The 121,896-nt window shown below is 32.9% G+C and overlaps 7 protein-coding genes across 8 annotated transcripts; 4 read left to right on the top strand and 3 right to left on the bottom strand.

Annotated features, from left to right (window-relative positions):
- Positions 1–12,259: 12,259 nt before the first annotated feature.
- On the top strand, positions 12,260–59,469 carry LOC125064380 (vesicular glutamate transporter 1). Of its 2 annotated transcripts, none has more exons than XM_047671369.1 (11): positions 12,260–12,439; positions 46,904–47,093; positions 49,775–49,893; positions 51,383–51,497; positions 52,132–52,306; positions 52,994–53,094; positions 53,262–53,418; positions 54,685–54,857; positions 55,413–55,516; positions 56,439–56,559; positions 57,269–59,469. In XM_047671369.1, the coding sequence occupies exons 1-11, from the start codon at positions 12,384–12,386 to the stop codon at positions 57,473–57,475; spliced, it is 1,518 nt and encodes a 505-aa protein (XP_047527325.1). In that variant the 5' UTR covers positions 12,260–12,383; the 3' UTR covers positions 57,476–59,469. The 2 variants fall into 2 exon arrangements, with proteins under 2 accessions (XP_047527325.1, XP_047527324.1); XM_047671368.1 differs by lacking the exon at positions 12,260–12,439 and adding an exon at positions 20,110–20,338.
- Positions 59,470–61,471: 2,002 nt separating this feature from the next.
- Positions 61,472–63,831, top strand: LOC125064381 (probable RNA-binding protein 46). The gene is made up of 4 exons (XM_047671370.1): positions 61,472–62,183; positions 62,377–62,873; positions 62,970–63,177; positions 63,259–63,831. Exons 1-4 carry the CDS (start codon positions 61,524–61,526, stop codon positions 63,418–63,420), a joined length of 1,527 nt encoding a protein of 508 aa, XP_047527326.1. The 5' UTR covers positions 61,472–61,523; the 3' UTR covers positions 63,421–63,831.
- A 221-nt stretch (positions 63,832–64,052) lies between these two features.
- On the bottom strand, positions 64,053–69,389 carry LOC125064382 (inducible metalloproteinase inhibitor protein-like). Its single transcript, XM_047671372.1, has 4 exons — positions 69,254–69,389; positions 66,100–66,288; positions 65,197–65,382; positions 64,053–64,286 (listed from the first exon to the last, which is right to left on the bottom strand). Exons 1-4 carry the CDS (start codon positions 69,309–69,311, stop codon positions 64,054–64,056), a joined length of 666 nt encoding a protein of 221 aa, XP_047527328.1. The 5' UTR covers positions 69,312–69,389; the 3' UTR covers position 64,053.
- On the top strand, positions 66,397–68,489 carry LOC125064379 (aspartate--tRNA ligase, mitochondrial). The gene has a single exon (XM_047671367.1). The coding sequence runs from the start codon at positions 66,558–66,560 to the stop codon at positions 68,430–68,432; it is 1,875 nt and encodes a 624-aa protein (XP_047527323.1). The 5' UTR covers positions 66,397–66,557; the 3' UTR covers positions 68,433–68,489.
- Positions 69,390–76,388: 6,999 nt separating the features above from the next.
- On the bottom strand, positions 76,389–78,427 carry LOC125064296. Its single transcript, XM_047671259.1, has 4 exons — positions 78,334–78,427; positions 77,651–77,827; positions 76,949–77,149; positions 76,389–76,411 (listed from the first exon to the last, which is right to left on the bottom strand). The coding sequence occupies exons 1-4, from the start codon at positions 78,386–78,388 to the stop codon at positions 76,389–76,391; spliced, it is 456 nt and encodes a 151-aa protein (XP_047527215.1). The 5' UTR covers positions 78,389–78,427.
- Positions 78,428–79,783: 1,356 nt separating this feature from the next.
- On the bottom strand, positions 79,784–85,206 carry LOC125064383 (inducible metalloproteinase inhibitor protein-like). The gene is made up of 4 exons (XM_047671373.1): positions 85,113–85,206; positions 81,154–81,348; positions 80,522–80,719; positions 79,784–79,945 (listed from the first exon to the last, which is right to left on the bottom strand). The coding sequence occupies exons 1-4, from the start codon at positions 85,168–85,170 to the stop codon at positions 79,857–79,859; spliced, it is 540 nt and encodes a 179-aa protein (XP_047527329.1). The 5' UTR covers positions 85,171–85,206; the 3' UTR covers positions 79,784–79,856.
- Positions 85,207–92,452: 7,246 nt separating this feature from the next.
- Positions 92,453–94,707, top strand: LOC125064263 (serine/threonine-protein kinase dst1-like). Its single transcript, XM_047671215.1, has 4 exons — positions 92,453–92,900; positions 92,996–93,865; positions 94,223–94,453; positions 94,572–94,707. Exons 2-4 carry the CDS (start codon positions 93,157–93,159, stop codon positions 94,643–94,645), a joined length of 1,014 nt encoding a protein of 337 aa, XP_047527171.1. The 5' UTR covers positions 92,453–92,900; positions 92,996–93,156; the 3' UTR covers positions 94,646–94,707.
- Positions 94,708–121,896: the final 27,189 nt, after the last annotated feature.

The raw sequence follows: 121,896 nt of genomic DNA, 5'->3' as shown, positions 1-121,896 counted from the left end.
TAGCGCGATTCAGGAAACTGTATTTTTAATACCATTTTTTTTAAGTATAAAGTTCTTTTTAATTTTAAACTAATTAACATTTTTTTTAATTACTAAATGATATTTTCATTTAAAAAACAAAAGTGTTTTTAAGCTCCATAAATAATGATAATCGCCCAAAACAATCAATTTCAAACGAAAATTCCATACCCTCGGTACAAAGACATAAATATCGAAATCCTTTGCCTTACTTCATAAGAACGACTATATTTTTGGAAGATTCCGTGCAAGGAATATCAATGGCAAGGCACTGCGTGTCTTCCGGCTCAAAATTTTTGGTGAATTTCGCTCTATTTATAGAGCGTGAAATGCGTTTGGGTATCTTCGACCCATTCTCGCCTTTGTTATATACACAATGCTGTTTAATAGCTATTCTATATATACACATATATATAAATAGTACATAAAATATAGATTCTGTATGTTCGACTAATACCTATGTACCTATACAGAGTAATTAAATTACAAACATCTGAATTCTAAACACACAATGTTTTTTTTTTTTTCTTTAACAAGGAAAGTAGTGGAAAGCTGTGAGCCGAGATGGCCCAATGGTTTAAACGCGTGCATCTTAACCGATGATTTCGGGTTCAAGCCCAGGCAGGCACCACTGAATTTTCATGTGCTTAAATTGGGTTTATAATTCAGCTCGTGCTCGGCGGTGAAGGAAAACATCGTGAGGAAAACTCCATGTGTCTCCAACCCGCATTGGAACAGCGTGGTGGAATATGTTTCAAAACCTTCTCCTCAAAGGGAGAGGAGGCCTTAGCCCAGCAGTGGGAAATTTACAGGCTGTTAATGTAAAAATCAAATGTAAGGAAAGCAGTCACCATTAACAATATAACCTGAAATTGAAAATTGTATTAACAAGAATGAAATCATGTCACTTGTATTTTACACTGGCTCACTCAAACCGGAACACAACATTATTAAGTATTGATGTTTAGCAGTAAAATTAATGATGAGTGGGTAGTAACAATATAAAATTTCACCAATTTATCCACCACACCACAATAGACTATCGTGGTGGATTAAGCACCAAATCTGCCTCTGTAGAAAAATAATGTCAACAACCATATCGACATGAATTTATACGAAAAGTGTTTATATAATATTAATATGCTTCTAATCACTTATATATTATCATTAAAAACACCATTAAATGCGTAAAGCTATGACGTGAAGCGTGACGCTACATCCTGTATGAGTTGAGATTAATTCAAAGAGTTACCACTAGGCTAAACGCTTCATTTTCATAATGCAAAATAGTATCACTAAGTTATGTCAGAATTTTAAATTGACAGTTCAATAAAGCTTGTATACAAGCATACATAAATAAGTTATAATAAATGTTTTGACTAAATAACAGAGACCTTTTATCTTTATCACCTAAACCGATAATCTTTATTAATTGTATAGCGATTTGGCGATGATGGCGGGTTCAAAACTGCCTGGCAATTTTTTATCTCGTGTTCGGCGGTGACCGTGAGGAAACTGAAACTTAGTTTCATAAGATTGTGTGATATTGTGGTTAAAATGATAATTTCGTAGCTAATCTACGGACCGAATCTCGTCTCAGCCTCAAGACAATTTGGTGGTGATTTACGCAAGCCTGTCTGGGTAGGTACCATCTACTTATCAGATATTCTGATGCCAAATAGAAACACTTAGTATTGTTTCAGTGTAACAACAAACATATGGGGCATAACTTCTCCTCCAATGCGGGTTGGCGGATACACATGTGGCAGAATTTCGTTGAAATTAGACACATGCAGGTTTCCTCACGATGTTTTCCTTCGCCGCCGAGCACGAGATGTAAGTCATCTCGTGCTCGGCGGCGAAACACAAATTAAGCACATGAAAATTCAGCGTTGCTTGCCTGTTTTTGCTTGCCCGTAATCATCGGTTACACAAAGCCTGACCACGAAATGCAGTAAGTGTATATCTATATACCTACATAAAAATAAATTTTATGTTCCTTGTAGAAATAATTAAATGCAGGCAATATTTTATTATTAAAGTTTCGTTGGAATCACGTTATGGTAAATGGTTTAAATCAATCCAATGTTTGGAATCACTTAAAATCGCAGCGATATAAAACATCATTTCCATAAATCTCAGTTAAAGATATTACTCGCTTACGGAATCTCAAGTCGTTTGAATCACTGGAGTAAGGACTGTTCAGATGATGCTCAAACTATTAAGGGCTCGCTGAATTAATTCTGCGCGATACGACAACGACACGACAAGTCGCTTCTATTTCGATACAAATTGTATAGTTTTAGATAATTTCATAATTTTATTTTACAAAAAAAGAGGAACTATTCAGGTCCTTCCTCAATTAAAATACGATTGTTTCGCGTACGTATCGTAATGATGTTGAATCAAATATTGTGTCTTATGACGAAAATAGGTAGAAAAAAAGATAAATTGATTGATGATTTATATATAACCTTATTTTTCTTACGTATAATATTCCGTACTCCTTAACATTTTGGGGAATCGTAACGGTTTTATGTGATCGTACTGAAAGGGTGATATACATTTTTTTTTCTAAATTCAATAATTTGGAACAGTAAACTTACCTCAAGTCAGCGATTCTTTTGGCTACCGCGGGCCCTACGCTGTGTTTTCCGATCCGCGGTCTCCACTTTAGGACTCATATGCTCCAGCGGTCATGAGTCTTTCGATATTACCGTCCACTGCCACTTCAGTCTGTTAATCATGTAAGCTATATAACTACTGGTAACTCCGGTTCTTCTGCGGATAACCTCACTTCTGATTTCATTTTTCAAAGATCCTCCAATAGCTCATTTCATATCAAGTTGAGCACTTAATTTGTGGACTAGTTTTACGCAGTTAGTTTTGACGTTTCGGCATCGTATCAAGATTTATTTGTAATTATAATATTATGGTTTAATTTAGCTGAGTTCTTATACTAGCACTAGTGACCCGCCCCGGCATCGCACGGGTGCAATGCTGATACTAAATATACTACAGAATATTTACAACGTTTACAGTTTTTTTTTTTGGAAATAAGAGAATACAAACCGCTGTCTTTGCGTTATAAATATGTAATATCTTTGAAAATATTCATTTAAATTACATGCTGTGAAGGGCCATATTGATCTATATTAAATTCAAGGTACATAATTACAAAAGGATTAATGTTGTATTGCATTTAAAATAAGCCATTATTTCTCATAAAAAAGTAAAGGATAAAAAATGATTGTTGTGGTCTATCCTTAAGAGATAGGCATATACCATCGCTTTTTGCTAAGCTAAGCATACATAGGGACAAACAGCGCTAAGCGATTTTGTTTTATACTATGTAATGGCGATGATGATGATGAATAATGAATATGCTATGCAATTCATGCATTGATGTCGCAAAATTGAAATGTCTTTATTCAGTGAAAATACGCCGAATCGATTACCTTTATTGATATTGAATCAGAATAACCATTACGTTTATAAACTTAAGATCGAAGATCATAATTTTGCACTCTACCATTGGATTAAAGCTATCGGGGTGATTGAACTCTGACATATATAAAATCACTTTGTTCTCAGTCAGATAAAGTCACTCTGCACTTCCTATTATTAGAAGTCGGTTAATAAAATTGACCAATAAACAATTTTCGCATATTGCTGGATTAAGTAACAGCCGGTAATGGTATTTTTGGAAAATAAGAGTTAACGCAATAACTGCAAACCTCATTCCCAAAAAGTACTATTTTGGTACTAAAGATATTCTACCGCTAAGCAGTAGTACCTAGTATTCTTTTGTTCCGGTTTGAAGGTTGTGTAAGGCAGTGTAACTACAGGCACAGGGGACATAACATCTTGGTTCCCAAGGTTGAAGGCGCATTGGCGTTGCCAGAAATGGATAATATTTCTTATAGTTAAATTGTCTATGAGCGGTGGTGACTACTTAACAACAGGCCTATTTGCTCGTCCGCCTACCTATATAATAATTTAAAAAAACTTCTTCGAACTGGCGATATGTTGTTTTTTTATTAAATGTATAAAAAGCCAAGTAAATTAGCAGCATGTAAATCACATGACACGTGACAGTTTTTCATTCGACAGATGCAGTTTCCTCACTTTTTACTACACCGCTAAACACAAGATGAAAATCATTACGTTAAGTAGATAATTTTTTATTGGTACTATTCATTCGAACCCGCGATAATTCTTTAAGACTTACATGTTCAAACCACTGAACCATATGAACTCATAAAAATGTTTTATCGCGATCAAGTAAATCAATGTAATAATTAATATACACAAACAAACGTACATATATAGAACACTAACTTAAAAATCGTATTATAGTATCTCTAAATATAATTGACTCAATAAATAAAATTGAATGTTAGAAAGAATAAGAAATGCTATTACCATTTTTATTACCGTTGTTAGAAATATTAGGATAAGTAAATACGTGTAGAATGTAAATTCGAAGAGATTTACCGCCACTTGGTGTTTTGGAGTTCATATATTTCACCTTTATTTTCACGATAAACCTTCTTCGTATAACTTTAACGTGTAATATGATCACCAAAGTATGAAGAAAACTAACTTTTTTATAAGTATATTTTCATAATTTACCTTTACTGGACTGGACTCTTTCTCTTAAGCCGTTTGATATTTTCGCTTTATTTAATCTATGTTTCTAGTGATATATTTTACATTTGTGATTTATTATTATTCACATGTGTATCCAGCATTGAAACAGCGTGGTGGAACTCCAATCCTTCAAAAGTTTTTAATTGGTGGTAGGGCTTTGTGCAAGCCCGTCTGGGTAGGTACCACCCACTCATCAGATATTCTTCCGCCAAACATCAGTACTCAGTATTGTTGTGTTCCGGTTTGAAGGGTGACTAAGCCAGTGTAACTACAGGCACAAGGGACGTAGACATCTTGTCTATGGCCGGTGGTGACCACTTACCATAATTTTGGCCCATTTGCTCGTCCGCCTACCGACACCATAAAAATAAATAAACAGAGGAGGCCTTAGCCCAGTAGTGGAATATTTACAGCTATTAGTCTACTAAGTAAACAAAAAGAAAAAGTTACCTCAAATGTATGTTATGTGCAACATAATGTTCTTATTCTTTTAATCAAATAATTTTTAGATCTTTGGATATACGCAAATACAAAGCGTATTAACGGATACGATTCGTTTTATTTATATGGTCGTTACATAGCAATAGTTACGTCCAATTCCAAATCGACGTTGAGATATGATATGTACATTTTCGTTGCAAAAAGTTCAATCGTGTTCTGCGATAATTTTCGAGTTTGTTTTTACAGAAAAACTCCACAACCCGTAGTCAATAAAGTTCACGGACGAAAGAGCGAGTTGAAAAATTACAGTGATGCAATTATTTCATGTACAATATATTAAATAAACGATGTAAACGCCAAACAAAAGTAATTTAACTTACTTCTTCTTTTGTCTGCTTTTTTTTTGTAATAAAGGCTGTGAAAGTTTTAGATAGTGCTAGATGGAGGCGGAAGGCAACATCTGCTAGCAATTCTCTTGGAAAATTCTAGAACTTTCACCATCATATTTTATTTCATAATATAAATTTTATTTATAACTAGTTGAACCTGCGACTTTAACTGCGTGAAAATTGTGAAACCACATAGTTCTCAAACTTTCATACAAACAACAATCTTAACCCCTCGAGGATTGAACTTAAAAAGTACACTATGTCCTTTCTTAGGGTTGAAGTTTACTACGTACTAAATTTCATCAAAATCAGTTCAGTGGTTTAGATTTGAAGCGAAACAGACAGACAGCCAATGTTACATTCACATTTATAATACTACTAAGTATGGATATAAATCTTAGATTATTATCATTAAATTACAAATGCATTTGTATAATTAAAATAACTAGATACTATATATTCACGCGAAGAAATATTTTAATTGATAATTATTAATAAAATCTTAAATAATTGAGTCGAATTCCCATACCAATGACTTCCTGCCCAATTCATAACTAATATACAAAAAATTGGTAATCTTTCGTATCTACAAAGCTGTATTTCGCTTGCCTTTCTTTATGTCACACCGACTCCAAAAGATAACGAATTACATATTGCAAATATTCAATATAAAGATTGGAAGGATTTTAGAGACTGAGAGAATTAAAATTGGATGATTACATGCAAAATGGACAAAAAAAAAATATCCCGCTGAGTTTCTTTCGCCGGTTCTTCTCAGGTCCGAGGTGTTAAATTCCGAACCGGTGGTAGATTTCTTGACAAACAATAAGCAAGTGTAAACACTTCTATATTGAATAAAGAATTTTGACTTTGATTTTTAAATTGAAAACAAAAAACTATAACAGAAATAAAAAATAAATAACAAATAATAATAAATATATATATATACTTTAAATACTGCTCAAATGAGACAGCGACGCTCAAATAAACTATGCTTGGTGGTGGAAATCGTCTAATTAGGTGCTAATAACTTATATTCTTTAAAAATAACATACGATAAATTGTGAAAGGACTCTCGAGCTATAAATATGTAAAATTATTAATCAAATAAAATAAAATCAAATTCTATTTCAATATAGAAGCATTGCACTGTTTCCGATTCGGAAAAGAAAACACCCTGAGAAGAACCGACTATAGATACTCAGCGGGTAATTTTTATTTGTTAAATAAATATTTATTATTATTAAAGTTATGAAAAACAAAAAATACCAATTATAATACATATGAAAGTTTCAGAAGTAAGTAGGGGGGGGCGTGATTTATATCCTAGTTACCTTGGTTGTCCTATCGTGTAACAAATCCACCCTTTTAATAAAACAATGTGTTACATAACCTTATTCTACATAAACAATATCACTTTCTTTATAATATTATGTACAGAGATTAATAATATTCCGTTATTCGCTATGTCATGATTATATATTGGTATACGTTAGAAATCATCCACCATAATAATATTCTTAGAATATCTATTTATATACTTATTCCGCGATGTGATAAAATTATCATATTTCAATCTATATTTATAAATGGTTGTCTGTAGGTATATGTTTGTTCACCATAAATATCATTTTTACCGGTTTTTATCGATTTTGTTGTTACTCGCCACTAGATGGCGCTGTAATATAGCAAAGCATTTTTTAAAGGCAGGCATATATGTCCATATTTATTAATTGATTTTGTTTTTATTATAAATTCTGTCTTACAATAACCATAATTTTTCATCTATCCGACCAGTATAATTACTACATGCATTTTCTGTCAACGAAATTGTATTTATTATTACTTAATAATAATACATGTTTGAATAAGAAGCGAGTATATAAAAGGAAGTCTGAAAGTAGCACCAGTAACAGAGAAAGTGAAAGGGATCAGTTTGAGTTAATATGGACCTGTGAAGCGCAGAGAGGAGATGCACATTACTAAAAGAGTGATGATCATGAGCGTAGGGCGGTGTGGAGAAAGAGGATGACCTAAAAAGACATGGATGGAGTTTTTGAAGATGGATGTGAACGATTAGATGACGAGTAATGAACAAGAATGGAATTCAATGAATCCCAAATAGTTTGGGACAAGGGCAGAGAAAAGAATTATATATGTTTTATTTTCATTTCTTTTGATGGATTGAGTTAGCCATAATAATTTGTTGTGAGCAATTGTACCATAAGTAGAAATAAAATAAATAACGTATTTTTATGTATTATATACTTACATTCTTTTGTTTTAACATTTGAATCAAATTACCATTAATCTTAATTGAAATTTTACTAATTAAAATTTAATTAATTAATGGCCAATTAAATCGAATAGATAATTTCTATAGATTTCTACATAAAGACTTACGAAATAATCGTGAATTTTGAATTTCAGTATAATGAATAACATTTACACTAATTCCAACCTCAAATGATTCGCTAAGAAATTAATGCTTTCGTTGAATTATTAAATACTAATTATGAAAATAGTATGAATTTTAATAACCATGCGTAGGTACTAATAATATTGGCATGTAAAGATTATATTACGCCTACATCAAACATATCAGACTGTATAACGCCTTCGAAGTACGTGAAACTTTCTCTGAATCTAGAGGAATAGTCTTAATTTAACAAAAGTAATTTATTATTTGCCTATTAGGAACTTATTTTTATACGTTTACATGTAAGAATATTTTGAATTTTTCTACAATTGTAAGCCTTATAAAGCCAGCCATTTATATTGTTTGTGCAATAGAGTGTAAATAGCTCTTGTCTATGAAAATTTATCTGTTTTCAGTTACTCTAAGATCAGTCACATCACTGTAAATACTATAATCATGTACTCAGTAAATTTTTCAATAAGGTAAATAATATTATGGACCGTTTTATCAATAGCAAGTTAAATTTTATAGTCTTCCTTGTTTTCATTACAGATTTTATATCGAATATTTGTAAAATGTCAATTCTGTTTATACGAAATTTAACAAGCGATCGAAAAACAGGCCCTATAACAAGACTAAAACTAATTTCCGATTAGTATATCTATATATTGATTTAATAACAATAGTAAATATTCTAAACCAGATGTTACTATTTGTTGACGTCAGGCATTTTTAACTTTGCCGTTTCATAAGTTCAAATCATTTGTAAAAAATATACTGGTAAAGAAGACATATAAGATTATATAGATGATAGAAAAGCGTGGAGTTAATGCTTGTTGACTTCCACTCAGGATATTATCTAACATGACTGTATTTTCAGTTGTTGAGTAACTAGGTACTGAGTTTCTTGCCGGTTCTTCTCGGTAGAATCTATATTCCGAACCGGTGGTAGCTTCGCTTAATATAGTTTGTTAAATGACGATTCAAAAGTGCTTGTAAAAGCCTACTTGAATAAAGTATACTTTGATTTTGTTGAATTTGGTTGTAATGGTTTAATTTTGTAATGTGTTAATTTTTAAATCTATTATATTTTTTGTATATATATATTTCCTTGAATTAACTTGTGCAATTTAAATGTTTTAAGAAATAGAGCAATGTCGCTTCGTTGGCGGGCGTTAATAACTGCACTACAGTTTTACACTATAGCAGTTATTATCGTTCACATCTTGGTAATGATATAATATAATGTTTAAATAAATTAAAAATACGAGAAACCCTCATCTGCTGTTTTTTCAAACAAATTCCATGTTTCTCTTTTACTTTTTTTTACTTAGATTTTTTTTTATTTTATAAGCCAACGTTATCATCAACTCGGTCGACATATTCCGCCTAACGCACATCTTGTAGCAGCTACTTATAAAACTTTACGTTGTTCTTAACAATTTTTACATTGACCAGTAAGGTTATGATAAATATGTTATTTTATGATAATTGTGTAGTATTATAACAGCAATTATTATATTCCCTTTTTTTAATATACTTTTGAATGACAGTTATACTTTTGTGCCACACGGTAAGTTGTGACCTTTGCCCATAGGCACTATTAATATGACTGAAACAGAAGAATGAAAAAATAATGACAAAATAATTGTTCATATTAAAGTAAACCCATAAAACAAAAATAATAATAATAATGTAACCAAACAAGGTTTCAAATCAATCGGCTAAGCTAAATAAGATCTCGTTACATTTTTATTTTCAAGCAATTGAAAGAATTAACGCAGATAAATTTCGCGTTATAAATTATTCTGTCGTAACGGGAATAATTATATCCTTGTAGTGAAGGGTTTACGAAGATTTATGCGAATTTGTTACAACCAATAGCTGTTATCAACATTAAACTAACCCTTATAGTCGTAAATTAAGGTTCTTCTTGCGTTATAAGCAGCCAGTTACCATAGATTATAATTATCTTTCGATTTCCTTCTTGATTATTATGTAATCAAATCAAATTATAATAGAAAATATATCTTCAAAAACACATTTGAATCATGTAAAATTTCTATGTTAGTTTTGCTACATAAAAAATACCTACGTATAATATAGTATATTAATAATTAATTTAATATTAATGATTCATATAGTTTCATCTGCACGAAATTTCACGAATAAGCTAAACTTTGTTTTTCTTTTATGTTCTATTATATAATCTTATATTGTAAATATTTATGTTTATTAATTGAACAATGTCTAATTATCTTTTGAACCAGAAAGCATATTAACTAGGTTTTTTAAACTTGAAAAATTGAATGGAGTAGATATTTCGTGATTCGTATAAGTTTTTATTAATATATAATTCTTTACATTGAGATCATAATTATAAAAGTAGTTACTGTACAAATTACAAGCAATAATATATAACGTAATGATTTCTAACATTTTATACTGAGTGCGAAATTAAGTAGACATTTGTACAGTTTAATACATCAGTACAAACATACTTATTACAAATTTATCTACGCAGAGAGTATGGAATTTAACATCATAATATTGACTTCATAAATTAATCTATCGCATTGTACCCGCTATTTAAATATTAGGTACAATATATATATGTGCCAATATACCTATATTAAAATAAGTAGCGATATTTTAAATGACACGCCTAATTAAATAATCACCATTCAGGGTATTTCAAATAAATGTATTGAAATGATATTATGTTTCATTTAATCAAAGAACTGAAATTATCGATGATTTCATGTCTTGAGTTTCTTGCACATGTTATATTAAGTCCAACGTTTTTTTTTTTTTTTTTAGATTTTTACCATTAGATAATATTTTGTATGTAGCACTTAAGTATTTAATGTGTTTTTTTAATACCAAGTTACCAAGCTTATGCAATTTGCATTTCAGCTATTTCAAACAATTTACTTTACCTATTCAGCTTATATTGTCTATGGCACCAATCTAAAAAATACTGTTTATACAAATAATATGTCTTTAAAAATATGAAGTTTAAGTTTAGTAGAGCGATGTAAGAAAAAACAAGAAAATCACTACGAAAAATCGTGAAAGGGCTAAAAGTGATAACAGACATTTACTGCAAAAACTATAATGTTAAAGGATTTTTTCTTTAATATTTTACTTACACATAAATAGCGTGAGTTTTTACAAAATAACATCGCCAAAAATATAGTTTTGGTATACGGCTGTTTTATTCACTTTTATGATGTAAAAAATCGAAAAGTTTTTAATTTGTTCGTTCCAAATATTTTCTATTAATTACATCATTATTTATTGGAGTGCTTTGATTGCGTAAAAGGTACCTAATACCTATATTATATTGTTTACCCCTTAACCGTACACTACAAGCTACAACAATTATTTCAGAAATTACATAACCAATAATTAACTGTCCCTTCTCAACTTCAACTCCTCTATTACTCACGCGGCCACAAGTTATAATGAAGGAATTATTTGAACGTCAAGATACTAAGACGCAATTTGTTAATATTCGAGTTGAAACAGTTTCAAGCCATATCTATAAACTAACCAAATCATGAAGACTTACCATCCTCAGGGCGCACATTAGAACACATAATTAGTAAGCAAGACGAAGATATATTTATGTGAAATTTTGAATCATCATTAAGGACGTAAATGCGTTCTGCAAAAGAGCTGCAAAGAGCAATTAATGGGGCAAAGTGGATAAAAAAATTAGAATATCCATTGCAATAAATACACAGATCGAAGGCTTAAATTTAGACACACACCGCTGTGGTTTCATTAACGCTAAATGTGAGTTTTTAATTTTTCCTCTCTTAAATAAGTAGGCATTGAGCTATAATAAAATACTAATCTGCAATGGGTAAAGGGGGTCTCTCATTAGAGTAGTACAAATGTGTGACTGTACTAGTAGTACACTAGCGCTAATATTTTAAATCTATAATAATGTTTGCAACAGTGACATAAAATAATCCGATTCAAATACTATATTTGGAATAATTATTTATTATATAATTGAGATAATCTTCAAATAAAAAAATATTACGGCACAATTAATAGAAAGGAAAAAAAATCTCGAAAAGTAAAGTATAAAATGAAAGGTTAGAATACTAAAAGTCATATGTACCTTTAGAACAAACTAAGATTTATTTTTATATGTATGATCCATTAATTTATTAGATGCCAATAAAGCAACTCACAAAAATAATTTGGTGCAATACCTTTGCCAAAAAGAATTAATTAAATAAAAAAAAAAACTAACTGTCAAGTGTCAATGTCACTTGCTGATAGCAAACAGCAACTGTCAGATAATTAAAAAAATATTTCTCTGTTTTGAAAACAATAATATGTATTCCATTAAATAAACCAACAAAATGTGATTGTGAGTGGGTATTGGGTGTTTCATTTTGAAACATTTATTATATACAAATGTTGAATCCCATTTAAATTTCACAATGAAACACCAAAACCGATATAAATATAGATATTCGCTTTTGCCGTTTGAAAATGGGTAAGTTTTTCTTTAATATTTTACTTATACAATGTTATTAATTTAATATAATCTTATACTGGCTACTTAAATTCCCACAAATTATACATTTGTACTAATAAATATCAATCTAAGATAAAATTTATTAAGCTGAAAAGAAATATAAGAAATTTATTATTGGCTTGTGGCATATGTTAAACTACTAAATATTTATCTATATAGTAAAATCTAATCAGACCTAACTGCTACAAAAATGAATAAAATGTATAAATAAAATCAATTAAAATTATAACATCAATAAGATTAAAATAATTAAAAATATTTGATATAACATCAAATATTATAAAAACTACAATCAAAGTATTAATAACTCAAACAGAGTTTTACAAGATTACTTAAAAATTAAGAAACTAAAAGTAAAAATGCTAAAAAGAACATAAAAAAATTCAGAAGAATTAATTTTCCAACCAAAACAGGAAAAAAGCCAAATAAACAACATTTGACAGCAAATTGGCATGATATAATTGATCGAGAGCTTGAGTAATCTATGATATTCACATTGGTTTTGTGAAAAAATAGTATTTTGAATGTCAAAAAAACTGTTATTGGAATTTTGGAAGAAAAATTAAAGTGGAAATAAGTTGTATTACAAATAAAAATATATTAATCATAAATCATTGAGTTATTAGCAAATCGCATGAAATATGTAAATCTAAGGTTTGTTTATCTTTTTTATTAATTCCTTTGGAATAGGCTACTCATAAATATATATATTTACTGAGTAATAATTAGTCTTTTAAGCTCGCTGCAATCATTTTAATTAAATAAAATTCTTCCCAGCTTTATGTTTGACATGTGTTTACAGTTTAAACCTTGACAAAAACAGGTTATTGAAGAAAGTGTTATGCTGGCACAAGATAAAGCTATTAATCAGGCTTTAATCCAAAGTGCAGGATGTGCCAAAATACCCAGGCCAGTTACTGCTGATTGTCAAATCTTGTACCACATGTGAGACGGCCCAGAATTTTTCTTATAAATTGTTACAAAAACAATATTTTTATGACAAGAGATAAATAACTTGTTAATCCTGTTAAAATCTCATTACCGCACTCGCAATTTTATTTTAAATAACTTTCAAACATACAAAGTACTTGTACATAATGCATATGTATATGAGTTCCAGTTACCTATATTTCCATTCTTTTATATATTCTTATTGAGTCTTAAGCTTTAATAACATGTGTAAGTTATCTTAGTGGAAATTCAATTATGATTTTTGTGACCTATGTAGGTTTTGAGACAAGTTTCAGGATGTCAAAATAATAGTTTGTAGAAGCTTATAGCTGGGTATCTCGAATTCCGAGATGCTTACCTAATTCTGACTTAGATGACTGGACTGTTAAACTAAAGCACATATTCCATTTAAGAATACATTGGCTCAATTATCCCAACCCAGAGCTACATACACAAAAAAAAACTGACGCGTAAATGTTGCGTAATATCGCGTGAAAATTTAGCAACACTACAAATAATACTAATAATATTAATAATTATATTTATGTTGGTGACCGCTCAGTTATGATGGAAATTGTAATCTACCCGAAACATGTCGAGCATTTCTCGATAAATAACAATATGACTTCGGAATAATTACTTATATTATCAACTTTATTTAATAGTTTATATTATTATGGGCTACAATGTAACTGTAATACTAATAAAAACTTAAGTACAATAGTATTATGTTACAATAATTACTTTTTGAACTGAATAACAGTTGTACTTGTAATGCTAAATATCTAGTCTACAGTATGTATGTTTTGAATCTAATATAGTAGTGGATAATTATTAAATAGTAGAACCTCATTACTGCAACAATATCAATATTTCTTATCGAGCAAAATATACAAAGAAACTAGGCTGAATTGATAACCCGCACTGTATATTCGGCTAAAAATAACTCATACTCATATACGAAAAAAAAAAACCAATTTATATTTAAAGATAATTTGTAAGATAAAGATTCGTTACAGTAATAATAAGAAACGTTTGCGACTCGCGACGCCCGACAGGAGTGATTACTTAAACTAATCTAATTATAACTATTTAATATTGAAATTGAAATTTAAAGCTACACAGATTGGCGCCGTAACGCGTTACGTAACGAAGCGGTCTACCCTCCCATGAGAAGTTATCACTTCAATAAATTGTAAAAGAACCTTTTCGAATTATTTATATTTTATTTTTCTTGAATCGAAACTTGCATTACAAAAGAAACACAATCTTGTTCGGATTTGGAGGTCTGAAGGCCCTGGGACAACAGAGAGGGGAAGGAGGAACCTTAGTTATGTTTTTATAAATTTAAGAATTTCATTTCTGTCAGGTTTGCTTATAATTTATTTACTCTTTGTATCAGTAACTTTTAAAACAGCAATACTGTAATATTGCTATTTATTATTATAATTTGACTTTATCTAAATATCTAAACATATATTACATTGAAAATTCTTAACAGTTGCCCTCCCCTAAATCCGCAATAAAATAAAATTACAAATTGCCTTATTAACTTGAACATAGTAATTAGTTTATACAGTAAATATTTGTATAGATATAGGTTTGTATGTAGGACACGGTTTTGTACAAAGCCTGGTTGGGGTCTATTTATTTATTTTTTTGTCGCCAAACGTCAATACACAGAGTATTGAGCCAATGTAATTACACGCAAGGGGACATAATATCTTGAATCGTGATCGTAATTGGAGGCATTGATAATATATGTAGTTGTTTATACTTACACTGCTAGTGTCTATGTGTGACAACATATCGATCACGAAGAAAAAGAAGAAAATGATCGACCCTTGACTCGTTGGCTCCCATGAAAAGAAAAACTATAATTGTGTAACGCGATGGTTAATTAACTACTAACATATATTTCCTAGACAACCTCAGGTTGACTAAATCCAATTTGTCTTATTCAAGTAGGCTTTTACAACCTTTGATTCCTATTTACAGAATTGTATTAAAACGTGAATCTACCATATTTGTTCTGAGTGTAAATTCTAACAAGAAGAACCGACAATACTCTGACTAGTTACTCTATTCCAACTTTGAAAATACAAACTTATGTTAGTAAACTACATTTATTTATGGTAAATCCTGCCTGAAAGACAAAAGTATTCGTTCTATGTTTTTTATCGTCTGTATAAAATCTTATGTTATTATTTTGTGTATATACATGTGAGTGTAGTATCGTTTTTGACTGTGGAATTTGGCAATGAATTTATTATTTGTAAGATGTAGTTACATCCTTTATTTGCTAATATATTATATACCGTTTCATACTGCTTAAGATGGCATCCACACTTATCACCGAATTATAAAAGGTCTTCTATATTTCTGCGATTGTTATAATTATACGCTTACTAATAAATAATAAATAACATTGTATGATTCTCTTTTTAGTTTAGTTTAATTATTTGTGTAATTTTTTAGTCACGTCAAGAGACATATATTTTCTCTAAAGCTTCGGATTTACTCGCTCGAAATCTGTAAAACATTGTAGTCCAAAACCCTCATTTCCAATTTTGCCCCAAGGGGTGTTTTATAAAAAGTAGCCTATGTCCTTCCCGGGGACTCAAACTAACCCCATACCATATTTCTACCAATTCGGTTTAGCTGTTAAAGAATGAAGAGATAACAGATAGATCTTATTTATAATATTAATAGTAACAGCCTGTTAATTTCTAACTGCTGGGATAAGGCCCCCTCTACCTTTGAGGAGAAGGTTATAAACATAAACTAGGCTCATGAAAATTCAGTGGTGCTTGCCTGGGATTTAACCCGCAATCATAGGTAAAGATGTACGCGTTCTAACCATTGGGCCATCACGGCTCATTAATAATGTTTGTAGGAATTTAATGTTTTTTTTTGCTTGTGGAATATACCAGTAGCCTACCTAATACGGTCCAGTTTTATTTTACCCTACAAGTGTGTTCTTTCCTCCATACTGTTTCCTATCAGCGCCGTGATCAAGATCTGACTCATACACCGTGTAAGTTACGATGTTAATATTGGTTATGTCGTTAAGGGCAGATGTATCGGCATAAAAATAGTCTCAATTGTCTATTATGTTTTTACGTTTTCCGATGCGATATCGGATCATTGAAAATATCCTTAAAATTATTGAATAATGTATTTTTTATTATTAAAAGTATACAAACTGGTAACTGGGCCACCTAATAAACCAACACCCGATGCCCAAAAACATTGACATCGTAAGAAATCCAGCCTAACATCGTCAACGTGCCACCAACCTTGGAAACATGCGCCTTTATTTACACCGACTCACCCTTCAAACTAACACAATAACTAAGTATTGTAGTTTGGTTGCAGGATATGTGATGAGATACTGGTATCTACTCAGTCGACCTTGCGCAGTGCCCTAGCCATTTTATATAATTTATTCATACTTTGTAAAGAAAAAAATATTTTACAGATTTTGTTAATGTTCAAGAAGGAACTAGGAAAAGTACCACTCATGCAATTGACTCGAACATTTGATCATGCAAATATCAAGTAAATTCTTTGTTCATTGAATTTTGATTGTAGGTGATAACACGAACAAGAGATCGATGCGCTCGATAGTCCAGAATGAAATAACAAATATATTCGTTGGAATTTATTTGTTAATCCAATACCTGAACTGAAAGTTGAAATTAAAATAACACGTACATGCAACAAAGTGTTAAGTATGATTAAAGGTTATTGGTAAAACGATATGGCCCATTGGTTACTACACATGAATCTTAACCGATGATGACGTGTTCAAACCCAGGTGATCACTGAATTTGAATGTTTTATTTGTGTTTATAATTCTTCTTATGCTTGAAGGTGGAGGGAAACATCGGGGCATGTCAAACGAAATTCTTCCACACGTGTATCCACTAACCAGTAAAAGAGCAGGATATTGGAATAAGCTATAAACCTTGAAGAAGAGGCCTCAAACTCAAACTCAAACTCAAATTCCTTTATTCAATATAGAAGTATTACATTTTCTTATTGATTGTCAAGTTAAACACTACCACCGGTTCGGAAAAAGAAAACACCCTGACCTGAGAAGAACCGGCGAAAGAAACTCAGCGGGACTTTTTTTTTTTTTTACGTCAAATTAATTATATACATAATTATATATGAGTAGAAACAGCCAGGAGGCGATCGTTTCATTCCCAAGGTGTGCTATCAAACATAAACTCACTAATTGTATAGTAACCTTTCGCACACAAGCGTTCCTTAACAATTTTTTTAAATTTCGCAACAGAAGCATTTTGAACGCTTTCTGGGATCCTGTTGTAGAAGCGTATACATTGCCCCACAAAAGAGTTACTGACTCTATGTAGTCGAGTAACAGGAGTAACAAGATTGTGTTTGTTCCTTGTACCAACGTTATGAGAATCACATTTTCTCATAAAAACATTAATATTTTTCCGTACATACAAAACATTACAGAATATATATTGAGAAGCAACAGTCAATATCTTAATTTCTTTAAATTTATACCTCAAAGATTCCTTGGCTCCCAGGTTATAGATTGCGCGAATAGCCCTCTTCTGCAGCACAAATATAGTATGGATAGCGGCTGCGTTACCCCAAAGCATAATACCGTACGACATTATACTGTGAAAGTAACTGAAATAAACTAGGCGAGCCGTATCAACATCGGTAAATAATCTAATTTTTTTGACCGCAAATGCCGCAGAACTCAGTCTACCCGCCAATCCGTTTATATGGGGGAGCCACTGTAATTTGGCATCAAGAGTAAGGCCAAGAAATTCAGTTGTTTCAACTGGATCCATCGATTCCCCATTGATAAGTACATCGGGTTTTACATTTTGCACGTTTGGTGTACTAAATTTTACAATTTTAGTTTTTTTATTATTCAGCCTAAGATTATTTACGCTAAACCAGTGTACTATATCAGACATAGCATTGTTTACATCGTCATACTGTACCTGTTTCCTATTAATTTTAAAAACCAAAGAGGTATCATCAGCAAACAATACTATATCATGTTTGTTCCCAACAAGAAAGGGCAAGTCATTAATATATATGAGGAATAGAAAAGGTCCAAGAATTGATCCTTGTGGGACCCCCATACCAACTAAGACCCCAGGAGACCTTGTCCCTTTAACGTCAACCCTCTGAATTCTATTGTTAAGATAAGAAGTCAGAAGGTCGAGTGCACATTCTCTAATTCCATAGTGATATAGTTTCCTGACCAGAGTTTCATGTTGAACACAATCAAAGGCTTTGGATAAGTCGCAGAAAATCCCTAAGGCATCCTGCGACCTCTCCCAGGCTTCATAGATATTTCTTATTAGTTCGATACCTGCGTCGGTAGTCGAGCGACCCCTCGTAAATCCAAATTGTTTTCTATGAAGCAGATTGTATCTATTGAAATATGCTAATAATTGATTTAAAATAATTTTTTCAAATATTTTGCTGAGGGTTGGTAGTATCGAGATTGGCTTATAGTTGTTAGGATCTGAAGAGCTACCAGATTTAAATATTGGAATGACTTTACTATGTTTCATCAGGTCAGGAAATACACCACGTTGAACACAATCATTGAATATTATTGCAAGATAAGGTGCAATTAGATCAATAATTGAATTAATCACCTTTACAGAAATACCCCATAGATCAGCAGTTTTCTTAATGTCTAATGACCTAAATGTACAAATTATGTCATTGGTGTTTACAGGGGTAAAATTAAATTTTGACTTGCATTCACGTACATTTTCTTTCATTAATGATTCGGCAACTGCTGGAGAAGAAATAAGTAACTTAGTTGTAGAAACTGGTATGTCAGCAAAAAATTGTTCAAAAACTGAAGCAACTTCCCGTTCACTATTTATGACTTTATTAGGCCTTAGCTTCTAACAAGACTGCTTACAAACTGCTAATTTTATTTAAGTTATCGTACATTCAAAAATCTACAGATTAAGATAAAAAAAAATACTAAGTACCTACGTCCGTATAAACGCATTTGAATTGTCATTGTATAAATGAATATAATATGTACCGGTATATGTCGATTCTACGGAGAATAACCGACATGAAACTCGGTAAATAACCGTAATTTTTTTTTTTAATTATAAACAAAATAAGCATCAAATCAAATCAAAAATCATCTGACTTGACACAAACCTATAGTAACTCTTTCACTGTGAAAACAGTCAAACTCTGCAATGCACTACTACTGATATACGGCAGTCAGTAAGTATTATCTATTCATATCAAAATAATGTAGTTTATAATTAAGTATTTATATTATATTTTTATGTGTGTATTATTGGGATGTAGTTATGTGTAGTTTATTATTATACTTTACTATAAATATTATTTTATTATAGTTTTTATCTCTTCTCTCTATCTATTTCTGCACTTACCTGTTTTCGTTCTAAGCTTCTATTACCGAAGGTTGTCTGTGAGAGATCTTTGCTTATGTATTCATATGTTGTGAAATAAAGTATTTAAAAAAAAAGATCGTTGTCTACGTTACGATAAATGCCTTTGTCGTAATGCCTAATGTTACTGTTAGAAGTGTTAGAAAGCCGTAGTATATAATTCGCGTATCAACAATGCCTGAATAGTGGGGATAAATCGCATGAGTTGTGATTCTAGTTAGTATAGTGAGAGGCGCGGGCGTCGAAAGACTAGCCATCCATACTGAAAATTATACGCAAAGTCAAAAGTCAACGCAAAATAAACTCTGTGTCGCCGCATATAAAACCTCATTCGTATAAACTTTATAGTGGTTGAGAAATAGTGACCCCAGTGTAGTGTAACAATGAATGAAGATAACTCTGTTAGTGATGACTTAAAACGCCAGGCGGCTATGTTTTATAATTCAACGGAAAGGTTTGTTTTATAATGTTTTTCTTTTTTTAATTATTAACCTAAACGGAAACGGTTTGTGTATCATTCGATATTCATAACATTTTTCTGCTCTGTTTAACTTACGCAATGTTAGATTTATGTCGAAATTATAATTGTATAATGAAGTACTGGTTTATTTTGAACACGTTTTAAGATTGATTAAAAAATAAGCTACTTTCGCTTGAATTTTAAATTGTAGTATACGCTGTTCTTTTAAACATTTATTGATACGTGACATTGGCGAAATAATATAGGCACAGGCACGAATAAAAATTACAAAAAAAAAAACATTTATAAAAAATCATCTATGTTATATCTTGCTCTGGAATCGTACAAACAGAGCATTGTGTGAACTCACATAGATTAAAAAATAATTACCTTAATTGCAACTGACGTTTGAAAAATGCAGATAAAATAATATAGATTAATTAGAAGTTTCTGAATTATGTTGTTTATATACCTATACATTTATAAATAATAGGTAAGTAGGTTTTATACGGTTACCGAACGTTCGTATTAATGACGAAGTCGTGAGCCGCGTACGAAAACATTAACAACTACGTGAGGAATATGATATGAACATATAAATTACATTAAATAAATAATTATAAACAATGCCTTTTTTACATAAGGCGTTGTAGTGCATAAAAATTATTTAGCTTACGCCGTCAAAGCTTCGTTCGAAACAAGGAACTCGTTACAAGGCCGTCGTCTTTTCATTCTACATAATTTGAATATTTTAATTTTATCTGTGTTCGATTTTTAATTTTGTCATTAATTTAATAATTAATATAACCTTAACCATTCAAATCACGAATATAACGCAACTAAAGCACCGATATGAGTATATAAATACAAAATTGTTTGACATTACATTAGGGCGAACGGAAATTGTCATATTGTATAACACGATGTAGGAACACCGCTGGTTTAGGGTGTCCACGTAATATGTATTTGTTTATCTGTATTTTATCACTTTTTCGGCGATGATTCCAAATTATCAACTCGATATGACGTCACCGGATCCTCTCGACATTTTATGCTCCCCTAGTACAAGCAACCTTTACTTTAGACGAAAATATGAATAGGTATTGGCAATCATTGTGTATCCGCAATAATATTAGAAAATGTTTGCTTTTAAAAATTATATTAACGCATCGTGATACAATAACGTGGTTAATTGAAATACAAAATCTCCTTAGATATATTATCAATAGATGTTCGTTTTGTTTACATTAAAAAAAAAAAATACCTCAACTGATATTTCACCATGACTTTCACATGACTTTAATAAATGAAATTTTAATTTAAACAAAACAGAATTAACGGTGTATTATCTGTATTGTATTTGAGATAACGTCACGGCTTCGTCTGCCAGAATGTAACAATAAATAATTTTACTAATACGTCTTCCACAATAGTTGTTATCGGGTCCATATTGTATTATTCGTAATTCGTTTCTTTTTTTGTTACATAGTTACAAACGTTGGTAATACGTTGGTCCCTATATAAAAAGATAGACGGTATAATGCTTAATATGAACATAGATTTAAGTCATCAGTCTCGATCAAATAAAAAAGTCAAAACAAACCCAAACAATTTTAGTTAAGTTAGTTCCCAACTATATATGGCATAGTAACTTGCAGACGCGCTAAAGATAATACTAAAGTTTAATATAATAATAAAATGTAGGTATGTAGAACTGAAACTTGACTAAGGTTTTACTTAGTAAAATAAGTCGCTATTAAATCTGACAGATCGTTATAAACAAAAAAAAAAATAACAATTGTTTCTTTTTTCAAAGTTATAATCAAGTTTTTATACAACGACCGTGTATTTGATAATTTTCCTAAAACCATCTACCGTTTCATATTTCAAATACAGTTTACATATTATAAGAATAAAATACACGTTTTTGTGACTGGTTGATTAATTAAAAATGTCGTTATGACTCACAGTATTAATTACGCATTTGTTTTTAGTAAAATATAACTTACTTAAGAAATATTACACTTTGCATTCGGGATTAAAATAACTTACATTAATGTATGCAGTACAATTTTAATTACTGGTTTAAACTCAGAGGTAGGGCTTTGTTGAAACCCGTCTGGGTAAGTACCGCCAACTCATCGGAAATTATACCGCCAAACAGCATTACGTAGATTTTTTGTGTTCCGGTTTGAATGGTGAGTGTGCCAGTGTAACAGATACAAGGGACAAGACACAGTTCAGCTCAGCTTGGTGCATTGGCAATTTAAGGAATCGCAAATCACGTCTTCAATAAACATAGCATTCGATAACAATAACAACATACATCACAACTGGTTACTATAAATACTAGTATTGTTACTATGTATGCGAATAATCCTCATAGTGACTACTGTACCAATTTCTCTTATTTTATTTATAATAGCATATGTACATATGTCTTAAGTACATATTCACTGTTTGTGTGAATATTAACACAACCAGTCAAACGTCCTATCTGCCGTACTGTGCTAATCAGCCATAACATAGATAAACCTTTAACATCTTATAGAGTAATAACCCAACCGAAGAATTTTGATCACTTACTCGCTAATAAACTCGTTATACAGTTTGACGAGGTATATTTTGTTAATTAAATTACTTATTCCTATTAATATACTTTCTTGTGTGATATATAGATTAAAAAAAAATTAAATACCAGTTCTCAATCGACGCAGCTATATAAGGAACATACATAAGTATATTGAATCGATGCTTGTTTTTGGAGTTAGGTATAGTAATAAAAGAAATTCGAAGACATTTATGTACAAAACGACTATTACATAAAGTAGTATAATAATATATTTCAGATAATCAATTTACCAGCCTCCCACGGAAGCCCCTGTCGTCAATTATTGCGGACAATTACTTTTCAATCCAGCCGCTAATGACTTTAGCGATACAGGGACGGAGGCTACAGACACTCTTTATTTCAACAAATCTCTAGAATTATTGCCATTTTCTACGCCTTTACTCAAGTTTTAATTTATTTAGCAGACATTTTGAAAATTTAATCTAGATTTAAATTTTAATATTTACTTCTATGACAAAAACTAACGATGTATAAATGTATAAATATATGAGTTCGGGGTCGGATAGAACTTTATGCAAAATACACATAAATTTTGTAGTTTATCTACGAACTTTATATGTAGTTTCAACTGCATGTCGTAATAGGTAAGATTCATAATAATTTAAAATCAGTAACATTTTGAAATTATTTTAAATGACCTTATATCCTGCTTCACTCGTGTCGATGTTTGTGACAAAAAGTTTTTTCTGTGCTTTGATGCAAGGTCAATTCTACTGCCAAATTGACACTCTCGCAATCAGTTCGAAACGTCATCGTTGCTGTTTAAATGTTTTCCTTTTCTACTAACACAACAATCCAAGTCGAAGTCAAAAATCTTTATTGAATATATAAGTGTTACACTTGCTTATTTATAGTCAAAAATCTACCACCGGTTCGCAAATTAACACCTTGGACCTGAGAAGAATCGAAAGAAACTCAGCGGGATATTTTTTGTTTTTTAAATGTCAAGTGTTCAAATATTGTTTTCACGTACTAAAAATGCATATATTTTCGTTACTTGAAACTAAATAATTGTGGTTCGGTCGAATTGGAACTCAAATATAATCGGGATCGTATAATAACTGATATAAATAAGTAAAATTGTCCCTCATTACGATTTAGCTGAGTTTTATTTTTGTGAGAAATGTCTAAGTCGAAGTTGGATCGAAAATAAATAGGAACGTATCATAATCGTAATATGTTAGTAGAATTAACCCCAGGACGTTATTGCTTATAAACTGTAATAATAATTTAATAAGACTATTTAGTATTATTTATCTAAAAAAAATGTTGGAGATCACGTTTCATATATATTTTAACGTTACTGAAGTTATACTTCTTATTGCGCGTTATGAAAAAAAACACGCACATGTGATGCGATAACGTGAACAGTCAAACTCTCGCCAAACCGCCAATAAAGTCAATTCTCTCGAAATAGCAACTTCATACAAGATATTATTTTACAATGTTTATTCTATACAAATTTAAATTTGTAGGAGTGTCATTGTATTACTGAAAAAAAAGAAATTATATAATATAATTGTCATTAATAATTTGCATGCAATTAAAACCTATGTATTATACCTATGTATAATTACGCAGAAGAAGTAAAACTTCTCATGTACCTTATGTATTTATTTTTATTAATTTACTTCTCTTATTAATCAAAATAACTGCATTAACATGTATTGCATCCTAGTCCTAATTATTAATAAAATTAACTCAAGTTATGCTTATTTTATGTACGTTTTAAGGTGGAACCGCATGTGCTTGTTAATTTTCATACACAATTACAATAATTTTCAATGACAATTTCGTTCGTTAAAAAACCTCTGAGACACGCTGAGTATAATGGTACAAAGTTCATGTCAAAATATTCAGCGGTTTTTGCGCAACGTGCCTTCAAAAAAACAGCGATTTTATTATAGATATAATAGATAAACTAGCGCCCCGTCCCGATTATGAATCTATTCACTCACGAAGGCGCGCCCCCCCACGCTATATTTTATCGGTGTGCTTTAATGATGCTCGTGGTCACGAGTTACCTTAGTGTGGGTGAGATGACTCATGTAGGATACAGACAGCAAAACAAATTATATAAGTATAAAATAAGAATTTTAATACATTTCTAACAACTTGTATGTTAATTGATAGCACGTATGTTTTAAATACAGTAATGGCAAGAGGACAATTCAATAAATTATTCTGACATCACAATAACTTATCTTATTTTGTATAATAATACAAGGCACATATAATATTAAAATATTTATTGAATTACTGACGCAATGAGAATATATTTCTTCATATGTATGTACATCCAAATAATCTATGCTAATCAGTGTCGGTTCCTGAAAAAATAGCGCCTTGACTTTCGACGAAATTCTAACCAAAAATTCGCAAGTGAAATGAAACTTGATATAAATAAAGCGGCACACATAGCACACAAACCATCAACCACGTTCTACCCCCTGGAGGGGTAAATTTAAAAAAATAAACTTTCCCCGGGACTCAAACTATATCCGTAAAAATTTTTCATGTAAATCGGTTCAGCGGTTTAGGTGAGAAGAATTAACAGAGTTCCTATAGATTAAGAATCGTCTGTACGGTATACAGCAGAGCTATTAGGAAATCTCTTTAACCTTCCTTTGTTCTCTTGCTAGATTGCTATATTACTTATAATGTACCAGGAAATCGAATGGACGTCATAATCCTTTTAAGTTATTTACTGACCCAACGAGGCAGCAACGGAATGATCATTGACCAAGCGTATAGAATAGGACGAGTTATTACTTTCAAACAATCGTTGCATCGACCCATTCGTGCTACCGATGTTGAATGTCATTCGTTTATGTAACTCCTCGTAACTGCTTTATTCACTTTAAAGGTTTTACATTGTTTAAAATATTTGAGTGTTTTATTTTAAACCAAACGCTTCAACAAGGAATGTTATCAAATATATTCTATACGACATACACCCGCGGCATTGTTTGAGTGGATGGATTGATTCAGTTTTTGACGAAAATCTTTAATAAACTTAAATCAACCTTACATTTACAACATTACCCCATTGAAGGGTAAAAACCTATGGAGTTCAAGCTTGTTTCGTATTTTACTTCTTCAACATTGGTTCATTACTTTAGCCGTGAAAGCATAACAGACAGACAGACAAACAGACAAAGTTACTTTCACGCTTATAATATTGATCTAGATTTCTGTTCTAAGTATATGTACGACGACGTGATGTATTAATTGCTTAGGTAAAGCACAGAGACAACTTTCTAAAAACAAAAGCGTGTTTCTGTAATACTTAATTATCTTTTTATCTCATTCGTGAAATTTTGACATCCAACTTACGGTAATACGCCGTTTTGATACGTATATCCTGTAAAATTTTATAATCATTGTAGTCAGTATCGCATATCACATTCTGACAATTCACGCTCGTGTTCTGATGTGAGTTTCGAGTTTCTTTTTTCATAATACGTCTAAAGGTGGCCCATTTACAAATCTGTCTATCCATTTATCGTATCTTTACCGACTCGTACAGATCAAGTAAAGTTCTACATAAACTAAAGACAATTCACAAGTCGATTGACTTGAAGAATTGGTATTTGTCCTAAAAATTCGGAGACTCGTAATCTAAATCAAAGTACAGCAATGTAAACACGACAGTTTGTTTATCAATATTTATGCAACTATCTCAAAACGTGTACATTGTCCGTGAGCACCGTAATGTAATACTAAGCACATATTTAAATAATGATTAATAATTGTGCTACTAAATACCTTAATAGGTATCTAGTAGATATAATAACGAAAACATTCCACTTTCGCAAAATATAAATGTATAAAAGTATAAAAAAAATTATTTACGTCAGATGTGCGTCTACATGCTTTGGATGTGTTTAAATGATTTGTTTCTATCTGTGTAATCCACCAACCCGAAATGGAGCAATGTGGTGGAATATGCTCCAAACCTTCTCAAAAGGAGAGGAGGCCTTAGCCCAGCAGTGGGAAATTTACAGGCTGCTAATGTAATGTAATGTTTCTATTTGAGACCGTATTGGAATTACAGTAGTTAATGGCCAAAAGCCGTCTGCCTTTGTCACGATTTTTTTTAAGTTAGTGCTAAAATTTCATCAAAGAATATAAAATTAGTTGTGTTAATAATAGCTATGCTATAGACTCACTATATGCACTTTTATGATTTTCGTTATGGATCATAAAACAGGATGATGGTAATCAGCGGTTGAAAATTTACCACGTGTGACCCATATTAAAGAAAAATCTTCAGTGTAATGAAGCCTTTTAACCTTTGACTGAGAATAATTACGTAATTAAAAAAAAAAAAAACAAAACATATTCCTTATTCAAAATCTCCATATTGTCAACATGATTTTTGACCTAATTCCTCTCGTACAGCCTGTAGATAAGCAACGTCAACTAGAGTTATAGCAGGATTAAACGGGATAAAAAGGGACCGGACCGAAATGGTCGCCCATTCTGTGTGCCAATCGTAAGAGGATGACTAAAAATACTACTGCTTAAATAATATCTGTGTATGGATTAAGTTTACTCTATTATAAAGGAATTTAGTGTGATCCGCTACGAATGAGATTTTTACTTTTTATTTTAAGTGGTGGAACTCGCTCGCTTTTCTTTTTTTTTACAAGTTGTCTTCGTGTAAGTTTTGGAGAGTAAATATTTGACGGCCTCCCTGGTCGAGTAGTGTGTACACCGGTTTTCATGGGTACGCCACTTCGATGTCCCGGGTTCGATTGTATGTAGAAAATGAATATCTGAATGTAGAAAAAGTTCTTTAGTTTTCTATGTTGACTTGGGTCTGGGTGTTTGTCGTACCGTCGTTACTTCTGATATTCCATAACACAAGTGCTGTAACTACTTATATTGGGATCAGAGTAATGTATGTGATGTTGTCCAATATTTATTTATTTATTTAAATATTCGTTATATAACATTTTACGTATGCCTATATAACTTGATTTTTAATTAATTTTAAAATGATCATTACGCAAAATCGATATAAAAATTATATTTTTTTAATTGATAATTTAAACAGACACAGGACCAATATTTTTCCTTGAGAACAATACTGACTCTAAATAATAAATACGTACACTGTACATTACTATACTTCCGGTATTTGAGAATGATAATTTCCTATTAAAAAAAATATAAATATTTTGAAAATGATATTTTATGAGTAGTACTTGAATATCATGGACTTAGTGTGTACCCCAAAACAAACTGTTGCTGAAACATGTTTATCGTTTTATTTTTATTATTAAGGTAAAATAACTCTTAACGTCATAATTTTAAGCTACAATTATGTTTCTACCTGCACGAAATTTGAGACCCCGACTTTTTGATTTACCTATTTTGTGTCGTATGACGATTTTTTCTTTCTTCAGTTTTAGTTTGTTAAAATCTTGTTACTAATTATTTATTATATATACGTATATAATTGCAATACTATTTTGCAATCACTGTCGTAATAATAATTACTCGTGTTACTGTAAGAGTTGAAAATATTTTTTAGAGAGCCAAAATGGCCTAGTGGTTAGAACGCGTGCATCTTAACCGGTTATTGTGGGTTCAAATCCGGGTAAGCTGTTAATGTTAATGTTGTATGTTGTTGAAAATATTTGCAAAGTTTAAGCACGCTAAGTGTTTTTGGTACATGCATTATCAGTAAGAGTGGAACTTCAGAACTTTAGGTAAAAATACTGGGTCTTATAATCTCCTTGTATGTACATTGTATATTTAAAGTTAGACCTTTTAAAGAGGAACAATTCAGTCACACATGATTATTGCGAGTCTGTATGTAACTGTATACGCAGCGCACGCAATCTCTCAAAATGAATAATTTTCACCCGTTTTTGCAACATTTTTCATTAATCCACTCCGCGCCTATTGGTGATAGTAAGCCGAATGCTTTCTTCGATAAATGGACGAGTAGTTCCTACGATTCACATGCGCGTGTTCAACCAACCGTACAAACGAACTCTTTCAAGCTTTCTAATATAAGTATATATTTTAGGGCAATTGACATTGGCCGCCATAACCTAGATTGGTTAGTAGGATATCATAGTCATTAACGTATTGACGTAAACCTTAAGTTATAATCATTGAATGGAATTAGTGCGTAGTTGCAAGTATACGTTGAAACAGCTTCTGTTTTATATGTATTTCCGCATTTCTACACATACCTATAATGACGTATGACATTGTCGGGAAATGTTCTATTTTCAAAGCCTTGAATACACACTTATTACATTTATACAATGAAATATTATATAACTTTCAATTGTCAATTAATTTTAATTAAAATTATATCCTTTCGAAATGAAATTAAAAAGAAAAAATAAAAGAATGAATGAATATTATGATATTTCGTGATATATAGATAGATTTCTTAACGTTTGAATATAGTAAACATACTCAGAATACCCAAGTATTATATATTATTTTTGACTGACCATCTTCAATTGGTTCTTACTTTTGAGATTATTTGGTAGGACTACAACAAACCTGCGTCAACCTGGTCTAGACAAAGTTGCATATCGAATAATGATACCTTTCTGTTTTTCCTGACGTTTTGACAAACGCGTCTTTTGGTGTGTTTTCTTTTCATCGTCTACTTTATATCTGGTATGGGAGGTAACAATTACAATATTTATTTATTCTTTATAGAACTCCTATTAATAAAACGGAACATGAAGAAATTTGAAGTCTATAAGTAACGTCATTATTTAAGATTTGAAGCGAACCACAATGTCAGTAATTTTCTTCAAGTATTGTCCTTGACTACTGCAGATGCACTAAGAATAAGTTTTTATATTTCCTTTTCCGAGAAAATTCAAAGAAAGCTTTGGCGTCGTCGTCGTTTTATTATGGCCTTGGACAAATTATTTTCCAAGAGTATATTAAATAAATAAAATATATTTTTTAAATGTAATTTCGACAGATGGCTTGATGGGACACCTGATGATAACCGCCACTGCCCATGGACATTGGTACTGTGAAAAATATTAATCAGTCCTCAAATCACCAGTGTGCCAACAATCTTGAGACTATGATGGTATGTCCATTATGCCTTTACCTACACTGGTTCATTCAACTTTCAAACCGGAACACAAACATATGTATAATCAGTATAGAAGTAAATTAAAAAAAAAAACGTTTAATTTGGTAGGGCTCTGCAAGCCCGTCTGGGTAGGTACCACCCACTCATCAGATATTCTACCGTCAAACAACAATACTCAGTATTGTTGCGTTTTGGTTTGATGGGTTAGTGACCCAGTGTAACTACAGGCACAAGAGACCCCAATATTGGTGGCGCATTGGCGATGTAAGGAATGGTTAATATTTCTTACAGCGCCATTATCTATAGGCAGTGGTGACCACATACCATCATGTGGTCCATGTGCTCGTCCACCAACCTATGCCAAAAAAAATAAGTATAAGCCAATTATCGGCTTGAAACTCAAACAATTTGCTTATAATTTCATTGTTACAGTATTCTCACAATTCGGATCAATACGATTGTATGACGTTCAAATTAAAACGATCGATTGTGATTGTAATTCCTCGTGCGTTGGAATAATATTGATTAATTTCCCATAATACGTTTTGTGACTAATACAGTCAGTATACGAATAAGCTTAAAAAAACTGTTGCATGTGGGATATGTTTTGAGCCAAGATTACTACCCAATTTGTCCCGAATATTGATCAATGAATTCGCGTCAGTCACGACGAAAAAGCGGGATGAACTGCATTGCTTCTATAAGAACTGGCCTCGCATGGCAGAAAAGTAAAAAGTTTTGAAAAAAGAGTAGTGAGAATTTTGTCCAACTATGGAACGCACCAGATTATGATATTTTATTTCTATTTAGACATCGGTATTGTTAGAAATATTAATATATTGCCTAACATCGTCAGGGCACCACTAACCTTGGGATCAAAAATATTTTGTCCCTTTTATTTGTACTTAGAACGCGTGCATCTTAACCGATGATTTCGGGTTCAAACCCAGGCAGGCACCACTGAAATTTCATGTGCTTAATTTGTGTTTATAATTCATCTCGTGCTCGCCGGTAAAGGAAAACATCGTGAGGAAACCTGCATGTGTCTAATTTCAACGAAATTCTGCCACATGTGTATTCCGCCAACCCGCATTGGAGCAGCGTGGTGGAATATGCTCCAAACCTTCTCCTCAAAGGAGAAGAGGCCTTTATCCCAGCAGTGGGACATTTACGGGCTGCTAATGTTTATTTGTACTTACACTGGCTTACTCAGTCTTCAGACCAGAACACAACTATACTAAGTAATTCTGTTTGTATCTACCACAACAGTAAAATATTATTGATTGTTTTTATCATTAGATAAAAAATACTTTTAGTTCACAATGATACGAAAGCCACATCATAAAATTAACTAGGATTAGAGTCGGGTTATCATTCTGTACGTATTGAAGTGTTCCGGTTTGAATAGTTTAAATACCGCTTTTACATGCAAGTGACTAAATCTTTAGGACAACTTAATCATAGGTAAAAAAAAAAACTTTGAGCTGAGCTCGTCTTAATAGACCCCCATTCAACATATCCTACCACCAAACAGCAATGCTTAGCATTGTTATGTTCCGGTTTGAAGGGTGAGTGAGGATAAAAGGACATAACATCTTAGTTCCCAACGTTGTTGCCGCAGGAATTTTTTTCTATAAAAAACATGATTAATTATAATCGATCAACACTGTATGATAAAATGGTCTTGACAAGTTAGCAATAAATAAAGCCATTCTATCACCAAACACCAATCATTAGTATTGTTGTGTTTTATTTTGAAGGGTGCTTGGGCAGGTGTTGAATGCCTCGTTGGTTTAGTGGCTAGACATAAGGTCGCACAAACACCAGGTCGCGCCAATTAAAAGTTTTGGGATGGTTTTTAGCGAAAAATTCTCGGTAACAGCCCGGAGGCTGGAAGTTGGAACTGTGTACACTCCCGTGCCTCGGAAAATACGTGAAGCCGTTGGTCCTGAGCCTAAACCATTTCTGGTCGTGTTGGATTTGGCATACCATTGGATTATGATAGTTAGGCAATAGATACCTGTGTTTGTGCTCACAATTATGCACTGTTGTTTGTCCTGCGTAGTTGGCTGGTCTGGCTGGTAGTGGCTGCCGGCCGGAATCGGTCAGAACGAAATCATCATCACAATAAATTTTTGCAGCTGTATTTTTATTTCACTCTATTTGTGATCAAAGAGGCATATGTTTCTATTCCATTATATACTAATTAAAAACAAAAATGACCATTAAGAAAAATCGAGGCATGCCAAAGATATCACGAAATCATTGCTTCGTTTTATTACGTCGTTAACTAAACTCCCGATGGTATCATTACGTCGATGGCAACCGTGGGATGGACGTGGATGGTGTCAGCCGACCTAATTAGCCTTTGACCCAATTACGTTTTTAAGAGGTCTATAGGAAATTTCAATCTATCAATTTAGCTGATCTTTGAGACGATAAATACGTTCATCATTTATTTCTGAGCCGAGATGCTTACTGGATCTGAAATGGTTAGATGTGAATCTTAACCGAAGAACGAGTATTCAAACCTGCCTGCATTATTATTTTCATATATTTTATGTAGTTAGACGGATTAGCTATTGGGAGAACCAATGGTACTTGGTCACCCATAGACATTGGCGCTGGCAGAAATATTAACCATTCCTTACACTGCTAATGCCCCACCAGACTTGAGAATTAAGATGTTATGTCCCTTGTGCCTGCAGTTACACTGGGTCACTGTCACTTCAAACTTGAACACAATAATACAAAGTTTTGCTGTTTGGTGGAAGATATCTCAGACGGGCTTGCGCAAAGCCCTACCGCGAAGAAACTGATGAGAATAATAAAAAATATATATTTATATATACATTTTATAGGTACATAAAAATTTATGAAGACTACTTTTTTTTTTTGAAAATGTCCTCATCACAAAGACAGCTAACAATATTGAATGTCAAAATTTATGAACCTGTCCTTGCTTTAGGGCAAAACATATATAGTTACTGAACGTGCAATGTTTAATATATTTCGTATATTTAATAGATTGTCGTATTTATAAGAAATGGTCGGTTGCTGGTTTGTAATAACGATATCGTATAGTTAAATATATTTATACAGTAAAATGTAATAAACAAGATTGAGGCTTGAGCCTTTTTTAGAAACCTCGACCGAATGAAAAAGTTGACCACTAAATTGATGGTCAGTCGTTCAAAGCAAAAAAGTTGACATTACGTTGAAGAATAGTAAATAATAATACTTAGTGTAAAAACAACATGCAATTTTCAGGCGATTATTTTGTTCAAATTGACGAGAATTAGTGTAATCGATATAAAAAAAATGAGATTGAGAATAGAAAAATCAGTCGAAATATGCAAATTCATATAATACTAGTTTACGACCGCGACTTTGTATGCGAGTTAGGGATCGAATGTTTTAGGTATATAAAATATGATCATGCCCTTCCTCAGGTTTCAAGCTAGCTTCATGCCAATTTATATCAAATTCGGTTTCGGTTCGGTCAGTAACCGTAACAAACAGACAGAGTTACTTTATTACATTTATAATATTAGTCGATATGCAAGTTGGTCCAATTTCAATCACTGGGCCAAATAACAATAATAATAGTTTATTTTAATATTTAATGTAAATTATTATATAAATAAACAAAACAAAAGAAAACGAGTTACAAAGTAGTCACTGAAATTAAAAGTTTGAAATGTCATGAACAATCATGAAAATGACGGTAATGATTATGACTATACAATGGCAGTGTATGACGGGTAAACGCAATATCAAGATTTTTTATCAACTAACTTAACTTTGGATTTTAAACTTTATTAAAAGCAAGTAAATATCACTTTCAAATTTGTAATTAATCAAGTTTAATTAAACCACGCTGTTATTTTATCTCCGTGGCTAATCGCGTCGATTGTACTAATGTCGACGAAATGCTGCGACAATGGTTGCATTTGATATAATGTTAGTACTTATAAAACACTAACTAGTTGTTGCGTTTAAGGAATTTGTAGTCAGATTTTAGGCAAACAAAACGTTTATACCAAATCTCATCAAAATCGGCTAAGTAGTTTGGTAGTGAAAGATCAACAGACAGACAGAGTTAATTTCGCATATATAATATTAGTTTAGAAAAAGATAGCACTCAGCAGTATAATGTAGTTTTCTAACAGTGAAAAAAAATTAGGATAATTATTTTCGAAGATAATCTCTTAAATAGAAACAAACAAATGTTACCTTTTCATAATATTAGCATATATCTGTTCCTAATTTTTATATATCTTAATTAGTAAAGAGAAAACTAATGATATTAAATAACGAAGAATATAACTTTGTAATTATATGCGTAACATTATAGTTATACACATATATTCAGAATTTAACAGATTTACTGTAACTAAATGGTTTTCTGTTATAAATCTTAACAGCTTCTATTTGTGTATACAAAAAAAAAAAACAAATTTGACCAGTTTATATTATTAGTATATCTATTAAATATAATCTATATTATAACCAGAAGTTGGTTGAAGTAGTATAGACGGTATGTGGACAAGTTTCTATTGGTTGAAAGAATTGTTGACATCGATCCGATAGTTTCAGAGCTTATCAAATCAAAGTATTCTTTATTCAAGTAGGCTTTTACAAGCACTTTTGAATCGTCATTTAACAAACTATATTAAGTGAAGCTACCAACGGTTCGAAATGCAGATTCTACCGAAAAGAACCGGCAAGAAACTTAGTAACCCTTTTTGAACATTTAAAAATACATAGTCATGTTAGTTAAATACTCATAAAAACATGTTTTGAATTTCTTTTAAATCATCGTGATACAGTGTTGAATTAAATATAAAGCTACCGCCGGTTCGGAAAGAAGATTCTAACGAGAAGTGACGTCAAGAAATTCAGTAGTTACTCTTTTTCACCATTCCAATAACAGAGTATGGCAATAAAGTTTATTTAAATTTATATATGGATATATCTATATGCGCCAAAAAGGATGTGTATAACTTTACTCAATCAATTACAAACCAAAATTTTACCTTTTAATAATCTTAATATAGATAGAATAGATAGATAGATTACTTATCACTGACAAACAGTCGTAAATACCTAATTTAACAGAGCACATTAAAATTTCGAAAGGATCCCAAAGTGGAAGCGAATTTCACAATAGCGTCTGCTATTTTACTTGGCTCGTTAAACATTATCAAGATGGCAGGAAACATTTAAGTGTAAAGATGTTAAGTATTTCAGAGATTCGTGCCTGTATAAAGTATGTCTTATATTAAAATCTTAACTCATATAGTATGTATAAATATAATTAATTTTTCTGACTAGTGGGACTTTGTGCAAGATTGATTTTGTACAGGATTGGTACTACCCACTCATTGGATATTCTACCGCCAAACAGCAATTCTTAGTGTTGTTTGTGTTCCAGTTTGAAAGTTGAGTGCACCACTGGTGCACTCTTATAACATCTTCCCAAGGATAGTGGCGCGTTAGCTTTGTAAGGTATTGTTAATATTTCTTACAGCACCTATGTCCTCGATTTAAAATTAAAATGAATTGAGGCGGCTTACGGAAAGTTCACGAATTACCCGATTATTGCGGGTTATTATATATACAATGGATCATTTTTAAACGTTTCATAACCTACAGTAAAATACATTTCGAGGATCGAAGACTCCTGTGTCCGTAGACCGTAATGATACAGAAGGAGATGGAGGAGCGGGAACGAGAAAATGCCGATTCTGCTCGACAGAAAAGACTCGAGGGGTCGTCTCGACCCTTCCACAGCCCCGACGCCCATGTACCTTTCTGAAAATTTATATTGCGTGAACAAAAACTATATACTGTGTACATTCGCATAAATATAGCCAAGTAGTAAATCTAAGTTGTTTCGTTAAATTGATATGAAACTATGTATATGTCGCAGCCTACTGGTTTAATTAGCCATCCAATTAAACGTTTAGCCACTTTACTAAACGGTGCTGTTCAAACAGGGGTCAATGGCATATTCCGTTCACTCATGTGTTGTCTTATGTTCTCATGTAAATAAAAATATTTATATGATGAATTCGCTGACATCATTCAGGCCGGTGGTCGAACAGCACCTTTTAATAAAGTGGCTTTGCGTTTAATTGAATGGCTAATTAAGCCAGTTGCCTGCGACACATACCTATAACATAATCAAAATGATAATAATACTGGTTTAAGATACAAACTAACGGATTTTTACCTTTTCCATCATTAGATTGACGACGTGGTATCAGTATTTGAATTTATTTCTTCAACTAATTACACATTAACACACATTAACACTTCATTGTAATTTAATTCGTGGAAAAATGTACGGAGTTTCTTGCCGGTTCTTAGCAGAATCTAATTTGCGCACCGCTAGTAGCTTATTTGATATAACCTTGTTAAATTACGATGCAAAAATGCTCGTTAAAGTATATTTTGCTTGGTACCAAGAAATTTTCATAATCAAACATCTTGCCTACATATGTTTTCTTTAAAACGGTTTCAATTTTGATATTTATACGCACTTAAATAATATTGACTCGGTGCTGTTGCCCCTTATTGACATTATAAGGGAAAAAAGCAGTTTGTGTATTCCTGACAAATGTATATACATTTCAAAAAAATTTGCTTCTCAAAGAAAAATGTTAATATATTGAAATACATTGGAAAATCTATCTTTACGTCGAACTGTTTTGTCAATTTTTATGGAGATTATTTAAAAGCGTTTCTAAGAGCCAACATACAAAAAATTTGATGTATAATTATGCGATCGATAACAGTTTTCTCCCTAACTCTAAAAATCGTGACGATTTTACAAACTTCTTGTTTTTAACTTATATCGTAAACGCCGTTTCCTTGTGATTAATTACACTGGCTCACCATTCAAACCACAATAAAATTAATCAACGAACTTCACATCGACACCAGTAATGAGCCCCAATGAAATGGAAATCATCCGGTTCAATATCCTTATATTACTTTAGAAATTTACTTTGGGACGCGGTTCTTTTACGCAGCTCAGGTACTACAGAAGAGCGATCTGGCCGAAATCATCACGTAAGGAAACGCGTTATAAATTCACCTTTTCTTCTCTTTCTGTTATAAACGATTTTAAATAAAATTATTTAAATTTATATTTTGTTATTGTTTTAATTTTATAGCGAAAACAACTTCGGATCAACCAGATGTCAAACGACACCTCTCATTTGACAGGCCTGCATAAAGTCCTACCGCTTAGTTAATCCAATTAAAGTAATTAATATAAGTATAATATTAAAAAATACACGATTAATAAGTCATAAAAACTTCCGCACTGATGCCAAATTAATTACATGTTAAACATGTGCGTGACATGTTTATTACAAGCGTCCGTACTTAATAGCCCAGTTCATCGTCTACCGGAGACCTTTGTCGACTATTAGGTTCTTATTTACATAATAGAGTGGATGAACATCCGTCTGTATGAGCCTATTATCTAAGTAATGGACGTTTAATATATATTATTCGTACAAATGGACGCTACGTCCGTGTTATTTTCTCAGATTTCAATCTAATGAAATGCAGTCGTTGCAATATTTCTAGGTTATTGTTGGGAATTATTAACAACGCTTAGTTTTTGTCAGTAATATTTTCAAGGGAGATAATTATCTTTAACAAAAAGTTATTCTCGCTTCGATGATCAATAAATGCAATGCATTATTTACATAAAGGAAATTAAATTTGTATTCACAACGTATGCAAAAAATATTCAGCTATGCTAACGATACCTGTAACAGTGCGACCACATCTACGTGAAAATGTCGAGACTGTTCCCAACTTTCTTCAATTTTCTTCCTTAAAGGCCGGCAATGCACCTGCAAGCCCCCCGGTGTTGCAGTTGTCTATGGGCGGTGGTAGTCACTTTCTATTAGGTGAGCCTCCTGCTCGTTTGCCACCTATAACAGAAAAAAAAAAATTTTCACGGGACACAGCTATATGTTCAGCATTATCGCAAAAATTAAAATAAGCAATTAAAGTTGATACTGTTATTATCTGGCGAGTTTGTAATCAATGTCAGTGGATAAGTGCCATAATAGATCACATCGCTAAACATCCGTATGCGAATGATTTATTCAGGAGATTAATGTTTGACCATATTATATTACAAAATCATACGTTAGGCGTTTCCATGAGTCGAACTCATGCGGAACAAAATAATCGCACCTCATATAAGCGAAGAAGAATTATGAAAAAATCATCTATTGAATGTCACGCGTTTTAAACAATGAGCTTTCAATGGCAGTTTCCTTTGGTAGCTCGTTTCGTGGAATGGACTGTAGTATCAATTTTCTGGGTTAGAAAAGCCGTCACTTATTACCGTTTCTTTGCTTATAATAGTGTTAATGTTATGTTTTTATATTACATTGTTCGATAGGGGAGAACATAATTGACGATATCTTTATGCAGAGCAATCAGCGACCATTCACAATGGGAACTAGTCAACTGCACTGCATTGAAGTGTACAAGTTTGTGCGCAAACATAGGTTCATTGTTTATTTCCTAACTCTAATTTTCCCACGGGACAATAAACCGATATCGGAGATATAAGGCGCAAGACCCGGCTTTACGTGAAATGAAATACGGCTTCATATCTCCGGGCTGCTAATAAGAATTTATTGACAGAAAAATCCAATAACCATTGTTGGCTCGACCTGCTATTTGAACCAAAGACGTCGGGACTGCAGCCGTATAGCCTTGGGTAGACCATCATAATAGCCATTTCAGCAATAAAACGTGTATTGATCCTTCGAAGGGAATTCCATAGAAACAATAAATTAATGAGCCGAGACGACTCGTTAGAACGCGTGTATTTTAACTGATGATTGCGGGTTCAAGCCCAGACAAGCACCACTGAATTTTCATGTGCTTGATTTTTGTTTGTAATTCATCCCGTGCTTGGTGAAAGAGAACATCGTGAGGAAATCTGCATGTGTATAATTTCAATATAATTCTGCCACATGGGCATCCAGTAGGGTGTAACTTAGTCAACCAACACACGCTGGAGCATTGTGGTGGAATAGGCTTCAAAACCTCCTCAAAAAGTGAGAAGAGGCCTCAGCCCAGTAGGAGGACATTTACAGGCTGTTACTATATACATACAGTCCAACATAATATATTCAAAGTGACAGTTTGAATACCCCTTGTTAGAATTAAACTAGAGTCCGCCACGTAGCACAGGTAAGATAAGATTACTGAAACATTTGAGACTGTAGGCGTTGATTGGAACGGCTATTGATATTCAGACACGTCTTGAATATACGTTGAAATACTATTAAGATGAGGTATAGAGTTCTAACTAAACTGATATAACAGCTAGGCCATTTTGTTCGGCGATTTTAATAAACAGTACCTTCTTCGTACGCGTAGAATATCGACTCAGTGTTATTGCCCCTTATTTACATTGACAGGACAAAAGTGTGTTTCTAATAAAAGTATATCTTTTAGAAAAAAAATTGCTTCTCAAAGACAAATGTTAATGTATCGCTATAAATTTTAAAATCTATCTTCATATCGAGCAGTTTTTAGATTTTTTATGGAGGTTATTTAAAAGCGCTCGTAAAGCGCTTTAATGCATTCTGCATATTAGATAGCTAATTATGGTACAGCGTTTAAATAAATGTTATGATAGCTTTTTTCATTAACTCTAAAATTCGAGGTGTGTTTATAAAATACTAGGTGCTCGTCCCGACTTTCGCTATATTACAGATTCTTACGTAACGAAAGCTCTCATTAATACTTTGCTCCTACTGATCTCAGTGGCATAACTGATATATACCAATATATATCAATTCCTCGAAAAATAGGAATATTTTTCAAATGTAGTAGTTCCTAAAATTACCGCGTTCAAACAAACAATCAAACTCGTCAGTTTATAATACCTATTAGTATAGAAATTGAAAGAAAAAGGGCTTATTTTCAAGGCCTTCCCTAACGTAAACAGAACATCAAGGTATCATCAAAATCGGACGAACGGCTTAAGAACGCATAGAGTACATGCATACAAACTTTCATTGTTATTTATATAAAGAATTATCTCTTATCTTCTTCTAGAAGAAGATAAGAGTAATACACTAGTCGTCACAATACAGCCTAATGTTGACGAGGTCCTCGTGAAAGGTTTCTGCTAAAGAATATAATCAGAACGTGTCAAGTACAACGGCGTAAAGTATGCGACACACTCTCACAGACCGATGAGGCTGCGAAGTCATCCGACGCGACCGAGAAAAGATCAAGCGTACTAACTAACGGCTTTATATGATTCCAAGTTATGATAGTGTAACATGAAACTTCACGTCGATCCAGGTCCAGGCTGTTCCTGAGAAAAACTCAATAACTTTTGCTGATTTTGATTCCAATTCTCATTATGTACGGTTACACAGTCCAGACACTAGACCAACTAGTTGTAGCTCGCGAATTCGTTTGCATTTTATGGATAAAAAATACCCTATTGCCTTTGGAGTTCAAGCTTCACACCAAATTTCACCAAATTCGACTCAGTGGTTTGGACGTTTTTGGACAGATAAAATTGATTTTACATTTATCATATTAAGTATAAATTATACAAAGCTGAATCGTTTGTTTGCGTTAGACACGCCGTTTATTTAAAAAGGTTACCATCAATGTTACGACCGACGGTGCTTGAGTAGTAACATTTAACCTAGGTAAGGCCATGCAAAGGCGGCTTTAATCTTTTCTAGCCTATATATGTTCCAAAAATATAACTTTAAAAAATATAGGATAGTGTAAAAATAGATAGTAAATGAATATTTCTTATAGTAAATAATGTGAAGGAAAAAGTAAAGAGTGCCCAAATAATATCTCTGTATTGTCATAACTGTAGATTTTTCTCTATTATTACGTGAGCAGAATAAATTCATTTTCGACAACTACTGGCGTTCTCCTTGAACCCCACAACATAGACATATAGGCCAGTGTTCATATTTCCGCTGCTGCACGTGCTGCGTATTTCATAGTACACATACGAATGTATATTTATATCTTTCCGCTGGTCGAAATAAACGAACAAAAATGTTGCCAGAAAAAATTGGTACATTTGCCATTTAAATAAATCAGGAGTGGAGTTGGATGGGATAAAATATTTGGATCTCATCAGAAGACTACGGGTTCAAATATGGATTTTGTAATTCATTTATTTATTTTAGGGTTCCGTACCCACTATGACTCCGCTGCCTGTCAGTTCGTCTGTCTCATGACCCGTGATAGTTAAACACTTGAAATTTTCATAGATGATGTATTTATGTTACCGCTATATAAACAAATACTAAAAAACAGAATAAAATAAATATTTAAGAGGGCTCCCGTATATCTTACATGTTTTTTGCCGTTTTTATCGATAATGGTACGGAACCTTTTGTACGCTAGTTCTACTTACACTTGGCCGTTTTTTTTTATAGTATTGGTCAGAAGAACGGACACATAAGCCACCTGACGGTAAGTGGGCACAATAAACATAGACAATAGGTTCTTTTAAGCAATAAGTTGTTTCATATGGTTATAATATTTTATTTCGGTTTCATTAAAAAATTGCAATTTATATTTATATGCAACTTACATTTTTAGATATACACAGATATATTTTTGGTCGGTTTATAAACGTTAATATCTCATTGATTACTAATGAATATAAATATAATTTTACTCGTACAAAGACTCTCAGGTAGTTGTTGATAAAATCGTAGGAATTACTATTCTTTGATTTTCATACACTTTATAATATATAAATTCAAACAGTATTTAAAACGGGATATTTACCATGTTTTTCGACGAGCTGCTGTGAGAGTCTCGTGAACAAGACATTCGTAGATAATGTCGAAATTTCGAGCTCCAACAAATAAAAATAAAAAACATGGTAAATATCCCGTTTTAAATACTGTTAGTAATAAAAATAACCATGTTAATTTAAAGTCTTATATAAATTCAATTGTACAAGTATATTGATTGTTCCTGAACTTGTATGATTATTAAGAATAATATACAATAGTAACACAAAAACAACTTGAATTCGCTTTCAATTAAAATGACACCAAAACCTCAAACAAAAAAATAATCTTTCAAATCGGTTCATAAACGATGGGGTACTAAAAAGAAACCGACTGAATCGATATTATAAGTATAAAGTTAATTTAACCCGAGTGAAACCACAAGGCATTACAAGCATAGTTTATAATATGTTGCCACATAAAAATTATGAGAGCGTAGCGTATAAGATAGCCATGAGAACGATTGTAATTAGTGTTAAAGTTTTTATCAATTGAATATATACTCTCTGCCATACTCTTATGGACTTCTATTGATAGATTATTATAATCGAGTTTCAAATCCGTTGCACAAAATTCACATTTTCTACGCTTTTTCCCGGTTCCGTTATTTCGTACACATTGTATTGTAAATTTCTACAACGTTTTTAATTTCAACACTCCCCTGAATAGGCTATTTGACAATGCGAAAAATAAAGTGTCAATTATGGTAATCAGTGAGTTTAAAAATGATTATTTATTAACGAAAGTTAAAAATAATAATGAATTTATTCAAAAATCTATAAATAAAAATGCGTTTTTTTAAACGTTTGTCATGTGATACAAAACGCTCCTGGTTGGTCTGATTTATGATGACGACACTTGCTTGTTAACCTCAAAAATTTCTTGTACCGAAGAAAAATACGTACTAATATTAAGATAAAAGCCGGAAGATGGACTCCACTGGCTTAGTACGACGTCGTCGATACGAATTTCAACTACAAGCACAAGGGATATAACATCTTAGTTCCCAAGATTGGTGGCGCATTGGCAATGTAGGGAATTGTTAATATTTCTTACAGTCCCCTTGTCTATGGACGGTGGTGACCACCTACCATTCGGTGGCTCATTTGCTCGTCCACCTATTAATATCATTGAAAAAATGTTCTTAATTAGCATCCACGTCAATTTCAATCGTTTTGTAACCATTTCTAGTCCATAAAAGACCCAAGTCTATGTATAACGTAACGTTATACATAACGTATGTCTATAACGTAACTTATTCCTTTTTTTAAATAATAAACATTTCAAAACAATACCTATAGTAGAAGATGAATAAATAATATGTAATTGATTAATTAAAGCCAGAAAGACGCGCTTGACTAAGGTAATAATCGCCATTCGCTAGCCCTTACTTGGGATCAACACAGCGTAAACTGCATGACAGATAACCTCTTTGGAAATGCTTTTGCTCACGTAATTTCCCGCCATAATATTCGAGGCAAAGAGCAACAATGCTCAATCAAAGGATGTGTTTAACTAAAACTCTATAGCTAGCCACTGTCACAGTCTGTTTGGAATGCTATATAGGATGGAATATTTCCTAATGGAAGTTCCAAATTAAAAGCACACTGACTATACCTCCATTTGGACGTATGCGCCGCTCTTCTTCCCGTACGTGACAAATAATACAATGGATTTTATATACAATGGATATCGTATGACCCAGCACATGTACCGCCTCAACGCCAGAGCATAAGCTGAGACAAAACTCATCAAAAATGGACGCGGCTTTGTCCATTCATTACAAATGGCGTGGCCCACGTTTTTGACATTGACAGTCGGCCACGAATCCACTTCGATTGTATCGATAGATTTCAATCCGTTTGGAATTCCAAGCTGGACGATATATGTTAGACGACCACCGTGGTCGGGTAGTGTGTAGACCGGTTTTGATGGGTACGCCACTCTGAGGTCCCGGGTTCGATTCGCGGCCGAGTCGATGTAGAAAAAGTTCATTAGTTTTCTATGTTGTCTTGGGTCTGGGTGTTTGTGGTACCGTCGTTACTTCTGATTTCCATAACACAAGTGCTTTAGCTACTTACATTGGGATCAGAGTAATGTATGTGATGTTGTCCAATATTTATTTATTTATTTTATTATGTTGTTCTTTATTTTATTTATTATGTAATAGGTATGGGCCAACTGATGTTAAGTGGTCACCACTAATGGTAATATTCATTCGTATTTGATTTTGTATTCGCTTTAGTTGCTTAACTTTAATTTTCGATGCACTCCATCTGCGTTTTCATAATCTTAGCTATTATGATCAGAATAACATTATTAATACTAATAAAAAATATATAATAACACGAATAACAATATTAAAGGTATATTTTATCGGGTCAAAAGTAATTGTTAGCAGACACTACTATCGAAACCTTCAAGAAATAATTAAGCACGCAGTCAATTTTAACAGTCTCAAGTGATTTTTGAGGGTCGCAATAGTTACTTTATTTCACTCTGAGTTCATTGTTACAAATAATGTTTTTTTTTCTTTATATTTATTATATCAAAACGTATATGCACTCCAAATTTAAAAATAGTCGAATATGAAAGCTTTGAATAAATGATTATATTAATTCTCTATTGACTATAAGCTTATCTTAAACTGCTTTTTGCTCGCGACTCTGTTCGGTTTTAATAATACTTATTTCGTCAATCCACGGCTCTTAATATATCTTCATGAAAGTAATCACGTCACATTTCTGCATGAAAGGACAAACCAACGAACACACTTTCACAATTATAATTAAAGGTTCGAAAGTGGAAGAGAAGATCTAAGATAGTTCAGCGAATGAACAGACGAAGATAGAAAAACTTTCACTGAACACATGCACAGCATTACACACCCACCAGCTGTAAATATCTATAGACTGTTAGAGCTGAAAATGCATCTATAAGTACTCGCACACTAGTAAAGTTGTTGTATTTGGCTAGTGTCGTAGCTGTCACGCACACCAAGATAATAATGGCTCGTTTGTTTTAGTTTTTTGTAGTGCGACACTCTCACTTGATACTTATAAATAATTTAGGAAATAAGAATAAATTATATAGTGGTTATTCTATATCAATAAAAGTAATATTTATTTATATTATCATATTATAAGCCAATCGATCTATTGGGGATAAAGCTTATACATAAAATATCGAAAGATGACTAAGTACATATGTATGTACTTATAAAAACTTTTTCTTTTTTGGTTGGTGGACTAGCAATAGGCCACCTGATGGTAAGTGGTCACCACACTCCATAGACATTAGTGGTGTAAGAAATTTTAACCATTCCTTACGCCGCCAATGCCACTAAACTTGAGAACTATGGTATAATGTCCCGTGTGTCTATAGTTACACTGGCTTACTCACCCTTCAAACCGGAATACATTGATACTAAATATTGCAGTTTGGCGGTAGAATATGAAAATGATGAGTGGTGATTAACTAATCTAACTTATAGCCTATATATTATAATCGAAGTAGGAAAAAAGATACACAAACCTTATTATATTTGCTATAAACTCAGCTGTATTGTGCACTGCTAGAGCTTGTGATTAACATATCTTTATTTACTTCACTAATTATATCCACTTTAATATTACTTCCATATAACAGTTTTGTCGATGTTTAAAACATTCTTTCGAAAATCCATAGTGAATATCATAGATTAAACAGGCTCTCGACCAATGATATCGCGTCATATTGCTGTCAAATGTTGTTTATTGTGGTATAGATGGACGGACTAGCACAAGACCCTACCTACTATCCCTTAGATAAAAAGCATACACGTACAATCAAACATAAGCCGAAATAGAATGAAGGTTATTTGTTAATAATTATATTTTTGTTTACAATGACCAGTATTATAACTAAGTCCATATTAAAATTTATATTGTTAAAATGGTAATGAATCAATTATGACTTCAAGGCATTTTTAATAATAGCCTATTTCTATATCATACATTATTAAGATTGCATTTATGTGCTTTTTCTTGAGCTTATTAACATTGACATTTTTAAATATTCATTGTGTTATTTATGTAACGTGGTAATTTCGCGGAACGTTCGCTATTACCTTCGAGAGCGACCCACCTTGATCAAACTTCGGGAGGCGTTGATGTTAAAAAGAAAATAGTCCACCAGGTGAAATAAATTTACTGCAACAATATACTTCTCCGTTATAATAAATTACATTACTCCTAAGGGATAGCTGAAAATGTCAACGTTAGCGAAAATTCGCTCCCTACGTACAACGTATACGATATACGGAATAAGTTAATTTTAATGTGATTTCTTGCAAGGCAACTGGGTCACGTGACCCTTTTAACGGGTCAGAGAAAATCTCACAAGATACGAAGCATTCTCTTTTCGAATGAAAATTCTTTTACAGACCGTACCTTAGTTGCATATCAAAACTCACTCATTACCTTTTTTTTGGCTTATATATTATTTTTAACTATTTATCCGTATCGGCTTCACACGACGGGAACAATAAGGGTCTATATACAATTTTTAGATTGAAGAACGATCATGAAAAGAATAATAAATGTTTGTTTTTTTCCAGCTACGAACATTAAAACTATTGGCTTTTCTCTACTATGATATGCAAATCTTATATCGCTTATATTATATCTTGAAATGCTCTGTTTATTGATAAAAACCGCATTAAAATCTTAAAAGATCTAAAGGTACAGACAGCGAGAAGCGACTTTATTTTATACTATGTAGATATTCGTCAAACGAACGAAATCACGCGAATGGGCTACAATACTGGTGAAGGTCATTGCCCTGTAATATATGAACGATCCCATCTTTATAAAAAACCCTTATGTAGAAAGCATTATTTTAACTTTAAATAAGGCTTTAAATACACTATAACAACTATCTTACCATACGAACATCTTATATAACACAAAGCTTTCAATTTCTGCGTCCTCAAAATTATTCTTATGATGTTTCAGAGAACGAATACAAGAACCCAGAAAACACAAGACATCATGGCGGTTTTGGGAGCAACGGAGATTGGTGGTCGCTCTGCTGGCTTTCTTCGGCTTCTTCAACGTATACGCCCTGAGAGTAAACTTATCCGTCGCCGTGGTCGCGATGACAGAACCCATGGAAGTCGCACTGGAAAATGGAACCGTTGTTTATGTACGTAAAGTTGATCCTTCCCGGCGATAGTGGGTGTTGCGATGGTCCAGGGTGCTAAAATTTCGGGAGTCGCCAATGTCTAATGTCTCCGACTCCCGGATATGTATATGCATACCCTCAATACTGTGACCTACGCATATAGTTAAATTAAAACCCAAAGTTAGGACATTGAACACTTAAGGTCGTAGAACTAATCTGTCTTCAGCGGTGGTGGGTTTCCGTCTCGGCGAATTATAGAAGTTAGAAAAGGCTGCGTGATCCCACATACTCATAACTTTTGCCACATTAGAAATTAAACAATAATGACACTTAATATAAATAATTAATAAAAATCTAAGATTCCAATATACAGGCTTAAAACCAAAAATTGACAGAGTAACTTAGCTTGCCATTACTAGCTACTAGGACTGCATGGCCGATTCACACGAGTCGATTTTATTTGATTATCTCGCTTATTTTAAATCGATTAGAATTTTTCAAACAAATTGAAGCAATAAAAGTTTATATAACTTTGCCATCTTAATAGAAATCGATTAAATATGTCTCTTATTTTTTGAATAAAGTTCAAACAAAAGAAAAAATATTGCGAACTCTTGTAGCAATGAGATAATTCGTTTATATTTTATTATGAACTTGTTAGGAACCTTTTAAAATGAATTTTCCCTTATCGAATTTCAATTTCGATGATCAATAACGATGGATGGATAAAAAGTAAAATAGTTTTCTATCATGCAAATAATCGACTAAATTATTATTATTTTATATTCGAAATTTTTTTGTCACTCATAATGGGTTTCCTACTTCGACAAACGACGAATTGTCTGTCACAAACACACAAAATGTGTTATTTTATACAGTTAAGTCCTTTTTATTAACAAAATCGAAACTGTTAAAGAGCACATGCAAAAATTAATCGAATTGTAAAAAAAAAAACAATATCTGGCTACTTTGAATGCAGTGTTGCTATAATAGAAAATTAATATATTTTCCCAACCACAAGTTTTAAGTAACATTGTATGTCAAACTTCGCAAAATGTGGCGTTATAAATGTTTAATTCCTTATTCCTTTGAGATAGTAATTGTAGATGTGATCTTAGAATTCAATTAATCGAAATAAAACCGCAGTAAAGTATACCTTCGTTACATCAAAACGCAGAAAATTTAATTAAAGTACTTAAATATAAAATTCAACTTGTAATTCTTATAGGAAAAAATTCTGTTCCGCAAAATTCTTCATGATGTCATAAAGTTTTACGAACTTAGAAGATACCGTCCCGGACAGACATAAATACATATTAAATATATTAAAAAATCCCGCAATCGCCTTACGCGGTTTGAAATTAAACTCTATACTTCAGTGCTAAGGGTCACACCACACTCTAGAAACGGGTAATCAAATAACCGGTTCCGTCGGATTAAAAACGGAAAGCTCTAAATCGTTGGTATAAAGTCGAAAATGATATGATGTCTAATCGATTTTATATAAGTAACTTTTAGAGGGATTATTACTCGTAAAACGATCCGTCGTAACCTTACACATCTTTTTTATTAGGTTCGTTTCATAAATGCAGTGAGTATCATCGTTGCTATAAATGAAATAAATGTTTATTTATTACATGCGGGATAAAAATATAATTATCAAAGTTTTCTTATACGTCTCTTTCTAATTTTTGTTTAACGTTTGTCTCTATTTTGTACCGTTGAGTTCAGTTTTGCCAATACATCCATTGCCATCCATACAGGAGAGGTCCGTAATATTTCAGATCGAACAGTTTGCGGTTAATATTTAACCGTGCTAGTCTGTTGGTGGAGGTGATTTGATTTGGTGGTGACCGAATTTTTGTAATTTACAACTGAATTATCATAAACGACCTTTTTGAGTAGCAGTATCGTGAGAAAGATAAAGTTCCAAGCTGACCTTTAAACATCAACAATAATATTTTCGCCTAAAATGTTTTTAAGTTTTATTTGTTCCTATTAATTTTTTCTCTTTTTATTTTTGTTCTGTTTTATCGGAAGATTGTTTTTTTTTCTTTACTCTATGAATTTCTCATTTAATTTTTCAACGAAACAATTATTTTTTTTCAAAGTCAATATCTTTATAAAGGTATCAAACTTACTTATTCATTGTTAATAAATCTTCCACCATTAGTACATTAGCCAATGAAGTTTTTTAAAAATATATAATTCAATAAGACTTGACACCCAAGCCTATTTATTTATCCTATTTTCTATTTATTTATTCTATTAATAAGCCTTTTTATTTCTTGTTTTACAACCGATTGATAGTTATAATATTACAACGAAAATAAATAAAAACAAAAATTATTTTTATTAGTAAGATCATCTTAGACTATGTTAGTGATATATGTTTCAAAATATTTTTAAATTAACAGTAACCCCGGTTTGGGTAAAGGCCTCCTCCAAAGATGGCCAATGTTATACTATACAATATTCAAACTAAGTGAATGATAGAGTATCTTTGATGTTTACGTAGCTGACCCAATTTATAGACAAGCCGTAATTACCTTTTCTTGAAAGAGCATTGTATAAGTAAGTGCATGAAATTGTAATTGTTATTTTTGTTGGCAATAATATGGACGATGTTTTTTTCATCATTAAAATGGTTCGACTAATCCACGTGTCTCGTAAGGCATTAACTGATGAGGCTGATGTTACAGGTTCCTGAATTCGACTGGTCGTATCAAACAAAGGGGCTCGTGTTGAGTTCATTCTTCTACGGGTACATCATCACTCAGCTACCCGGCGGCTGGCTGGCTGCTAAAATAGGAGGTAACAGGTTCGTTCCTTTTTATAGAACAACAAATAAATTATAGACGCTCTGTTTTGACGTTGTACTTTACAAATATAAATATAATTCAACACACAGATACGCGCACGTGGGCGTACGTACGTAAACGCACGTACAAGAACACACACGCACGCACGCACATACGCGTACAGAGTAGTCTTAAAACGAGCGAAAATAAATTCAAATTAAAGTTGTCAAAATTACTGAATATAAAATGCAAATGACTTAGTGAAGGAGGCGACTTGAAAATACAAACTTTGGTGTAGTCATGTAGAACGAAATTATATCAATACTCCTGCGATTATGATTTTAGTCAAACCTAAGCAATATAGTAATCGCTCAGATCGTATTTAATTAGTAATACAGGCACATTGACAAAGCCCGTCACGGCTACAAAAGGTACCATTGAAAATCAGCGTTGGGTTATGGAACTTGGAAGCTGATATTTGGGATACGACTACAGTAATTGTTTTTAATTTTTTTTACTTTTTTTTGCTTAGATTGAGTAATGTATGATTTGTATATTTTTGTGTCAGGTGTGTAAAAGATTTTTTTTAATTTTTATTGTAAAATATTTATGTCTCAAATAAACTTCTTCTAATTCTTATTTTTTATATGCACGTCGTATTTGTTTATTTTCTTACTTAGAATAGTAATTAGTGTTAAGATTTATAATTTACCATAATTTAAAATCCATTTTAATGATACTTAGTGAATTATCATTATGACGGGTTGTAATTTATCATAAACAAAATTAAGTGCTGCTCGGTTTATTATTAAAGTATCTCGTAATAAATCGCCAATTAAATTATCTGGTGAGATATAGAATAATTTACAGTGTTCATTACGGATTCGTGAAAAAAAACGCTTTTTAAATATTGGTGATGCTATCTGTACTTTATAAGTAAAAAGTTGATATAAGTATTTAAGTGTAATAGTGTTGTATTGTTAATGAACTGTTTGTAGTGTATATTTTTTTTATGATATCGGTAGGCGGACGAGCAAATGGGCCACCTGATTGTAAGTGATCACCACCGCGCATAGACAATGGCGTTATAATAAATATTAACCATTCCTTACATCACCAATGCTCCACCAACCTTGGGAACTAAGATGTTACGTCCCTTGTGCCTGTAGTTACACTGGCTCACTCACCCTTCGAACAATACTAAGTACTGTTGTTTACTGTTGTTAGAATATCTGATGAGTGGGTGGTACCTATCCAGACGGGCTTGCACAAAACCCTGCCACCAAGACTCTCAAGTATTATTAAAGAACTATTATCAAATGATAGGGTCTTTGTAAATCTAAAGTTTATGTTTATCTCTTCTGCTTCTGTCATTGGTATAGACTTCGAGTACAAATAGCATATTAAGCCGGTCTTCGACGTTTGAGGGGTAGGTTTATCGGATAGAGCATCGAGTCCTTTTTTTTCTTAGATAATGAGTTCATAAGTGTTTGTATTTTATTTATACAGGATGTTCGCGATAGGAGTCGGCGCTACATCCCTTTTGACGCTCTTCACTCCACCACTGGCGCACACCAGCACCGCGTTACTGATCGCAGTGCGTGTTATGGAAGGCTTGTTTGAGGTATTCGAGTCAGTAAATTTAATCATAAAAATAGCGTTAGCACAAAAAACCAAGGCTTAGTAAATGAAAAAAAAAAAGATTTAGATAGTGTGTTTATAGGTATTTTTTTTGGGTCTTACCTTGAACTGTCAAAGTGATTACTGATAACTACAGCGGAATTCAGTAAGAGACGAAAATAAATCTAAAAACAGCATGGTACCACTTTGTATGTGTTGTTGTAGATACACTATTTGACATGCAAACGTCTATGTGTGAGTCCTGAGTGACGGCAATGATACTATGCTAGGGGATCCGCGAGCGTAATGCGTCATCACTAACTGATGTTACGCCTACACTTAAGCACAACTGGAGGCAAAATTCTACTAACGTATAAAGGTTCCGGTCCGACATCTTCTATTCCAACACAAAAAGAAATACTCAGATCAATTGTAATTGAGGGCCAATTCGACTTATTTATATAAATCATAGGGTTTATATTCGGATCAAACTACGAGCGAACCGCAACTGGATTGCAAAACCGCCTTTCCTGAACCTTTCGATTCGATTGCGATAAAGAGATCATTTGTGAGCAGAATTGGTGCCCTGGATGTGTTCTGCCAGCGACAGGATATTAAGTATAATAAAATGTTCGCAGGGCGTGACGTACCCGTGCATCCACGCAGTGTGGTCCCGCTGGGCTCCGAGCGAGGAGCGCGCTCGGCTCGCGACGTTCGCGTTCAGCGGCAGTTACGTCGGCACCGTAGTTGCAATGCCCATAAGTTCCATGTTAACGCATTACACCGGCTGGCCGGGTATTTTTTATGTATTCGGTGAGTACAATGCATTCATTTGTGTTTGGTGGTACCACCCGCTATTTTTTTTATCCGTCACACAGCAATACTTAGTGTTGGATTCCGGTTTAAAGGGTGAGTTAGTCAGTGTTACTGCAGTTCACACATGTCCTTGCAGGACATCAAGCATGTGGATGTAAATTATATTTATATAATTTTCAATAAATTGCACCCGTGCAAAGCCGGGGGCGAGTCACTAGTGATTAATAAATAAGATTATTTTTTTTATTTGTCTCTCAATTAATTATTTTTAGAGTAAAACTTTTGGCGATTCGATTGTCTATATGAGGACGAATTGAGAGTAAAATTTTAAGGCCTCGCCTAGCTCACATTTCGTTACATGAAAGAGAAGAAAAATATGACACGACATAGTAGGGAGAAGGAGAAATAAATATTCCAGCACCATTCAAGTGGAGGGACGTAAACAATGAAAGAAAAAGATCACTTAGGAGGGCTTTGTGCTAGCCCGTTTGGGTAGGCAACACCAGTGGCTGTTCTTGTGGGTGTGCCTCAGGTTGATGATTTGACTACCGATGTAATAAAAATATAGCTTAGGTAACACGCATCCGTTGTGTTATTAAAAAGATTCATTTCTGTCACGTGTATGGTGCAAGCGCCATTATTATTTTGCCCTCATTGTAAATGTTAAAACTGAAATGATTCCAGGTATATTGGGTTTGGTGTGGACGACGATCTGGTGGCTCGTTGTCAAGGAATCTCCGGAAAAAGATCCTCACATAACAGCCTCTGAATTGAAATATATACAGGTAACTTACTTTTAGTATATAAACATCCCAAGTAAATTGGATTCAACTGTTCTTAAGCCTTTCAGAAAGGCACACGAGGTTGAATACCCAGAATTTGATTTTTTTCAGAATTGCTGGAAAGCCTAATCGAATAAAGTTTGTTTTTATTTGATTTGATCTATTTCCAGGAGTCTCGGGGAGCTCTAGCAGTGGAGGGGACACAAATTCGACACCCATGGAAAGCGATGTTGACTTCTGGGCCTGTCTGGGCTATAGTTATGGCCCACTTTAGCGAGAATTGGGGCTTTTATACGCTACTCACATTCCTCCCTACATTTATGCAAGGTACTGACTAAATATATTAACAATAGTTTAGGGGGCACTTTGGATTTGTGTTATAATATGTATAAGGGCATGGGTTTTTCAAAGCATTATACAATTTGTTTCATCTAAAACAGAGTTTAATTTTGTTAATGACAAATAAGTTTTACAATACTAATACTAATGGCTGACTAATACAAACCTAAAACAGAGAGTCGACAATTGTAATGTTCATGCTTTATTTCCTTATTTAAAGAGAACTGGAATTGTCTTTTCTACTCTAAATGAACACTAATTAATAAAAAAATACGTTTATAACCATGTCTTAAATAAATATTTAAATTAATTGACACTTCTTATGTCATTAAAAATATGATATGGTTTTTTACTGAGACGGCCTCCTTCGACTCGGCTGCCGACACTCGAATGTCAACACAAAGCTTACATATATTTACTATATTTCAATCGAAGGATAAAAAAATCTTAGATTTACATATACCGTGATATTTTCTATATTTGTTAATTTATAATACTAATATTATACATGCGAAAGTAACTCCGTCTGTTACCTGTTCACGCTTAAACTGTTGAACCGATTTAGATGAAATTTGGTGTGAAGATCATTTGAGTCCCGGGATAGAAAATGAGTTACTCTATTTCACCCCTCGAAGGGGTAAATTTTTGTGACGTTTAAAATTTGCGTGACGGTTTGTGTGCTATCTTTCACGAATCCATAATTAATATCTATTATATATTTTGAATTGAGATCTATGATGACACCAGGTCTGTACTGTGATTGGAATAGATATTGTAACATGGTTATAATTCTAAAGATAACAGATATAAATTTGTTTAAGCCTTGGCGAATAATGTCTTTAATATTTCGAGTATGTTAAATATGCATATATTTTTTTTTTCTAACTGTACATTTTAATATACATTTTTTTTTGCGAACGGTAACATCGTATCATAAATGACGGTCATAAAGAGCCTATCTTCAATATATTATATGGGAAAATGAAACTTAATATTTGATAAAATAACAATAATAAAGTATGAAATTACTATTAATTCATTTAGGGTAGAATATACAAAACCATTTAAAGTAATATAATCTGTACTAACTATTCTGTCAGCTTATGCCGGCAGCATTTACATTCCCAACTTTTAGTAGATTCGTATTTAACTAATTGCACGATAAGTATTCATAATTGTAATATCCTACATCGTTTATTTTAATTTTAAGTTAACATTTTACACTTAATTAATTAAATTCATCTTTGTTCTCAGATGTATTTAAGTTCCAAACGTCACAAACCGGTTGGCTATCGGCTGTTCCGTACTTAGCAATGGCGGTGGTACTGCAAGTGGCTGGTCACATGGCGGATTGGTTGCTGAAAATGGACATTTTGTCGAGAACCAACATCAGGAAATTGTTCAACTGCGGTGCCTTTCTAGCTCAGGTAACATTGACCATCAATTTAAACTGATTAATTTAAACGATATTTAAATATAATAAATTAAAATAGTAGCACATAGTACTTGTACTATTTCCGTACGAAATATCTCGAATCCAGTGAAACTTAGAAAATTTAAACACCGTACTTCAGTGCAAGACAAATCTTATTTCCATATAAAATATATTTTCGTATTATATTAATACTGAACAGTATTCTTAAATGTATTTTGGTTGGTACTGGCTTACAAATAACAATGTTATGTTTTTGCGTACTGTCAAATCAAATCAAATATATTTATTGTTAATACATCAAATTACATATATAAAAAGAGTCCCTGTACTGCTAAACTAGGAGACCCGTATCTTAGGAACCAGTGGCTCTCCAACCAGTGCTTACATTTATTAGACTTATTATGAAGTATAAATTTTATGTATATATTATATATTATGTATATATAAATATTATATATTAACTATAAAAATATTTATTGAGAAACGATAGTCAATATTTTAAATTCGCTTTAATTTAAATCTTAATGAATGTGTGTTATATTTTCAGACGATATTCATGGTAGCGGCTGCGTATGCTCCCTCAGTGTCAGGCTGCGTCGTGTGCCTCACAATTGCCGTCGGACTCGGAGGCTTCGCTTGGTCTGGTTTCAGGTTAATATTATATTCAACTTTATTATCAAGGTTAATTTGATTTGATTCTACCCTTTATAATTAATATTTACTGGATTGTACATTTTTAATTTATTACTGTGAGTGAGTTTCGATGAACAGAACTGTAATCATAAACGAAATGTCAAATTGCAACAAACTGTCAAATTGTTTGTTATTGTGAGAAAAAATAAAACAACTTGCTTGCAACGGATTTTGTCAACTACAGAATTTTTTATTAAAACAAAAGAACGAGGGAGCATTACTTAGTTCACATAGCTGCCAAAAGATGGCGTTCGTGTGCCTATCTATATTTTGTTATTTACAACAGTTATGTATCAAATTTCGAATTCCTTACAATTGTTTGAATATTTTCCAATTATATGATGTCGTCTGCGGGTTCGCTCGTTTCATAAGGGGGTTGTTCGTTAAGTGTTAGGTATAAAAAAGTCTATAGCCGTTGTCTTTCGTCGGGGCTCAAGCTTGTTTCAGACAAGCAAATTTGGCCGTAAAAGCGTAACATACAGGTAGATAGATAAACAGATGCGAAAGTAATCGTATTTATAATATTAGTTTTGCTGACATGAATTTATAGTTTGTTCTGAGATTGTCTTATACAAATAACTTACCCAGAAATTACCATTGCAAAAACGTTCAGTAATAATTATACATTTAATGGGTATCATGATAATGTATAAAATTATAAATATTTGATAATAGAGTATCCTATCAGTTGTAATATTTGACACCGATTGAGTTTTGCAGGATTCATAAAAATAACAACTTCCATATTTCACGGATAGATGGCGCTATTTATTTATATTTCAATTATGGTAAAAATTAATGTACATTTAATATTATTAAGAGAGGCAACGCAATAAGAAAGTATTATTAGTCTAAATATATGTGTTATATACATTTTCAGTGTTAACCACCTGGACATCGCCCCCCCACACGCTAGTGTATTGATGGGTCTTTCAAATACTATCGCCACGCTACCTGGCATAATCAGCCCACCATTAGCCGGTTCCATAGTAACGGATAGGGTAAGCACAATATCGAAACTAAACTATTATCAATGATATCCTTATGTCTTAACATAAATACATGCGACACAATTTTATTTATTGATGCATTTCAAAGAGAAAAATCCTGCTAGCACAAACCCAGGTTTGGTTTTTACAATATTTTTGATTCAAATTTACTACTAAATTAACCTTCTTTTGTTTTTTTATGATGTGTGTAGGCGGACGAGCGAATGGGCCACCTGATGGTTAGTGGTCACCACCACCCATAGACAATGGTACTGTAATAAATATTAACTATTTCTTACATAGCCAATGCACAACCAACCTTGGGAACTATGATGCTATGTCCCTTTTGTCTGTAGTTCCACTGTCTGACTCACCCTTCAAACCGGAACACAAAAATACTGCGAACTGCTATTTGGCGCTAGAATATCTGATGAGTAATATGTGGTACCTACCTAGACGGGCTTTTACAAAGCCCTACCACCAAGTGTAGGTTTATAAGTCAATAGTATAATTAATATAAAATATTCCTGTTAATTAACGTTATTTGTCGAAAAATAATTAACATTTTTAATTATACAATTTTTATTTTTATTAACATTATTAAAAATAAAAATTATATGAAAAAGTTAATTAATAACATCTCGACTTTGTTTTTTATAGTATTTACTTAAAAAATAATTTTGAAAGTGCCACTTGATAATATTATTTAATAATATTTCAGACGGCCGAACAATGGCGAATCGTATTCTTCATATCCAGCGCAATATATCTGCTGGGTGCAATTATATACGGCGTGTTTTGCTCCGGCAACAAACAGCCGTGGGTTGTCGAAGTTGACAGCGACGCAAGCTTCGATACAGATGGCGCCTCCGTCACAACAGCAAGAGGCTACGATAATAAAGCCATGGATAGAAGTTCCGAAATGTAGAATATAATTTTGTGTGATGAAATTTTAACGTAATGATTTGTGGATCTTTTTTATAGCATAAATTGTATTTAGTGTTTACTGTAAGTTGTTGTGCTCAAATGTAAAGAATCTAGAAATATTTCACTAGCACGTGAGATAAGCGAATAATAGAAGTCTGGAAAGAATTTTAATTTAAGAGCGTTTTTTTTTTATTTCTGACTCAAAATGTATGACAAATATTAAAGATGGACTATGATCCTCAAAAGCTCGAAATAAAACATGAGTTGAATTATTTAAATGCAAGAATAAATGTATTCCTAGCGTCATTAATGACGCAAACTTTTATGAAGATTCTTTGCAATGTAAACGTCAATGTTAATCTGATATATTATTATTTTTTGTATAGTGAATTTTTTGAATAATAATTTTATAATTATGACACATAACAGCACAAACATTTTAAATATCTGATGACGGAATTCGGCGTATGTGTGAATGCGATAGCAATATGTTTGTATAGTACGCAAATGACAGAGATAAATAGCAAATGACAGCTAAACGTGCGAAATTCTTCTCGATCGGAATATATTCAATGAACCTCAAGTCTTGATTTAATATGATTAACTTGTAATCTAGATTTGTCAATTGATCTATTTGTCTACATACCTTATTCCAAGGAGTATGGAATTGAAATAATATTATGAACATAATTATTTATTATTGGTCTGGTGCTAAAAGGGCCAAAGTACATTATTGAGTAAAATATAAACCACTGTATGACATTTGCCAAATAATTTTAAAAATAGTAAATTTCTTTGTACTAAAACGGCACTTCACGTTAACAAAATTACTAATACCAAAAATATTACGCAGAAAGATGTTCAATGAAACAAAAGGCAACTATTATTTTTTTATTACCAATATTAAGTGTAATTGGTATTAGCCATTTTAGCACGAGACCACAGGTAATATGTAAAATTATATAGTTTGATTTAAAATTTGTTTTTTGTGATATTTTAGCCGTCCTTTACTTTAATATTTACGACATATTTATTGTATTGGTATCATATATCATATTGGTATATATTTTATCTTGCTATGCTTAAGTAAAAGTGAATTATAGGTGATATTTATTATTTGTAACATTTATTTTATTGTGAAATTAAATTTAAAATATTATAAAGGAATTATTGTAAATTTATTATATATTATAAGGCATATAGCAAAGAGTTTTGTATAATTGAAATTAATCACTGGATACATCAATTCTATTCGTAAAATATGTTTGCTTTACATAACCCGCTTATAGAGAAACGGTATATAACTATAGTCTATTCCAACCACAAGAGGACAAAAGCCAAATAAACAATATTTGACATCGAATCAACGCGATATCATTGGTTCTGAAGAGCTCGAATAATCTGTGTTATTCATTTTTGATTTGCGATAAATTAACCAACAGTTATTAGCGCACAATATAAGGTTTGCTTGACTTTATTCCTTCTTCGATTGCAATGGACTATATATATATATATATATATCAAAGATTATTTTGGATCTTATACAATGTCATGTCAAGGTCAACTCGATACTTGATGACCAAGGATCGCGTAATGTACGAAGTAACAGTAATTGTCAACCAATGAGTCTTTAATATATGAATATTTTATTTATTATTATAAATTAAACGCAAGTAAAACCGCGAGGCATGTCTATTTATAAAGGTGCTTGTTATAATCAACGGCATTTGAAGTACTTAACATAGAAATCGTCCAAGCCCGATGGGTAATTATTTATAAGTGAAATTTTGCTAATATAATATTACATAAAAATGGATTATTTATACAGTTAAATCAATTATTTATACGCAATTCTGTAAATTTATGTATGATTCATAATGTTATCGATAAATAAAAACTCTATTTCTTGTCTATGTAAACGCTTATTGTATTTAGTGAGTATTTATGTGTGCTGTAATTTTTATCAACTGTGATTATTAAATAAATATATTTGAACTCATACATACTATTAATATTATTGAAAATATATATTAAATTAACAATATGTGAATCTGTACGTTTCGAACATTTCTTTTTTTATAAGCTATTTATTCTTTTTCGGTTTTGGAACGAAGTTATTTTACAGCTTACACTAGAGGGAACTTGTAGAAATCTTCAAGTGAGCAAAAAGCGTTACGCCCCCTCCAGGTGACCTTTCGCTATCTTTCTTTATCTCTCTGTCTCCTTCTATTTTATACAGTTTTACTTAATATTACTAAAATTTACTTTGAGTTATGTAATTTTTAATAACAATTTTGTCATTGTCATTTCATTATTCTCATACGTTTAAATTTATTTCATGACTGTTATTTAATACATAATGTAAAGCAAAATCAATTTCATTCCAATCGGGTGTCTCACGGCACGTCTCGTTTTCTTTTGCTGAAAATACTTAAGATCGTCAGTCGTATAATAAAAAAAAATCGATTGACAAATAAATAAAATAAAGGTACTAAACTGTTCTGCATTTTGTACCATAATGCATGGACTGTCAAGAAAAATACTAACATTACAAACGACAAAAATATTTTCACAATCGTATTCATACTGATCGATACGTTTCGTATGAAAACTCAATAGCCTCATTGGTCTACTGGTTAATTTATAAAGGCTAATCTCAAAGCCCTGGGACGAACCAAGAACAAGTTCTTTCAGTCAAGATATTCTAAACCGCTGACCGGAGTTTCGAATTTGCCAGTATTCTATTCCTGTGCCTGAAATCTATACTAATATTATGATGAGGTAAAACTTGTGTGTGTTGTATGCAGGATTGATTTTCGGAACTAATAACTCAATTATTAAAAACTCCTGTTATAGGATATAAATTATATTCATAAGATATAATTTCTTCTATTAATAAACCAACCCGGAGCGGGTTGTTAGTTGCATCTAAAGTAAACGCCTGAACACACCAGTCATGTGGAATGGCTGTCCCATTGTATAATGAGTGTGTGGAACCAGGGAATGGAATGTGCATATACTTACGCATATCCTTGTGGAATATAATAAATTCTGTGCAGTTGATTAGTCTGAAGATCGCCGCCATGACTGAAATAGGTCAAAAAGGTATCGTAATCTTTAAATTATCAAATGAGTTTTAAATATTATTGTCCAAGTTTAAGTACCTCAACTGCGATATGTATTATAATTTAAATCAAATGTCTACATCGCTTATTGGTAATGAGTTCAATCACTAATATACTGGCGCCATCTATGCTTTACAGATGGTATTTATATTAGAACTTTGTCAAAACAAGTATATTTAAATTTAATACAAATTTCAAAACATTATTTCATTTGAATGATTAATGAAAATTCATATTTATAATAATTAAATGCATATAGAATGTCTGCGTAACATTTGAAAATATTAAATATATGAAACTATAAGATAAATGATTATTTATTGATGCTTTACAAATTTCAATTATTAACAGGTTTTAGTACAATATTATCTCTTTAATATAATGTTTAAAATTAAACAATTAAGGTCGTTGTTTGTTTTACTTATGAAAAGCCGAGGTTCATTAAATAAAGCTAATAATTTTTTTTTTCGAAAAGAAATAGATATGGACATATATACTTACATAATAATATAAATTATATTTAGAAACTAATTAGAAAATATTCATTATACATATTCATTAACTTTCATTAATTTTCCACGTAATTATTTTTGTAAAAAATAATTTGACTAGTCCTTATAGAACGATCTTTACTCAAAGAACTATCTATTTTAATATTGTTTTTTAAATAATTAAATTAATTGATTTTAAAAATCACGAAATAAACTCTAATTGAAAAAGAAAGGTAATATTTTTAATGTATATTTGTATAAATTAAGATTACTTCTTTACTAACTTTTAAATTTTTTGACGTCATAACCGCCGGTACATTTGTCGGCAAGTATAAAGAGGTAGGCCGCTTTGAACCGCCGCTCTAGTTCTGTTGTTTGATTATAAGCGAACGTTTGTTGAGATATTTGTGATCAAGTTGATTTGAATTTAATCATGGCTGAACAGAGTAACCAAATGACGTACAAGTTGCTGGAGCTGATGCAGAATACGGGGTATTCCATTGTCCAGCAGAACGGGCAACGGAAATTCGGTCCACCGCCAGATTGGGTTGGCCCGCCTCCACAAAAGGGATGCGAAGTATTTATTGGAAAGCTACCTCGAGAAATTTTTGAAGACGAGCTCGTCCCTCTTTTCTCCCGTGTTGGTAAAGTATACGAAATGCGACTAATGATGGACTTTTCGGGATCCAATCGTGGATATGCCTTCGTCACCTATGCCACACGCTCCGAGGCAGCTGCTGCGGTGAGGCAACTTAATGGTTACGAGATCAGACCGCGAAGGCAAATTGGTGTCGTAAAATCTGTGGATAATTGTCGTCTCTTCGTTGGAAACATCCCCAAGACGAAAACTAAGGAGGAAGTGATGGAAGAACTTTCGAAGAGAGTCACTGGAATCGTAAACGTGATCTTATATAAAAATTGTTTTGATCGTAAACTTAATCGAGGGTTTGCATTTGTGGAGTTCACATCACATAGGGCTGCTGCGATGGCCAGGCGCGCGTTGGTACCGGGCTGCGTCAAGCTGTGGGATCAGGAAGTTATGGTTGATTGGGCGGAACCTGAACCAGATATTGACGATGATCAGATGAAAAGGGTGAGTATCCATCTCCTACATAGCTTGCGAAATCAAATTTTTTTTACTATGTTTCATATTTATGGCTTGTTTATTTAATTCAACATGCGACTGTTATCATTATTGTAATTGAATACGTAAATATTTAAAACTCGTTGTGTTCATTTATTGTTTACATGGTATTGTAAATAAAGGTGCTTTCTCTGTATTACAGGTGAAAGTGCTTTATGTACGTAATTTTGAAATACGGACTACTCCAGATACAATTCAAAAAGTATTTGAAAACGCAATAAATAATAAAGTTGAACGTGTTAAAAAAATTTATGACTATGCTTTTATTCATTTTTATGAAAGGGAACATGCTGAGCTTGCTATGTCTAAGTTACAAAATGCTGACATTGATGGTAGTAATATTGAGATACGCTGGGCGAAACCTGTTGACCGTGATCTATATCGGATACAAAAGTTAAATAGAGGCAATGCGAAATTTAATAACAGCTTGGATTTGACACAAACACTGTTGCTTTATAAACAGCACCTTGAGAAGAAAGAGTATGCCAACAGTCCAAAAGATGAAGGCATTGGATCGGCATGTGCTGGGGAAAGTCCATGCTACTCACCGTCTGATTTAAAATCTCCTGCTTACTCTTACGCTGCACCGCAAGTAAACTACACTTTGGCTCCAGCTAAGCTTGAATCAATGTGTAAGAGGTAAGCATTCTTCACAATTAAATTCATACATATAAGTTCTTACTATAAATCAATCATGCACATTAATTATTAAATTGATAAATTATTTTATTTTAGATATATGTGGCCACAACCAACATATCATTACTTGAAGTATGAAGATCCAACTGGAGCAGAATTATGGGTGTGCAATGTAGAGCTGCCGCAAGTTGGGCTTCCCTTGCTGACTGTACCTCGTCGCATTGGCCCTCTTTCTACAAGGGCTTGCTTCTCAGACCAACAAGCTCATGTAGAAGCAGCCGAAATTGCTCTGCATACACTTAAGGTATTGCCAAAGTCCAAGTCTTATGATTGAATGTTAATTAGTTAAATTTAATTGCTAAAAATTATAAATTTTGTTTTACAGATGTTAAGAGTAGACCTGATTCAACAATCTACCCCTGCTCAACCTATTTACTCCTCCATGCCACCGATGCAGAGCTGCGTGAGATTGCCTTATGACTATCCTACTATATATCCTCAAACACAGCCAGTTGTGCCAATGCCCACAGTCTGGCGTACAGTTTAAACATAATAACAATTTTCTGTTAACTTTTTAAAGAAAAAAATCTGTTCTTTATTGTTGAGCCAAAGAGAAATGATTTTTTTATAAACATGTTAAGACTTAGAACTATATTTCTGTTGTGTTAGTTTTAGGCTGGTAATGAAAACACTTTGAAACAATATTGCTATTGTGATAGTGTTGCCATCATTGCCATAGTTTATTATCTAGTTGTTCAACTGTCTTTTGAAATTGTTTTATTTTAAATTTGCATTTATGACTCTTGTTTACTACTCGGACTTTATCCTTAATATTGACTATATAGTATGTAAAGTATTTTGACTATATAGAGTATGAGACAATCATTTCGTTTGTAATAAGACCTAACTATCTAGGCTAGTGACTTATATTTTCTCATGATATTCTTATTCCAAAGTATGATTATTTACTTGTAACATTTGGTGGCATAGTTTACAAAGAAATGTAAAGCCACATTACAGTGCTTCCTTGTGCTTATATTTTAGTATATTCAGAGAGAATGCACTGTATATTAGAGTACAATTTTGTTAAAAAATAAATAATAAATACACATAATTATTAAAATATGCTTTCTTTTTTTTAAATACCTTTATTTTTAATATTAATTTCAAAATATACGATTTAGTTGATGAAATGTAAATTGAAATCTGGCGAATTTGCCAATTCTGGACATAGATTAATTGCCACACATGGTTTTTCGAATCCCTTTCGTAAATAGCCAGACTTACAAACACATCCTGGTGTACATGCTGCGTTGCTGTCGCATTTAAACCTGGCTACTAGTGATACGCAAAAATCTGGTGGACAGGTTCTTTTACACTCTTGATATTCTTCATGTTCCTCGCACAAAGTATCTTTGAAAGTAAAAACCATTTAAAAAATGGAACCGACGCCATCCGTTTTCAAATAATCTATTCAGTTTGACAACATAGAACAAATAGGACAGTACTTATTTGCCCTAACTTTCTAATGCATAATAAAAAAATTAATACAACATAGGGTAACTCATCGAAAGTGTCGCATCTACCCGCGCATTTTAATTTTGATAACGCAAGACCGTGTCAATAATCAATATGCAAGAAATTGGCAGCCAGTCTGCAAGAATAGTCATTCTTAATGCCTATATCCAAATATCGGCTTTAAATATTGTAGTTTCTGTCGGTGCGTTTGATTTGAATCTTATGAATATTGAATAATGTGTGCATGGCCCTGCCATGATAAAACACGATATTTAACAGTGTTTAAAATCAGATGATTGATTAGTTCCAATACTTTTGTTACTTGTTAAAGCACTACTTTAACAGAAATATTGCCAATTACTTAAACATATTATCATACATAAACTATAAATGTTGTAAACACTAAACTATCCAATCGCATTTTTCGAAAATTCCCGTCCTTCAAAATAATATTGTCTACGGCTCTAGAAGTATTCTGCCTAAAATTTATGGTAAAGTTATTGTGATTCATCGACGACGTTTTAGGTGACGACAAAATGTATTTTTATTTTATTTATTTGCAATTTATTTAGCATGATTATTAATTATTAAAAAAAATGAAGGCACTCAAATCGTAGAGCATTTAATAAGTGGTTTTCCTGGGTGGTAAATAGGAAGAACAAAGGTGTCGCAACAAGAAATAACCCCAGATACATACATATAGCTTTTCGGTCATTGAGGTTTGTTATCGACCAAAGGGGAGATGAGTGAATTTTTTTTTATTATTAATTAGTTATTTAATAATTACACATAAATGTTTACTCACGACACTTATTGAAAGGAACGCAAACGTTATTTTTATTCCTTGCATAGCCTTCTTTACAATAGCACTTTTCGTTACATTTTATGTTTCTAATGGGACAATGTGTTTGGTTTTGCGTATGTAAATCTGCACACACATTATCACAGGCACCGCCACAGCTATAATATTCGTTGGCGTCAGGACATTTATCTAGAAGGAATCATCGTATTAGGGAAGCGTTGATATTAAAGTTAAATTGTATTACTATTTATTATATCACATTTTGACAGTTGCTGTTCTATTTATTATATGCAATTTTATATCTGCTTCTAAGGGAAGGGAAAAATCTTTGCTTAAAACAGTATATCGGCCTAGTCATTTTAAACAACAGAAGTACAGTTCAATTGATATTAAACTTTGATTTAATTATATTTTTATTAGTTATTTTATTAATATTATTAATGCGACATTGGGTTAGTTGGTTAATATTTCTTACACGTAGCAAGAGCGTAAAAAATTTGCTATCAAGTGGTCTTAGACCGTTGAAAAATATACAGTATACCGTTTTTCTCCGAAATATTAGCGGCTCCCATGAAATATCTTTTTAACATATAATTTCTTCTTTACTATTATGATATATAATATGATAACAAGGACTTTATTGAGATTATTTATGATATCATACCTATAGTTTGACTTAAAATCTTGACAGACTTACCCGAATAATTAAGTAATCTATAATTAGATAATATGTCTTAAATATGTAGGATCTATATGTATACCACATTCTTTTTGGATTCAGAAACTATTCTTGTAAAAATGACTCGATAGGATAATAATTTTTAGTTTATTTTATTCCCAGAAAAGCAAACAAATTTATTAGTATTATATACAGGTTATATTAAAATAATATAAAATTGAACTCACCACACAATTCACTTGCTATACATTGTCCTATTAAGTTTCTATAAAAACCTTTTTTACAGACGCATTTCATTTGACATCTTTTATTATTTAGTAAACAATTAAATTGTATGTCTTTCGTTTTGCAAGTTTTCTCAGGAGGACAATCTCCAACACAGTCAATCATTTCATTTGGGCCGGAACATTGTAAATCTAAAACATTTTATTTTGAGATAGCAACATTTTGTCGAAGTCAGGTTGTATGAACTTCTGCTGATTGTCAATAATTGTCATTGTCATTTGTCATTTGTCACTGCCAAATGATATTAATAACTAAATACAACAACAGTAAATTTATTAGTGCAACTACAGAGTTCATTAAACTATACAAAAAAATATAAATGTAAAAAGGACATTTGAAAAGAATAATTTGCACTTTTTAATGTATTGTAAAGTTTTTAATATTAATAGATAGTTTCAAAATGTTGAGAAGAAACTTTATGCATTTATTAAATTCGATAGAATCAAGAACTGGTGGATATATCTCGTCTGTAAGTACAGGATCAAGACATTGTTTCTTGCTCAATAATAAGCAAAAATTCCATCATCAATGGCTACTTAGTGCAAAAAAACATGAAACGAAAAGTAAGCATGTTCATGACCTAGATATAGTTGATCAAAACACCTTTAGCTATAGAACTCATACCTGTGGAGAGTTGAGATCAAATAATGTCGGACAGAAGGTTTTACTCTGTGGGTGGGTGCAATTTGTGCGTTTATCGAAATTTTTGCTTATCAGAGATTCATACGGACAGACACAATGTATAGTAAATAATTCTGATATAAATATTAGTGATATACCATTAGAAAGTATAGTTATGATTAATGGTACAGTAGCAGCAAGGCCGAAAAGTATGTATAATCCTGAAATGGAAACTGGAGAAATTGAGGTTATTATTGACAAAATAGATATCTTAAACGAAGTTGATAAGTTACCATTTAATTTAAGAAATTACCAGAAACCAAAGGAGCAATTAAGACTCCAGTATCGGTATATAGATTTACGATTTCCACAGATGCAAAGTAACCTAAGGCAACGATCATTATTGTTGCATAACATGAGAAAATTTCTTGTCGAAAAACATAGATTTGTTGAAGTGGAAACACCTACTTTATTTTGTCGGACACCAGGAGGAGCTAGAGAATTTATTGTACCGACTCATTATTCCGGCTTATTCTATTCTTTAGTACAAAGTCCACAACAGTTCAAACAAATGCTCATGGTTGGTGGTATAGATAGGTATTTCCAAATTGCTAGATGTTATAGAGATGAAACTACAAGACCAGACAGACAACCCGAATTCACGCAACTTGATATTGAGCTGTCATTCACTAATTTAGACTGTATCATTAACATGATCGAGCAATTACTCCAAGAAACATTTTTGGAAGATCTACCAAAATCACCATTTAAAAGAATAACATACAAGGAGGCCTTAGAAAACTATGGTTCAGACAAGCCAAATTTAACATATGAATGGAAGTTAAATAATATTAGTCATTTATTGGAACAACATTCTGCAGATCCCAATTTTGGAGCATTTTCTTTAGCATATTCCAGTTCATTAGGTAAGCTCACCGCTAAATATAAAGAAACAATAAATTCCTTAAGAAAGAAGTATAATGTAAGAATAATACTCAATGAAAATATATCAAGAGATATCGGCCAAGATATAAATAATCAACTAAAAGGCATCACTGGTGAAGAAAACGACAATATTATAGCTTTAGGTGATAAGGACAATGCATGCCTATGTTTAGGTGATATACGTGAATTGCTTGCGCCTCTATTAAAATCAAAAAATCTTTTATCATGGAAAGATACCATCGAACCATTGTGGGTGGTAGACTTTCCTCTATTTGTTAAAGGAGAAAATGGTTTACAAACATGTCATCATCCATTCACGGCTCCACATCCTGAAGATTTGCATTTATTGGATAGTGATCCCCTGAAAGTTAGGTCACTGGCCTATGATATTGTTTTCAATGGTAATGAAGTAGGTGGAGGCTCGGTGAGAGTTCATAATGCAGAATTACAGAAAAAAATACTTGACATTTTAAATATAGATTCAAATAATTTGTTACATTTTATTAATGCTTTAAAAAGTGGATGTCCTCCACATGGGGGAATAGCTTTAGGCATAGATAGACTTATGGCTATTGCCTGTAGAGCTGAGTCTATTCGGGACGTTATAGCATTTCCGAAAACTCACGAAGGTAAGGATCCATTGTCAGGTGCACCGAATAAAGTGAATGATGAAGACAAAAAGTATTACAACATAAGAAGTATTGAATAAAAATAATCATATTTTCATGTGCAAATTGTTTACATATTTTTATATAAGCAAACTTAATATACAATTACTACATAAAACTAAGTACTTTTTATTTAATGCGTTTTAATTATATTAATATTCAGTCCAATAGTTTGAATCAATTAAAATCAATATAAAATAGCTTGAATCAATTTTGAGACTTTTTTTCCTTAGAGCCAATTTACTAGTTACCGTGACCTAGAAGACTACAAGTATAGGTACTCTATTCCGAAAATAACAGGAAAAAAGCGATATAAACAACATTTGACAGAAAATTGACGCGATATCACTGGTTGTGAGTTGTGAAAAAATGACGTATGAACGTACGTCGACGAAACTGTTATCGGAATTTTGGGAGTAAAATTAAAGTGGAAAGAAGTAGTTAAGTGTAATAGTGTTGCATTATAAATAAAGATATATTAATCATAAACTCTTAGTAGTGTACAATATAACTGAGTTATTAGAAAAACGCATGAGATACGTAAATCTAAGGTTTGTTTATCTTTTTTCCTACTTCCATTGGAATAGGCTATAGAAAATTTTATCTACTTAAAATGATTTGATATTATTTTAAGCAGTATGATTAACTACAAATAAGTTTTATTTAATACCAGAATACAGTATAAATATAAATAGGTTAATTGACTTCTAATACAGTTTGAATCCTGATTAAACTAACTTTAAACACTATTTTCATAACAAGGTAAGTATTAAATAAACTTGTTACCTTTTTAATTTGTTAAAAAGCTTGAGCAATTTATGTTTATTATTTAAAAAAAACTCTAATGTCTGCTAAAACTTACCAGATTGACACATACACAGGAAAATAAAATACGAAAAAAACAAAATGAAGGTCTTCATGTTTACAAACTAACAATGAGTCTCCACTGCGACTTGAGATATTATTTATATCCTGTATGACGAGTGCGTGTGGAGAGGGGGATTTCTAGAGCGAGTATATTATAATTGCAAATATTCATATTTTATAATAGGTTAGATTAGGATAGATTAGGTCAGGTAGGTGCCTACTTATTCTGTAGTTATACTTTTAAAACTAAAAAAGATACTGTCTTATTCTATGAGATGGCCCAGTGGTTAGAACGCGTGCATCTTAATTGGTGATTGCGGGTTTCAACCCAGGCAAGCAGTACTGAATTTGTAAGTATGCATTATTTGTTTATAATTCATATCCAGCTCGGTACTAAAGGAAAGCATCGTGAGGAAACCTGAATGTGTCAAATTTCAATTAAATTCTGCCACATCTGTATCCACCAATCCGTATTGGAGCAGCGTGGTGGAATTAGTTCCAACCTTCTCCTCCAAGGGAGAAAAGACTTTAGCTCATGAGTGGGACGTTTAAAGGCTGCTATACTTTACTTTTTTATTATTCCATAAGAAACTATAAGTACCATATTTACCTATTAATATAATAAATAAAAACATGGAGTTGCTTTTAATTTTTAATAATGAATAACTTAAAAAATAACTTAAAATTTTAAATATTATTAACAAATCAAAGATTTAGAGATAAAAATGTGTTTTACTTGGGAGGCTTTGTCCAAGCCCGCCTGGGTTACCACCCATTAGCAGCCCGTAAATGTCTCACTGCTGGGATAAAGGCCTCCTCTCCCTTTGAGGCGAAGGTTTGGAGCATATTCCACCACGCTTCTTCAATGCGGGTTGGCGGAATACACATGTGGCAGAATTTCGTTGAAATTAGACACATGCAGGTTTCCTCACGATGTTTTCCTTCACCGCCGAGCACGAGATGAATTATAAACACAAATTAAGCACATAAAATTTCAGTGGTGCTTGCCTGGGTTTGAACCCGAAATCATCGGTTAAGATGCACGCGTTCTAGCCACTGGGCCATCTCGACTCTCTATATATGTATATAGATATATATATCTCTATAGATACCACCCACTCGTCAGATATTCTACAGCTAAACAGCTGTACTCAGTATTGTTGTATTCCGGCTTGAAGGGTGATCGAGCCAGTATAACTGCAGGCACAAAGGACATAACATCTTAGTTCCCAAGGTTGGTGGCCCATTGGTGATGTAAGGAATGGTTAATATTTCTTACAGCGCCATTGTCTATGGGCGGTAGTGACCACTTACCATCAGGTGACCTATTTGTTCGTCTACCGATATCATAAAAAAAATGTGTCTCAAAAAGTAAAGTCGTTGATTCTGCATCGATCTCGTCCTGGTCGTGCAACTATATTAGTGTGCCTACTAGTTGTTGTTTTCTTGTTTTGCACTATTATATTAACTATATTCTGCACACATTAGACAACTTCATGAAACTTGCTGCCGTAGCCAGATTCTGTCAGAAGACTTCATTTCTATTTGCTAAGACATGTGTAACGAAACATGACCGAATTGCAACTCTCACGCTTGTAATTATGTAATAAATATGACACTAATATCATTATTAATAATGAGAATTTTTTTATTACACAATTATATTTTCTAACATTTCGCTGTATGGAATTCAATGTGAATCATTGCAAGCATAATCAAGCTCAATGTGCAAATATGTAAACCGCGTAACTAACTACCTAGTGTTTTTATTCAATTATATTATACCTACGTATAAATGAAATTGCATTGTAAGTTTATATTTGCATTCTATCCGCATGAAAAAGAAACACACCAAAATGAAAATAATAATGGAGTGATAATATAGAAGCTATATATCTGTACAATGTATTGAGTCGATACACGATAAGTATCAGGGTATTCCCCGTTGCCGTAGATAACATCTATGAGGAAATCGGTGTTGTTTATTTATAAATGCCACAAATTATAAATTACCCAAAATTAATATTTTGTTTTGTTTTATTATGAGACATTTAACAGTTGTTTTTTTGTGGTCGCAGTACCTAAACACAGGTAGGTGAACTTTTAAATAACACAAGTTTATTTACCCTTCTAATGAAATAAGTATCAAAATTATTTTTGGATATTTAAATAGTTCTACATAAATTTCAAACAAGGAGTCGTAATGAAACCATAGCACCACAGTGGGGCTATTACGGTTATAGCATAGCAACTGTTGCTATCAAATATTTGTTGTTGATTAATAAATGTTGAGCCGAGATGGCCCAGTGTTTATAATTCATCTCGTGCTCGGCGGTGAAGGAAAACATCGTGAGGAAACCTGCATGTGTGTAATTTCAACGAAATTCTGACACATGTGTATTGCGCCAACCCGCATTGGAGCAGCGTGGTGGAATATGCTCCAAACCTTCTCCTCAAAGGGAAAGGAGGCCTTTAGCCCAGCAGTGGGAAAATTTACAGGCTGCTAATGTATGATAAATGTTGCCGTCGGTAAATCAGTATTATGGAGTAATATAAGTTTTGATTTTTTTTTATTGATATCAATCAATCCGCAACAAATATTTGATATCAACAGTTGATATGCTCTAATCGTAATAGCACCGCAATCCACCAACACTTTATACATGAAGGAATCTGTATGTGTTGAATCAAAATATTCACTGTCTGTGTCACCGACCTGCATTCAATTCCGAAACTTCTCAAAATAATTGAACCTTAGCCCAGAATATTATTGATAGGTTATTAGTATAGTTGTGGTAGGTGTTTCATAACTTCTAAGTTTCATTATTTATTAACAGTAAGGTTATTATCTTACAATCGGAATAAATCTGTGTTTCATCAATCTGCAATCATGCTTTTTTATATTGCGGCTTAAAATTTGCAAGGAGAAATAATACTGTTTTAAATTAATCCATATTACTAATATTATAAATGCGAAAGTAACTCTGTCTGTCTGTCTCGCTTTCACGCCAAAACTACTGGACCGATTTAAATGAAATTTGGTACACAAATAGTCTTGAGCCTGAGAAAGGACTAAAAAGTGCTGTAAAGGGGTGAAAAGGGGGATGAAAGGTTGTAAGTTGTTGAAAGTATTGTAATTTTTAGAACTAGAAGCATAAAACTTATATTTTAGGCATATATAACATATCATTACACTCACTAAAAAGGGAATTTTGGAAATTCTACCCCAAAAGAGGTGAAATAGGGGTCGAAGGTTTGTATAGAAGTCTGTCATTTTTAAGTTGGAAACATAATACTTTATTTTTAGGATGCTGATTAAAAATGAGTACATAAATATTTAAGCGTTTCTGCATATTCTACTCGTAAGGGGGTGAAATAAGGGATGAAAGTATGTATGAAAGTCCGTAATTTTTTAATTTAGAAACATGAAACTTTATTTTTTTGATACTGATTAAAAATGACTAGATATGTATTTAAGCGTTTCTAGAAAAACTACCACTAAGGGGGTGAAATAATGGTCGAAAGTTTTTATGGGAGTCAATCATTTTTTAAGTTAAAAACATGAATCTCAATGTTTAGAATACTGGTTAAAAATGAGTAAATACGAATTTAAGCGTGTTTTGATATTATACCACAAAGGGGGTAAAATAAAGGTTTGAAAGTTTTTATGGGAGTCCGTTATTTTTTAAGTTAAAAACATGAAACTTTATTTTTGGGATACTAATTAAAAATTACTAAATATATATTTAAGCGTTTCTAGATAATCTATCATTGAGGGGGTTGAAATAAGGCTTGAAAGATTTTATCGGAGTCAGACATTTTTTAAGTTTGAAGCATGAAATTTTATTTTTGTGTTACTGATTAAAAATGAGTAAATACGTATTTTAGGGTTTCTCGATATTCTACCTCTAAGGGGTTTAATAGGGGGTTGAATTTTCTTATATAGATTAGTCTGGAAGTCCGTAATTTTTTAAGATAGAAGCATGAAATTTTATTTTTGTGTTACTGATTAAAAATGAGTAAATACGTATTTAAACGTTTCTTGATATTTTACGCCTAAGGGGAGAAATAGAGGTTGACATTTCGTATTCAGGTTAGTCTGAAAGTCCGTCATTTTGAAGCTAGAAGCATGATATTTTATTATTGGGCTACCGATTAAAAATTAGTTAATTCGCATTTAAGCGTTTCTGGATATTTTACGCTTTCCCTCCTTGGGGAGGGAAATTGGTTCAACTTTCCGTATACTGGTTAGTCTAGAAGTCCGTCATTTTTAAGGTAGAAGCGTGAAATTTTATTTTTGGACTACCGATTAAAAATGACTAGATTCGCATTTAAGCGTTTGTGGATATTTTACGCCTAAGAAGGGAATTGGGTTAACATTCTGTATATAGGTTAGTCTGGAATTCCGTCATTTTTGAAATTAGAAGAAAGAAATTTTATTTTTAGGATACCGATTATATAATCCTATTCCGCATATTCCGCATATACCGATTCTGCATATTCAATCTATAAGGGGTTTAATAAGGGTTGTCATTTTTTATATAGGATAGTCTGGAAGTTCGTCATTTTTTTAAGTTAGAAGCAGGAAACTTCATTTTTGGGCTACTGATTAAAAATGCGTAAATAGGTATTTAAGCGTTTCTAGATAATCTACCACTAAGGGCTGAAATATATACATCTTACATTAACGTAATATTTGAAGTTAATTTGTAAATATATTCTTATTCTACGCGAGCGAAGCCGCGGGTAACAGCTAGTATTAAATATATTTTAGTGTAATAAACTAAATACCATTAAATAATAATAGACCAGTCATTAAAGGCCAAGAAATGTAAATGAACCGATAAGGCTTTTAAGGATTTTTGGACGGTGTTGTTGGAACGGCTTAGAAAAGCTTAATTTGAAATTGTCGACCTCGGTTTCCTTAAAAAAAAACCTTCGAGTGAAGTTAGTACATAATATCAAAAAAAAAAAGTATGTATATATATATATATATATATACATTAATTTCATAAATATAATTGAATTAATCTTTCCTGATAAATATAAATAATACAGAACATATAATTCGTTTTCCTTATACAATAACACGCACTAGAAATAATAAATTATACCACTATTGATTTACCTATTGTGTTGTCCTTTACGTTACTACAGTTGATCGTTGGGACTTATAATCGTTGCTTTATAAATAATTACTTTGACAAATAACATTGCAAATCCCGAGGTCTTCGGTTAACACCTAGGTAGTTAAATAAATGTTTCTGCCTCTTTTTATCAAGGAATATTCAATATCAGAGCTTCGAAGTAGTGTTTAACCATTAAGCGTTTTGGAAAGCGTGAAGTGGTTGATAAAGAGCTTGACTCTTGAATTTTTTGATCTCCACTTTCATAATTCGATGAGTCATTTAATGCAATACTACCTGAAAGAGTTAGCTCTGAACAAACGCAGGTCCAACGGCTATGGACGCTTTCTAAAGTACCGGAACACTGTGAACCGCCAGACACCGATCCGCAACTTAAAAAGTTAAAAAAAAAAAATCTTATACGCGCTCGATCTGGACCGTTCACCGAGGACCTCGGGGCCCATGCGGTAGCGACTAGACCAATGCTTAAAATATTTAATTCTTTGGAACTATAGTGTTTTCAGCGTAGATCGTATTATATAATTACTGATGTACACAACAGGTATAAATTATATTCACTGCCTTAGACTATATCAGATGTTCTTCCGCCTAACAGCAATACTTAGTATTTATTGTGTTCTCGTTTGAAGGGAGAGTGAGCCAGTGTAACAACAGACACAAGGGACATAATTATTTAACATCTTAGCTACCAAGGCTTGTGGCGCATTGACAATGCATTATGACTAAGATACTTATTAGTTTAATATGAAAAAAAAAACAGGTGTTATTTGACTTACAGAAATGATATCGAAGTGACTTATGAACAATTGAAATTAAATTATTGACATAGCGAAAAAAATGTTTTAGTTATATTAAAACCTTTTTTTTATAATAATAAGGCAAACTCATTATGCACAGTAAATTATTTTTCTTTTGTTATTACGTTTTTTTTTTGTTTAAAGATTAATTTAAATAAAAAACTATGTGTCATACATTTTTAGTATAAAATAATAGCCTTCTTCGTGCACACGACTGGATCATAAAAATATGCTCTACTTAAACTAGTTTCTAATATCCGCCGTAATACTGCGCGTATGTTTGATTTTGCCCGAAATATTTTTTAGCATTTACATTCTAATAATCTCAAAAGCATAGGCACCTATCTTATATATGTATGTATGTATATATAGTAAATACTGCCTTTTAAAAATTCAGTTTGGCACTTGATACCTAAAAAGATGGCCAATTGCACTCATGAACGTTTCCTCACGACGTTTTGTGTCACCTTCAAGAACTTAATGTTATGATTCTGTCTACTGGGCATAAAATCTTTATATACTTTAATTAATCATTAGGTGACGTTTATTTTTATTATACAAAATATCCAAAAAAACAGTTTGTAGTCAAGTGTATGTCGGAGCTGGTCTGTTATAGGCATAGAGTTGTATTACAGATCAGCAGGTCTTCAATTCTTGTGATACAGCTGTAACAAAACAGAACTTATGGCAAGTCACGTATGAACAATGTGTTTTTTTTCTTCTTCTTTCGTTCTCCACGATTGAATCATCTCGTCATATCATTGCTCTATTTATGCAACGTTGGCTATTCCGGTCCATTATCGGATGTTTCTAAGCCTCGACTTTCTTCTTCTGCCAACGTCCTTCCCTCAATGTTGCCCCTCATGGAGGTCTGAAAGAAACTGTATCGAATATCTCTGAGGACATAACCCAGATAACTAATCTATCTGTAAGTAATGGTCAAATTTAAGTCGTTAATGATAATGACATTCATTTAGTTAAAAAATCAGTGTGTCTCTACGAAAGACGAAATGTAAGATTAGCGTCTGAGCATTTTATGAGATAAATGTACGAGCACATACAAAATGGGCGTGTGTTGTGTTGTGTGTAGGGATTGGTAAGTTTAATGATGAATAATCTTTAAAATAACATAAATATGAAATAAAATATCAAGTTTTAGAAAAAATCTTTATTGAAGCTTACACTTTTAACAACCAGATTGATCTTGAGCTGAAAATAGAAATAGAATAAATTATTATTTGTACATTAAAATTTAATTTTGATGTCTCGACTCCACTGTGGTTGTGGAACCATTTCTCCTGAAATATATCGGGAATTAATCGTTAAGTAGTCGTATGCTAGTGTTTCTATTTAATGTAAATTGGTAATAGGTACTTATCGATAAATTCATTTTATTTTGACGTGATGACTTGCAATGACTTTTGCTTTTAAGTTTCAAATTATGCTTGGTAGCAGTCCGTCTGGGTAGGTAGACCCCACTCATCAGATATTCTGGTGGGAAGGGTGAGAAAGCCAGAAAAGAACGGAAACTGTTTAGGCTCAGGATCATTGGCTTTACGTGTTTTCCCGAGCACGGGAATATTAACACCGTCAACTTCTAGACTCCGGACTGCTGCTGAAGTTTTATAGTCAGGAATACCCGATGACATTTTTAATGGCTCAACCCGAGATTCATAAAGTTAAAAGTAGGCATTACACGATCGAGATAGTCGAACTGTAACGGCAGTTGAATTATAGAATACTTACTGCATTCTTCGTAGGTAACGCATTTATTTGCGTCATTCCTCCAATAAAAGTCGATACAACGACATTTTGGGTCACAAATTACTGTTATCCCTATTCTACCTATCTGCCGGCAGCGTTTTCCACTTGGCACGGCATTAGCACATGATTCTGAACAGACGGGGCATGTGTCGTAAATTTCATTCTCGCCGCACGGAATTGGAGCTGAAAATTTTAATAAAGAAAAGTTTAAGTGACTTAAAATGTTGGAATTCTTATATATATAAGATTTTTTATCCTATCTTGTTTTAATTTGAAGGGCATTTGAGCTAGTATAACGAGGCACAATGTCTATGGACGTACGTAACTTAATATACAATTTGTCATTTGTTTAATTAAAAAAAAAATATACCTACTAAAATTGTTTTAGCGACAAAAGACAGTCTATTTATACAGTACGTCAAATATGCGTATATGACACATTATGTTTGTTTTTCTTGGTATACAGTAAAGAATTTTGTTCAAGTGCATGTTTTTATTTATACATAACTGGTTGTCGCTCGCGGCTTCGGTCGTTTTATGGGTTTAGTCGTCAGGTTTTAGATATATGATCGATATATTCTACCTCGGATTTCAAGCTTAAAATTTCATCAAATTCGGTTCTGCGGTTTGGCCGTGAAACTAATGTTACTTTCGTATTTATAATATTAGTATAGGTATACTTACGACAATCTCTAGTAGATATACAAGTTCCATTTGCAGCTCTTCGATAATTAAGACCGCATTTACAGGGCGCACAGGGATCGCGATAATCTGTGCACTGATCTTCAGCACCAGGGCAGTAGTCGGATACACAGTCTGGGTTTTGCTTCAGGACTTCATTAGTACCACACTCGTTATCAGCTAAAAACATTTGTATTTCTTGTCAACATATAATGATTGGAGCTGAGTCTTAACCAGCGATTTTTATCTTAAACTCATTCAATCGTAATCAATTTTTTTTTTTTTTCATTTTGGCTCATGCACATGCAATTAATGTTTTTGAGTTTTTATTTTTATCAAATATATTATAATAATACAGTATTCGCTTCAAATAACTAAATTATGAAGTCAAATTAAGATCATACAATTGTTTTCAGCGCGTGTGTGAAACAGACTTTAGTCAGAAAAATCATACGTGTGTATGTAATCACGGAAGGTGGCGCTGCGATCGGAAGTTAAATTCCAATTTTATTCCTCCCGGACGAAGTCAGGACAGCTGTCTAGTTGTACTTACCTGAATTTACCTTTATGAATTTCAAATATTTATCAACCAATTATTTAGTTCAATAAAATTAATTAATTAAAAAAAAAAACTCAACACGCAATTATTTTTCCTACAGGTAAGTTTAATAATTAATTTTAATTACCTGTTGCAAAATGTACAAGGAAAACAAACACCAAATTAATGATAAAACACGACATATTGCCTCAACACGTCGACTTATAATGATATGTCTTTTCTCTTTTAGTGAATTCTTATCGATTTATGTACAAGTGGTACTATTGTCTCCGCACCTTACGTGTTATGTGCTTCTGTATTTACAATCTATATACTAGTGACACGGCCCAGCTTCGCACGAATACAATCCGCATTAACAAAAAAAATTACAATTGCCTAACAAAAATATTAATTTAATAAAAAAGGATGACTCTTAATGAAATTAAATATATTGTGCATTTAATATAAGTATTAATATAGGCCTTTACAGCATGTAATTTAAATGAGTATTTTCGAAGATATTACAGAATTAAAATGCAGGCACATAGCGGTTTATATGGTCTTATGACAAAAATGCTGTGAACGTTGTATATAAAGACATTCTGTAGTTTAATTTTGTGTCAGCATTGCACCTGTGCGAAGCAAGGCGAGAGACTCTACTCTTCCATATCCTTCTGGCGTACTAATCAAATACAATGGGATTTAGACATAGTCAATTTAACTACTTTTGACTAGGTATGTGATATATTCCTAACACACATACTTTCCTCGCTTCTCGTTCTTTCTATTAGTGCTAATCAAAATGAGTTGTTTTGAAAAAGAAAGCCGAGATACTTACAGCCAGAAGCAGAATGCGATATTGTTTTATTAGATAAGTCACAAGAGATACAACAAATGAAAACATCCAACACATTTTAATGTGAAACATTTATGAAAAGTGTCGCAGTGTTTATCGATTTTTTATTTGTATATGAAACAGTCATTGTAAAACTAATAAACAAAACATCTTTTGTTTTGTTTTATTAGTGACGAAAGCCTACATCGTTAAAGAAGTGCAAGCCGTCTGGGTAGGTGACACCTACCTACTCATCATGTATTCTACCGCCAAACAACAATACTTAGTATTGTGTGTGTTTTGGTTTGAAGGGTGAGTGAGCCAGTGTAACTACAGGCACAAGGGACAAGACGTTTCAGTTCCCAAGGTTGGTAGCGCATTGGCGTCAACGTCTATCGGTTGTGGTCACCACCTACCAGGCGGAGAATAGCACAACCACCTACATTAGTCATAAACATATTTATTAAAGACAATAAAAGCGTAATTAGGTATATAAAAATTTAATTCAGATTTTATATATAAAAAAAAAAACATATATATTTTTTATGCCTTTTATTATGATTTTATCGATTAACGTACGCTATTATATAGTTACGAAAGAAAGCATAGAAAATAATTAACATTACCTACATATTACAAAACAAAGTCCCACTGCCAAAGCCGTCGAACGGATTTTCATATGGTTTTCACCGAAAGTCACGCGAAAAGCTTAGTTGCATAATTCATTAATAATTCCGTTCGGTAGTTTATGATTTAGCCGCGGCGGGTTAACATGGTTTTATATATATATCGACAATCTTTGGTAGACAATATAATATATACTTTATAATTAGGTATTATTCAGATGTGACGTAATCAAATCCTTGCGCCGTTGACGTTTCATCCAATATGACTTGGTCTTGGACGTTGGAGCTAATGATGTTGGCTGTGGAATACAGAAAAATATATCATGAATTTCATGTTAGGCTTGTCAAGTAATAATGCCTGCCTGTCTGTCTATAAATATTCTAGTGTTGGGCTCAAGCCCAATCCTTTTCGTGTAGAAGGTTTATAGGCACGCTGCTCCAATGCGGGTTGGCGAGTAGCAGATTTTGTCGAACGATTCAATTTTCTGACGATACTTCCGTGTAGGTTTATAAAGAGTATATTTTGATAAAGCTCAAACTGAGATGGCCCAGTGGTTAGAACAGGTGAAGCTAACACGTTAATTGCGGTAACAAACCCAAGCAAGCACCACTGAATCTTTATGTGCTTAATTTGAGTTTTAAATTCATCTCGTGCTCGACGGTGAAGGAAAACATCGTGATGAAACCTGCATCGGTTAAGATGTACGCGTTCTAACCATTGGGCCTCCTCGGCTCTTTCAAAGACAAGTGCACTTTTTATTCCTTCCCCTACTGTTTGAAGGTCATGGGATAGGAACCGACACGACCGGTAGGAGTTTAAGCGCATGACCAATGGATTTACTTGGTTTCCGAGGTCTTAACATATAAGTACTTACGGCACTCCGTATAAGGGACACAAACTCCATCTTTCCTCCAGTAATGTCTAATACATTTGCAAGAAGGGCTGCAATTTATGACAATGAGCAGGAAAAAAGGGCATTCCCCAGAAGGTGATGCGTCGTCGCAATTGTCAGAAGGACAATAGAAAGGGCAGGGATTGAACTCTTCATTGACGCGGGAACACTCAAATGGAGCTGAAAAGAGCGAGCGGTCAAAAATTTAGTAAAAATATTTAATAATTCATTGGAACTCTCCATTTGACCAAATTGATCGGGTTGACAAATTATGAGTAAATTAAAAATAACTACATATTATCTTAGCTTTAGTATGTATACAAATATGTACATATATTGAAAGACAGTTGTCGAAGTTTCTTTTTCTAAATATTATGTATCAAAAGAAACAATGAAACACACACACAGAAACAGATACAATGAAATAAAATTAATAGCAATTTTATTTCTTGTTATTTCATATTTAACTCAAAATTTTTGCTTTGTCTAAATAGCTTTGAAAATGATAATAATTACGTTAATATACAAAGAATTTTTTTTTATAAAAGCACGACCAATGAAATAGATTTTATAACCTCGTTTAATCATGTTTTTAGGTTGTGTTTGTTACTTACGACATTCTGTAGTGGGTATGCACGTGCCGTTTTCAGCTCTACGATAGTTGAAGCCACACTTGCAAGCTGGTGGTGGACAAACTTCAGGTTTAGGACATGGTGTTCTATCCTGGAACTCGTGCTTGGGGCAATGGTCGTAGGCGCAATCTGAAGGACATTCATCCATTATCTCGTTGATGCCGCATGAAAGTGTCCCTGTAACACGATAAGCCTTATTTAAAATCAAGAGTTTTAATGTCATTTATTAGAACACGTGAATCTTAGCCGACGATTGGACGTTTCAATTTGAACTTTTATTTTGAAAATTTGGAAAATTCAGTTATTCTTTACATTTGTTTGGCAAAGCGATATAATTATTTTTCACCGTTAATTAAGTAACAATATTGCATTTATTGAAACGAGATCTAAACATAAATAAAACATGAACTAGTTTTCAATAAAAAAGGTATTGTGCGTAATTTCATTAGTATGGTGGAGAAGTTGGTAGGATCCGTGGACATAATTAAAGGCCCTAAAGCGCTGTTCGACCAGTATTATATATCCAGTGCAAGTAGCTAGTCTCATCTTCATCGTCATAATTATCGTCATCTTCATCGTCATTGTCTTCATCATCGTTATTAACATCGTCTTCGTCATCATCACCGTCACCTAGATCGTAATCAAAATCGTCGTCATCAGCATCATCGTCATCGCAATCATCATCGTCATCATGACCATCACCGAAATCATCATCATCAATATCATTGCTATCGCAATCATCATCGTCATCATGATCATCACCGAAATCGTCGTCATCAATATCATTGCTATCGCAATCATCATCGTCATCATGATCATCACCGAAATCGTCGTCATCAGTATCATTGCTATCGCAATCATCATCGTCATCATGATCATCACCGAAATCGTCGTCATCAATATCATTGCTATCGCAATCATCATCGTCATCATGATCATCACCGAAATCGTCGTCATCAGTATCATTGCTATCGCAATCATCATCGTCATCATGATCATCACCGAAATCGTCGTCATCAGTATCATTGCTATCGCAATCATCATCGTCATCATGATCATCACCGAAATCGTCGTCATCAATATCATTGCTATCGCAATCATCATCGTCATCATGACCATCACCGAAATCATCATCATCAATATCATTGCTATCGCAATCATCATCGTCATCATGATCATCACCGAAATCGTCGTCATCAATATCATTGCTATCGCAATCATCATCGTCATCATGATCATCACCGAAATCGTCGTCATCAGTATCATTGCTATCGCAATCATCATCGTCATCATGATCATCACCCAAATCGTCATCATAATCATTTGGGTTATCGTCTACGTCATCATCATCATCATGGTTAACATCGAAAGCGTTATCATAATCATCATCTTTATCGTCATCATTATCGTCATTGTCATCATCATCGTGATTAACATCGTCATCGTCATCATCATCGTCACCTAGATCATTATCAAAATCGTCGTCATCAGTATCATAGCCATAGCAATAATCATCATCATCATGATCATCACCGAAATCGTCATCATAATCACTTTATCCTCATCGTTATCATCATCAATGACCGGTTAATCGGTAGAATCAATATTCCACACAGATGTAAGCGTTTTATTCTTCTATGAGCCTACTTGACTTTAACCTAGTGGTACAGCTTTGTACAGGCCTTTATGTAAGTGTGAATACAGACACAAGGGAAGTAACTCAGTTCTTAATGTCGCGCAATGGATTTATAAAGAATGGATAATATTTCTCACAGCGCCATTGTCTATGAGAGGTGGTGACCATGTATTAGCAGATAATCAATATTCCAGTCCGCCTAATTATTACAAATATTGATTTATTTAAGTTTAAACTTAGATACATTTTATTTTAAATTTAATATAAAAATAGGTAATATAAAATATATTTTATTTCGCTAGACTATATTTCCTAATAAAAGACACTTATTTTGATCGGAAATAATTCACCGGTCGATCAAATGCTATTTGTAAAAACCCATCATACAACATGTATTAAGGAAATACCACATACGATACACCGTTTAAAAAAAAATACAGGATAGAATACACGACTGACCACGCGATAAATAATGGTCAAAAATTTTACGTGTGTACAGGATTAATTATGCGAGGGCCTCTTATGATGCTTTGTTGCAACATTTTTTTATTCAGTTGTCAAAAAAGATTTGTGATAAATTGTTATTCGTTAATATTCCATTGTTTTCACTTTAATATGGCTAAACAACTTATGATTTCACGCATTTGTATAATGCAAGTCTATTGATTTACTTGACGCACGCTAGCGTTAAATTTTTGTCCAATATCTTCAACAAATATCAGTCAGTCAATTTACAAAATACTTAATAAATATGTCACCTAAATCATCCTTATGGAATGCTCTGTCCATTGGTGTAATCCGTCTTAAAATCCCATCGTTAATTTTTGAGTTTATCGCGTTTAGACAGACAAACCGACGCGGCGGCAGGATTTTGTTTTACAATATGTCCGATATTATATTAACATTCGCATATATTCGTAAACAAATAAAGACATATTATGTCATAGATAACGATACAAGACAAGTTGTTAATGTAATGATTGTATTCAAAATAGATTGTCATACCCTAATTTATATTAGTGCTTGGATTTGGTTATCGCAATTATATTCTATAAGCTAATAAAATAATTCTTAAAATAAAAAAAAATATGATTGTCCGTAATGAATTAATAACTTGGGTTTCCCAATAATATTTAAGAAATTTACTCATAGCGTAATATGGTAGATAGTATGATATTGTATAAGATTTTTTTAATTAAGCTACAGATATGTGCCAGCTAGCGGTCATAATTTCTGAAGAACTAATTACACGTAGTTTCCGACTTCGCAAAGTTAGTATATCCTTCCTGGGACACGGTAATCGTTTCTGTAATAAGATTCCACAGATATTTTTAACATGGCTTATTAAAACATTTTTTATTAAAAGTCCATGTCAAAAACATTGATGAATAAAACATCATTCAATACAAGATTATATTACAGATAGAAAAGCGTGGACCTAGTATTCTTTGATTTCTGGGCAGGATATATAAGTTTAATTGTACTTTACTGACATACTCTGTAATTAAAATGGGCGAAAAGAGCAAATACTCAGTTCCTTGCCGGATCTTCTCGGTAGAAACTACTTTCCGAACCGGTGATAGCTTTACATTTAATTCTACCCTGTAACATGACGTAACAAAAATGGTTTTATGAGCCTACTTGAGTAAAGAATATTTTGATTTTGATACTGTCATTGCCAGAAGCACAAAGATTGGATCGAAGATACGACGTCCCTTGTACTTGGAATAACACTGAGTCAATGTAACACACCCTAAAGAGACAGTAATACAAATGGAATAAAGTAGATTAATTGCTGAATGAGTTGTTTACATCTGCATTGCACAAACTCCTACTTCCGGTAGAAGTAATTTCGGTATAGGACTCTGTGAAAACTATATTATTTTGATACAGACTGTCAAAGTCTACCAACAGTTAATAGTCGATTGTTTTCATTAGACAAATTTATCAATAGTTAATATATAGTTGGACAACCCAGGAGTTTTCATGAAATTTTAGGAGCCCAGATCAGATTTGCTTATTAAATAATTATATCTATTATCTACAGACTCGGACATATATTGCATATTATGAAAATATGAAGAAAAAAAAACTTATTTCTTTAAATATATTATTTATATCAATGATAATAAATACTTCTAAAACTTTGAATGAAACATGAAAATGAAAAATTTACGAGATAGATCCTACGCAACAAAACAGTAATATTTCTTAACAAAATATTATAAATACATTTTTAAAGTACATAATAGATATATCATTTCCAATAATAATAAGTGCTTACAATAAAATATTAGGTACTTACCTGAGGACAAATTAACTAAAACTGATAACAGGACGGCAGTGGTTTGCAAGCACGTCATTTCGCGAGTTTGTTACAATTCTAAGTGATTGGTGGATGCTGGACTACAAATTATCACATTTTAACACGAGTTAGGATTTTTATACTTAAATTTATATGATATACTTTAAATTCGTACAACTAACGCCATCTGTGTTTGATGCTCAAAACTTGATTGTATTTTTTTTAATAAAACATTTATTATTATAATAGTTATACGGTTTTACGGTAGATGGCACGGCACTTTTAATAAAATAAATTCATAACAATAAAAGTTATATATATTGCGTCAGCGAATGCAATTGAACTATGATAAATAAATAAATATGTTCATATATACATAGATAGATACTCTTTCGTTCATTAATTCCACACGCATGAAATAAATACATAACTACTTATCATAAAAATACATTCGTACAATGAGACTTGCTTAAAATAGAGATTTCAACCAGACCACAGACTAAAAAACAATATTTCAATGTTAGATGTGATAAAAAGAAGATCCTATATCTGGTTAATATATTTTTAAAATGAATTATTGTCATATTGTAACGCAAAACCTAAACAGGTGGGTTTAAATGTTAAGTGTAAATGTCATGTTGAAATTTGGGAGCTATAAAAGAATTTTTAAAAATTTATATGTTAAGGCGGTTAAACGTTTGAAGAAACTTTATAACAAAAATTCGTCATTTTTGATGTTAGAAATATGTAAATTAGTATCTAAGCATAGATCTATTTGAATATTACTTCGTGATTATCGATATGAATGAGTGCCTCTTGTTCTTACAAGAGGCCTTAGTGTGCGTGACACGACTGTGAGAGAAGACATAAAAAAATATTGAATAGATTATATTTAATTAGTCTATATAATTTAAAAAAAAAATCACATCATTGTCATGAATGAATAGACCTATAATTAGTTAAAGACAGATTAAATAATGAAACTTAACATGAAAACTAATAGATTTCATTTTACGAAGATTTTTATGAAGTTTTTCTTGAAGCAAACTATTGAAATATAACTTAAACAGCGTCCAAGGCTCATTTCCTATTTCATTTTTGATCCAGTGAGGAAAATGAGATATAAGGCGTAATCAGTTTTGCCTACAAATAGCTTCGCAAACTATCGTTCAGAAATTTTCTGTTGATTTTTCCTTTGGACAAGATGGATATCAGTTTTGAAGTATTTCTTGTCTTGTCGTGTGTAATTATTCATACCTACATGTTATAATTATATGATTTGTGCTTATAATTCATCTCGTGCTCGGCGGTGAAGGAAAACATCGTGAGGAAACCTGCATGTGTCTAATTTCAACGAAATTCTGCCACATGTGTATTCCGCCAACCCGCATTGGAGCAGCGTGGTGGAATATGCTCCAAAACCTTCCCCTCAAAGGGAGAGGAGGCCTTTATCCCAGCAGTGGGACATTTACGGGCTGCTAATGCTAAAAAAAAATGTTATATAGATATAATTTATAGTATTATGTCGATATTAAAAAACTTAAGACATATGTATTTTGTTTTGACATTTGCAGATTTTTATTTTTTACTAAAGAAATTCTTTTACTATTTTGTTATTTTATGTATTTATTACAAATCGACGACGAGTAAATATAACATTGTCTAGAACCTTGTAGAACCACACGTGACTTTGATCGAAATTATATTCGTCGAAATAAAAGTAGACCAAGGCAATGCGTAAACAATTTTCTCATATTTAAGGCTAAAGCGTATATCGTTTTAAAGTAAAGTCTTGTATGTGAAAAAGATGCCTCCTTAAAAAATAAATATAAAATAGACAATTAAAAAATTAAAGTATCTATCGCCCTAAAAAACACAGAAAACTAACTCAGAATGGATATGAATCACGTATATTTTCTATTAATACTAGCAACCAACAGTTACTATGTGACCGTTGAGAATGACTCCTAAAATATATTACTTTAAATTAACTATTGCGTGGTATCATACGAAACCTTGAATAGAGACAAATTAAATTCCAATAATTCTAAATTTGACTCAAAAGACCCCATATAAATAAGCTGGATACAAATTTTCATTATTCTCTTAATAACATAATATTTTAGGGACCAACAATACTCTCTAATTGTTACGCAACCTTTTTTTTTATCTCTGGTAGTACACATTACTTTATGTGGGACTCGCCGGTGCCCAAGTCGCCTAGTGCCCTCTAGTACACCAAAATACCCATCAAAAACCACCAATAAGTACCGTCTCCATTACTTCGGTCGCTCACTTTCGCATGCTACCGTGATTCCTTGAATTTCGCACCACAGTTTATTCAAATAGTTTTAGAATAAAAGAGTTTGTATATGTATATATAACGGTATTTAGGTTATTAAACAATGTTTTTCTTGGACAATTCTTTATTGCTGAAAGACTTGTCCTTGAAAATGTAAGCTGTTTCTATTTTATTTGGTCTTAGCTCGTTTCAAGGCATTTGCTACAATGAGATCAGTAAGAAAAATACCAAGGTGATCTGCCGAGATGTCTCTTTTTCTCTAGCTCTAGCTTCCTTACCAGTTTGCCAAGCTTGGCTGGACAATGTGAGTACCGATCTAGCCAACCAACCACCGAAATATCCAAGGTTCCATTTTTTGGTAAAAAAAGTCGTAGAGAGTCATAGGAAATTTTAATTATAGTCAAAGGTTGTTGGAGTTGGACTTGCGTTACGATTCTATCCAACATATTAATTAAATATAATTGATAAAACATAACACTTCCGATGTTTTTAATCTTACGCGACGGTATACACTATTTTATTACTAAATATTTAAACCAAGTCGTAGAGTCTTACGTGATATTCGCGAAATAATGTAGGTCATGTGTCCACAACAAAAACCTTGTATAAAGAATTGTATTGAGTGAATTATATAATAAAAAACCAAGTAAATTTGTCAGTTTGTCATTTTAGGTTGGCGTTTTGTAATGACAATTAATTATTTTTTTCTTCTTTAAGTTCTTTTGCTTAATTTGTTTTATACATAATTATATTATACTTACTAGTTGTAGCCCGCGGCATTACAAAATAAAGTATATAGGTACTAAAATTATCTAGAGATCAGATATATACAATAAAAGCTGATGGTATAAATATATCGATGATATATTTATACCATCAGAGATGGTATAAGAGTTGAGATGGCCCAGTGGTTAGAACGCGTGCATCTTAACCGATGATTTCGGGTTCAAACACAGGCAAGCACCACTGAATTTTCATGTGCTTAATTTGTGTTTATAATTCATCTCGTGCTCGGCGGTGAAGGAAAACATCGTGAGGAAACCTGCATGTGTCTAATTTCAACGAAATTCTGCCACATGTGTATTCCATCAACCCGCATTAGAGCAGCGTGGTGGAATATGCTCCAAACCTTCTCCTCAAGGCCTTTATCCCAGCAGTGGGATATTTACAGGCTGCCAATGCTAATAAATATATCTGGGTAGGTACTACCCACTCATCAGATATTCTGCCGCCAAGCCTAATACAAAACTTGGTATTTTTGTGTTCCGGGTTGAAGGGTAAGTGAGCCAGTGTATCTACAGGTACAAGGGACATAACATTTTAGTTCACAAGGTTGGGAACTATATTGGATGTATGGGCAGTGGTGACCAGTTAACATCAGGTGTACCATTTGCCGTTCCACCTACCTATTACATAAATACATATATGTTTCTCTTCATGAAAACAATATATATGTACCAATTTTCCGAAGAATTTAAGTATTTCATATTCATATAAGCCCGTAATTTAGTCTCGACCGATCTATTTTGTCCGTGTCTTTTCCATCGCACGTGACGTTGGTAAAATAATCCATGCCTAAGTAATTAGGCAACAGGTAGCCCAACTGAAACACATAAAAAACCATTTGTCGATTTTCATCGTGATCATTATAATAAATATTGAAAATTTGCGTATGCCATTCATGGTTACGCGTGTTTCCAAATTTAGGTTAAACATAAATAATTATGAATTTCCATGTTTTCCAAATTTGAAAATTTGTGTTTAACATAAAATTATAAATTTGCCTGTTTCCAATTTATTTAAATTATGGATGTAATGTAATGTAAATGTAATGTAATCTAATCATGTAATCCATTTTTTTCATTTGCGGGCTTGGAAACAACAGAAGAGAGAATTGACTAACTACTGACAGGCTGACTACTGTAGGGCTATTCTGTAACAAGAAACTCAAATCTCACCGCAGAAAACGAGCGTAAAATGTCAGAATGCTATATGTGACCTCGAAATGGTGTATCACTGCGAGTCGGTTGTTAACATTTCACGAGTAAGATACGAATGTGTCTCAATTCTTACAGAATCTGGCAGCCGCCGTAAATTAACTTCGTATCTGACTTACGATGACTCGTCATTTTCTCACAAGTGTCTTTTAAATTTTATAATTGTTTTACGCTAGTGTTTTACGGTTAATTTCGATTTTCTTTTTACATAATGATTATATTGAACTGTTTTGTCTTATTTACATACATATCGATTGCATAAAGTTGTCAAATTAATTGTACCCTAACAATTCAAATATTAAAACATTCTGCGTAATTACGTATGACTGACGTAAGACATATACAAATAAAGACATTTAAAAACTTATAATTGTATTATACGGCAACTACGTGTAATCCAGTAATAAATGTAATATATAAGTCCTCGTCTTAGGCACAACAATGGCTGCAAGCAGTGTTCTAGGGGCTAAAGTGCGTCGCCCGGGAAAAGACGGGCCTCTGTCTTTGGGGTGAGGAAGGCCGTAGCCTCGTTCTGTGGTTCATGGTTCAGAAGGAAACGGTGGAGCTGTGTTGGATTATAGTATCACATTTCCTTCGTATTTGGGTAGTTTTTAAGGGTAGGTCGATATTCGATCAGCGGTATTCTTAGATACTAATCAAAACATTGTTTTGTTAAATATATTTTTGTAAAACTTCGCGTTTATTTGCTATCGGTATCACAATTTACATGACAATTAAAACAATATTGGAAGTCTGTGTACACATTAGTTGAAATAATTTGATTCTAATTATCATAAGTATAGCGACAGTCATCAAACAATATAAAAGCAAATTTCTGTTATTAGCTAAACTTGTTCAAACAATTGGTACAATGTTGTGTGGTTGTTGGTAATTTCGGAAAATATGCAAAACATGTGACCATACAGAAATTGTTACTGAAATATAGTTTAAATTTAGTGTAAAGTATACAAAGCTTTTCAGATGAGGAATTTCGTAAGAACGAAGTTAACCTCACCGCAGAACACGATGGTTAAACGCCAGAAGGTGATATGTGACATTAATTATCATTATTGCTTTTAATATACATAAATACTGTAATTTAGTTGTCAACATTTTATGAATGATACCTGTGGGTAAGTGGTAGCCACTGTCCATCGACATTAGCGCCGTAATACATCTTAACCTTTCAAACCGAGATACAACAGTACTACGTATTGCGGCTTGGCATTAGAATATATGATAAGTGGGTGGTACCTACCCATACGAAGTTGCACAAAGCACCAAATAGCTGTCATCTAAAGCTATTACTGAAATGTTGATAAATAAAATCCATTCGTATTTACTTTGATTTGAATTTTTTTTTATGATTCAACCTTAAACCCAAAGGCTACTGTTTATACCTAACACATATTGACCAACCACTAGTGCTTAAATGTGTTTTTATTCATAACTCCAAATTCAGTTCTGTGGGGCGGTGAACGCTATTTTAGACGGACAAAATTAGCCAAAGGTACTCAAAATGAAATGAAACCAAAATATACAATACTACTGTAAATTCTGCAGAGAGGAACTGGCAGGAACCGTGACATGGTTGTACTTTTTTTATGAATAAAAAAATTAATGTAATAATCATATACAATTATGAACATTAACGAACACTAACTCCAAGATCTTTTAACATTTATAAAATCTTATACAGTGATCCTGATTATTACGACTAATGCATAATAAGCCTTAAGTACTGAAGGCTATATATATACTAATTTTGTACTATTTATATGAGTAAAAGTTAAAAGAGACTAAAGCCTTTATTTTCACGTGATCGAAAAGCCGATATATTTATACTGTATATTGTTAGACTAATATAGCCCCACAAAAATATTTAGAGAGGTAAAAAAGGTCATCTTCGATGATTATATGCACTTGAATAGCAACTTCATCCGCCTAGAGTTCGATTTGTACTTAGGCAGATTTTTATTATCAATAGGGTTCCATATACTTGTGTGCCCTAGAGTCGCGGAAGGTGCTAAGACGGCAAATTCATCTATATAATTATATATTCATCTATATAAAATACCCTTAATCGTTTTTTTCGAAAGAGAGAGGCCTTAACCCAGCAGTGGGACGTTTACAGGCTGTTATTATAATCTTTTCATTCATTCATTTCATTAGTCAAAAGTATGTACTTTTGTCCTTGTGTCAATAAGTATGACTGACCAAGAGAATAGACTGTGACATACTTATATATAAATACGGGTACGAAACGATTTCGTTTCGCTCTCTTTGTACCTAAAACATCATTCATAGTATTTGACGCAATGTTGATTTCAATTTACGTTTGTGCAAACATTGAAAATTCAGGTAATGAAATGCTTCGTTAAACAAAAGAGATGTATGAACAGCTTTTCGGTTTTATTTGTTTCAGTCGTATTTATAATAAAAGGCACCTCTTTGAAGCCTTTAGAACTGTATGAATTCTACAACGAAAATGAAGATTTTATACGTGTTTTGTGTTGTGTTATATTTCAAGTGCGGAGGTTTGTACTTTAATGAAATAATAATTTATAACAATTATAGTCGGTAGGGTGATTAGAAAAACTTAGACGAAGAAACGGATTATATAACAGAAAATTAATATTTTAGTTTTTATAATTAATTCCTAAATATATAAATAGCATTTTAATAAAGACTAATTAGATTGTAATTTAAAAAAATAATTCAGTTCGTTTTATATTTTAGCTTGTTTGTATCCTGCTATTAATGGTAATTATCAAAATCAAAGGAGTGCACAATACAATGATCAAAGAAATAATGATATAAATTCCAACTTACCATATAACTTTCACAACAATCCATCCGAAATAAACAACCGAAATGTACCACAAAAAGTAATGGAGCAACAATTATTACCAGTGAGAACTATAAATGAACCTGTAACACATGGAAAAGGTTTGGGAGAGCAACAGAACTCTAATTCACTAACAAAAACACAAATACTTGAAATTAATAATAGAACCCCAAACATAGAAAATGACGTGCTCAAGAAACAAGACGTTCGTTCTAGATACTTGGGATTGCCACCGATTAGAGAATTAAATAAAGAACCATTTCAACCTGAAACAAATATAAAGCAAATTGTTCCACTTGAGTTCTCAAGACCTTCAACTGGAAGAGTAAATAGACCGCTAATTAAATCAAATGATGAAATAACATTAGAACTACAAGGAGTTTCTCCTGAATACATACAATCGTCAGTAGGTAAACAAATATCTAGAACACAAAATAATCAAAATCCTTCGCTGATAAATAGCTCATATAAAAATATTCTTGTTGACTCAAAATATCCCAAACCACCTTCACAACCGCTCCATCAGTCAAATCCATATCCAACAGCAAGTTTTCAAAATCCGTCAGCAGAATCACTTTATAAATTAAAACAAGCTTTGCCTTATAAAATAAACACTCAACAGTTTTCAAACACACCCCAAGGTAATTAAGAGTATTTTATTGACTCCTGTATATTTTTTTTATTAGCTAATATATTATACAACTTATATTAATGTGTGTCTTTTATAATATTTTAGAAAACAACTTTTTAAAAAACATTATTAACAATTCAAGACGTATACAGGATATTTATAAATCTGAGCAACCATTGAAACGTTATACTGTTATACATCCCGATGGGAGAATAGAACTTATTGATCAAATCGATGGAATACTTGAAAAGTATCCAAACTATGTGATGGTCAAATCTGAAGATGTAATGAAACATGTTGAAGGCAGACCAATTCCGTTTTCCAAACCACAAACGCCAGTTACACAAAATCCAACTATCAAACCAATTACGATTAATAATCTCCAATCGAACGTAGGACAAAATAGAGGCAATAGTACTATTTCCGATACTAAAACGTCTATAACGTTACCGGTTGTAACTAATCCAATATTTATTAAAGAGAAAAAATTACCAAAAGTGCCTGAAAGTCATTTTAACGAGACTGTTATCAACAAAATCGGTGACAAAACAACGAGTGATCCATCAAAAAAACAGAAAACAAAAACAAGTCCATCGACTCTTCATAAAACGATATTGAACACAACCCTAAAAGAATCAATTGAAGGAAGTCCCACGTCGGTTAATGTTACCGAAACTGTTGATAAAACTGTTGTAAATATCCAACACAATCAACTACGAAATGATACTGAGTTAAAGAAAATATCGGGAATTGAAAATCAAAATCTAATTGGACATAATGTTTTATTAAACAGCTCAACTACAACCGACGAACCGGTTAACAATGGTAAAAACTTCACAGAAATATTAATAAATACAACTTCGACGCCAATTTTAAATGAATCTCATACCTTAACAAGTGTAAAAGAGCCTAAAATAAATAGAAGCAATGCTTCTCATTTGGAAATAAATAAGGAGAGCCACGATGTAGTTAGTTGTAAGTAAATTTATATTTAAATTAGACTTCCTATATGATATTGTTGATTTGGTGCTTAGACAGATCTAAGCTGAATAAGGCGTATGAGCTAGCTAACTAGCTATATATGAGCAAGCTCCATTGAGTTTTGATGTGTTTTTATTTGTCTTGAAAACTTTGACAGTAAGCTTGTATTGTGTCGGATGAAATTATATTTTAATCGATGCATGTTTATCCTACCTGAAGTGAATCAGTATAGTTAAATATTTGTAAACACTTCTTTATATGAGAGAAAGTCTTTGCTTAGCACTGAATGAAACAATCTGTTATGTAACCTTTACGCTTTATAACTTTAAATTAATTTAATTTCTTTTTTAGCACTTTCCAGCACTCCAACGCCAAATACCGAGAATACTACAGAAAATTCAACGTTTTGGTTTAAAGCCGATGATGATTTCTGGAAAAAACTTATAAGTGGAAATAATACACAGAATTTAATATATTTTCTATTTGTTCCTCCCAAAACAAACCCAGAGAAAGAGACGAAAACTACCATATATCCCAATGGCACCACAGTCGAGGAAGTTATAGAAAGAATAAGCGGTGATGGTAAGTTTTTTTATTATTTTGGTGCATACATACGATACGTGCCTAATAATTATGTTGAAAATTATTAATAATGATTTAATAAATCATGTTAAAATAACAGTTACAAACTTTGTTACAGATGGAGAACCTAAAATAACAAAATCAACAAAAATTACACATAAAAATAATACTGATGTTAATTCATATAAATAAAATCACTTAAAGAACTTAAGGATCAATGTTATCATATAAGGAGATTTGTTGTATTATTTAGAGCACAAATATAACAGTATATATATATTATATAAAAATTAAAAGCGCAAGAATATGCAAGACGACGAATAACTGATATTTGTTAAAGCGATGTACATGTATTCGTATTGTGTTCATGTATCGCTCTGGGTTGACGACCGGCTGTAATAGTTACTGAGCGGCGAGCGTTTCGGTATATACGATAAGTATTGATCATTTTTTATACTGATAGGATTCAAGATCTAGAGAGACCAAGATTTATAAAATCTTGGTCTACGTCACATGATTTTTGGTAACAACGCTGTGATTATTAAATAATTTGCTCATGTCTATCTACCTCCGGGATTGGTGTAATAGCCTTTAAACTTCAAAATAATTATTGGCAGGTGAACGAACAAAAAAGCATAGCTTATTTAAAATCATTAGTTTCTTTTTGTATGTTTATTTCAATGATAATAAATTCTTGGTCAGTGTTAACAAGGGATGTAGCGCAGTTACCAAGGTTAGTGGTGCATTGGTGATATGAGAAACTATTAATGTTTCTTATAGTAGTTAGGTTACCCCGTCTGCCAGTCCACCTTCACATATGACATTAAAAAAATATATAAATATTCTACACTTTTTAAACCATAAACAGTTTTTACTCCAAACATTTGTCCAAGTCTGCCTGTTCTTTTTTATTTTGAAATGATCCCAGTTATTGACCATGAACGTCAACGAACGACAGCCAAGCATATACCTATTATGCCTTCTTTTAACAAATACGAGGCGCTGTCTATTTGCGCCATCAACTACGTCATTAACAAATACAGATTGAGTTCTTATGTTTCGCAAAGTACAATAATCGCTAAATTAATAACGTCAGCCAGATAAGTAAATCAAATAACAATTTTGCCTGTTAGCTCCCTTACCATAATAACTAATAGCGGATGTCATGACTATAAGCTATATATTATACGAAGCAAATGGCTTCGGGAACGAGAGCTCTTGTAAATTAATGCTTTTGATTTACAACATGTAATATTATGTTTATATTTATTTATAGTGTATTTTTGAATTTTTTAGTTTGTGAAAATGAAATTGCCTCTTTAATATTTTAATTTCAAATATGAATTCAACTTTAACTCGAATTTGAAATAAATTGTTTCAATGCAAAAAAGGAATTGCACTTCTGTAAAAAGAGATTCTGTATTAGAAGCATTAATACTGAAGAACAATCATTCGAGTGAATATTCATTTCCATGCCCAAAGTCATTATCCAGCTTTTTTGGATCAGTTCGATAATTAACTCATTTGTCATTTTTTTCTTTTTTGCATAAATATGTCACTTCGAATAAAAGAGCGAAACGTACTGCTACAAGAGCAAAATGAACGAAATAGATCTGCCTGATTCCACAATAAGAACTCACTTAAAGCGCGAAACCCTATCGTGAAATGTCAAAAAGTGATATGAAACATCTTTAAAGAATTTCAGAACGCAGCAAAACAGCGTATCATAAGATGGATATCAACTTTCGAGTTAGTCCTTAATTTTATTGCAAGTGCTTTTTTAACCGACTTCGAAAAAAAAAAGGAGATTATCAATTCTATTGTATTTTTTATCTTTCTTTTCAATTCCTTTTTATTTTACTTCAAAAATTTACACAAGCACAGTTTTGGAACAATTTGCTTGTTAATGGACTCAAATGCGGGGTCTAACCGACTCAGCCTGCATAGCTAGGTTGGGCTAGATAGGTATTATTTTAAGAGAATCATGTCGACGACATGCCCACCCGTATCATATCGGCGGTCATGTCCCCGACTTTTGTATGACACTTGGATTATAGCAATCATGAAGTTACTTATTTCCTGCTGCCGACACCTACTCGATACTAGATTAGATTGAAGCCTCCGACAACAGCGGCCGAGTCGTGTCGCCGATTCGGCGGGTTTGGTGTTAACGCTCCTTAACGAAGATTTATTTAATTTATTATATTTTAGTATAGTTCATGCTATTATACAAACTACACTAAAATACATTAAATATAAATTACATAAAATACTATTGTAAAAGTTATTTATGTAATTTTAGAAGTAATCTGTGACGTAGACGAGATTAATAATGCGTTTTAATTTTAATTATTGTAAATAAATGAACTTTATATACGAAAATATATATCTTTTGAGTATGTAGTTTATTTTTTATTTCTATATATCTCTCCGTTGACACCGTAATGTATAAACACCTGTTTAAATAATTGCGTCTATGTCGTCATGGCACATATATATAGATAAACATATTTCTTACTATATATGTATAAAATTATACGTAATATATATTATTTAGTGATAGTTTATATTGCACTATGAAAACCAATGTTTTAGAGGTATGGTGTCTGTGATGAAGTCATCCTGATTTTGGTCTCTGCGGCGAATCTCAAGCGAGACCAGCCAACAGCGTAAGGCACTGCGATGTTTTAGAGGTATTGTGTCTGTGATGAAGTCATCCTGATTTTAGTCTCTGCGGCGAATCTCAAGCGAGACCAGCTAACTGCGCAAGACTTTTTATAGGGCACAAATGTGTGCACAAACACACACACACAGGTAGACTCTCTTTTTCCATCACTCTCATAATCTGACGGGAAGGCAGATCCGATACGACCAGAAAGAGTTCAGGCGGAGGGCAAACGGTTCTATGTGTTATTCGTACAAACCTCCAAACTGCAAACTCTAGGCTGTTGCTAACATTTCGACAGAAAAACCCAGTAACCTTTTATCGGTCTTAACTTCTTTGGACCCAGTACATTAAGATCTGTGTCCTTATATCTAGCCACTAGTCTATATTCCGGATCCCGGATACATGCATTTGTATAAAAGACTGTGTTACTGCTTAAACAACAATTTCGCCCAGGCAACATTTGGGTAGAAAAAGTTAGCTTTTAGGCGGTAGAAAGGTATATCACTGAATAAATATAAAAGAAAAATAATAAAAGCAATATGTAAAAACACATGAACTTATAAATATATATAAATCATAAAAACATGTAACATAAATGATTAATAAAAAATAGTAACTAGTACGTATTTCGTATATTATTCTAGAAGATTTTATTTTTATTTATTTATCAGAACTATACAGTATACACATATCATTACCGGACATGGTTGTCCTATATCGATGAATGGTTGTTCGATAATACGGCACCTTTAATAACAGTATTTCAAATAAGTTACTATTATGGCTCACATATATTTTTCTTTTACGTTATACGATGGGCAAATGGTCCATATATGGTTAATTGTCACCATCGTCCATATTATTATATACGAGTTAAATATATGTCTCATCCAGTGTTCGATGGTAAAGGATAACATCGTGAGGAAACCTGCACGTGTCGAATCAAAATCTTATGTATCCAAACCAGATTTGTGGACCAAGGTCCAAACTTTCTCCTCGTAAAAAAGAAAAGGGGGAGATGTCTTAACCCACCTATGAAATATTAACAAAATGTTACATTACTTATACAATGTATTTGCTGACTGTAAAAAAAAGTTATTAACCAATTGCCTTGTGGAGGCTTTAGAATACAGTAGTAAGTAGTTTTTACACTGTTTGATACACTCGCTTTAAATTTAGAATATTGACATAATCAGGTGAGATTATCATGTTCTTATATAAAATATTCGAAGCCTCAATAGCGCAACGGTTAACGGGCCGCCTAGCGATGTAAAAGTCGCTGGATCATTCCTGACCCCTTGGGCTATTGTCGTACCCACTCCTTACACAAGTGATAAGCTTAAAAGGAGGGGTAAATAGGCATATTAGTAATAGTCATTTCTTAATTCATTTGGGGGCATTTCTAATATTATATATATCTCGAAATATATATATATATATATATATATATTTCGACGGACGCGGTTACTTTGGTTTTTGATTTGGATAATTAATGAATCGAGTAGTTGGCAATAATGTTTGATGGCGATCGAGAGTAATTATTGTAATCTTTTGATATTTTTGTGGTGTATTTTTGTGTTGAATCTATTAATACAGTGATTAGACGATATTAAATCCGTTTTGTTTTGTGAATATCTCTATTTCACGCCCACATAGTCTTCCAAATGTCGGATCAATCTCCGAACCCAACTGTTCGGTATCCCGCTCCTCCGATATATTCATATGTATAAGCATAATAGGTAAATGTATAATAAACGGTTTGTACGAAGTTGAGATATTGATGTTGTTTGCTATTGAATATCGGACGTGAAAACGTAATCGGAGAGTCGTGGATATGGCACGAGAACATTGTTGTAGCGGACGCTATTCAGGAACGTTACCAACGTTCAGATAACCAATAACTTGGTATGGGTTTGTAGATATCTACAGAGTTCCATTAAACAAATCTTTGTTTAATTTCGAAATTGGAACGAGTTCTTTTTTTTATTTTATTTATAATAGTTAGGCGAACTGGCAAAAGTGTCACCTCATGGTAAGTGGTTATCAACGACCATATATATTAGCACTGTGAATAATATAAGCCTTTTGTGCCATACAATTAATTAAAAAGTAGTTTTAGAGATATTACAAAATATTAAAATGATAATGAATGAGTAAAAGATAACGTACAAGTTGTTAACTCAGCAAAGACAGATTTAATTCAATAATCATTAGCCATCAACTGCTGAACATAGACCTCTCCTAAAGTGCGCCAAAGCATTCGGTGCTCTGCATTCCGCATCCAGTCGGGTCACGCCACCTTCTTAAAGTCAAAATGCCTGAAGGTCCGATAACTTTGGTTCAGTTACGACTTTATTGTTTTTGACTATATACCCATACATAATAATGTATCAGGCTGGAATGTTATTATTACTGAAAGATACTATATTTTTAGTACTATTTCATATCCCATTTTTTTGGATAAAGTGACTTTCTAATGGTGAAAGTATTATTAAAATCGACTCAATAATTTCATAGTTTATTAAATCAAATAAAAAAAAAATTAAAATTCATTACTACAGAGACATTACTACATTATTACATTACATTACATTAATTTTTTTTTAATGATGATCTTAAACTACAAACCTACATGTATATAAAGGTTGTTTCAAAGTAATTTAAAAAAAATGACGTAACTTCTAAGCGTCACATTAGAACTCGACGAATGTTGCAAATACAGATTTCAGTAACAAGATAAAGGCGGGTCGTATACTCTTCAAAGTCATCCGATAATGATAGGGAGAAATGTGAAAGAGCACTTCCCTTTTGTACCAAAACTAATCTAAAAGTGAATATATGTTTATTTGTTTGAATGTCAGTAACATTCAAACAAACCAGTTAGAACTAGTTTTTGTAGTAGTTTTAGAATTAGTTTTAAATTTCAAATATAACGACTTGCCTATAAATTATTCTAAAAAGCGTTTTTTTTTTTTAAAAAAGGAATGGTATCTTAAATCAAATTACATTAATCATAAAAACATCATATCCGACATCAATTCTAATAAAGCTTATTGACAGATCGGTAATTAAAATTATCCATGTTTAGAACTTTGGTCTGAGTAAGATTAACTAGTTTTATTAAAATCTGATGACGATGACGCACTACGTGACCAAGTTGCGTTCAATATAAATTTTATAACTTAGCTTAAGAATTTGAAGGCGCATAGTTTTTTTTTTATAAGTAATAAATAGGTGATCTATTCACTTACACAGGCACGCCTCTCCGCGTTAAATAATCAGAGTTCTTATAAATTAAACTTTAAAATTATAATCACATTTATATTTTTTTGCTGTCCTTACTTATAGTCACCTCAAGCACACTAAGACATCTTGTAAAGAGGGTCACACACATGCCATGCATATAATAATTAAACGGGGCGCGCCTTCTTGAGTGAATAAATCTATATTGAAGTGACATTAAAGCAAATCAATTTGTTTGTATTTATTCAAGTATCTGTCAAATAATGAACCAAAAATAAAATAAATCTACATAAAATATCAAAAGATAATTAATTGTAAACGGCATGTTTATATATACTTCCGTTTCAGCTCTAAGAGGAAAAACGGCTGTTAAATAAGTCTAGACATGTAAGATCATGCGAAATCGAAATTTACATTTAAAATCCGATATATTTATTTATTTGAATCACCATTGGCATATTCACAACAAAATAATTAAAAATAAACGGACTGATGCAGTGCGATACATCACTACAGGTTTTTACATCACTATTAAACTAAAATAAAGTAGTAACATGTTCTTAAATTAAATAATATAATCTTACACTAGCATCTCACGGAGCACTAACGGAGAGCTATCGATACTATCGATACTATCGATAGTATTGATAATATCTCCCTAGTAAATTATTATAATCGATACACTAAATAGCGTGTACTATTTAAATATTATAATTATTCTAATAAATATCTCATACGACTTCTTGACACTTCACGATCGTGTTTGCAGTGAGCTTCGAGTTTGTTCTCACAGAATAAGTCTACAGGCTCCAGAAATATATTTTATTTAATTCTTTGATTTATCGAAATGTCACGCGGTTTTATTGTTTTGTTTAACTATCGCTTTTTGTTTTCGATTTGGCGAATTATTGAAAAGAATACATAAATAAATATATTATATATTTTTTTGTATTATATTTTTATTTATATTTACTTTACAATATACTGAAATGAATTGGTAAAAATATTTTTTTTCTATTTATATCGTATTATAGAAACATGTACATCATTTTTTTATACTTCAATGAGTAAATACTTATTTTGAATTAAAAATTCTCGAAAAAATTCGAACAATCGAACATATCATCAATCGAAAACAAATAACGTAAATTAAATCCAAATAATTCACATAATTAACAAAAACAATTTAATTTTCCATTAGCTGCTTTCGGTATAATTAACATAAGCCTATTAAAGGTGAAAAAAAATAGATACTACAAACATACAGAGTACCATTATACTCTTAATACGGGCCTTCATTAACTCCCTTTGTTTTCCATTGACCCATAAATATACTATCTCGTTTTAATTAAAAAGCATTTCGAGTATATTTCGATGATAAAAGACGATACGCTATGAACAATAAACGGCGACGGTAAGTTTATTAAAGAGGTTTTATTGTTTTGATATTATTTCATCTGGAATTCAAAAATATGGAATAGCCACGCCTCAACTAACGTGAGCGCTCAATCACTGATATGGGATTCAGAAAAATAAGAGTTACCAAATCCTTGTATCTTGCAGTTTTGACATTGCAAGCAAATAGTGTTGATAACGATGTAAAATAATTACATATTTACTAATTAACGGCACATATTTTGACAGAATGAATTGTTCAATATATAAGTAATCTTAATAAATATGACTTGTGAGAGGTGACTAGAAAAATGGCAAAGTTCGGCAGCGAACTCTTTTGTTTGATGACGTCAGAAGTGCTTTTTTTATTTCACTTCGTATCTAGCCCGTGATATATTGACACAAAATTCGGATGGTACGCCATTTAGATACGTGTATCCCTTACAATTTATAATTATTACAGTCATTTTGACGTATTATATTCTGACATTCCACGCTCGTGTAGTGAGATTTGAGCTTCTTCTTACGGAATTGCTCTACAGTGCATATCCGTAATGCAAAGAGATCTTCGAATCTGGAAAGGGCGTCGTCAATTCCATAAATCTTCGTTTCGAAACACACGTTACAGTACAGCGTCAAATAAGTGATTCCTTCTATTTCGAGACAATTGATTAATTATTGATGAACAGCCACTTTCAAATCGTTGAATGGTACTATTTCCGGCATTAAAATGCGTTATCATGGAATTTAAGAACAATTATATATCTATCGTTCGAGAATGGCTATCAAATCTAAGATTCAAATTTATAAATTTTAGATTTAGATGAAATTTGTTACGGAGATAGTTTGAATACGGGGAATGAGATAAGCTTTTATTTATTGGTGAATTGGAGGTAAAAGAGGTGTTGATGTTTTGTGTATTAAAGGTAAAGTTTTATAAATTTCGTAAAAACGATAATTTAGGCTAAGCTTTCATAGTAAAATTATATACTGGTGCAGCTAATTTGTTTTTAAAAGATCTGATATGATCTTATATTTCGTAATAAAACCTGTCTCTGTCGGATTTAAATCTGCCATATGTGTCCACCAACCAGATTGGAACAGTGTGGAGGAATGAGCTCCGAAATCCTCTCTTCAATAACGAGTAATCTTAGCCCAACAGTGGAAGACGAACAGATAATAAATTTCAAAATTCACGGTTTTTATTAATTAAATACCTTTTTGTATTTTCATAATTTGGATAATCATTCATAAAATTTGGATAATCTTCGAATATCTTGCAATTGTTTAGCAAGTTCCTTTTCTTAGCGACCTATTATAAATTGAAATATAATTTTTCAATATGTATTTAATGTTGCTGTGCAAAATATAATCATTACATTACGGACAGATTTTCCCCGCCTGAGTGCTTAGGGGTCTTCCCGAGTAATTGGAATCGACCAATAGAATCCAAGGTCGTTCATATTTTACTAAGAGCAAATGTTAGAATTTTACATTAATAGCAATTCATTTGTTTATCGTATCTGATTTTATGACCTGTAAGCGAAATATTAATATTATTTATATGTATTGAGTTTTTATGAATAGCCCAGGTATCCCAGTGGTTAGAAAGTAATATTAACCGACGATTGCGAGGCTTTATACTAGCCCGCCTGGATAGGTACCAACTACACATCAGATATTCTAACGCCAAACAGCAGTACCCACTATCGTTGTGTTCCGGTTTGAAGTATGAGTGAGGCAGTGTAACTTCAGGCACAAGGGACATAACATCTTAGTTCCCAAGATTGTTAGCAATACTCAGTAAGGAATAGTTAATATTTCTTACAGCGTCTTTGTTTATGGGCGGTGGTGTCCACTTACATTGGCAAGTTACTCATTGAACTGGCCCATTTGTTCGTCCATCTATTTATACCATAAAAAAGACAAGCACTACTATATTATCATCTAGTGCTCGGTGGTGAAGGAAGACATTGTGAGGAAATCACCACTTTGGAGCAGTTGTGGAATAAGTTCCAAGCCTTTTCCTTGAAGGTTGAATAGGCCTTAGCTCAGCAATGGGAGATTTACAGGTCATTAATTACTGACTTTTTCAAGATTTTACCAAAAATATAATTTTGTAAGTCAGCTATTGGTAAACAATCATGTCTGTTTTTTGGTGTTTGAATTGTATGGCATTAATTCTATAAAAAATGAATCTCGATTATTATGTACGCCTTCTTTGCCTATAATTTGTACATCAGATTTTGTATTTGTATTGAGAGAATTTGTATAAATAATTATTTTATGTAATTATTGGAAACACTATATTCACAAAAACAGTGTAATCAAAAATACATGGACTGACGTAAAATCAAAATATACTTTATTCAAGTAGGCTTCTACAAGTACTTTTGAATCTTTATTAAAAAAACTATATTAAGTGAAGCTACCACCGGTTCGGAATGCACAATCTACCGTGAAGAACCGGCAAGAAACTCTAGCTCCACGCAGAGTGATACACCAACACAGGTATTTGCAACACTATTAAAACAAAATAAAAAAGTAATATATATACTTTTAAATTAAATAATACAATCTTAAACTAGCATAAACATAGAAAAAGATAAAGAAAACAAGAATGTGCACCAGTAACCTGATTTTCTAACGACGTATCGAACGATATCCAGAATGGCTGGTTTCAAACAGTTTTTTATTTGTCTAAATTCAAAACATAGTTCAGTTTTAATTTCCACCGGTACAGGATCACGCAAATGGTTAGCTTGGGCGTAACTTTAAGAGTAATAATTTAAGAATAGTGTCTGGAATTACCAAAGACTTAAATTTTACAGTGCATTCCGGATAAAAATAGTTTAGAGTGAGATCGTACGAAGGATGCTGTGTCTGCTTCTTTCAAATGTCCAATCACTAATATCAGAAGGAGAGAAATCGATGTTTTACTAAACACCCTAAATAAATATTATTAATAAATTAACTTTATTCTTTTATGTACAAGAAAACTACAAGGTACGAAATTAATACCTGTGTGCAAGTAAGTGTTCTAACTTTATTTTTTATCTACCTACCATATCCGGAGCAAGTGTGCAAGCTGCTGCCAAATCTGTCCGCGTTTACATTTAAATGTTTTCTTTTTACTTTTAACACCCTAAACAAATAAAAAAGAATGGAGCGAGCTTCTAAGTTATATATGTATTTTAATAATGTTATGCAGACGTTTAGACTTGGTACGTTTTTTATAGTTTATATAGGTGGACCAGCAAATAGACCACCCGATGGGGAGTCATGATCTTATTCATCTGGTTTAACTTAAATAGCTGTGACTGTATTTTGTGCAATTATATGACGTATTGTGATTATGAGAGTGAGCCAAATATGCAGAAAATATTATAGTACACAAGTGTGCACAATAATATGTCCAGCATAGTTAGCTGGTCTCCCTTTAGAATAACCGCCTTGATCGATACGATCAGGACGACTTTATTAACGTCCCGTAGAAAAAGACTACTCCCTTTTTTTCAGTAGAAGAGTTAAAGGTTTGCAGCTCATGCTTATACGCGAGTTGGTGAGAAGCACGAGATTAATTACAAATAAAAATTTATCATAAGAAGTCTCGTGGTGCGAGAACATAATATTTGATTGACTTTCAAGTTTTCAACCACTGGACCATATCGGCTCTAAGATTCTTTATTTACTAAGCAACAATATTTATAATATAATATTTTATAACAAGTGTTTGGAAAACGTTATCATAAATCTGCTGTAGCTGCAAAGGCCAAAAATTATACGTCATTTCAAAAGTAATCTAATCCAAGAAGGAATAAAGATAAACTAACCTTAGACTTACATACTGCATGTGATTTTCTAATGTAGCTCAGCTTTATTGTGCACAATAAACAGTTCTTGATTGATATGTCTTTATTTATTATATAACACAATTCCACTCAACTACTTATATCCACTTTAATTTTATTCAAAACACTATTTCACGAATCAACAATAAACGTAAATGGTATCCAAGTTTGTCTAACTCGTAACTAATTTATGTGTGGAAATCAGGACCGTAGGTTACGTTCAAAAGTAAATCTCAGACTTTTAAACTGAAACTAATTAAGTATATCAGAGACAAGCTCAACTTTAAGCATCGAGCGAAAATTTTAATACTTAGACTTTTTTTTTATTAGTTCGTTTGTTTTTATTAATTGTATTAAAATTTTCAAAACGAAATTTATATTTTTTATTAGGTTTTTTTTTTTTGTAATTATTTTTAGTATCAATATTTCGTTTTTAAGTATTCATTTTATTATATATTTATATTACATTTATATGTGTAGTGTTTTTGTTGCTTTAGATATATTGCCTTCATGAATTTCTGAATCGCCTGAAGGTTGACTGGTACAGACGCCTCCAGGCGTTAACTCCGCCTTTTGTTTAAACTGCACAATTTTGCCCTCCAATAAAATAGATTCTATAAATTTAAAATTAGAATAAATAACCTACATTAAAACATTCAAAAAAGCAAGCATAGTTGTAATAAATGAAAAAAAATTATATTAATATATTTTTAGAAATAAAAATTAAGTGTTTAAATTGATTATTTGTAACTTAAATATTCTAGATAATTATTTAAAAGTATTTATAAGAGGTTCATCAATAGTGTATATTACGATTGATGAACTCATTAAGAATATCTATATTTATCAATAGAAACTGATCTAAATCAAAACTATAATCAAAAATTCTTTCTCGAAAAATGTTCCACATCATTACTATTTTCATCCAAAAGTTTTTTTAAGAACATGTAAGCCTTTGAGGTCGTAATTTAAACATTACCTGACCCATTTAGCTCAGCGCATGTTTCCTCAGCGGGTTACGGGGTCGACACCGCCGGCTATAGACGTGTTTTCTAATCTCGCCCAATGGAAAACTGTCATAGTCGCTCAGTAGAATGCTGCGTAAAACCAGTATTGATAAACGTCATACCACAGGGAGAATAATAAAAATTGTGTCATATTTTATTACTATTTTTAGAATAATAGTCGTTGTACCTACAGTTGATTGAGTGACATTCTTTGTGCAGAAGGGAGGTAGGTACCTACTACCTCTTCATCACATACTCATAGTCACTTTTTGGTAACCACTTACCATCAGGTGATTCATTTATCAGTCTGCCTCCCTGTTGTTATTTTTTTTAATAATAATAAATAATTCAAACTGATGTTGGATTTTTTAAAGATAAATAGCTTTACAAGTGTTTAAATTATTGTAGGGGTTTGCTCGTAAATTAAACATAAATAATTTTAATGCCTCGCTTAAATTGTATAGGGGATGTATAAAGAAATACAATAATTAACTCTACAACTCAAACTTGACCTGAAGTGAACCCGCATACAATCGGCTACTGACTTTATGTAAATATGAACGCAGGTTAACAATTTTGATAGGTGTCAGATTAATTATACGGATGTGCTTGAAACGAGTCGCTTGGGTCTTTTTTTTAATAAAATATTTTTAATATTAATAAAATTTATAGATATTTTTAATAAAAATTGTTACAAAGGCATAGCGCGGGTGTGTCAGCGCCGTACAGTTCATAGTCAGTCCCATGACGAAACTTCTGAGGGAATAATAGCGACTACAAAATATCTATGTACCTACTAAATTTTTATGTGAACTTGATATAATTTTAGTAAATTGATTTTCTGATGGTATTGTCGCTGTAGTAATAGTTCTTACTAGGTTTATTTTAATTCGAAATAATTAATGCACACATACATACATTTACTTGTCCGACTTATATGTGTGTACTCACACATGCAAGTCGGACATTCGAATAATGTGTATTTATTTATACATTTACAAGCATAGATAAGTTCTATTATTATTATTCCTTCCTCGTTGGTCCTCTAGCTAGCTTATAAGTGGTTCAAACCTCGTGTCGAGTCTATAAGAAATATTGCGTTTTCCTGTTAAGAGATTCTCCGTAGCAGAGCGTGTTAGAATTCACGTGCCTAAGAAATCAAGTAAAGGCGCTTACTTTCCAGTAGTGTCGTATTACCTTAAGATCGTATGAGAGCGAAAGAACGGAGACGGCATCTGTAGTTGCTCACACGCTTGAAGAATATCATATCTCCTACACAGCTGGCAATTCTATGTAAATAATTTCAAGACTGATATCGATCAAGACATTCCATCTAGTTTTAGTTTATAATACACACACACACACACACACACACACACACACACACACACACACACACACACACACACACACACACACAGCTACGCAGATACAAAAAACATGCACACTAATATTAATTTTACAGTTAAGAAATAAAATAAAATTGTATGATGTAATAAAGAAGAGCCGAGCTATTTGCAAAAGTACTGCTTGTAATAACTTCCTTCCAGAAAGTTTTCGGTTTTTTTGTAACATATGGTAACAGAAACAAAAATATATGCACATTATTTATTATCATCGTTATGTATATATATACAATTGCAATGCGTGTCAGAATTTCAAGTAATTCAATGGTTTGCCCTCGCCCACCCCAAAAGCCCAGTTGTCTATTAAAAACCCTAACAGTGCTCTCAGTGCTGGTCGTATTTCTGTTTTTCACATTTGATATATTTTGTAGTGATCTTGAAAGAGCAAAATATAAAAAAATATATAATGTCCTTTGGATGGTTATAGATTGATTAAATCGATTTAAAATTTGGCACAGATTTGCCTGATCAATTGCACTACGATAATGATTTAAATGACCGTCTTAAAATTATAGAAGTTTTAACTAGAAACTCGGACTTTACAATACTCACCAGACCATGTTTCTCAGTTAAAACTTTTTACAATTTTCTTAATGAGGTAAAAATATTCGATCGAATTAGGTGATGTAAGATTCCTTTAAGGAATATTTCGTTTTTTTTCCTCGGGCCTTCTTCCTATAGCAGATGCAGAAATTATCTTACATTAAAACAGAACTTTATCAACAGTATTGTCGTAAATTTTAGATTGGTTCTCAGCAATCACAATTTACATGTGTGTTAATAATATTAATAACTAGTTCGCTCACGTTTTAATGGATGTTTGTCAGCTTATAAAAATTAGCCTATGTCCTATGTCCGCTAGGCTTGCTTCATCCTAAATAAGTTAACCCTTGCGCATTTATAATATTGGTATAAATTGCAAAAGCTATTTCTTGAGAAGCAGAACTTATTGCAAAAGTTGAAACGTGTGATATTTTATTATTAAATAATAGGTTTATTCTCTTTGTATTTTAAACGCGAACGTCTGACAAATGATTCGAACATGTTCTCCAGGGAAGGGAAACGTAAACACGCCACTCGGAGTCTTCTACAAGAGATCGAAAAGGGTCGTAAAGATTTATATTCGTCTTATCTAAAGTGACCTTAGAACAGGGCTTGAACTAAAAGTGATCTGCTTAAAGTCCAAGATTTTATCATGGATAATAATATATAACTGCTTTTTTCCGTAGTTGTTGATAGGACTTTTTTAATCCCGCCTAGTTGGCACCTAGCCACTTATTAGATATGATCTTAAATGTACCTCTTTAAATGTATATACCATACCATACTTGCAAAATTTATAATTATGTCAAAATTTTTGACTCCTGGTTATCATTTTATACCTTGTATTGACCCGGTTGTCTTTTCTAGTCACTTCATATTTTTTCTTAAAAAGCTAATATCTTTTATTTAGAAGAGGGCATTTTGAAATATCAATTGACTATTTTGTTCTAGAGGTTGACATAGATTGAAATAAACTTGGAACACTTTTGTCTGAAAGATGGGTGAAATTAGACCAGCTTGATAGTTTTCCACGAGCTGTTGAACTTGGGGTTAGAACACGTTTTTTTAATATGTTCTATCGTCATTTTATTACCGCCATGGTTCATTTACGATATGACATATATAACTATATACATTATAAATTACTAACGTTCAGATTCTTAGCTCACGCTGTGTTGACCTAGTTTGAAATAAAACTATCTTCCTTATCATACATGTCGATCTTATACGAAGCTTATTCCAAGCCCAGCTTTTAATACCTTTGGACAATCGAGTTGGAGGTCAGACCACATGTTTTCATATTGCTCGGGTCCTTTATATTGAAGTCATTGTCCATTTTCTATTTTATATAAATAGCGTATTTCAAATGTCTTTAAGCTGTGTTATTACGTACCTACTTACATTTTATTCTAGAGTGGAATGGTAATTCTTATGACGAGTTACTTTTGAAGAGGAAATTAATCAATTTATTACTAATAATAAAGATATTACAATCTGCTTCCACAGGTGACGATGGCGATTTATTTTAAACATCTGTAGTGCGATTCTGCAAAAACCACGTTAGGATTTTAAACAATTTTCATTTCTGAACTCATTTCGATACGACCTTGAATTGAAAAATATTTGGTATTCCGTAACTATATGTCATATCGTGTGAAGCGAAAACTGTTAAGCGAGATGATAGTGCAGCTACTTTTATTGCCGGTTTTTAAAAAAACATTTTCGATTAGAAATTTCTAAAGAACTGAGGATTTAAAAAATCAATGACGTCATAATCCATACAAAATATGTTATAAATAATTTATTTTATAGCTTAAAATAATTTGTAACGCAAAATCAGACACAATTATTAATATCTGTCTGAACATAGACTACCTTTGCATGAAATTTTGTAAAAAAATTATCAATGTCAACAAATTGTTTAATATGTCAAGCAATATAATTAAATTTTATCATTAAACCAAGAATTTAATTGAATCGAAGATTCTTTACTACTTTTAATTATTTCCGTTTGCTTTTATTATGAAACCCTGATGATGAAGTAAGTACCTATTTTTCTATATTTATTTTCTATGTTCGAAATAGCGCGAATGAAACCGATACAGTATAATTACATATTTTTTTACGTTATATGGCCGCTACGCTGGTCATTAAATATATGCCTATGTAGATTCACTGTATTCTATTATTTTTTAGCAGTAGCACCTTCAGGATGCATTCTAAATAGGTTTATTTAGAATGCATCCTGAAGGTGCTACTGCTAAAAAATTTTACTACATAATATACAACTACAACTTTGAGTGATCACTTTACCCTAAATTGGTTGATTCAAATCAATTTTCAGACATTCAGTATAGTATGTGGAAGTCCCACATATGTATGTTATATTTCAGTTTTTTTTTATAAAATGGTTAATATTATTTTTAATACTATTTTATTTATTTTAGGTATACCATTGACGCTGACTGGTATGCTACCATAGCATAGCTGAAAAAATGTGAAAATAGAGGAACAGCATCTGACACAGGAATATCAAATTTCATAAAGCATAATCAGTTTTAGCCTTACTAATCTGCTCTGCAGATTTTAATATTTCTACACAAAATGGTCCAAATATCAATGAGGGAGAAAAACTTTGGGATTTGAAATGAACATTAAAAAATTATATACATATTGTTGTTTTATTATTTGTACAATACAGTTTTTGTATATGGATATACACATTATTATTATTATAGTCTTTATTTATTACATTGCCGTTCAAATAAACAAAATATAAATATTACAATTAGATATCTATATTTGTATATAAGTAATTATAATATTTTGTTATATTATTGACATTCCTTTTTAAGTAGTGTAAAGTAATTGACATTTAAAAATTAATTACACTGAATTTAAATAATTAATTGAACTACAAACATTTCTAATTAGGTATCTATACATTTAATTATATATTTTTATATTAGTAAAATGCTTTTAAAAATACTGTACATTAACTAACATTTAACAAATTATTGCACATCATTTAAACAAATAATTAAATTATTCACAATACCTAATAATTTATTATTTATAATAATTTATATTTTTCAAATAACTAGGCACTTATTTATCTTTTATTAATAACACACTTTTAAATGCATTTTATCTGAATTTCTTATTTTGTCTTTTAGTTTTAGATTTAGTATATTCCATTGACTTGAAATACTTGTAATAGTAAGTTTTTTTTGTGTAATTATTAAATATACAAGTGTAGATCAGACATGACAGTATGCAGGAATCCAGTAGCTTTTTTTCGATTTTAAAAGAAGATTCAATTCAAGTATTTACTTATTGTCTGTGTAGTTTGTCATGGTGTCTGGTTGTAGTAAACTATATCTGTTTACCCATTATTTATATTTTATATATATACCTGTATATATTCTAGTAAGATATTGTTGACTTAAATGGGTATTGATTGGTAGCTGTAGCGTTATATAAATTTGCAATGCATCTGAAACAGAATTATAATAAATGGATATGTTAATTAAAAGGAATAATTCCCTTGATATAAAAATCAGCAATTATATGTTAAAGAAAAATCTTTGTAAAATTGTAAACCTCACTTAAAGTTTAATATAAAGGTTTTTGTTCTTCTATATTTTTTATATCTCAATAGAACTTCGTTGACAATGAATTCTTATTCATTCCTTACTGCAAGATAAATATGATTTGATTTGAATATGATGAAAATTTACTTACTTATGTATACTTACGTTAGAAAAAACTCTTTCCTAGTGATAATATCACGTCAAGGTAGCTTTATTTGGTCCTCGAATACGTTTTGAATAGATCACTACAGTTTCCACTTGAGCCTTCCGCCACATTATATCAACTTTTAATTTGACGTATTAAGTCGAAGTTAGTTTCATTTTTTAAAATCGAAATCGTGTTTGAGAATCGCAATTAATGTCAAATAATACAGTTCTCATTGAAAATTAGTTCGTATTACTTACAATCTCACAAAGTGGCGCTAGTATATCTTTAATTCGAGTTGCAGAATACCAAATATAGTTTTCATTAAAAATTCCACATGAGGAATCGAAATATGAGTTTCAGAATCACCTAGCTGCATTAAACGGAATTTGAGTTCTCTAAATTCCAAATTCAAATTTTATTAAAGAAGATTTCACTTTTCGATCTCACTCATGTGAGTAAACATAAATAAAAAAACTTTGACATTAATTTGACATGATACCATCGATGTTTTTTTTTTTTTTTTTATTGCCCGGGAGGGCAAATGACTCTGCTCCACCTGATGGTAAGTGGTAGTAGAGTCCAAACGCGACGACGGCTAGTGCAGTTGGGAAAGGTGATCTGCTCTAGCCGCCCCCGCCTTGCCGGCCCGCAAGATGCCTCTTCACGCCTCGCTTGAAGGAACCCAGGTCATAAGAGGAGGGGAATACGTGCGCTGGTAAAGAATTCCATGTTTTGGAAGTGCGACAAAGAAAAGAGTTGCCAAATTTCTTTGTACGCGATGGAATTGATGTCACAGTTAGGCGGTGACATCGAGAACCAGCACGCGTGGACTTGTGAAGGAAAGGGGAAGCAGGAATAAGGGAGAATAGTTCCTCTGAGCATTCGCCGTGACACATTCGATAGAAAGCGCTGAGTGCCGCTATCTCTCGACGCAATTGTAAAGGCTCGAGGGTGTTGGTGACCTTTACATCGACAATAATGCGAACCGCACGTCGCTGCAACCGATCCAAGGCCTCCAGTAGGTACTTAGCGGAGCCATCCCAGAGGTGCGAGCAATATTCAACGCAGGACCGTACCTGTGTTTTATACAGCAGGAGCAGTTGAGCAGGCGTGAAAAAACGCCGCACCTTGTTCAGGACTCCGAGTTTACGTGAGGCTGTTTTTATAACAGCCTCGATGTGATCCTTTGGATTGAGGTCGCACCGAACGTCGATTCCCAGTATGGCGACTTTGCTATGTATCTCCAGCGTGGTGCCACAGAGGGAAGGAGGAGGGGAAAATGGTGACTTTTTCGCTGTGAGAGCGCACACCTGTGTTTTCTTGGCGTTAAACTCAACAAGATTGTCAGAGCCCCATTTGGCGATGAGTCCTAACGTCCTATCGAGCTCAACAACAAGATCCCTCCGTCTCTCCTCAGTTTCCGCCCGTCCAGCCGCTGCGCGTCCGTGGTATCCCCCGTGCACTGTACTGTCATCTGCATAGCAATGTATGTTCCCGAGAGAGAGCATATCATTGATATGCAGAAGAAAGAGCGTGGGGGATATCACAGACCCCTGGGGGACTCCAGCATTCACTACATGGGATTTTGAAGCGCAACCATCAACTAGAACGCGAAGGCTGCGCTTGTGTAGGAAGCTAGCAATCCAGGTGCAGAGCTGAACCGGCAGACCGTATGCCGGCAGCTTGGAGAGAAGACTTCTGTGCCAGACTCTGTCGAAAGCCTTGGAGATATCGAGGCTGATGGCCAACGACTCTCCACGCTTATCGATAGCTTCACCCCAGAGGTGTGTTACGTACGCTAGAAGATCACCTGTGGACCGTTTTGGTCGAAACCCGTACTGACGATCATTAATTAGACAGTGATCTTCTAGGTAATGGATCAGTTGGTTGTTTAAGATCCGTTCCATCACCTTACAAAGAACTGAGGTGATAGCTATTGGCCGATAATTTGCCGGGTCAGATCGATCCCCTTTTTTGGGAACCGCTTGCACATTAGCTTCTCTCAAAGAATCCGGCACACATCCTGTAGAAAGAGACAGCTGGAACAGGCGCGTTAACACAGGAGACAGCTCCGCTGCACACTTCATCAGCACTATGGCTGGTATTCCATCGGGACCGCTAGCTTTCCGCACATCAAGTGATTGTAGCTCTGCACGTACATCACGTTGCCTGATTTTGATGTCAGGCATCGTGTAGCCACATGAAGGAATTGTTGGTGGCAGCGCACTACAATCATTGATTACGGAATTATCCGCAAAGAGTTTTGCCAGAAGATCAGCTTTCTCCTGCGGACTGTGAGCTAGCGATCCGTCCGGATACCTGAGCGGTGGCAGCGAAGGTTGACAGAAATTGCTTTGCACAGATTTGGTCAGACGCCAGAAGCTACGGGAGCCTCTAGGATGTGAAATAAGGTCATGGCCAAACCGCGCAATGCGCTGTGCATCCGCTCTTGTGTATGCCTTCCTACAAGACTTGGAAGTTTTATTGTAGGTTGCTTTCAGTGAGTCAATGTTAGATGCCCCACTAACGCAGCCATTGATCCACGCGCGATATGACGCCTGCTTAGAAGACACAGCATCGGCACATTCGCGAGTGAACCAACGGTTACGCGTACCCTTACTGGCGAGGTCTGAGTTAGGAATGTAGTATTCCATCCCCAACAGGATCTCACCAGCAATAGCAGCGGCGCTAGCTGTCGGGTCATTCTCACTGAAGCAACGCTCCTTCCAAGGGACTGACGCATAGTAATCGCGCAAACCGTCCCAATCTGCCGACTTATAGTGCCAAATGCGACGTTTGCTTACCGTTGGTGGCGGCAGCTTGGCCTGTGGCACTTTGGTAGATATCAGGCAGTGATCCGAAGAACCAAGTGGAGCCCGAACCTCAACCTGATATTCCACCGGGTGGCTAGTCAGCAGAAGGTCCAGTAGGGAAGGCGCTTGCCCGTCAATGTCTGGGATCCTGGTGGGCTGATCAACCAACTGGGTCAAGTCATGCGTGAGAGCGAAAGCATGGGCAGTCCTTCCCGCATGGTCAGTTTTGGAGGACTTCAACCATGATTCATGGTGAGCGTTAAAGTCCCCCAAAAACACCAGTTCCGCGTTAGGAAACTGCTCTTGCGCAGCATCTGCCACCCGACTAAGATGGTCAAATAGTTGGCTTGTCTCCAAGTCACCATTGTGGGATCTGTAGAGGCACACGTAGACCCGACTCTGACGAACCAAGTCCACACGTACCACTAACAGGGAGAAGGAAGGGTCCTCCAAGCAGCGCAGACGGTGACAACAAACATCCGTCCTGACGAACAAGCATACTCCGGCTTTCGCTTTGAAGGATTCTTCAAGCATGTAGCCGGGATAATTAAGGTAGCCGTTATCGACAGGACGGAGTATTTGAGTCTCCGTCAGAAACAACATTGCTGGCCGTGCTGTCTCGAGATGGTGGTGGACAGCATTGAGGTTAGCGTGGAGTCCACGGATGTTAATGAACTCAACCTCAAACAGCGTGGGAATGGTGGGGGTGTGCACCGCTGTACGACCGTCATTTCTTTTATGCACTGTCATGGATAGGGGGAAAAAAGAGGAAGAGACGTGAAGCGAGCGATGCGTTGCCACGATAAGGACGGTCAAAGTGTGGAGCTGTGTTTCCCCAATAAGTTGCCAGAAGAGAAAATAAACTGACCCGCCGGGCGGAAGGGCCCCCGAACCCTCCCGGTAGTGGCCGCCGGGACCCCACCGTCCGGTCACCAACCGGCACGACGGTCCACACCGGGATTATGCGTGGCCTGGTGGGGCAGCCTCGCGAGCTGGTTAGGAACGCTTGGGCCCCTGTACTCTGCCACGGGCGGCCAGCGGAACAACCGTTTCTACGGGTCTCCCTGACCGGCGGGTCAATATACTTTCCTCCAGCATTGGTTCAACAGCAACATCCACCGGACCAACACTTATCGCGACAATGCGCGCTCGGGCACTGGCTGTACGCCGGCTGATCTCGAAACGCGGCTGCAAGCAGCCACTTCACGAGTGTTTCACCATGCGTACGGTGGTAACAAGCCAGGCGGATGATTGACATCCTACCACCAGATGAGCAGATGATCGCTCAGATGTCCCTTAGTCGCCTCTTACGACACCCATGGGAGAGAGAGGGGCAGTGAATTGTATTCTTACTCCGTCACTGCACGGAAATAAAATAAGAAATTGAAGATGTCAATAAAAATAAGAAATTATTACTTTTTCACACATACTCGTACATCATACACCCTTATCAAATATATGTCCTGACTAGATGTATAAATGACATTCTCTTAATGTCACCTTTGTGTAGAATCTATAATTTCTATAACAGTGAATAAAAAGGTCGTTCTAAATAGCTCTACCCTTTCATTACTCTATATATAATAATTAACATCTATCTATAAGCCTACAAAGTCCTAAAATAACTTATGAAAAAAGCAATAATACATTAATGACATTAATGAAAAGTTATTTACGTAAGTTAAATAAATCAAATCGAAACAAATGTATTTTATTCAAGTAAACTTCACATTGAACCGTTTTTGAATCGTCAATATTTAAACGTAGTGTTTAACCGTTTCTAAAAGTAACCTCCAGCGAGAAAACGGCAAGAAACTCGCATAGTTGGACTTTTTAAATAAACAGATTTGCAATGCTGTTTTTCACAATTAGTGTTCAATCGGTCCTGTGATGGAACCCGAGCCTAGAGTATTCTTTTAATGAATAATAAGATTTATTTATTAATTTAGTATTAATAAATTTTTTAAATGTTTTAATTGGTAAATTGATTATATTTTCCGTTATCTTATTATATATGCGTATACCATTTCCCAAAAAAGTTCTCTGTACCGCATACAAAATGAAAGTAGGGGTATACTTGTAGTATATATATTCAAGAATATATTTTAAGATGAACGTATTTTTTTTCTTTTTTATTCTATTTTTAAAAATAAAAGACTGTTTATATTGTCCTCTTTGCCGCCTAAAACATTTATCGAAATGATGAATGGTGTATTGTTCTGCACGCTTTACATTAAATTGCTATTTAAACACCAACTAGGAAGGGCTTTCCTCAATAAACTTCCGAGGAATTTCCTAAACCAGGTTACATTTTCACGGGAATTATAAGACTTACTAACTTAAAATGAGGCCTATAAGTGCTTAGTTTAGTTTATGTTACAAACAAACATTTAGGGTAAGGAATGAACAAGCAAGGGTAGAAAAGGGATTTTGTGGTATTCACTCTGAAATAATAGAATCTATAGTGTTCACGATATTTTACGGAGCACTCGAGAATTATTGAACAATAATAAAAAATGCACAATTTAAAACATGTATCCGTATCGTATCGTATCGAAATTTGCCTTTTTTATTATATTATATTAAAGTAATTTATTTCATCCTTTTTCCAAGAACCAAGAACTTATTAGCAATTAGGATACCAATTGAAGCGCACATAACCTAATGATCGCGATATTTATTTTTTAAACCCTGTATGGTACCACTGTGCACGATATCGACTTTAATTTATGAATACTAACCTGTGTGTATGTATGTATTTATAATTTATACTTTATTTGTATGCATTATATTAAATATTTATAGATATTAGGGTCTGTTTGTATGGATAAGTTATATACGTAGTTCAGGAGCAGGACGTTCGAAACGAAGTTTCAAACTTGCCCATTTGGACTGTGGCTTAGAGCTTAACATAAAGTTTTGTATCAGTATCGGCAGTTCATTGAGATCCAGTCCAGGTCTCGAGAGATTATGAGAGCTTAATGTATTCGCCTTAGTGACCTTCAGTTTCTGAATTGATATAACAATGAAACTACTAAATATTTTATTAGCAGGAAAATACAATTGTGAATAAAACATTAGTCATTTTAATTTTTACTTCACCTAATGTTAGAAAGCAAAATTAAAAGCTTTAGATAATATAAATCTAAATGTCAACAAAAACTTAGAGTCAAAAATTCAGTAGAATTGCCATTTATCGTATCGTATCCCTGATAGGGACTCAGCTTCACAGAAAAGTTAGAAAAGTTGGACAACCGATTATTGCGCTTTGGTTATTTTAATAGAACAATGTCTTACGTCATTTTGCTTTTGGGTAACAATAGTGATATTGAAACTGTTTTCGTTCTGCAAAAAAGAGCTGTCCGATCTATTTCAATCTTGGAGTTCGAGACTTCCCGAACGTTCTTACTCGATTACTATATTATGTATGTATTTTATAATACTCAGGGCAAGGTACCATAACATAAGTCTTTGTGCGACTTCATCTGGGTAGGTATCACCCACTCGTGACATATTTTATTACCAAATAACGATACTCTACTTTGTTGTTTTCCAGCTTAAAGGAAGAGTAAGTCAGTTTAACGACAGACACAGGGAACATAACATCTTAGTTTTTAACATCTGTTGGCGAATTGTTTTTGTGAGGAATGTTTAATATATCTAACGACGCCAATATCACGCCAATGCTTCTGCTTACCTAGTTTATAAAAATATAAAGGAAAATAGGACAAGTTCAATTTTTTCTTACCCCTTATCGAAATACAAAGTGAATGGTTTATATTTATTTTCTTCTCTCTCTTCTAGACCTTAGAGAGAAAGAAGTATCTTAATGTGCCAAGAGTGCTATAAATATAAAGTCGTGCATTAACAGCAACAATTTGACGTAAAGTTGTAGCTTTTATTGTTTATAATAAAATTAAATATTTCGAAAAATGCAGTTCATGAGAGAGCCGAGATGGCGCAGTGGTTTAACCGATGATTTCGGGCTTAAACCCAGGCAGCTACCACTGAATTTTCATGTGCTTAATTTGTGTTTATAATTCATCCCGTGCTAGGCGGTGAAGGAAATCATCGTGAGGAAACCTGTATGTATCTAATTTCGACGAAACTCTACCACATGTGTATTCCACCAAACCGCATTGGAGCAGCGTCGTGGAATATGCTCCAAACCTTCTCCTCAAAGGGAGAGGAGGCCTTAGCCCAGCAATGGGAAATTTACAGGCTGTTAATGTAAAAAAATGTAATGCATTGATCCAGTTTGATCCAGACTTAGTTTAATCGTAATTTAAATATATTATTGCTTTTTACATATTTTACAATCAAATCAATCCTCTGCCCAAATTTTCTTGAGTGAGTTACTCTTTAGTGATAATAGCTGTTGCATCTAATGTAATTACGTAACTATATAATTAATTTTTGGAATGCAATAAATACATTCATAACTAACACTTACATTGATTCTGAATATATCTCTAATAACATACATTTGCGTTTGAAAATAAGACTAATAAATACATGAAAATGCACCGCAGTCGAACTAGACTAGAACCACAAGGTAATATATGTATATGAACAAAGCCGCGTCCGAACCGCGTTGTAATTTCGTTTACATTACAAAGGTATGTGTATCATGCCACCTAAGCAAAATTTCACGTGGGTTATGTCATATCGTATGACGAAATTCGTAATTGTTTGTTTTTGTTTTATGGCATTGGTTGGCGGACGAGCATATGGGCCATCTGCCATCATTTATATAAATGGGTACGGCGTAGATGATTTTATGTTTATATCACGGTTCTTTCTCATTCTAAAAAACATTTCGATTACTTTTAAGCGAGTCCTTACTTTTAAGAGAGCTTTTTGAGGCTCTGTCGCGTGTTCGCACTGCAAACAAATCTATACTTAAATCCCCAACGGCACTACGTGTAATATCGCGTAATATAAATTACTCAGTTAGAGAATTAGAAGTACATAACTTTTTAATATTACAAGATTAAATTATAAATTTATAACGTTCATTTGTTTGTAGTTTGATTTTTATCGATAACAAAGCACTCAAATAGATATAGATATATATACATAATCCTTTTGGGAACTACAATGCCACGATAAACTCAAAGATACACAGATATGTCATATAACACTTCTTTGTGGCTAAAAGTCACGCGAACTTATTCTTACAGCGCCAATGTGGACTGTGGTGTCCACATACAATCAGTTGGCCCATATGCTCGACCGCCAACCTATGCCATAAAAAAAGACAGATGCTGTTGATTTCAATAATAGTACAGTTTGAAAAAAAAACTTTAAATTCAATGCTCCAGTGGAAGACTAATTTATCATCTCTTGCAGCAGCTTAGCAGCACGCGGCTAGGAAAGTTTTAGCAATCAGATGGGCAAATAATTAAAAATAAACAATTAAAACAACCTAAATTTAATTTATTAAAAAATAATCTTAATTTTTAACAAAAATAAAACGAAAGACCACTATGATAAAGGAACGAACTTACTGCTAAGTAGTGTAGGTACCGACACTCTTACCGATCGACGACTGATGACCAAGGGTACATGCTCTACCTACAATAAGTTCGGCTTATAAAAGTTATTATAACTGACATTGATAATCATTTCATTCTCCTGCCCTTATTCCAATTTTACTTGGAGTCGGCGCAGCATGTCTTCTTCTTCCATACTTCTCTGTCGGACGTCATCTCACAAGTAACATTATTTCTAACCATATCGTCTTTCACACAATCCATCCATCGTTTCTTGGGTCGTCCCCTACCTCTATATCCATCCACATCCATTCTCAAAACCTTTCCCACAACACGGTCTTCATTCCTCCGCATAACATGCCCATACCAAGACAGCCGGTTTCCAGATAGCTTCTCGGTTACAGGTGCCACTTTCAAACTTCCTCTTATGTACTCATTCCTTACTCTATCCATTCGCGTAACACCACACGTTCCTCTCAGCATTCTCATCTCCGCCACATGCAATTGTCTTTCAGTCATCCCTTTTATAGCCCAACAAGTATAACAAATAACTGACATTAATAATGCTAAAAGTATATTTTTATTCTTTTCGTAGTATCACGTCTAGCCATACGAGAACATTACATTTATGTGCCTCACATTAATAGAGTCTAAATTTAAAGAGGTAAGAGGCAAAAATGCGAACTGCGGTTACTTGTATATTAATATGATAAAACCTTCTCCGAAACGCTCTACGTCCCGTGTTAAGATTGATGGATTAGTTGGAAAAACGTCTTGTCGTTTGTTTGTACAGACTTGGAAGTATATATTTACACTTCAGACACAAAACCTATATACATTCTTAGAAAACGAGCTGTTAGGGTGAATTATAATTTAATTTTCATTAATAATAGATCTTATCTCGTAAGCCTTAAATTACACTATGTCTTCAAGCATAATATGATTTGAAACAATATAATCATTACTGCTATCTTCGTATTGTATGTAAAGAAATCAACAAACACAACTATTAAACAAACATTACATATGTCTGTTTGTGCGTGTGTAACGTAGACACTCATTGGATTATTTAATATGAGTCAAAAGAATTCACTTGGAGAATATAAAATATGCAAAAGTCAACCGTATGACCGACGACTATATCAGACGGCCTCCATGTTCCAGTGGTTATAAGGCCGTAGATCCTATGGTTGTTGGTTTAAATCGGGGTTTATCTGTTAAAAAATCAGTAGCAAGCCGGAGTCGTCTAGAAGTCGGAAGTGTAGCTACTCCCTTGCGTCG

Source organism: Vanessa atalanta, chromosome 5 (assembly GCF_905147765.1).
Source record: "Vanessa atalanta chromosome 5, ilVanAtal1.2, whole genome shotgun sequence".
NCBI lineage: Eukaryota > Metazoa > Arthropoda > Insecta > Lepidoptera > Nymphalidae > Vanessa > Vanessa atalanta.
This window is presented reverse-complemented; position numbering and strand designations above follow the sequence as displayed.

Bases quoted from the DNA above. Each gene is read 5' to 3' on its own strand.
- LOC125064380 (XM_047671368.1), top strand. From the start codon at position 20,268: ATGAATGAAGATAACTCTGTTAGTGATGACTTAAAACGCCAGGCGGCT. The intron at 49,894-51,382 runs GTTCGTTCCTTT...TTATTTATACAG, and splicing joins GCTAAAATAGGAGGTAACAG to GATGTTCGCGATAGGAGTCG. The intron at 54,858-55,412 runs GTAACATTGACC...TTATATTTTCAG, and splicing joins GCGGTGCCTTTCTAGCTCAG to ACGATATTCATGGTAGCGGC.
- LOC125064381 (XM_047671370.1), top strand. From the start codon at position 61,524: ATGGCTGAACAGAGTAACCAAATGACGTACAAGTTGCTGGAGCTGATG. The intron at 62,184-62,376 runs GTGAGTATCCAT...TCTGTATTACAG, and splicing joins ACGATGATCAGATGAAAAGG to GTGAAAGTGCTTTATGTACG. The intron at 63,178-63,258 runs GTATTGCCAAAG...TTTGTTTTACAG, and splicing joins TTGCTCTGCATACACTTAAG to ATGTTAAGAGTAGACCTGAT.
- LOC125064379 (XM_047671367.1), top strand. From the start codon at position 66,558: ATGTTGAGAAGAAACTTTATGCATTTATTAAATTCGATAGAATCAAGA.
- LOC125064382 (XM_047671372.1), bottom strand. From the start codon at position 69,311: ATGAAGACCTTCATTTTGTTTTTTTCGTATTTTATTTTCCTGTGTATG. The intron at 65,383-66,099 runs GTGAGTTCAATT...GATTCCTTCTAG, and splicing joins TATAGCAAGTGAATTGTGTG to ATAAATGTCCTGACGCCAAC. The intron at 64,287-65,196 runs GTGAGTAAACAT...TTACTTTCAAAG, and splicing joins CGTTCCTTTCAATAAGTGTC to ATACTTTGTGCGAGGAACAT.
- LOC125064296 (XM_047671259.1), bottom strand. From the start codon at position 78,388: ATGTCGTGTTTTATCATTAATTTGGTGTTTGTTTTCCTTGTACATTTT. The intron at 77,150-77,650 runs GTAAGTATACCT...TAAAATTTTCAG, and splicing joins TATATCTACTAGAGATTGTC to CTCCAATTCCGTGCGGCGAG. The intron at 76,412-76,948 runs GTAAGTATTCTA...TTCTATTTTCAG, and splicing joins CGTTACCTACGAAGAATGCA to CTCAAGATCAATCTGGTTGT.
- LOC125064383 (XM_047671373.1), bottom strand. From the start codon at position 85,170: ATGACGTGCTTGCAAACCACTGCCGTCCTGTTATCAGTTTTAGTTAAT. The intron at 81,349-85,112 runs GTAAGTACCTAA...ATCGTGTTACAG, and splicing joins TTTAGTTAATTTGTCCTCAG to GGACACTTTCATGCGGCATC. The intron at 80,720-81,153 runs GTAAGTAACAAA...CGCTCTTTTCAG, and splicing joins CATACCCACTACAGAATGTC to CTCCATTTGAGTGTTCCCGC.
- LOC125064263 (XM_047671215.1), top strand. From the start codon at position 93,157: ATGGTCAAATCTGAAGATGTAATGAAACATGTTGAAGGCAGACCAATT. The intron at 93,866-94,222 runs GTAAGTAAATTT...TTTCTTTTTTAG, and splicing joins GAGCCACGATGTAGTTAGTT to CACTTTCCAGCACTCCAACG. The intron at 94,454-94,571 runs GTAAGTTTTTTT...ACTTTGTTACAG, and splicing joins AGAAAGAATAAGCGGTGATG to ATGGAGAACCTAAAATAACA.